This window comes from Monodelphis domestica, chromosome 8 (assembly GCF_027887165.1).
Source record: "Monodelphis domestica isolate mMonDom1 chromosome 8, mMonDom1.pri, whole genome shotgun sequence".
In the NCBI taxonomy this organism is placed as follows: Eukaryota; Metazoa; Chordata; class Mammalia; order Didelphimorphia; family Didelphidae; genus Monodelphis; species Monodelphis domestica.
The window spans coordinates 32800543-32944721 of record NC_077234.1 but is presented as its reverse complement, the minus strand read 5'-3'; the positions used below and the strand labels follow the sequence as shown (position 1 = coordinate 32944721).

The 144179-nt window shown below is 38.9% G+C and overlaps 2 long non-coding RNA genes across 2 annotated transcripts; both read right to left on the bottom strand.

Annotated features, from left to right (window-relative positions):
* Positions 1-22760: 22760 nt before the first annotated feature.
* Positions 22761-39462, bottom strand: LOC130455755 (uncharacterized). The gene is made up of 3 exons (XR_008913854.1): positions 38930-39462; positions 24568-24650; positions 22761-23411 (listed from the first exon to the last, which is right to left on the bottom strand). It is a non-coding gene; the product is annotated as an uncharacterized LOC130455755 (long non-coding RNA).
* Positions 39463-57295: 17833 nt separating this feature from the next.
* On the bottom strand, positions 57296-82617 carry LOC130455811 (uncharacterized). Its single transcript, XR_008913962.1, has 2 exons — positions 82441-82617; positions 57296-57438 (listed from the first exon to the last, which is right to left on the bottom strand). It is a non-coding gene; the product is annotated as an uncharacterized LOC130455811 (long non-coding RNA).
* Positions 82618-144179: the final 61562 nt, after the last annotated feature.

The following is a 144179-nucleotide window of genomic DNA, read 5'->3' as shown; positions in this document are numbered from 1 at the left end:
TCTTGAAGGCAGTCAGGCATTCTAAGAGGTGAGGAAGACTGAGGATCCAGGATCCTAAGGAGACACTAGAAGGAACTATTGCAGAGGGTGACACTAAGGCATGATTATCCATTTTACAAATAATGGAACTGAGATTGAGAAAGATTAGGTGACTTGCCAAGGGTCACCCAACCAATAAATAGTTATGAAGTACTATGCTAGATACTAGGGGCTAGATGATTGAAAAAAATGGAAGCAGCCCTATTCACAACCAGCTAGTAACCCTTAGAGGCAGAACTGGAACTCAGCACAGTCACAACCTAAAGCAAAGCAGCCTTTCTGCCCTCTCACAGAGCCTGTAGAAAGATGGGGATTTCTGTTTCTGAGATGCTAAATAAAACTTTCCTTAGGAGAGCCCTCCTTACCGGGCACAACTTTCTGGAGGAAAACATCCCCATTTTCAGAAGAGAATTAAAATGCAAATGGGCTTACCTGGTGTTTAATGAAAGAGAATTTGATTTGAATGCAGATCCCAAGCTGGGATGGGGGACAAGAAAAAACTTTAAAAGTTTTTGGCAAAACCATAAATGGTGCCTTCATTCATCCCAGACTGTGGAACTCATGACCATTGGACCTTGGACACACACGTCCACACACGTTCACATACATTCGTCTTCATATGTACATATTTTTATACACACATATATGAATACATATACACATCTCCACTGTTCTTTCCCCTTGTGGTACCATTGCCTGTCATTTGATAGGATGTCCAGTAGGTGGCGCTAGCCTCTTTATATTCCTGCCGGCTTCAGGGATCCTGGCACTTAGGAGAAAAGCACCTCGGAGGCTGGAGCCGAGGCTGCCTCTCTCCCGAGGTTTAAACGCAGCTTTCCCGCATCTCTGTACATCCTTGAGTGAAGTCAATCTGACCCCGCAGCCAGACGTGTCTAGTAACAAACTATCCCTTCCACGCCATTCTTGTTTGTATCTCTATGCCTGAATGCTGGTTGCGGCCACAGTTTCTCTTGGGATTCTCTGAGGCTGGCCACTGCTTAGGAAACTAAACAAATGACGGTCTCTGGGAATAACGGTCTACTGTCGTTCCCTAAGAAACGACGAAGATGGGCGTTTCAGAGAAACTGAGGCAGATGTGTAGGAACCGATGCAGAATGAAGTGAGAAGAGCCAGGAGGACAGTTTGTGGAATAACAATAAATCTGCGAAGACAAACCAACTCGGAAAGACTTCAGAACTCTGTTCAACTTAATGAGCAAGGAGGATTCTGGGAAATTCTTATGGAAACTTGCTGCCCGCTTCCTGACAGAAAGGGGAGGGATTCAAGGGACAGAATGAAAGATAGTTTTTGGACATGAGTAATGAGGGGACTTGTTCCTATTTATATATGTCTCTAGAGGCTTTTTCCCTTCCAATTTTTTAAGATCCTTGCCCTCTGTCTTAGACTCAATATTAAGTATTGGTTCCAAGGCAGAAGAATGGGAAGGGCTAGGCATGGGGGATTAAGTGACTTGTCCTGGGTCACAAATCTGAGGCCAGACTTGAACTCAAGACCTCCCCTTTCTATGTTTGGCTCTCAATCTACTAAACCACCTAGCTGCTCCCTCCCCCAATTTTGGGTGTGTGTGTATGTAGGTGAAAGTGGAAGGGGGACTCAATGGATTTATGTTGATTGAAAAAATTCAATTAGGTTAAAAGTATTCTTCTAGAGTACACACTTCACTTCAATCCAATGTGACCCAAATCTATTCAGATTCTGTTATGTGTCAGGAATAATACTGGAATTAAAAAAAAGTACTAAATACTCCCTGTCCTCAAGGAGCTTTCATTCTCTTTTGTTGGAGCAATTTCTACCCAAATAAGTAATTTGTAGGTTATTTACAGCTCATACACATGCACTGTATAGATATAGGTAGTTATTCAAACACACATTGTTATATAAGAGATATATAGTTGGCAACTGGGTGGTTCAGTGGATTGAGAGCCAGGCCTAGAGATGGGAAGTCCTGAGTTCAAATCTCACCTCAGATACTTCCTAGCTGTGTGACCCTGCACAAGTCACTTTGCCCCCATTGCCTGGCTCTTACCATTCTTCTGCCTTGGAACCAATAAGCAATATTGATTCTAAGATGGAAGGTGAGGGTTTTATATTTTTAAAAAGAGAGAGATAGTTTTATAAATACACATATACTAACTATATAGATATATGTAGTTTATATATATATATAGTCATATTTTTATAGAGATCTCTATATGCAATCTTACATGTACAGATTATAGGGAGCTAGACAGTGGATAGGAAAAACTGTTCAAATCCAGTCTCAAATACTTACTAGCTGTGTGACCATGGGCAAGTCACTTACCCTCCCTTTTTCTCAATTTGCTTAACTATAAAATGGGAATAATAACAGCACCTACTTTACAGGGACGTTTTGAGGATCAGATGCGAAAACCTAGGCATAATACTTGGCAAACCACAAACCATATCTATGTATTAGCTATTGTGTGTGTTTGAAGCAATAAGTACATAGAAACACAAATATCAGGCGTATGTTAAATGTTTCCTCAGTGAAATAAGTAGCATAAGCAAGCTTGTATGACTCAAAGGGATAGGGATATCCCCTCCCTCTAAGGGGCCCTACATCATGGGTTCTTACAGACTAGATTCAGTCCCAGAGATCTTCGATCTAGCGAGAGAGGTCTTGCTTTTTCCCTCACTGTTTTCAGCTCATTTTATTCACATCCCACCACAAAACTGGGGATAACCTCAGCTTTGGCTCCTGGCTAGGATCTCCTCTAAAGGCATCAATGGTACCCTTTTAGACAGATACTCACCATTCCAAGTAGATCAGGTATAGGGAAGCTATTTATTTCCTTTGCCACAAAAGATCAACTCAACACACAAAAGATTCATAAACACGTTTACAAATACTTAAAACATCAAACTCCTTAACGGTTAAGATAGCCGTTGAACTCAACAAGTTCAGCAGTTGGGATCATTGACCTGTGCTCAGAGAAAGAAACCCAGTCTGGGAGAATCCATGAGGGCTCCTACTAACATGCCTTGTGTAGACAATCTTTGCTGGAGTTGAGGGAGGAATACGGTCTTTTTCCCTCCAGTGGAGCATTGTTGGAATCCCTAGCCACATACTTGGAAAAATAGAGCAAGAGTGAATATTGTCTCTCCTTTAAAGGCTACGGAGACAGGAAGGAATTCTCTCTCTTTGATGCAGGCTCCTGTCGGGTATCTATGTGAAGAGAGGAAATGGAGACTGTCAGCCTCCAGGGCACCTGGCTCATTGGAAATGGCCAGAACACAAGTTTGGCACTAGGTGTGCTCTGTGGAATCACTCCTGAAGACCAGGCTCCAAACATTTTCCATAGGGCAGACTCCAGTACAGCTGGGAGATTTGGGAAAGGCCCCTGGGATGTGGAGCCTTGAGATGTACTAGAGATTCCAAGATGTGAAGGGGAGAAAGGGGAGCCCTCTGTGTACAGGAAACAAGCCTTGCCAAGACTTGGAGGTGGCATCGTACAACGAAAGAACAAGCACTGAGATAGGAGAGAAGAGAGTAAGAGGAACAAAAATCACCTTTGTGTAATAATGTGAAGAAACTGATTCGGCTTCACTGATAACTAAACCCAGATGACTTTTTTATGTTAGGAAAGAATCGCATCGCTTCCTGCAGACAAAGTAGATGTTCAGCAGGGTGCGTGAACTAGACGGTTATTTCTAAGCACAACTGTATTTGGATTTAAACCAGAAAGATTATGATCTATTAATTTCTTGCTTTTTTAAAAAAGAAACAAAAGATTACTAATCTACCCCTGGCAATGCATTCCAGGGTGTCAGTAACCCTTGTGATCAGAGAAATTCTTTCTAATTTGTTTTAAATCTCTTTTATTTTAGTTGGTTCACTCATTCTTACTACAGTTATAACTAGATATTTTTTCTACTTGGAGCAAAAAGTTGAGGGGTGGTGTGTGTGTGTGTGTGTGTGTGTGTGTGTGTGTGTGTGTGTGTATGTGTGTGTAGTATAGAAAACAACCATGAATGTAGTGGGAGAAGGCGTGGAGTCTGGCTTTTACTGAGGGTGAAGGGAAGGTGGACCTAGGAGAGGGATGCCACTCTCTAAGGGTCTTGGGTGTGATGGCTGTTCATCAGAGAAAACACACGGATAATGTGGTTGGTGGTTCAAAGTGTGTACCCATTGCCCACCCTGCCAGTTCTCTGGGGACAGGTCCTTTTCATTCTACTGTGTTGGCCTTGGTCTTTGCCCTACTTAAAAAACAAACAAACAAAACAAAACCTTTACATTCTGTCTCAGAATCAATACTATGTTTTTGTTCTAAGGCGTAAGAGTGGTAAAGGCTGGGCAATGGGAGGTTAAATGACTGAGCTAGGAAGTGTCTAAGACCAGATTTGAACCCAGGATCTCCCATCTCTTGGCCTAGTTCTCTGTCCATTGAGCAACCTAGTTGCCCCTTTTGCCCTACTTTTCAATGAAAAGTACAAGGGGGCTCCACTGCTGTCAGACTTTTTTGTTTTTAAATCTGCTATTAATTTCTTCTTCTTGCTATTTTTCCAGATCAAGTCATCCCCAGTGTCATGCTTGGAGCTTCTTTAGAGCATATCCTAATCCACAAGAATCCTCTTCTACTTAACAAGTTTCAGAACAGAATTATATCCCTTCCACCAAGCAACTTCCTCCATTGCAGTTTTGATGTATTGTGACTCTTTACAAGAAATTAAATGGGAATTTTTTTAGTTTTGTGGAAACTGCTGGCAAAGACCAGCAGGCAAAATAGAAAGAGTTTAGAGACTCAGAAATGCATGAAATATATGTATATTATTGCATAATAACATATTTTACCATTTTAATATCATAAATATATACAATTTCTTTTCCTGTAAATACCTCATAAAAGAAAAAAGAAAAAAACTCAGACTTTTGCTCTGGAGCATATGGAGAATGGGCGCCTACTCTGCAACTCTTAGACTTGTAGACAATTTTAAAGCTCACAATCTGCACTGAAGAGGGCATATCCACACCAGAGGTAGTTTTTGAGTCCTGGACCTCTTTGGTGAAGCCTCAGGGCACTGAGACATTAAATGACTTTCTAAGAACCACAGAGCCAAGATGAGGCAGGACTTGAATTCAGATCTTCTTGACTTGAGACTAGCTTCCTAGCCACTATACCACTGTTTCTCCCTCCCTGGATTCTGCATATTTACTAGACATTATTTAATGAGAGAGTGAGTTCTGTTTCTTATTCTTCATGAATTCTTTTTTCTTTTTAGTTTTTACCTTCTTTCTTAGAATGGATGAGTATTGGATAATAAGTATTCCAAAGCAGAAGAATGGTAAAGGCTAAACAATTGAAGTCAAATGACTTGCCTGGGATCACACATCCAGGAAGTGTCTGAAACCAGATTTGAACCCACATCCTCCCGACTCCAAGCCTGGCTCGCTATCCACCCAGCCACCTGGTTACTTTGCATCCTTCATGAGTTCTTGACAATTATAAAACCCCTCATAGTACAGCTTTCTAAAACTATGGAAAGCTTGCTATCTTCATTGGTAGAAGGACTAACCAGACTGAGGTAATCAATCCCATTTTTTGAAGTCACAAAGCAAGCTAGCATTAGTTAGCTTATTTTTCCATATTTACTATGCTAACTGCCATGCCATCCCTATATTTCTAATTTACTTTGTCAGTTTGCTTGTTTATTCATTTATGTTTTATATCTCAATATCCCACCTACTTCCATAAAGCATTCGAGGTGGTTTTTCTTCCAGCTGGCATATGCCAAGTGATGCTTTTTATGGGGAAAGAACAAGATTAAATCTTCGCATCTCTAGCATCTCAAAGGAGGGGAAATGCTTTTCTTTATCTTTCCATAATGCATCGTCCCCTAGAAGCATGTTGGTTTTCATGGTCTTCCTGAATCTCATTTGAAATGTACAATTCTGCCCCTGTGCAGGCTGTTTCCTTTTTACCCTGAGAAGTAAGAAGGAAATGATTATGCCCAACTTTCATTTCTCACCTGAAGTATGTGTATCCCACATCGGAGTGAGAAACTTATCAAGGGGAAGAGAGGGGCGGCTTGGTAAATAACCACAAGATCCCACTGAAGTAAAATACAATTGATTTCTTAATTTTATTTCTTGTGCTCCTTGCGTAGTAAACTCTAGAATTGATTTTCTTTCATACTGAATGGAGGGTATGGGAAGGTTTACTAGTTCGGCAGTAGGGATGCTCCATCTCCTCTAAAAAGAACACTGCAACATTTTTAATTGCACAAAAAAGAATAGAAAGAAACTCAAACCAAATAGGATAGTTTTAAAAGTAAAGTAAAAAGGTTTTAGATGCTTAAAAAATGTCAAGTTGCATTAGATGTAAGTGGCTTTTTTACAGAAGGTTTGTGTGTGTGTGTGTATTGCAATATGTAAAGAAATGGTGTGTGTGTGTGAGTTTAGCTTAAGGTTGTTTTTTTTTAAAGGGTAAAAAAGGGAAAGCCAAGGGTTAAGTCAAGGATCCCCAAACTGGGAACACCTAATTCATAAGCTGTGCTTTATGGAATTAGGTTTTGATATATTGACATAGGTATTATCCTGTTGTTCAATTGTTTCAATCATGTCTGACTCTTCTTGACCCCATTTGGGGGTTTCTTGGCAAAAATATTGGAGTGGTTGGCCGTTTCTTTCTCAAGCTCATTTTACAGATGAAGAAACTGAGGCAAAGAGGGTTAAGAGACTTGCTCAGGGTCCCACAGCTAAGTATCTGAGGCTGGATTTGAACTCAGGAAGATGTTTTCCTGACTCCAGGCTTGGCATTCTATCCAACGGACAACCTAACTGCCCCAAGTATTGGCCTAAAATCACTTAAACCTGGTGGAAGTCTAATGGTAAAAGCTGTGAAACACACCCTAACCGCACAAATTCTGTTGTTCAACCTAAAGTAAAGTTTTTGGGAATTCAGAGCATGAATAATATGTCTCAAAGCTGTGACTACCTGAGAGCAGCAAATGCCTGGAGTATTCCATTAAGACTCTTGGTTAGACTCCTTCATTCTCCAAACGCCTCCCTCAAACCCTTTCCAGCCCCTTTTTACGAGTTTTCTTCCCTGTAAGAATCCTGCGGGCAGGAATCCTCTTTGTTTTGTTGTTGTTGTTGTTGGGTTTTGTTTTTTGCTTTGGCTTTCCCCATCATGGTTCCAACACATCAGGGGTCAGCATAAGAAACTAAATGGGATTTGGGGGGAGTTTTGAGGAAGCTACAGATGGTACACAAAGAACAGAAATACCTCAAAATTGACAATAAGTTATGATAAACACCACATAAAAGACAAAGAAAAAACTCCAACTTCTCTGGTTCAAAGGGAGGGCCAAAGAAGTCTATGCAGATTTTCCAGATCACAGGGATGCTGCTCCCTAACCCTGTGATGTAGAAGAGATCACTGTATTTGTATACCCGACACGTAGCACAGTACCTGGTACACAGTAAGTGTTTAATAAATGTTTGTTGCCTGGACTTTGTCTTCCACATGAATCAGGAGCATAAATGATCCTTAAAGCATCTTGATTTGGCTTGGCCACACATTCAACTGAATTTGTTTTTCAAGACAGATTTGACTTCCTCAGAAGGACTGACTAAGCTAAAGATGATTTCCATTTCCCAGCTTGGAAGTCCCTAGTCTGAAGCGGAGGGACCTGGGATGTGCTGGGTGGTTAAAAGCAGTTGATGTAGACAAACTTGAGAGACTGCAAAGGATGGGGGAATAGCTTGGAGATGACATCATATAAGGATCAGCTAAGGGAGCCTGGGTCTGCTTAGCCTAGGCAAGAGCCCACCTAGATGGAACATGCTAGTGGCCTTCAAATCTTTTAAAGAGTGGACACTGCAAAAGGAATTAAACCTGCCTTGCTTGGCCCCAGGGAACTAGGAGCAATGAGAGAAAGGTCCAGAAGAGATTATGTTCAACATTGATGAGAAGAAAGATTTCCTGACGTGAGAGAGCCACAACTGGAGTGGGTCGCCTCAAGAAGTAGGAGGTGTCATCTTCCTGGAGGGCTTCTCTCGGGAGCTGCATGTTCACTGTTGGGTATGCTAGAGGGATTTTTATTTAGGTACATCCTGAACTAGATCTCTGAGGCTCCTTTTCACTCAGATTTTTGTGGCTGAACTGCCCCGGTACCCTCAGAGGGGATAACCTTCAAGTGGATAATGGAAGTTGACTGGAGCATGAACAGCTCTAATTGCCAAACAAGGGATCCAGGAGCACTGAACCATCACTTTGCTCTGAATCCTAGATACTGTATGTCATCTCTGTTCAGATTTCATCAGATTCTCCTTTGAGTCTCTTCTCTGCTATGGAGCTCATCTTGCCGCTTGTGGCAGCTGTGGTAAAGGAAAGAGACTCTTTCCCCTCGATGACAGGACACCCCTTGTTTCATGGTACATTTAGGAAGAAAAATATGCCTAATTTAAAACTTGGCGCTCCTCTTGAACTGGGAGGGCTGGACAATAAGGCAGCTCCCAGTGCATTTACTTTCTCAGCATTCTTGAGGGGTTGGCTCTCTCCCGAGTCACTGAGTGCCAAGGATAACATCTGGATCAGCAATTTCTCATAAGTCATTGGAACAAGGAACTTGAAACAAGGAGAAGAAGAAACCAGGAATTCAATAATAAATATGACAAGGTGGACAAACAAGAGAATTGAAACCAGATGAAAAGGAGCCTGGATTTCAGTACAGAAGGTCAAAGAATGCTTTCTCCACTTGGAAAACAACTTCCCTACCAAGCCTAAGGATAAGCCCTGATTGTATTCTTTCCCAAGCCAGCAACGTGCAGACCCAAGTTAGTGAGAGCATGTTTATATGGCAGATTTAAGACTTTCACATACAATTGAAAAATTAGTACAGTTTATTTCAGTTCATTGATGCCAGGAGCCATGATGCATTGGAGAGGAAAATTGGATTTATTGCATTTTGCTGGGTACTAGGCACATATGTGGTTTGTAACAACCAAACAGAGCTACATGTACTTGGGTATACCCCATTTTATAAAATATGTATCCCTGAAAGGATGTCTAGTTGTTGAAGGGGTGACCATAAGTGTAATATGACTGACTCCACCTTTTAAAAAATACAAAGAAAACAGGACCTAGATATCTATTTACCTCAGAAGATAGGGCACTTGATCCAGAAATTCTCTAATCCTCTTACTTCAGGATATATTCTGAATTCTCTTTTGGGGATTGCCTTCAATGTAATGGAAAGAGTGCAGGTAGAGGCAGCTAGGTGGCTCAGGCTTAGAGACTGGTGGTTCTGTGGCCAAATCTGGTTTCAGATATTTCCCAGCTATGTGATCCTAGGCAAATCACTTAACCCTAGTTGCCTAGCTCTTACTGCTCTTCTGCTTTGGAATCTATTCTAAGTATCAATTCTAAGACAGAAGGCAAGGGAAGGAAGGAAGGAAAGAATGAAGGAAGGAAGAAAAAAGGAAAGAAGAAAGAAAGAAAGGAAGGAAGGAAAGAAGGAAGGAAGGAAGGAACAAAAGAAGGAAGGAAGGAAGGAAGGAAGGAAGGAAGGAAGGAAGGAAGGAAGGAAGGAAGGAAGGAAGGAAGGAAGGAAGGAAGGAAGGAAGGAACAAAAGAAGGAAGGAAGGAAGGAAGGAAGGAAGGAAGGAAGGAAGGAAGAAAGGAAGGAAGGAAAAAGGAAAGAAGAAAGAAAGAAAGGAAGGAAGGAACGAAGGAAGGAAGGAAGGAAGGAAGGAAGGAAGGAAGGAAGGAAGGAAGGAACGAAGGAAGGAACGAAGGAAGGAACGAAGGAAGGAAGGAACCTGGAGATAGGAAGACTTGGGGTCAAACCCCATCTCTGATATTTACTAACTAGGTCAAATCAACAAGCATTTATTGGGTGGCATCTTTGTTCAAGGCACTATTCTAGCACTGGGCATACAAAGAATGATAAAAAAAAAAATCCCAGTCCAGAAGGAGGTCATGATCCAATAAGGATGACCATAAGCAGGTCATTATCCTCTCCAGAATCCAGCTTCATCATCTGTGAAATGAGGTAATGGCATACAATAGTCAGTCAACATGCATTTATTTAACGCCTACTATAAGCCAAGTGCTATAATAAGGGCTGATAAGCAAAACAACACCTATAATAGTGACAAGACTCTATCTTCAAGGAGCTCCTAGTCTAACGGGGGGAAACAACATGCAAAGAAACCTATATGCAAACAAGATACAGACAGGGTGAGTTGGGAATAATTTCAAAGGGAAGGTTTCAAGATTAGAGGATACAGATGTGGCTTCCTGAAGAAGGTGAGACCAGCTGAGTCTTGGGCAGGATGAGGCTGATGACTTTGTGCAACTCTGCCTCATTCAAATCTAATTCATGCATAAGTCAAGACTTACACCATGATGTCATTGAGCCTCTTTGAAAAATGAAGGATGAACAACAACATTTTGTATAGTCCCTAGCTGAAGGGGGGTGATGTGAGGATAAAATGAGAAGCCCTTTGCAAACTGGAAAGGCTATGAAAGTGTCAGGAATTCTTCTCAAAGCCTGGGGCATCATCTTTTGGACATTCTTCTTTTGGGGGGATTTTATTTAATTAGTTAATTTAGAACATGGACATTCTTTTTTTTTTTTAGTTTTTAAAAAATTATTTTATTTGGTCATTTTCATACATTATTCATTGGAAACATAGATTATTTTCTCCCCCCACCCCCCAGATTGTTTCCCAATTTGTTGCTTCCCTTCTAATTTTAGTTACATTGGTTTTGTTTGTACAAAAAGTTTTTAATTTGATGTAGTCAAAATTATTTATTTTACATTTTGTGACTCTTTCTAAGTCTTGCTTGGTTTTAAAATCTTTCCCTTCCCAAAGGTCTGACAAGTATACTATTCTGTGTTCGCCTAATTTGCTTATAGTTTCCTTCTTTATATTCAGGTCATTCACCCATTCTGAGTTTATCTTGGTGTAGGGTGTGAGGTGTTGATCCAAACCTAATCCCTCCCACACTGTCTTCCAATTTCCCAGCAGTTTTTATCAAAAAGTGGGTTTTGGTCCCAAAAGCTGGGGTTTGGAGGTTTGTCATAGACTGTCTTGCTGAGGTCACTTGCCCCAAGTCTATTCCACTGATCCTTCTTTCTGTCTCTTAGCCAGTACCAAATTGTTTTGATGACCACTACTTTATAATAGAGTTTGAGATCTGGCACTGCAAGGCCACCTTCCTTTGTATTTTTTTTCATTATTTCCCTGGATATCCTTGATCCATTGTTCTTCCAAATGAACTTTGTTATGGTTTTCTCTAATTCAGTAAAAAAGTTTTTTGGTAGTTCAATGGGTATGGCACTAAATAAGTAGATTAATTTGGGTAGGATGGTCATTTTTATTATGTTAGCTCATCCCACCCATGAGCAATCAATGTTTTTCCAATTGTTTAGATCTAGTTTTAATTGTGTGGAGAGTGTTTTGTAGTTGTGTTCATATAGTTCCTGTGTTTGTCTTGGGAGATAGATTCCTAAGTATTTTATATTGTCTAAGGTGATTTTGAATGGGATTTCTCTTTCTAGTTCTTGCAGCTGAACTAGGTTGGAGATATATAGAAATGCTGATGATTTATGTGGGTTTATTTTGTATCCTGCAACTTTGCTAAAGTTGTTGATTATTTCAATTAGCTTTTTGGTTGAATCTCTAGGATTCTTTAAGTAGACCATCATGTCATCTGCAAAGAGTGATAACTTGGTCTCCTCCTTGCCTATTTTGATGCCTTCAATTCCTTTATCTTCTCTAATTGCTACTGCTAGTGTTTCTAGTACAATGTCAAATAATAGGGGTGATAATGGGCATCCTTGTTTGACTCCTGATCTTATTGGGAAGGCTTCTAGTTTATCCCCATTGCAGATGATGTTTGCTGATGGTTTCAGATATATACTGTTTATTATTTTTAGGAAAGACCCTTCTATTCCTATGCTTTCTGGTGTTTTCAATAGGAATCGGTGTTGTATTTTGTCAGTGGACATTCTTTATGGTGACAAATGCTTATTCCTTCTTGGTAATAGATAAGAGCAGGGTCAGAGGCTCCTGGGATCATGAATTTTGAACTGGGAAAGCTCCTCTCAGCCTATCTATCTAGCCCAATGTTCTCATTTTGCAGGAGTATCCAATCCACTTCGTCAAATATTTATTAAGCACTTTCTGTATATATGGAATGCCTAGTGATAGGCTCTGAGGAGTCAAAGACAAAAAGGGAGACTGTCCCTTCCCCCAAGGATTTTGCTTTCTACTAGGGGGAAGGGAGGAGGGGAACAGCAAATGCTCAGATAAGTCTAATGAAATGGAGGAAGAAAGAGGGCAAAGGAGAGATTTAGACAAAGTATCCTAGGAATATTTGAGGAGGAAGGAAAAACACTTTGGTAGAGGCTGAGTGAACTTTTTGTAGCAGGGTGAGGTATGAAGATATATAACATGACTTCACCCTTGACATTCTCTGGGATATCCTAGGTTATTAATTGCATTAAAATGCAATTGGGAGATAATAAATATAATATTGTGTAAAATATTATATTTATTATATAAAATAAAAATATAATAGAATGCCGATAATGTTCATGTATTTTTTCCAGTCAATACAGAGTCAGCAGGGACCCTCATGTATGATTTAACACTGCTTCACCACCATCCTCCTTCTAGATGAGTTTGACACCACTAGTTCACTGGGACACTAAAGTAGCATAATGAAATGAATAGAGAGCCAAGTCTGAAGTTGGGAAGAATAAATTCTGGAGTTCAAATCTGGCTTCAGACATATACTAGCTTTGTGACTCTGGGCAAGTCATTTAATCCTGTTTGCCTCAGTTTCCCCATGTGTAAAATGAGCTGGAGAAGGAAATAGCAAGCCAGTATCCTTGCCAAGAAAACTCCACTGGGGTCAGGGAGAGTCAGACAGGAGTGAAACAAATAAGCAGTAATAACGAAGTGTATTGAGAAATGGGCTGGACTTGGAGACATGAGACGAGTTCAAATCCTGATCGCGTAATCATAGAGATAATGACATTTACCTACACTACCTATCTTCATAGATTTGTGAGGAAAATACTGGGAGACCTTAATTTATAATGTGTTTTATGAAATTTAATTTGACTATATTGGCATAGGTATTGACCCAGAGCCAATAAACTTAATCTTTAGATCACCTTAGATCTTAGATCTTAGAACCTTAGATCACCTCCTTACATAATTTTGAGTTTTATTATTATAGAACTCAGAGCTAGAAGAGACTGTCTGGAAACACAAGATCGCATGTTCAGGAAGGGACCTTAGAAATCACTTAGGCTCTGAAGATCCCAGTCTGAGAGCTGGAAGGGGCCTCAGAGACCATTGAGTTCCATCCTCTTATTTGATAGAGGAGGAACTGAGGCTCAGGGAGATGTAGATCCAAGTCACAAGAGTAGTGATTTTTTAAACCAAATCATTAAAATGTGCTCAGTGATCTCCCTCTTTCCCCCCAGAAATCTTCCAATAAAGAAATATTTTGTCCTGTAAATGAGGACCTCCTAATTTATCTCTTTTTTACATTTTGATCTAGAGGCATAAATGTATGAGAATTGGAGGGGTTTTGGTTTTTTGACTTGAGTCATATCTGCCTATATTTGTGCTTCCAGTTCCAATGGATGCTTTAGGGGCTTAGCTTTGGAGCACATGAAGACTGCAAAATCTGAAATCGGGGCTCCAGCTTTGGGTTTTGAGAAGCTAATTAGTCTGGTTCACTTCTGAATCTCTCCTCCTCTATATTCCCTTTCTATCTTTAGATCTATCAGCTCCCTGCTATTTCCCATTTTTTGAGGGAAGCTATAAGAACTAGGAATCTTTTAGTCCAGGAAGAAACAGCATTTGGAGATAGAGTGTCTAGTTAATGAATCTTTTTTGTTGTCTTTTCTCATATTTTCTTCCAGTCAATTTTAGATGGAATGGTTTCAGAAAGAGAAAACAACAGGTTTTCAGGGCTATATTACCTTTAAGCGCTTTTGAATTGCCATCATACTTCCTAAAAAAAACTCTGAGATGAATGGGGAATGTTCCTAGGCCAGCAAAACTGTGCAAGAATTTTATTTATTTATTTTTCTTAAACTTTTTAATTTTTAATTAATTAAAATATTTTCCCATGTTCACATGATTAATTTTCTTTCCCTCCCATCTTCTCTCTCCCATCGCAGAGCTGACATGCAATTCCTCTGGGTTGTACAAATGTTCTCACTCAATACCTATTTCCAGATTATTCATTTTTGCTATAGAGCAATTTTTTGAAGCCTAAGCCTCAAATCACATACCTATATATACATGTGATAAGTTATGTCATATGTTTTCCTTTTGCATTTCTACTCCCATAGTTCTTTCTCTCATTCTGGATAGCATTCTTTCCCATAAACCCTTCAGGAATGTCCTGGCTTGTTGTGTTGCTACTGGTAGCAAAGTCCATTATGTTGGATTGTCCCACAGTGTTTTACTTCCTGTGTACAGTACTCTCCTGGTTCTTCTTATTTCACTCTGCATCAGTTCATCAAAGTCCTCCCAGTTCATATGGAAAGCCTACAGATCATCAATACAGCACACTAGTATTCCATCAACAACAGATACCACAATTTGTTCAGTCATTCCCCAATCGAAGGGCATCCCCTCATTTTCCAATTTTTTGCCACCACAAAGAGCATGGCTAAAAATATTTTTGTACATGTAGTTTTCCCTATTATCTGTTTGGGGTACAAACCCAGCAGTCTTTTAAAGCCCTTTGCGCATAACTCCAAATTGCCTTCCAGAATGGCTAGATTAATTCACGATTCCATCAGCAATGCATAAGTGTCCCAATTTTGCCACATCCCCTCCAGCATTTATTATTTTCCATTACTGTCATATTGGCCAATCTGCTAGGTGTAAAGTAGTAACTCGGAGTTGTTTTGATTTGTATTTCTCTAATTATGAAAGATTGATAACACTTTGTCATGTGCTTATTGATAGTTTTGATTTCTTTATCTGAAACCTGCCTTGAAAACTAGGGGATGGCTTGATGTTTTGTACAATTGACTTAGTTCCTTATACATTTGAGAAATGAGACCTTTGTCAGAGGTTTTTGTTATAAATATTTTCCCAAATTTGTTGCTTACCTTCTAATTTTGATTGTATTGGTTTTGTTTGTACAGAAACTTTTTAATTTAATATAATCAAAAATATTCATTTTACATTTTGTAGTGTTCTCTATCTCCTGCTTGATCTTAAAATTCTTTTCCCATCCCATAAATCTGACATATATACTATTCTATGTTCACTTAATTGGGTTATGTTTTCCCTCTTTGTGTTTAAGTCATTTACCCACTCTGAGTTAATCTTGGTATGGGGTGTGAGATGCTGATCTAAGTCTAATTTCTCCCATACTGTTTTCCAATTCTCCCAGAAGTTTTTGTCAAATAATGGGTTCTTGTTCCAAAAGCTGGAGTCTTTGGGCTTATCAAACACTAACTTGCTATTAACATGTACCCTAAATCTATTCCACTGATCCTCCTTTCTATCTCTTAGCCAGTACCATATTGTTTTGATAACCACTGCTTTATAGTATAGGTTGAGATCTGGTACTGCAAAGCCACCTTCCTTTGCATTTTTCCCATTATTTCCCTTGATATTCTTTTTTTTTTAAACCCTTACCTTCTGTCTTGCAGTCAATACTGTGTATTGGCTCCCAGGCAGAAGAGTGGTAAGGGCTAGGCAATGGGGGTCAAGGGACTTGCCCAGGGTCACACAGCTGGGAAGTGTCTGAGGCCAGATTTGAACCTTGGACCTCCCATCTCTAGGCCTGACTCTCAATCCACTGAGCTACCCAGCTGCCCCCTCCCTTGATATTCTTGATCTTTTGTTCTTCCAAATGAACTTTGTAAAAAAATTTTCTAATTCTATAAAAAAAGTTTTTTGGTAGTTTGATAGGTAGAGCACTGAATAAGTAAATTAATTCAAGTAGGATTGTCATTTTTAATATATTAGCTCATCCTACCCATGATTGATATTTTTCTAATTGTTTAGATCTAGATTTATTTGTGTGAAGAGTGTTTTGTAGTTGTGTTCATATAGTTCCTGTGTTTGTCTTGGGAGATAGATTCCTAAGTATTTTATCTTATCTAGAGTAATCCTAAATGGAATTTCTCTTTCTAATTCTTGTTGCTGAGATGTGTTGGAGATGTATAGAAATGCTGATGACTTCCGGGGGTTTATTTTGTATCCTATAACTTTGCTAAAGTTGTTGATTATTTCAATTAGCTTTTTGGTTGAATCTCTAGGATTCTTTAAGTAGACCATCATGTCATCCACAAAGATTGTTAGCTTGGTCTCCTCATTGCCAGTTTTAATACCTTCAATTTCTTTTTCTTGTCTAATTGCTACTACTAGCATTTCTAGTATAATATTCAATAAAAGAGGTGATAATCGGCATCCTTGATTCACTCCTGATCTTATTGGGAAGGGATCTAAGCTGTCACCATTGCAGATGATACTTGCTGATAGTTTTAAATAAATATTGCTTATTATTTTGAAGAATGACCCTTCTATTCCTCTAGTTTCTAGTGCTTTCAATAGGAATGGGTGTTGTATTTTGTTAAAGGCTTTTTCTGTATCTATTGAGATAATCATGTGATCTGTTGGTTTATTATTGATATGGTCAATTATGTGATAACTTGTAGCCTTTTAGCTAGTATTTAATTTAAGATTTTTGAATCTATGTTCATTAAGGAGATGGGTCTATAGTTTTCCTTCTCTGTTTTTGGTCTTCCTGACTTGGGAATCAGTACCATGTTTGTGTCATAAAAAGAATTTGGTAAGACTCCTTTGCCTATTTTGTTAAGTAGTTTGTAGAGTGCTGGGATTGTATAAGTACTTTAGAAGCAACAGGATTTGAGAATAGAAGGGGAAAGCCATAGAAATAGACATAAAAGCCTAAAAGGAATAGAAATGAAAGGATGGAAAAGAAACAAAGAGAGAGATTCTTTGATTTTGTGATGAAGCAAAAACACAGAGAATGATGAGAGAGCCATCAAAAAAACAGGGAAAAACCTCAAAGGAAGTTCTCCCTTCTTAGCTAGGACTAGAAAGGAAAGGTTTTAGGGGAACTTTAGTTATTAAATAAATATGTATTTTGCAGTTGGATAAGCCATAAGTTCCTTTAATCATCTTGTGTTTCTCTTAAGTACTCCCCTTTTTAATTAAAATATTTTTATTGGTGTCTTTGCCTTTGTATTCCATTCATTTCCAAATATTGCTTTTCTCCCTCCCCTAGTTATTGAGTCATCCCTTGCAACAAAGTTTTTAAAAGAAAGGGGAAAAAAAACAATAGTTTCAGGGCAGCTGGATGGCACAGTGGATAGAGCACCAGGCCTGGAGTTGGGAGGACCTGGGTTCAAACCTGGCCTTAGACACATTGTACCTGTGTGAACCTGGGCAACTCACTTACCCCATTTGCCTAATCCTTGCAACTCTTCTCTCTTAGAGTTCTGAGTTTTAAAAAATAGTTTAACAAAATTAAGCAAGACACCATATATGTCCACCAAGGTAGGCAATATTCTCTACCTCTACCTTTGCAGTGAAAGGTGTAGAACAGAGCACTTAATTTCTCTTTGTTGTGCCAGTTCTCAAGTGAGTGTACTTTTTTTTTTTAGAAAACCCTTACATTGCATCTTAGAATCAATATTGTATATTGGTTCCAAAGCAGAGGAGCAATAAGGGCTAGGCATTGAGGATTAAGTGACTTGCTCAGGGTCACACAGCTAAGAAATATCTGAGACCATATTTGATCCCAGGACCTCCCCTCTCTGGGCCTGGCTCTCTATTCACTGAGCTGCCCACCTGCCCCTTAGAAGTGGGTGTACATCTAAACAAACAGTGACCCCTTCAGTTCTGTTCCTAGAACTTAGAGGATCTTCAAGGAAGAAGCAGATGAACCCATCAATAGTTTAAGGAAGGCCATGTGGGGGAAATTGTGGCATGGTGGGTAGCGGACCCTGAACTTGGATTCACTGAATCTGAATTCCTGGCTCTGGCGCTCTCTTCTTGTGTAATTTTGGACAAAACATCTCCTCTCTCTGGTCTTGGTTCATTATTTGTAAAATAAAGGAAATGGACTCAGTGACTTCTGATAATCCTTCTAGCCTGGGTGTGCTTTAGTCATCCCTAAGAACCTATTGTTGAATTCTTAGACCCAACATTTATGCCTCAGAAATCCATTGATTTAATGGATTTTTTAAATTTTCCGGACTTAAGAAAAGTGTCAATAATACCAGTTAAACTTGAAAATATGTGCATATCTTTTTTTCCCAGAAGAGCCTGGTTCTTAAACATTTACTAGCACATTTACTAACACTATTGCTTCTGTTCAACATCCATGCTCCTGAGCTTTCCAAAACAAGGTCAACTTGATGAATATTCACACTTGGGCTAGGACTGACACATCCAGAAGAGAGCCAATTAATTAATTGTTTTTCTGTGTCGAGGACATTTAAAAGAGAGCAAAGATGGGAAAAGCTGTGATGTTGAACTAAGTATATATAAAGGAGATCTATTCTGGAAGTAGCACCATTTTGAGGGCATTGAGTATCTAATGTACACAATATCTGAAGAAGGGAAAGATACCAAAAGTATAAAAAATAGGAACTTATTAATACCAAAAAAGTAACCTAGAGAACCTCAGTAAATACTGACCTGTAGGTCTATACCCTCCTTCATACAAAATCTTTATGAGTCATCTACACATTGTATAAATGGAGATTTTGAACCTTTGACTTCATTCCCCAGAAGTCCTTAGTATTTTCCCAAATTCCCTATAATCTCTCCTGCGTCTCCACATTGGTGAGATCACATTATTGGTACTTAACTGACTGTAACAATTCCCCGACCGTCTCTTCTTGCATGATGTAACATCAGCAGTGATGGTGGTAAGGTGGGGAAAATTTGAAAATGGCTAAACAGCCATGGGCACATGGTTTTTTATTTTGTATCCTCTTTATTCTTTGATTTCTAATTATCTTTAATATACCTTATAAGAAGTAATAATTTTATTATTAGAGATATAATTTTAATTTTTACACTATGAAGTGATGACATCCTCAAGGAGGTTATTATTATGCAGCAAGTAGGCTTTGTTTGCAAGCGATGTTCAACAAGGGGAAGCATCTTTACATTTTCACAATTAACCAAAAAGATCTAGAACTTTTAAGATCTCACTATATTTATTGTTTGTTGATCATGAAAGCGCATTTAATTTAGTAGAATCATACACCATCACCTTATAACAAAGAGTTTCCCATCCATAGATCAAAGTCATTCAGGATTCCTTGGAAGATATAACAACAGAAATGATCTGTTGAATGACCTTCTGATAAGGAACATTAGATGAGGCAAAGAACAGGGGTATGCATGATAAATATGTCCACCACCAGGATGGAAGAGATCTAGACTAGAGTTCAGGTTGAAGAGTGATTCCCTAAGGATGGTGAGGACCTATTTGTAGATGACATTAAATGAATTGTGTCAAGCCTCCAGATAACTGCAGAACCTTTTAAGAGATATTTGCAGTCATTCAGCAGAGTCTGGTCTGCCTATCCACATAAAAAAACACAAGTGGATGAAAAATATCTTTTGTCCTCATTTCAACATGCATTTGGTTGGATTCCTTATAAAATTTGCTCAGTAGGATGGATATCCAGGACAGGAGACAGATGAACAATGAGGTGGGCTCAGTCAGTCAGTCAATGAGCATTTCTTTTTTTTTTTTAAATGTATTTAATTAATTAATTTAGAATATTTTTCCATGGTTACAAGATTCATGTTTTTTTCCCTGCCCTCCGTCAAACTCCATCCTGTAGCCAAAGCGCAATTCCACTGGGTTTTACATGTGTCTGTCACTCAGCAAACATTTCTTAAGTGGCTACTATGTACCAAGCACTGTGCTAAATTTGGGCATGCAAAGAAAGGGAAAAGCTCCCATCTCAAGGAGTTTACAGTCTAACAACAGAGACCACATACAAACCACTAGGTACAAACAAGATATACAGAATATCCCAAAAGTCTTAGTGTAGTGTAGTGTAGCTCTAAGCTTTCATAAGTTTAAAATATTTAAAGGAAAGTGGAAGATAATCAACAGAAGGAGGGCACTAATATTAAGGGATCAGAATTGCATGAAATGAGAATGGACTCACTTTCAGGAAATTGCAAAGTTCTTTGACATTCCCAAGCTTCCCATAAAAGAAAGCAAATTTTCATGAGGAACATATTGGTTTTATGTGGCAGCAAAATAGGGAATGCCATTAACTTTGAAGAATTAAAGGTGAGTATCACAAAAAGGGCAATGGAGAGGGCACATGGTGGTTGTGAGCAAATTATAACACATAACCAATAATCCAAGAATATCTTCAAGAAATTTTATAAGAGGTTGAGAAGATAGGTTGACTATATGGAAAGAGTAAGAGATGTATACTCCAATGGTATTCTTTTGATGTTAGGGAAAAGACTCTTTGTGGTAAACTTTGAGTAAAGTTTGGGTAAAATAAAAGGCACAAAGGATGGGCATGAAGGGATGGGTTGTCCTGGAGACAACTCCCCAGTGAAGATCACAAAGCTATTTGATTATTTTTATGGACATTTGGCATAATGGATAAGCGATTGGTCTTGGAGACAGGAAGATATGGGTTCAAGTCCCATGACTAATTGTTAGTAGCTGTGTATGATCTTGGACAAGGTATTGATCTTGGCCCAAGATATTTGTTTAAAACTGTAAATTTTAGGTGGATCATGATCCAAATTGAAGAGAATTCCCTCTCATCCTGATATTCTCAGGGATCCTTGACTGTAATCTAATGTTCTTCTTGGGAGTTCAACAAACCATAAATACACACAGAGAAAGAAAAAGGAGGAAATGAGCTAGAAAGTAGTTATGTACAAAAAATAGAAAGATTTTAATGTGCCAAATTTGGGCCTTTCTCAGACCTGGTTTTAGAGGTTGGGAAGAATCACTGAGCATTTAGATATGCAAAATTGCAGTTGAACCTGAATTATGTTATTCTTTTGGATTTAACCTTGTAGTGTTTTTAACTTCAACTCAATGATAAATTCCAAGCAATGTCATAGGACAACAAATGCCTGGGGGAGGGAAGGACATGGACACATTACAGTCATTCCACTGGCTGCCTTCCCATCATGTCAGCCCATTAACAGAATATACAAAACGCATAATGAAAAGAAAAGCCTTGAATTACCAGAATAATCATTGTCAGGCTTTCCCCACGCAGGTCCATCTTATTCCATTTACTCCTACTTGAAAAATTCCCCAAAGTCATCTGGCTTAATGGTCAAACTACTATTTATTTAAATGCCTTAGCTGAATGCTGTCTCTGTATTTTGATAATAGTGACAATCACTTTCAAATAAGTCCATTTATTATGAACTTAATATATGATGGGACTATAATGACAGAAAGGAAAAAAGTTTCTGACTTCAAGGGCATTATAGTCTATTTAGGAGATAAATACACGGTAATTTGAAAAGGGAAAGAGCAGCCATGAATAGTGTAATTTTAAAAAATACTTAGGGCAGGAAATAGTATCTGAGAAGAATCTTGAAGGAAGTTAAAGAGTCTAAGAGGCTGAGTTAAGGGGGGGTGATGAATTTTAGACAAAGGGGACAACAGTCTTACAAAGACAAGGAGACTAGAGAGAGGTATAATGAGAAGTTCAGGAAATAGCTAGTAGGTCAACATGACTGGAACATAAAATTGAATGAAGGGGAGTAATGGGAAATAAGTCCAGAAAATTGGGTTGGAACCAGATTGTGGAGGGCTGTGGATGACAAGCTGAAGAGTATGTATTTTATATAGGCAATAGTGAGCCTCTCAAGATTTTTGATCAGAGGAGTAACCTGTTGATATCCATCCTGAAGGAAAATTGGATTGGAGAGGAGGAAAGACTAAAAGTAGGGAGACCAGTTAGAAGTCTTATAATAGTTCAGGTTAGAAGGAATGAGAGCTTAGATTGATATGGGGGAGAGAGAAAAGAGTGGGAATGAGAGATGTGAAGGGATAAAGATGAGACTTGGCAAAGGAGTGAGTATGGGGTATGGAGGAAAGCCAAGAATTAAGGATAAGTTGTGAATCTGCATAATGGGAAAAGATGGTGGTACCCTTGACTGAAATGTGAGAGTTTGGAAGCAGATCAACCCTAGAAGGAAATAAAATGATTTTTATCTCTATTCTAAAAAATATTCTATTTCTATATCTCAGAGAGAAATCTGAGAGTCATCTGCATTGATATGCTCATTGAACACACAGGGACTCATAGGTGACCAAGAGAACAGCAGAGGGTAAATGGGACCAACTTTGCTGAATAGTCACACTTGCTGCATTCATATATTCCATTTCATTGACATGGACATTGGGACCGAACCTGTGATTTCATTGGTAACTCCGAAACTGGGAAAGTCCATTGCCCAAATACAGAAACATTGTTCAGCTAAGGCAGTTAAAGAGGTGAGGGGATGATCACACTGACTAGAACCTAGTAGTTGAGTTCTCTCTCTAGCTTACAGGCATAGAGCCTTATCTAATCTCCCTTAATGGTAAGAGTTATTCATAGATTATGTTAAGGACTAATCATTATGCTCACTAATCATTAATTACACCAATGGTTAATTATTGTGTTGATGATTATCATGATAATAATTAATGCCTAATAGCCCATACCACGTCCCTGTTGATTTTCTCCAATTTATCCTGTCTATAACTAGTTTGTATGTAGCTATTTGCATGTTGTCTCCTTCATTATACTGTGAGCTCCTTGAAACAGCATCTGCCTTTTACCGTCTTTTGAATCCTCAGTGTTCAGCGCAGTGCCTGACACATAGTAGGTGCTTAATAAAGGTTTCTTTCTTTTTTTCCTTATGGATTCTTGCCCAGTATTCCTTGGTTACTCCCTCCAGAAAAGTAGGCACCTTTGGCAGGTTACGCCAAGTAGCTTGGCATGGGCTATGTTATTTTTCCCATTTTTCAATATCTGAATCCATTCAAAGACTCTAGATATAGCTTCTGACCTGTACTTTCCAGAGAACAATTTCCACATGTTCGACGTGTAATGGGGACGAGAGAATTCTGAAATAGCAATGGAGTTTCTCCATAAAAGTCATCCTTTATAGACTGATAAGTCATGCTGGTCAACTTCTGAATGGTTGTAATTCTTTAGGCAGTCCTCTGTTGCCCATCATCTCCTAGTTCCATTCTGGGATGCCAGGCAGTTTGTGAAGTTCGATGGCGGCCGAGGGAGCTCTTTTAACCTCATAAGTGTCACATGATAAGTTTTCATCATGTTCCTCTAGGCTTGGAGGCAAGCATGTCATTGTTAGCATAGCAGTCAATCAATCAAACAGTAAATACATATTCATTCAGTGCCTCCGATTTATCATCTCTTTGACTTTCAAAGCCCTTTATAACATCCCTTCATACCTTTCTCATTCCTTATTCCATTCCACATATTCTAATCCAGTGGCACCAACCTTTCTGCTATTCCTCATATTCCATCTTCCAATTCTAAGCATTTTCATAGGCTGTCCCCCATGTGGGGAAAAAGTCTACATCCTCATCTCTAACTCCTATCTTTAAGTCTTAGTTAAGGCTCCTCTTTCTTCAAGGAGTCTTTCTTGGTCCTTTTTAATTCTACTGCCTTCCCCCTGAAGTGACTCATTAATTATTAATTTTGATAAACCAATAATGACTAATTTGAATTAATAATGATAAATTAATTAATGATGATAAAATGATTAATATCTATATTGCACTTTAAAATCACTGTCTTACTGGATCCTCACAACCACCCTGGGAGGTAGGTGCTATTGTTATGATAATTTTACAGAAGTGGAAACTGAGGTAAGCAGAGATTAAATGACTTGCCTGGGGTGGCTTGCCAAATTTGGACTCAGATTTTCCTGAATCTAAGCCCATTACTCTATCCACTCTATCACCTAGTTTTCTCTAGTTTATCATATCATATCACATTCTATTTCATATTGCATGTATCATCATACCATATATTACATCATAGATAATGTCATATCATATATCATATATTTCATGCCATGTCTCATATCATAACTCATATTGTATCATGTGTATATATCTCTATCTCTACATCTCTATTTATCTTTCTATTTCTTTGTGTATTTTTCTATGTCTATCAATCTCTATATGTCTCTGTCTGTCTCTCATCTGAATACATCTCTTTGCATGCTGTCTCCTCCATTACTAGAAACCAATGAATGTCCTTTGCCTTTGAATCTCAAGTGCTTAGCACAGTGCCTGGCACATAGGAAGCCTTTGATAAATGCTCATTGATGTCCTTCGAGCTAAGAAAGCACTGAGCAGGGCACTGAGGATACAAAGAAAAAAGAGAAAAAGACTCTGCCTTCAAGCAACATATTTTATTGGGGGAAACCACAATGTTCATTGTTTACATGCAGAATATCTATAAATTAAATACCTGGTAATTTTTTTTGAAGAGACTACCAGTAGCTGGAGGGCATCTTGAAAGGCTTCATGAAGAAGGTGGTGCTTCAGCTGAGTCTAGAAGGAGACCAGAGATTCTAAGAGTAGAAACTGAGGGGAAAGCATATTTCAGGAATGTAGGACAATCCAAGCAAGCAAAGGCTCAGAGGAGGTAGATGGACCAGGAGTGGGATGACCAGGAGAGAAGTCAGCTTTTCTGGACTCTATGGTCCTCCCAGTGGCTGAGTGAGTCAGCAGGCAGAAAAAGTAGGTAAGGGCTTTAAAGACTAAGCAGGGAGATTACATCCCTAATTCCCTAAGCAAGACCATTGAAATTATCCAATGCCCAAGATGTAGTGCAGAGTAGTGTAGGGGGGACCAGGGTTAGATGGAATTAACTTTCCATTTCTCACCTCTTGTCTCTGCCCTGATGCTCCCTCATACCAGAGATGCTTCTACCTCACCTCTGCTCCTGAAGTCCCCTACGGGTTATCAAGTCTCAGCTCGTCTGTCAACTTCTTTGGGTGATCCTCTTAGAACAGAAATGCCAAGTAGTCAGGAGGACAGAGAATCAGGTCCTGTTCCTGTGTGCCCATGATATACCAAGAGCTAGCATTTATAGAGCACCTTATGTATGCTCTCTCATTTAATCCTATACTTTATTATCATTTTTCCCATTGTACAGATGAGGACTGTGCAACTGAGACAGGTTGTGACTTGCCCAGGATCACAGGATTTTAACTTGGATCTTCCTGACTCCAAGTCCACCAGTTTTCATGATTTAGTGACTGTGGGTGGATTATTCCACCCCTCAGTGCCTCCAGGAAGTTCTCCAAGAATCTCTGTTGCACCATTTGCATTCTCACAAAGATGAAATCAGCGGTCCAGATCCTTTGCACTTCCCTAACCCCTTAAAAAATCCATATCCATCAATGAGCATCTCTGTATTTTTTTTGACAAGCAATTCAATTTGGGTTATGCATGTATTATCACATAAGATATATTTCCATTTTTTTAATTCCTAAAGATTAATCTTATCCTCTTTTCAAATAGATAGAAGCTAAGGCAGAGCAGAGTAGTGATGTGCCCAGTGATATTTATTGAGTCACTGGCAAAGTTTAGGTGAAAATTGGGACTGTGGAGGTGAAAAATATCAGCTTTTCAGATCTGTTTTTGTTTTTTAAATGGGAAACTCACTACTGTGTGGGCATCCCACTGCTGGAAATCCTTCTAAGACTACTTCAGCTTTTTGGCTTTTGTTTTGAGGTGCTTTTTTTTTTTAAGGAACACAAAATCATTCACTTGGGTAAACAGGCCTATAGAGATGAAAATAAAATTCTCATGAAAATAACATTTATAAGGAGAAGCCTCCCTGCTTTCATCCTTGTTATTCTCTGAGTCTGACACTGAATAGTAAGACCCCATTCTCTGCAGGGGTGGGCTAGAAGCAGAAAGCCATCCAAACATCACAGAGGCTCTTCCAGATTTGTGATGATTTCCATTCCAGGACTATGGCACATAACGCCTGCCTTATGGGGCAGAGACCTTGGTGCGCAGCCCAGCACAGACATAACCAGCATGTTCCCAAGGCAGGATCTTACTTCTGCCCTCCCAAGCAAGAAACACAAGTCTGATAACAAGCCTCTCCCTCATCCCGGGGAAATGATGGAAGTTACTTTGTCTCCATCCTCATCCAAGGTCATCTTTGTGGTGCTTCTGAAACTTAGTCTATGGCCATTATTCAGCTTTTACCTTCAGTTAGGCTATAAGATAGTTTCATTTGCTTATTTTACTGTCTTTTTTTGGAGGGGGGTCACTTTAGTTATTTAAACAGACATTTTATTTTTATTAAGCATCAACAAACATGAACATTTCAATAAAAAATAAAAGAATAAATGGATGGATGAATGAAACACATTCATTTAGTGTGTAGCATGTGCCAGCCATTATAGTCAGTGCTGAGGATAGAAATTAAAAAAAAATACAAATCCCAAATTCCCTGCACTCAAGGAGTTTATATCTTTAAAAATAGATTTTTATTCTTTTTTTTAACATTGACTAAAGAGGGGAGAGACTGGACAGCCCCAATTTGCCAGTTGGACGCTGTTACGATAACTGTAAATAAAAAGTGATGAGGATCTCAACCAGTGTAGTGGATATGGGAGCAGAAAGAATGGACCTGTGTCAACTAGGTTGAAGAAGTAGAAATGACCAAGACAGTCCAAATCTATGGACAGTGAGGGAGTCTGGTCAGAGATCAGCTGTGCCAGAGGGACTGACCAGGCCAGCAGGGCAGAGTAGAGAGGATAAAACCCAGGAGGAGGTCTCCAGCAGCCTGTTAGGAGGGCTCTTACTCACTTCTCTTGGTAACTGTGATTTCTGACTCCAAACTACGGTCATCTCTTTATTTGATCCTTTTGCCCCATTCCCAGACACTACCTTGAAAGGGTACTGATTTCCACCAGACAGTTATAAGTTTTAAAATGCCAAATACATCATCCTTAGATTACAAAAGTGATTTGTTAGTTCCGTGTAAAAAATTCACGTTTCTGATATTTTTCCTAATCTCATTTCCTCTTTTAATTCCTTCACTGTATTATCCATTTCATAATGTTGACAAAATTCCATTTTCACTTTTTTGTTTTAATATAATATAAACTTATTGAAGACAAGAATTCTTTCTTTCCCTCTCTTTCTTTCCTTCTTTCTTCTTCCTTCCTTTCTTCCTTCCTTCCTTCCTTCCTTCCTTCCTTCCTTCCTTCCTTCCTTCCTTCCTTCCTTCCTTCCTTCCTTCCTTCCTTCCTTCCTTCCTTCCTTTCTTTCTTTCTTTCTTTCCTTTCTTTCTTTCTTTCTTTCTTTCTTTCTTTCTTTCTTTCTTTCTTTCTTTCTTTCTTTCTTTCTTTCTTTCTTTCTTTCTTTCTTTCTTTCTTTCTTTCTTTCTTTCTTTCTTTCTTTCTTTCTTTCTTTCTTTCTTTCTTTCTTTCTTTCTTCTTTCTTTCTTTCTTTCTTTCTTTCTTTCTTTCTTCCTTTCTTTCTTCCTTCTTTCTTCCTTTCTTCCTTTCTTCCTTTCTTTCTTTCTTTCTTTCTTCCTTCCTTTCTTTCTTTCTCTCTCTCTTTCTTTCTCTTTCTTTCCTTCTTTCTATCTCTCTCTTTCCTTCTTTTCTTCTTTCTTCTTTCTTCTTCCTTCCTTCCTTCCTTTCTTCCTTCCTTTCTCTTTCTTTCTTTCTTTCTATCTCTCTCTTTCCTTCTTTCCTTCTTTCTTCTTTCTTCTTCCTTCCTTCCTTCCTTCCTTCCTTCCTTTCTTTCTTTCTTTCTTTCTTTCTTTCTTTCTTTCTTTCTTTCTTTCTTTCTTTCTTTCTTTCTTTCTTTCTTTCTTTCTTTCTTTCTTTCTTTCTTTCTTCTTTCTTTCTTTCTTTTCTTTCTTTCTTTCTTTCTTCCTTCCTTCCTTCCTTCCTTCCTTCCTTCTTCCTTCCTTCCTTCCTTCCTTTCTTTCTTTCTTTCTTTCTTTCTTTCTTTCTTTCTTTCTTTCTTTCTTTCTTTCTTTCTTTCTTTCTTTCTTTCTTTCTTTCTTTCTTTCTTTCTTTCTTTCTTTCTTTCTTTCTTTCTTTCTTTCTTTCTTTCTTTCTTTCTTTCTTTCTTTCTTCTCTTTCTTCCTTGTATACCCAGAACCCAATACAGTGCCTGGAACATAGTAGGTGCAGTTAGTAGCCCAGTGCATAAATGTTGGATAGTAGTTGAAATCCTGCTTCTGATCTGTCACTGTTTTCAGTCATTTTCAGTCATATCAGACTCTTTGTGACTCTATTTGGGGTTTTCTTGGTAAAGATTCTAGGGTGGTTTGCTGTTTCCTTCTCCAGTTGATTTGACAGATGAGGAAACTGAGGTAAACAGGGTTAAGTGGCTTGCCCAGGGTCACAGAGCTAGTAAGTATCTGAGGCTGAATTTGAATTCTGGGCTTCTTGATTTCAGGCTCTGTGTTCTACCTACTGTACCACTAAACCACACTTGAATTATTAAAGAAGTCCATTATAGAATTTTTAAAAAATGTTAATAACTCCTGAATCAGTCCAACCCCTTCATTTAAAAAACAAACATACAAACATTACCTTCCATCTTGGAATCAATACTGTGTATTGGTTCCAAGGCAGAGGAGTGGTGAGGGGTAGGCAATGGAAATGAAGTGACTTGCCCAGGGTCACACGACTAGGAAGATTCTGAGGCCATCAACCTCTTCATTTTATAGACAAGGAAATGAGGCTCTGATAGAGAATTAGCTTGAGAACACATGGTGTCACTGACTGGACTCAAAGCCAGCTCTTCCAACTCCAGATCCATGCTTCTTTCCCCTTGTACCACATTGCCTTGAAGGTCTATCTGGGCTAACCACTTCTAGGAGGAGGAGATGACTTGTATATGCCTGGCTTCACTTTGGGTACAAAACACACAGTGAGTGATATCAGGCTAGGAGTTGATGAAGATCAAGGTCAGCAGGAGTCCTGAGAAATATGTCACTCTTTATGCAGCTCAAGGACACAAGGACTCTATAACATGGGGTGACCTCATCCATTCCAATGGATTTATTCCATTGACCATATTCCAATGACCATCTCTATGTTAATTATTCTCAAATCAGCTTTTCCTACCCCAAGTGCTCTCTTGACTTCCAATCTTGCATCTCCAGCTGCCTTTTGGACATCTCAGACTGGATGTGCATATCTTAAACTCATCATGGCCAGAATGGAACTCATTATCTTTCCCCCATAAACCCTCCCTGCCCCCTACTTTCTCTACTGCCATAGAGGGCACCACCATCCTCTCTGTCCCCCAGGCTCACAGCCTAAGTCATCCTTGAGTCCTCACTGTTTTTCTCCCCCAAATTCAAGTTATTGCAGAGTCGTTCTCAAATATGATCATTCTCCCTGCTGCATGCCTTCAACTATTTCAAAAACCCACAGGGGTCTGGCTGCCTCAAATCTCTCCCCACTCCAATCCATCCTCCATTCAGTTGTCAAAATGGTTTTATTGCAGCTTTGTTGCAACCACATCAGCCTGTCCTGTGTTCAACCAACTCCAGAGTTTCCCAGTTCTCCAGGAACAAACACAGAACGTTCTCTGGCATTCAAAGCCTTTCGTCATCTAACCCTCTCTTACCTTTCCAGTCTTCTCACCTTTACTCTCTGACATGTACTCTTCAATTCAGTGGACATGGCCTCCTGACTGTTCTACAAGATGCCACACTCTACTTCTCTGCTGTGGGAATTTTCCAGGATTGTCCTCTCATGTCTGGAATGCTCTTTCCTCCATTCTGACTACTGAGCTCCCTGGCTTCCTTGAAGTTCCAAATAAGATCCCACTTTCTATAGGAAGAGTTCTCCAACCTCTCTTACTTCCAATGCTGTCCCTCTATTCATTAACCCCTATTTATCCTATCTATAGCTTACTTTGATTATATTTGTTTGCATGTGGTCATCCCCATGATATTGTGAGCTTCTTGAGGGAAAGAACTATCTTTTGTATTTTTGTATCCTCAGTGCTAAACACAGTGCCTGGCACATAGAAGGTCCTTAATAAATATTGATTGATGGATGGAATGATTGTTTTTACTCTGATGCCAGGGAAGAGCTCCCATCTGCCTTTGCTGACCCTGTTCTGACATTTATATCTGCCACTTAATGACCTAGGACAGCTTCTCTTGGTTCCTACTTATTTCTTTACCCCTCCTATCACTTCCCACTTGCTTTGATGATCCCTGATTTAATTCAACTTGATTGAGGAATAACTGAGCTTGTAACCCAAACAAACCAGCTAAACCTTTGCCGCTCTTGTACCTTAGTGCTGAAGGCCCCAAGACTGTCTATGATTATCATCCACACTTCTTTGGTTTCAGAAACATCACTTATGGCTAATAGATGGCCATTTCTTCTCTTCATTATTAAGCAAGCAAGTAATCACCTCATCCACAAATGGAAGAGAGGAGGCATCTGCTTCTCTGGTTATGATGTGAAGTCCTTGCATTAGGATTTTGTGTCCTCTATTTCCTTGGGTCTTTACTGTGCCCCCAAGCACAGTTTTGTTCACTGTTCCACCATCAGCCTCTTCGGGACTCTTGTCTTTGGATCCATTGCTTTGCTTCTTTGGCCCCCACTTGAAAATATGTTTCTGGGCCATTAGAGGTTGAGCCTTCCTTGCAAGGGTGAAGTCATGCTTCTTCTCTTTTCTTAACTGCCTCACCTCACTTATTTGGTGGTAACAGCCCTGATTCCACCTTAGTACACCTCAGGCAGGTGTATCACATTTAGGCATATTTGCTACAATCTGACCTTGTCACTTGTTCTGGTTCTACTGAAATTCTCCAGAATGGTGTCTGCAAATGAGACACCCCAATGATAAGGTCAGAAAGCATTCCTCTTGTGTGTCTAAGCAACAACCCCAGTGTGTCTCTACATTGAAATGTTATTAAGGACATGCCTAAAGCCCAGAATCATCCCTTTGACATTCTCCATCAATTTATTGATCTTTTTTGACTTCAGTTTCTGCCAGTGCTTTAGCATACCCGAAGCCTATCTAAATCCTCGAACACTGTTCTCTGGTGGGGCTTGACTGCTCTCCTGAAAAGATCCTCTATTGGACCTCTACTATCTCTCTGACACAGGATGCCTGTCCTCAGCCTTACCTACAGGAAAAATGCCATTTCCAGGCTGGCATGAAACTGGCAGTTTCTCTGCAGAAAAGCCTTCCTTGTGGTGTGATGCTCCTTTTTTCTAAGCATCCCTTCCCCCTCAAAGTGTGACTTATCACTTAGATTCCAGGAAGATTCCCTAATTCTAGATCACCAGGAATATTGAAGTGATCACACGATTCCAATAATTCAGAGAGCACAATTGGAGTGACCGCACCTAGCTTTATGCCAGCATGCATCCTCCTATAACCTTCCAAGCCTTGCACATTCTTTCATAAAATATTAGGAGGTTTCTATGATTTTTAGAACATACGGCAAGACAATCCATCTCAGCCACTTTAGCACCAATCCTTTGCAGAGGTTGTTCCATGTTTAAGAAATTTAACAAAACCAGAAATGTTAACGTAAGCATAAAACATCTGAGGTTATACCACAGTATCACAATAAGGGAAACTGCTATAAAGTGAACATGGAATACAAGTGAGAAGCAGCTATGAAGATCAGTATTAATGCAATAATTAATAATAATAACAATTAAAGATGATAAGAGTGTTTTAAGATTTGCAAAGCACTTTATAAAATTATCTAATTTTATAAACATTTCTGGCGATTATTCTTATCCTCATTTTACAGATGAGGAAACTGAGGCTTAGAAACATTAAGTGACTAGCCTAAGGTCCCATAGGTAGTGAGAGTCTGTGGCTAGATTTGGATTCAGGTCTTCCTAACTCCCAGTTCACTGATCCATCCATTGTGCTACCTAGCTGACAGTTATAAACCCAGAATCAACCAATACAAATAACTTTTTTTTTATTCACCAGCATATGGGAACAATCAGTGTAAATAACATGGAGTTAACAGCTGCTTATTACCACCTTAGTGTGTTCCTAAGAATTACTTTTCACAACAAATTATTCATGTTAGAAACAGCTCGGTTGTGATGGAAAAGCTTGTCTGATAGAGAGTTACGGACAGCATTCAAATAAAATTGAGAATAAATAACACTTTCTTGGAATAAAACATTGTCAAGAAAATTGTGGGATACAGCCAGAAAGTATAATAAAATATGTCTGTGCATCTCCAAAGAGGAAAAGTCAAGAAAAATGGAAAGCTGTATTTCATAGTCAGAGAACAAAGACAGGCTAAACCCCAACAATTTCCCGGGATGGGAGAGGTAAAAATAACTTCTGCAGGCAAAATAAAGCAGTAAAAATATAAAACAAATAAAACCTGAGCCTGACTTACCAAAATGTCCCACTGAAAAGAAAATGATGTCAATGTTAAGCACAAAGAAATTCAACATAATGAAAGAACGAAGGCATAAAAATACAATTCCTAGCCAGCATCAATAGCAAAAACATGGTCCAGGGATTAGTACAAATATGGAAGCATCACTAAGAATTCCATACACAGCAAGGACTAAAAGGACCTTTAAAAAGAAATAAAACAAATTCCAACAGCAGGAGAGAGCAAAAGAAACACACTTTCAAAATTTAAGTTCTAAGGACATACCCTCCACATATAATGCACATATATTATATATATAATGCAAATATGTGATTCTTTCATAATACATGATATAATAATAGCTAACATATAGAGAGTACTATAAGGTTTGCAAAGTACTTTATGAATATCATCCCATTTCCCATAACATAGTTGCTATTATTCTTATTTTTACATATTAGGAAACTGAAGCTTCCAGGTTAAATGTTTTGCCCAGAGCCACACAACTAACATCTGGGGCAAGGTTTGAATTCAGGTCTTGCTAATTACATTTGGGAATCAGTTAAGGGTTGTAGCAGAATAGATTAGACAAGGGAACCTTGTATACCTGCTAATGAAACCTCTCCCAGGTCCTCAGTTAACTAGTACAATTTATTGGAATACCAAAATAAACCCAGAAACTATATGAACACAATTATAAAACACTTTTCATATAAATAAAGTCAAACCTGAACAACTGGAAAAATATTAATTGCTCATGGATAGGCTGAGCTGATATAAAAAAAAGATAATGCTCCCTAAATTATTTTATATTCAGTGCCATGCTAACCAAACTACCCAAAAATTATTACAAAGGACTAGAAAAAATAAGAAAGTTCATCTGGAAAAAAACAAAAGTTTAAGCATATCAAGGGAATTAATGAAAAAATATATGCAAGAAGGAGGCTTAGCACTACCAGATCTTAAACTATACTATAAAGTGGCAATCATCAAAACAATCTGGTACTGGCTAATAGAATAGTGGATCAGTTAGGAAATCAACACATAGTGGTTCTTGACCATAGTAACATAGTGTTTGATTATTAACCCAAAGATCCAAGCTATTGTGGAAAGAAGACGAAAATTGTTGAGAAAACTGGAAAACAATATGACAGAAACTAGGCATAGACCAACATCTCACACCATACACCAAGATAAAATCAAAACTAATACTTAATCTAGAAATAAAGGGGATGCCATAACAAATTAGGAGAACACAGAAAAGTTTACCTGTCATAATTATGGATAAACTTATGAATACATAGAAAATATTATGAAAAATGAAGTGGATAATTTTGATTACACAATTTATTGGAATACATTTCTACATTTACCTCTGATTCATTTTATTTTTTAAATTTAAAAAAATTTCTGAGTTACATGTAGAAACAATTTTGACATTTTTTTACATTTAATAATTCAAGTTTTCTCTCTTCCTATCTTCCCCCACCCTCCAAAGCTACCAAATAGTCTTATATCAGTTATATCCATACCTTTATGTAATACATATTTCTATATTGCTCATGTCATGACAGAAGTCATATATTATACATACAATAGAAATCTTATGAAGGAAATATAGGGCAAGATTACATGCTTTGATCTGCAATTGGACTCCAAGAGTTCATTCTTTGACATTGGATGGCATTTTTATCATGAGTCCTGTGTTGTTATCTTGGCGACTTGCTTTGTTGATAATGGTTTGTCCTTCACAGTTGATCATTGTATAGGATTTCCATTATTATATACCCTGTTCTCTTGGTTCTACTCACTTCTTTTTGCATCAGTTCATATAAATCTTTCCAGATTTTTCTAAACTCATCCCATTCATTGTTCCTTATAGAACAATAGTATTCTATTACAACCAGGCACCGCAACTTGTTCATCCATTTCCCAACTGATAGACATTCCTTCATTTCCAATTCTTTACCACTACAAAAATATCTGCTAAAAATAATTTGGTATAAGTAGGTTCTTTCCCCTCAACTCTGATCTCTTTGGGATACAGACCCAGGAATGGTATTATCGAATGAAAGGGTATGGATAGTTTTGTGGTCTTTGAGTCTGGTTCCATATTGCTCTCCAGAGTAGTTGTATCAGTTCACAGTTCCACCAACAGTGTATTAGTGTCCCAGTTTTTACACATGCCCTTCAACATTTATCATATTCATTTTTGGTCATATTAGTCCCTCTGATAGGTGTGAGGTGGTATCTCAATTATTTTAATTCATATTTATTTAATAGTGATTTAGAGCATTTTTCCATATGACTATGGTTAATTTCTTCTCCTGAGAACTGCCTGTTCATGAGTCCTTAGACCATTTTTTCAATTGAGAAATGCTTCATATTCTTATTAATTTGACTCATTCTCTAAATATTTGAGACATGAGTCTTTTTTCAGAGATATTTGGTAAAAGATTTCCCCCCAAAATTTGTCATTTCCCTTCTAATCTTGGTTGCATTGATTTTAATTTGTACAAAATCTTTTAAATTTAATATAATCAAAATTATATATTTCATTTTTATTTAATGTTCTCTATGTCTTGTTTGGTCTTAAATTCTTTCCTTATTCATAAATCTGACAGGTAAATTTTTCCATGCTCTCCTAATTTGTTTATGATGTCACCATTGATTTCTAGGTAAAGTAATCTATTTGGACTTTATCCTGGTGTATAGAATAAGAAGTTGGTCCATGCTAACTAGTTTCTGCCTTCCTGCTTTGCAGTTTTCCCAATAGTTTTCCTCAAATAGTGAGTTCTTTCCTCCAAGGCTTGGATCTTTGGGTTTACTGAACATTAAGTTGTTATGGACACTGTGTGCCAAGTATTGATTATCTAATCTATTCCATTGATTCACCACTCCATTTCTTAGCCAGTACCAGACTTTTTTGATGATTATCACTTAATAATATAGTTTAAGATCTTGTACAGTCAGGTTTCCTTCCTCCCTCTTTTTAATTAATTCCCTTGATATTCTTGGTCTTTTCTTCTTCCAGATGAACTCTGTTGTTATTTTTTCTATTTCTATGAAATAATTTTTGGGTAGTTTGATTAACATGGCACTGAATAGGTAAATTGACATTTTTTTTAATTAAAAATTTTTTTTCATTGATTAAGAAAATTTTCCCAGGTTTACATGATTCATGTTCTTTCCCTCCCCACCTCCCACCCCTGTCCTGTAGCCAACACTCAATTCCACTGGGTTTTACATATGTCATTGATTAAAACCTATTTCTAGATTATTGATATTTGCACTAGAGTAATCATTTACAGTCTACATCCCCAACGACTCATGTGATCAGGCAGTTGTTTTTCTTCTCTATTTCTACTCCCACAGTTCTTTCTCTGGATAAGATTGAGTTTTTAACTATATTGGCTGAGTTCATCTATGATGAATTAATGCTTTTCCAGTTGTTTAGGTCTGATTTTATTTGTTTGAAGAGGGTTTTGTAATTGTGTTCATATGGTTGCTGCTAAATTTATGGTTGGACTGAATATATTTAATTGGTTACCGGGGATTTAATTACTAAATCCCAAAATGAATTACTAAAGTCAGAATGGAATTTATGGTAGTTTACTTTACAATAGAAGGAAGATATTAAGGAAGAGAGAAAGAGAACAAAAGGGGAGAGAGAGAGAGAGACAGAGACAGAGAGAGACAGAGAGAGACAGAGAGAGAGAGACAGAGAGAGAGAGAAAGCGCTCCGGCTTCCTCTGAGTCAGGTAGGAATTCAAAAGGTCCCAGCCAGGGGAAAGGGGTCTCAACACAATGGGCCTTTCGGAAAGGCCAAGAAAAGAAAGTCAGCCTTTACACTCACCATATGTCAGTTAAATCAGCAGATTCTTTATCAGCCTCAACTCCAGTAGAACTGCTTCTTACAGGAGGTTCCACTCGAAGTGTGGGTCTCCACCACAAGTGTCTTTCTTCACTCCAAGTGTCTTTCTCCACTCCAAGTGTCTCTCTTCACTACACTACTACTCTTCTGTGTGTCTCTGTTTCCACTTTAAAGCACCTTTTTCTCTTGCATCACTTCCCCTAAATTTTTACATCTACCAATCACAGTCAACGCTTCATTCCAGGCCTGCCTACTCTTTTACACGTGGGTCACAGACCTCCCACTCAATGTATGAAATGGGTGTTCATACCTTTTTGTGGTTAACATCCAAAATGGGTAGATCTCAACTTTAAGTACTATGCTTACATTTTTGGGGATTATAATCTAAAAATGGGCAGGGGATTACAATTTAATCTTCACAATCAAGGAAGAGCAAAGTATCTTCATTGTTACAATCAGGGGAGAGCTAAATCCAATATTCACATTGCTGGTTTTATCTTGGTAGGTATACGCCCAGGTATTTTATATTGTCTAGGGTTGTGTTGAATGGAATTCCCTTTTCTATCTCCTGCTGTTGTTTTTTGTTGATGGTAAATAGAAATACTGATGATTTATGTGGGTTCATTTTTATCTTTGACTTTGCTGAAGTTGTTAATTATTGCTATTTGTTATTTGGTTGATTTTCCAGGGTTCTCTAGGCATACTATCATATCATCTGGGAAGAGTGATAACTTTGTTTCTTCACTGACTAATTTTTTTCTGCTCTTCTTACAATAGAGACATTTCTAATGCAACATTAAATAATAGTGCTGATAATGGCTGTTCTTGTTTGGCTGTGGTTCCATTTGGCCCTATAGCCTTTTTCTTAGGGAGTTTTTTGATGATTTATTTAGTTTGTTTGTTTTTTCTGTGATGACTGTTTAAGTATTGTGTTTCCTCTTTTGTTAAACTAGGTATTTTATTTTTTGTAGTATTCATCTATTTCACTTAGATTGTCAGATTTATTGGCACATAGTTGGGCAAAATAACTTCCAATAATTGCTTTAATTTCTTCTTTATTGGTTACTATTTTCCTTTTTTCATTTTTTATACTAGAAATTCAGTTTTTCTTCTTTTTAAAATCAAATTAACCAGTGGTTTATCTATTTTATTCATTTTTCATAAAACCAACTCCTTGTCTAATTAGTTCAATGGTTTTTAAAATTTTCAGTTTTATTAATCTCTCACTTGATTTTCAGGATTTCTAATTTGGTGTTTAACTGGGGACATTTAATTTGTTCTTTTCCTAGGATTTTTAATTGCATGCCCAGTTCATTTGTCTGCTCATTCTCTAATTTACTGATACAAGCATTAAGAGCTATGAATTTCCACTTAAGTATGGCTTTGAGTCCATCCCATAAATTTTGATATATTGTCTCCTCATTGTCATTTTCCTCAGCAAAATTGTTGATTGTTTCTATGATTTGTTCTTTAGGATAAGATGGTTTAGTTCTCAATTAATTTTTAATCTTTCTTTCTGCTGCTCTTTGCTGAGCATACTTTTTATTACATTGTCATCTCAAAATATGTGTTTAATATTTCTGCTTTTCTACATTTGGATGTGAAGTTTTATGACCTATTTATGTGGTTTATTTTTTTAAGGTGCCAGATACTGCTGAGAAAAAGGTACATCACTTTCTATTTCTATTCAGTTTACTCTAGAAGTTTATCATATCCAGCTTTTCTAAAGCTCTATTTACCTCCTTAATGTATTTTTCTTTATTTTTTTTTCCATTGGATTTATCTACTTCTGTAAGAGGAAAGTTGAGTCCTTCCACTAGTAACATTTTGCTCTTTACTCCCCTAACTCTTGTAGCTTTTCCTTTAGGAATCTGGATGCTATGCCATTTGGTGCATATATGTTTAATACCAATATTGTTTCAGTGTCTATATGTGCTTTTTATAATGATGTAATTTCCTTCCTCTATCTCTCCCTCTCTTTCTCTTTCTCTCTCCCTCTCACACTACCCCCTCTTTCCTCTTTTAGTATTTTTCTGTTCACAGATATTTTGTTTTTGATGACCACCTCCCCCAGTTCATTCTCCTTTTTGTTCAACCCTTCCCCCTACTCTCCTACTCACTTATAGGGTAAAGCAGGTTTCTATAGCTGTCTGGGAATGGGAGTTATTCCCACTTTGAGCTAGTTATGAAGAAAGTAAGGTTTGAGCATAGTTACCACTTCCCTCTTCTCCTCCACTGTATTTGCCACACATGCATCTCTTAATGAGAAGTAGTTTACCCCCTTCTATCTTTCCTTTTCTATTTTTCCTATCTGTTCCCCCTTCCCATCTCTTTTTTTGGGGGGGGGATTTAAGTCCAACTTATTTAGCTTCCTTCCTTCTTTCTATGTATATTTGTTTTCATTGGTATGATGGACATATACTTCTTAAGTATCTTAGGTACATTAGGTATTTTGCATACTTAAAGTACCCTTACCTTTCTCAGGTATCATAGATATCTAATTATTTCCATTATCAGCTTCCCATGTATGAATGTATACAATTCAATTCTATTGAAACCCTTAAGTTTTTGTTTTACCTTTTTTCTGTTCTCTTCAGTATCAAATTTGTTCATCAAATTTTCAGTTCTGACTTTTTGGTAAAGAAAGTCTGAAATTCTTCCATTTCATTGAATGTTAAGTTTTCCCCCTGAAGGTTTATGTTCAGTTTTTCTGGGTATGTAACTCTAGGTTGTTGTCCTAGGCCCTTTGTCTCTCAGGAAATCAGATTCCACATCTTCTTTAATGTAGATGCTGTTAAGTCCTATGTAATCCTGACTGTGACTCCATGATTTTTAAATTGTTTCCTTCTGGTTGCTTATAGAACTTTCCCTTTGGCCTGAGAGTTCTTGAATTTGGCTATACTTGTCCTGAGGTATTTTATTTTGGGGTCTCTTTCAGGAGGTGAAAAGTAGATTCTCTCAATTTTTCCTTTTCCCTCTTATTCAAAGACATCATGGCAGTTTTCCTTGATGATGTGGTATCCAGGCTTTCTTTCTTTTTTCCTTCCTTCCTTCCTTCCTTTTTTCCTTCCTTCCTTCCTTCCTTCCTTCCTTCCTTCCTTCCTTCCTTCCTTCCTTCCTTCCTTCCTTCCTTCCTTCCTTCCTTCCTTCCTTTCTTTCTTTCTTCTTTCTTTCTTTCTTTCTTTCTTTCTTTCTTTCTTTCTTTCTTTCTTTCTTTCTTTCTTTCTTTCTTTCTTTCTTTCTTTCTTTCTTTCTTTCTTTCTTTCTTTCTCCATGACTTTCAAATATTCCAATGATACTTGGATTATCAATCCTGGGTCTATTTTCCATGTCAGTCATTTTTTCCCGTGAGATATTTTAGATTTTCTTATTTTATGTTATTGTTTCCTGAAGTCATATGGTTTCATTAGCTTTTATTTGTCCAATTCTAATTTTTAGGTAGTTGTTTTCTTCTTTGAATTTTTGTGTTTTCTTTTACATTTGGCCAATCCCACTCTTTAAAGAGTTGTTTTCTTCAAAAATTTTAACATTCATTTCAATTTGGTTCATTCTATTCCTTAGGAAGTCATTTTCTTCTATGTATTTTGTGCCTCTCTTTCCTTTTGGACTATCCTAGCTTTTAGAGAGCTGATTTCTTCAGTGAATTTTTCCCTGGATGTTGAGGGTTGTTTCTGTCAATTCTCTTATTCTTTGGTTTTAAAACTTCTTTTCAAGTTCTTTTGGAGGCTGGCATCTTTTCACACTTTCCTTTGAGGCTTCACATCTTTCACTTTTGACATTGTTATCCTCTTCTGAATTTGTATTTTGCTTTTCTCTATCACTAAAATAACTTTCTACAGTCAGGATTTTGCTTTTTTTTTGTCTTTTGCTTATATTTTAGCTTTTTTGGGTTTTTTTTTTTGCCTGTTATCTATCTGTCTGTTGAGGTGCATTTCTGTTCCTGGTGTAGAGGGCATACTGCTGCAAGCTTTCAGAGTACTCTTCTCTGGTACTTGGGGTAGGTCATGGACACCCTTCCCAGTAATGCCACTTCCAAAGCTTTAGTAGCTGACAAATCCTAGAGTGCATCTGTGGAGCATCTCATTGCCATGGCAACACAAGTTCCATAATACTTGAAGATTCCCTTGCTATAGTTCTGTTCATGAAGGTAGAACAAATATTATTAATTCTATTTTAGTGATGAGAAAACAGATGTAAAGTGATTTATTCAGTGGCCTTTAGTGTGGTGCTGGGATTTGATCTTGGGATTTTCTTGACTCTGAGAATACCATTTTCCCCCTCTATCATGTTGCTTACTTCTCTTGAGCACCCTTGGAAATTTTTTATATTTTATATAATACGTATTTTTGTTTATTTTCTTCAATTTGGACAAACTTTTGACATTTTGATAAAATTTATCAAATGGATGAAGTTATAATAATAGCTTATTTTTCTATTTTACAAAACTCTTACCTTCTGCCTTATAATCAATATGGTATGTTCAAGGCAGAAAAGTGGTAAGGGTTGGGCAATTGGGTTTAAGTGACTTGCTCTGAGTCACAAAACTAGGAAGTACCTGAGATCAGATTTGAACACAAGACTTCCCATCTCTGGTCCTGGCTTTTAATCCATGGAGCCACTTATCTGCCCCTAAGAGTTTATTTTTAAATGTTGAAAACCATTGCTGGAAAAAAGTTGCATGCCAGTATATCAAGTATCTGGGATTTCATTGGAATAGGAATCCCTTCTACAAGACAGATTGTAATCCTATCACTTAGCAGGTAAATCTTGGTGGATAGTTTGAGGCACAAGGAGGGAAGTTTAGTGTTGCATCCATGACAATATACCTGTCAATACTGGGATTAGAATGCAGGTCTTCATGATTCTAGGTATAGCAATCTATCTGCAACACCATGCTTCCTTTCAGGAGGAAAATTAGTGCTGTCCAAATGAATGACAAATCATTATTTTAATATAGAGAATGCCTTACAAATTTGTGTCAAATCTTTGTGGTGGGGCTAAGTGTCTTTGTATCATTCTAGTTTTAGTACATGCACTGCCAAAGTGAGCACCAGATAATTCTAATTCTGTGCCGTATACAAAGAGAACCTAAGTTTAGATATCATGATGGGCATTTTGAAACATTCTTAAAAGTAATTGAACAGATTCCTTTTTGTTATGTTCAATTCTGAGGGTCACCATTGAAGAAGGGCATTGATCAACTGGAAAGCATCAAAGGGAAGGCAGCGAGGAAGGCAAGGAGACTCAAGTCCACACTGTCCATGACTCAATAATAGAAATTAGAGATGTTGGTAGCTTGGAGACAGAGAATATCTAAAGAGCTGTCATCTGGAAGGCCAGGCTCTATCTGCTTGGCCCCAATGGTGGGAATGAATCGCAAGGGTTGGGAGCTGCAAAGAGGCAAATTGGGACTTGATTGTGGCAGGAAACTACCTAACATTGGGAACTGTTCTACAGTAGAAGGGCTTCCCCAGCAGATAGTGGGTTCCCAGTTTGATAAGAGGCTGGATGGCCACTTTCAGGGAAGTTATAGTGAGGGTGCTTTTCCAGATTAATCTACAAAAGTGCCAAAAGGTTGAAATCTGTTTTGGTAGAGATTGTCCTCACATCAATTTAAAAAAAAACAACAGTTCCTTGATGTATAATGGCTTCTAGGTTCCCTTTTCTTGTTGACATTTTAATGATTCTATGAAATACACACATAATAACTGCAGAAATAAACTGCAGAAGCAACTTGCTTTGTGACTATAAGAACTCTTTTCTCTATGACTTTCTCCATAACAACTCCAGGGTGCAAACAGTGAAAATATTGTTATTCCCATTTTACAGAGGAAATGGACTTAGAAAAGATAAATCATGTGTATAGAATCACCAAAAAGATCAGTGTGAGGATTCAAACTCCAGGCTATTAAGGCTTTTTCCCTTTCTTTTTATCTTCTTTGCTTATCACAGTGCCTGGCACATAGTAGGTAGTTAACAAATGATTCTGGACATGAACCAGATCTCTTCTACCTCTGGATCCAGTGTTCTTTCCAATATTCTATGGCATAGCCAGGGCTTTTCCCAAAGAAAATCAACACTTTTCCTCATTTCTCTCAATCCTCTGGGCCCACTTCTGTTCACTCTTTGGCTTTCCAGGATAAATCTAGTCGTTCAAATTAGGCCCTGCTCAGGATGCTCTGAGAAGAGTCAATGATCAAAGCTACAAAGAAGCAAATCATTAAATGGAGCTCAATCTAATATTATATCCCTCCTTTTCTCCTCTCATTCCCCTTAGTTTGTTTTTGTTTGGGGATTGCTGTAACCATCCAACCCAACCCAATTCAACATTTCATACTTCTGTGTTCTTTGTACCATGTTCAAGGTTTTTGTTGTGTCAGGAGACCAGCAGGAACCAATCATGCTGTTTTTCTTTAAGTATCTTATTTCATCTAGATAGGAAGAAAAAGAGAAAGAAGCACCCTCCAGGGTTTTTCACCAACCTGAACTGATAAACACATCCCAAAAAATGGTAAAGCCATCTCCTTGATGCCTAATGAGAGTTCCAAAAAAAAAAAGGTTGGAAGCTCTATGATCTATTTGATGCCAATAAATATTTCCTACATATTTTATCAGTATAAATATTTTTAACTAAAATGGGAAGGCAAATGGCTAAAAAAAATATTTCTAGCCAGTGTTCAAACAGACCATTTACCAAGCTCCTTGACCTTGCCTTAGAAATTGGGGCTAGCATTCTTAAAGTCTAAAGGGACTGTCAAGATCAAAAGGCAAGTTTTATTTTCTTGGTGTCAGGGAGCCATATACCTATCCTTGGAGAAAGGGGCAGGGAGATCGTATGAGCCAGGGAGTCAGCAGGGAAAGGGAGGGGAAAGAGAAGGATGAATTTGCCCTTAGTTCCGTAGGAGACAGAACAAAGCCTGAAGGACCATCCAAACAGCTCTTGATTAAAAGGAAACTGGAAGTAAGCCATACTTTCCTAAGCAAGAGGTGTTTATTGAAGGATACACAGGACCAGCTGGAAATCAACAGCTCCCTATGAGGTCCAGGACATTTTGCCTAAAGTGGTAGCCCCATTCAACAGTCAGTCCTGTCCTCCAGCATCCTGCAATCTGTCTGTCCCACTAATCAAAGATGCCTGGCAACAAACAGGACATCACCACCACTCTGGGTGCCAATAGAGACCCCTGTGCAGTTCAGAAAGCTTTTTGATACCTCAGATGGAGGAGTACTGACAGTGTCCTTGCTATTTCTGTATTGGGGGGCTTGTGGATGAGGAAAGGGGGAAGATGGAAGGAGGAACTGAATCTTTGAGGATAGGAGAGGCTGCAAGAGTTAATAGAAGCAAACTGTGTGTGAAAAAGAAACAGTGGGAAAGGAAAACTCCAGGGAAGAAGAGATAACTCATCCAACGGCCACTGAAGTTTGTATAGGAATGGAGCTTTGGGGACCAGTTATACAACTGTCATCTTCTGCTTTGACAAAAGCACATAGTCTGAAACTGTCATCGTTTGAAGCATTAGATCTAGCCAGGAAAACCAAAGAGTGAACAGGCTGAATAAAAACAGAGGATTGAGAGAAATGAGAATATGAAATGAGTTCAGAGAATACTGCCTTTTCCCTGGGAGACGTCTTGGCTATATCATGGGATATTGGAAAGAGCACTGGCTGAAGAGTCAAGAGAGATCTTGGTGAGGTCAAACCTAAGAGGCGATCTCGTCCAAGCCTCTGAACAAATAAGTAAATAAGGCAGAAAGAGGTTATGCAATTTATCCAAAGTCATAAAACTAGCAAGTGTTTGAGGCAGGATTTGAACTCAATTCTTCCTGACTCTAAGTACAACACTCTTTCCCCTACGACTAAGCTAACCATTTTTAACCAGTCAGTTCAATCACCAAATAGAGAATATCCTGTGGGGGTAGCTTTTTCCACTCTTAAAAATCAGCAAAATGTATGTTTTCTTTTTCAATGCATTTTTCCATTATATCCTTCTTCCCTGACTGTGTTTGTGTGGTGTCATGGAAGGAGCATTGGGTAGGAGTCTGAAGGCTTGGCTCTATTCCCAGTTCCATTTCAACAGCATTTACTAAGGTTCTAATAGAAGCCAGGCATTGGTCTGGGTGCTGGAGATAGAAAGATCAAAAATGGCACAATTCCTGCTTTTGAAGAGCTTATAATTGTGTGTGTGTGTGTGTGTGTGATATAGTATGTATGCAGATAAATAAAGCATTAAATTGTGTATGGTGGAGCCAAGGCAAGATGAAGAAAAGTCCTTGAAGGGTCCTTGAAGAATCCTTTCAGCCATGCAGGATCAGAGAAGGCTGCACAAAGCATGTGGCAGCCGAGTCCATCCTTACAGGAAGGAGGCAGACGAGAAGGGAGTGCAATCTAGGAATGGGGGGTTTCAGCCTGCCTGAATATCCGGGGGAGGTGGGAGACAGCCTGTGAAATTCGGGGTTCAGCAAGCTCTCGGGTTTCTCTAGAACAAACTGTACCCAAAGGAGAGTGAGGGGAAATAAAGCTGGAATCGTTAGACTGGAGCCATATGGTGGAAGGCCTTATATGACAGGTTACTGAGTTTGTATTTTATTTGAGACACAAGAGAGAATCATGGAAGGTTTTGGAGCAGGGAAGATGGGCTCAGACCTGTATAAAGATTTAAAAAATAAATGTATGAAGGATATATTGAGGGGAACCAAGGTAGAGGGAAAGTGGGGAATCTTGTGCCTTCAGACACAAGATCCTTATAGAGGGTGAGTCCTTGGAACACAACCTACTAGGGATGCTAGGGAGACAAAGTCCCGAGATGCTGTGGCCCCTGACAGTGGATAGATTGGGGAGCTCAGAGATGCTAGGTTAAGGAAATCTGGGAAACAAAGACATTAAAGACTATCCTGGAAGAGACAGTGTGGTGAGGTGGGCAGAGCCCCAATTTTGGAGTCAGAGGACCTCAGACTGAATCCTGATTTGGGATCCTGATGACTGTAATCTGGGTTTCCAAGCAAGCCTGGAACAATTGGGTTTACCAAACACTGGATTGCTAAGGTCATTTATCCCTAATCTATTCCATTGATCCACCATTTTATTTCTTAGCCAGTTGCAAATTGTTTTGATGATTACTGCTTTATAATAAAGTTTGAGATCTGATACTACCAGGTCTCCTTCCTTCACATTTTTTTCATTAATTCCCTTGGTATTTTTTATCTTTCCTTCCATATGAATTTTGTTATTTATTTTTAGTTCTATAGAATAATTTTTTGGCAATTTGATTGGTATGGCATTGAATAAGTAAATTAATTTAGATAGAATTGCCATTTTTATTGTTAGCTTGGCCTACCCATGAGCAATTAATGTTTTTCCAATTGTTTAGATATGATTTTATTTCTGTGAAAAGTGTTTTGTAATTGTGTACACATAATTCCTGTGTTTGTCTTGGGAAGTAGTTTCCTAGGCATTTTCTATTACATAGTTATTTTAAATAGAATTTCTCTTTCTATCTCTTGCTGCTTGACTTTGTTGGTAATAAATAAAAATGCCAATGATTTATGTAGGTTTATTTTATATCCTACGACTTTGCTAAAGTTATTAATTATTTCAACTAGTTTTTTAGTTGATTCTTTAGGATTCTCTACGTATACCATCATATCATCTGCAAAGAGTGATAGTTTAATCTCCTTATTGCCTACTTTAATTCCTTCAATTTCTTTTTCTTTTTGCACTGCTAAAGCTAGCATTTTTAGTACATACTAAATAATAGGGGTGATAATGGACATCCTTGCTTCACTCCTGATCTTATTGGGAAGTCTTCTAACTTATCTCTGTTGCAGATGATGCTTGCTGATGGTTTTAGATAGATACTACTTATTATTTTAAGGAAAGACCCATTTATTCCTATGCTTTCTAGTGGCTTTTATAGGAACTGGTGTTGTATTTTGTCAAAGGCTTTTGCTGCATTTATTGAGATAATCATGTGGTTTCTGTTAGTTTGGTAAATGATATGGTCAATTATGCTGTTAGTTTTCCTAATATTAAAGCTTGCATTCCTGATATAAATCCCTCCTGGTCATAGTGAATGATGCTTGTGGTATATTGCTGAAGTCTCTTTACTACTATTTATTTAAGATTTTTGTATCAATATTCATCAAAGAAATTGGGCTGTAATTTTCTTTCTTGATTTTTGTTCTTCCTGGCTTAAGGATTAGCATCATATTTGTGTCATAAAAAGAATTTGGTAGGTTTCTTTCTTTGCTTATTTTCCCAAATAGTTTCCATAGTATGGGATCAATTGCTCTTTAAATGCATTCACTTGTGAATCCTTCTGGCCCTGGGGATTTTCTCTGAGGGAGCTCTTTGAGGGCTTGCTCAATTTTTTTCTGAGACGGAATTCTTTAAGTATTTTATTTCCTCTTTGGTTTACCTGAGAAATTTATATTTTTGTAAATATTTGTCCATTTCACCTAGATTATCAGATTTATTGTCATATAATTGAGCAAAATAGCTCCTAACGACTGCTTTAATTTCTTCTTCATTGTTGGTAAGTTCATCCTTTCCATTTTTGATCTGGGAACTCAGAAGATTATTAGGAGGATAAAATGAGCTTTTAGTTACTTTTTATTTTTGACCAGAGCTCTGATTCCATTGGTGGTGCAAGCCTCAGCTTATGAACTTCTAATGATATCAAATAGCACGTCTGCTAGTTATAATCTTAGACGGTAAAGTGCTTTGTAAACCTTACACTATATCAGTGCTGTCTTGATGACTCTTTCTGCTGCCCTACGATACAGGAGAGAGCACAGAGAAAGGTGTGGATCTTGGCATCCCTCACTGGGCATGGTGGAAAACGGAATGGGGGCTGGTACCAGAGAGCAGAAATTGGATTAGTGAGTCACTACAGAGGCAAATTTAGGTTTGATAGAAGGAAAGATTTGCTGTCACTCAGAGCTAACCTGAAGTGGAATGATTGGCTTCAAGTGCTATTAGCTTGGGACATAAGATGGAAACTCACTTGTCCAGTTCATGGCAGAGGGGGAGCTTGTTGAGATACTGGTCAGACTAAATGCTCGGAGGTTGACTCCCATTCTGAAGCTTTGTGATTCTGATGAGTTAGGAGACAATAGCCCTTGGCACTTGGCTAGGGGTCTGCCAATAACTAGCTGTGTGACCTAGAGCAAGTCACTCAGCCTCTCTCTCCATCTATCAAATGGATTTGGGCTGGATGATCTCTTAGGCAGGTTTTGCCTTTCCTTGAACCCTTGACTGACACAGATTGAAAATGAATAAATGCTTGGTGATTGGTTCACTGAATCTGAATCCTGATCCTGGAGGAGGAAAAAGACAGTAGGAACCAAGAAAGGAAAAGATTATACAGTCATAGACTTAGGGGGGAGGGGAACAAGCTTTTATTTAGTACCTGCCACATGCCAGGCATGGTGCTAAGTGCTTTGTAAATATCATATCATTTGATCCTCATAACAACTCTGAATGGTAGGCACTATTATTATTCACATTTTAAAGTTTAGGAAACTGAGGCAGACAGAGATTAAGTGACTTGCCCAGGGTAATACAGCTAAAATCCTCAGTTCAAGCCTAGTACTCTAGCTACTCTGCCATATCACTAGAATGGATTCTTAGAGGCCATCTTATCCAACCTCCTTATTTTACATATGTGGAAACTGAGGTACAGAGAAGGACTTACCCAGGGTCACACAGCTAATAAGGGTCTGAGACTGGATTCAATCTCAGGTCTTTCCTCTAACACTCTAGCCAGTGTGTCACCTAGCTGGTACTAAGAGGAGTTGGAGAGCCAAGAGGATGGGGAGAGTCTGAGGATGTGAAATTCTGCTTCATGGTTTTGTTTAGATCCATTCCTGGCCCTGAGACAATCGGGGAGAGAATGAACAATAAGCACCATGAAGCCCTTGCTTTGTGAGGAGAAATCTGATGATTCAATGGACATTTGGAGGTTCGGGTCCTCTCTTAGCATGAGGAAATTTGATTCTGTTTGCTTTCCTCCTCCCAGATTTTCTGTGGCTCTTTGTTTCTCCCTCTCTGCTGCCTTTCTCTTCCCTCTCAGCTCCTCTTCTCTTCACACCCGCCAAGAAACCCAATTCCAGTAGTTACTAAAACTTGTGAAACAAATATTTTGGTTGTATTACAAATGAGTCCCCATTTGTTTTCCTGTTTCTCTGAATGTTTATATAATGCCTCTACATCGTGTTTTATTGGGGAGAGAAGACACCAAAGTCCTCAGAGATATGGCTCTGCCAAGGATGATTTTTGAGATGCTCAGTGATGCTGAAAAGGGATTGATTAAAAGGATGGATGTTTGGAGATTAAAGTGTTTTTGTTTTAGCCAAAATTCTTTCTACTGAAAAAAATTTTTGAAGCAGACTCTTCAAGGCATGGGGGTAGTATAAAATGTCATCCTGAGATAACCCTCATGTGGGCAGCAAGATGGCACAGTGAATGGAGCATCAGGCCTGGAATTGGGAAGTACTGAGTTCAAATGTAGCCTAAGATACTTATCAACTGTGTGATCCGAGGCAAATTGCTTAAGCTAGACCTGTCTGCCTCAATTTTCTCATGTATAAAATGGAGGTAATAACATCCACCTATTATATCAATCAAATGAGATATTTATAAACTGCTTTGCAAAACTTAAGACACTATATAAATATTAGCTATTGTTGTACTCATCCTAATCAAAGAACATGAAGGACTGGGGCAAACCTTTGGGGACTCTTTGAGGGACTTCTCAGTTTCCTCATTCATTGATTCTACTCAGAAAAAAACAGACATTTTCTATTCAACATTACACAGTCAATGTAAGTAAATTGCTAATATCATACTCAAAGAATGAAAGAATTGATCTACAAATCAAAAGACTGAATAACAGAAACAATAGGTAATAATGGACCAATGAATCCCAAAGGCCAGCTAGTCTCAAGCATTCTTGGACAAGAATACCACCTACCCAATCCTCAAGCGGTCAACCAAGCTCTTGAAGACCCCCAAGAAGAGGGAACACAGAATATCTAAAGGTATCTCATTCCACTTTGGAATAAATCTGAGTGTTTAAGAAGTTTCCTCTGAGGGACAGAGAGGCAGCTTAGTAAATAGAGAGCTAAACCTGAAGATTGGAGGTCCTGGATTCAACTTTGACCTCAGATACTTCCTAACTATATGAATCTGGGCAAGTCCCTTAATTCTCATTGCCTAACCCCTTACTGCTCTTCTGCTTTGGAAGAATTAGATTAATTCTTAATTAGATTAATTAGAACTTAGATTAATTTCTAAGATGCAAGGGAGGGGTATTTTGTTAAAGAGTCTCCTCTGCCATCATCTCAATCTGTCTCTTCCCATCACCCACTAATTACTTCAAGTTCAGTCCAACTGGAGCCCAGCCATTCTATCTCCTCCCCTCCATCTTCTCTTCTCTAGTTTAATCCTTGGGTTACTTCAGCCAATTCTCTTAAAGTTCTCATCTTGAAGACTCATCGCCATCTTGGTTACCTTCCGATGAATGCTCTTCAGGTTAACAAGGTCCTTTCCAATCGAAGGTTCCCATGCCTGAACCCAACCCTGCAGATAGGCTATGTTGAGATCAGAAGATGGTGGTACAGCGCGGCCACTCAATGCATCTTGTCAGTACTCCTTGTTTAGCATGCTGACTGCATGGTACACCTCGTGCTTTATTTTTATACCATATAACTTGTATATATTTGGGGTTTATAATGAATGTCCCCTTGAGGAATTTCTGGAGGGCAGTACTTCAGGCTTCCAGGGGTCTGCTTGTCCCAGTTAATTGTTCCCTGTGTGGTATCCTCACTCATTTGGGTTCCTTTGTGCCATTTATATTCATTGAGCACTTACCATTCATTGCAATCATATATCCCTTTTCTGAAATGTTCTATCACAGCATGGGAATGACCCTTTGTTCCAGATCAGTCCAGATATCATCACGATTCCCTGTATGATAACAATGCTGTAAAGATTTAGAATTGGTAGAGAACCTGGAGATCATCTAGACCAGCCCCTTCATTTTATAGAAGAAAAAACCAAAGCAGAGACTATGACTTACCCAAAATCATAGGTAGGAAGGAAGAATGGGGATTTGAACCCAGAACTTTTCATTTCCAATTCAGTGAACTTTTATTTACGTGGTCCTTTATTTCTCATATAACAATAGCTAATAATCACATGTATATATGGATATATGATTTGGGGTTTAGACTTTTAAAAGATCTCTCTAAAGCAAAAATGAATAATAGGGAAAGGGGTATCAAGTGATAATGTTTGTACAACCCAGTGGAATTGCTTGTAGGCTCTGGAAGGGGGTATAAAGAGGGGAGAAGAAGAAAATGAATCATGTAAACATATAAAAATAGTTCAAGGAGGCAGCTGGGTAGCTCAGTGTGTTGAGAGCTAGGCCTAGAGACGGGAGGTCCTAGGTTCAAATCTGACCTCAGACACTTCCCAGTTGTGTGACCCTGGGCAAGTCACTTGACCCCCATTGCCTAGCCCTTACCACTCTTCTGCCTTGGAGCCAATACACAGTATTGATTCCAAGACGGAAGGTAAGGGTTTTAAAAAAAATAGTTCAAAATCAATTTTTTAAATAGCTAATATAGGGTTTTATACACACCATCTTTTTTTTTTTTTTGGATCCTTACTATAACCGTAGATATTAGGTGCTACCATTATTAACCTCATTTTATAGTTGAAGAAACTGAAGCAGACAATGGTTAAGTGAATCGCTCACAGCTAGGAAATATTTGAGACCAGATTTGAGCTCAGTTCTTCTTGCCTCCAAGTCCATTGCCTTTGTCCATTCTTACAACAGTTCTATAAGGTAGGTAAACTAGGTATCACTTGAGGAGAAGAAGCTGAGGGTCAGAGAGGCTCTATGGTTTCCCTATTATCATAGAGCTGCTAAGTGTTGCCTCTTTGAGTCATAGTTCAGCTCTCATTCCAGAAGGTTACATTGCCTTCTCCCTAAACCATTCATGGAAGAGAGCCCTTGTTCCTCTTAAATAAGCACTGAGTCTCCTGCAAACATAAATTCCCATGGAAATCAATCCAGAACATAATCAAAAGGAAAGTTGATTCCATTTCTTTTAGGTGCTACTGTTATTTTTCAATAGCATTAATGTACATTTACATATCACTTTAAGGTACACAAAGCATTTTCTTCACAATTGTGAGGCAGTTAGTATAAATAATATTGTCTCCATTTCATAGATAAGGACACCAAGGCTTGGAAGGTACAATGACTTGCCCAGGGTCACACAATTAGTGATTTTTAGAGACAAACTTGAAATTCAGATATTTTAACTGTAGATCCAACTCTCTGAAATCTTTCATGATTCTCCTATTTTTTCTGAATTTTTTCCTCCACCCTGTGTATCTGGACACAATAATTAATTCCAAATAATATTTATGGACACTAATATTCATGACTGAATCATAGAATCAAAGAGGTTTAGAAGAGATATTGTTATTTTGTATTTTCTGACCTATGAGGGTCATTGTTTGCCCCCAATAGAACATGAGCTCCTTGAGGACAAGGTTTGTTTCCATTTTTATCTTTGTATCTCCAATCCAATCCTAAATCCAATGACTATTCCCAGCCTTAGAACCATGACTGATGCATGGAAGGTGTTTAATAAATGCTTGTTAATGGATCTATTATCAGGCAAGATCATTTCTCAGTATCTCAGATGCTTCAAGTTCCAAATTTCTTATTTTGACATTCATGATCCTTTTTGATAGTCTTTTCCAATTATAGCTCTTAGAAAAGCAGTGGGATTTGGTGTCAGTAGACATAGGTTCAAATCCCATCTCTATGATTTATAAACTGTATGACTTGGAGAAAGTAATTTCCTTTATTGGACCTCATTTTCCTCATCTATAAAAAGGGAATGTTTGATCATGATCTCTAAGGTCTGAAAAGTCCCATAATCCTGTTGGGATCCTCTTTTCTCATCACGATCTCCTTGTTTACCCAACATTCCATGGGGACCTTCATTCAAGCCTTTGCTGACATTTCCTCCCTGCTCTCTATACTGACCTAAGTCATACCCTTCCTTCAAGGTCTAGTCCAATGTCTTCCCCCTCCATGGAGCCTTCTTTGACCAGCTCCGTGGCTAGTCCTTTCTCTGAACTCCTGACTCTGATGCACGAATCGCTTGGAATTGTATTCAGTCTAGTAAGCATTTATTTATTAGGCACCTCCTATGTGCCAAACACTACTCTAAGCATAAGAGATAAAAAGACAAAAATGAAAACAGGTCCTGACCCAAGCAGTTACATGGCAGGGGGGACAACAGAGTGCCCAGAAAAAGCATACAATATATGCAGAGCAAAATATAAAGTAATTTCAGAGAACGTGGGGAAATACTGATGATGGAGAGGATTAGGAAAGGCCTCCCATAAGTCACATCATTGGAGAGAATTAGGGATTCAAGAGGCAGGAGAGAAGAGGAAGACGAGTATTATAAGCACGGAGGACAGCTCATGCAAAGTTGGGGAGAGGACACATTGTGGTGGACAATATAGGGAACAACAATTAGATAAATGTGTCTCAAGGGCAGCACAGTGGATAGAGCACCAGCCTTGGAGTCAGGAAGACAGAAGTTCAAATCTAGCCTCAGACTGGCTGTGTGTCCCTGGGCAAGTCACTTCACCTTTTGCCTCAGTTTCCTTATCTGTAAAATGAACTGGAGAAGGAAAGGACCAACCCCTAAAGTATCATTGCCAAGAAGACCTCCAATAGGGTGACAAAGTATCGAATATGACTGAAAAATAACTAAAGATCATAAAATGTGAAATGCCAGGGGAGACAGGGAATGAGTCTGGAAAAATAGGTTGAAGCTAGACTGTGAACAGCTTTAAATACTTACCTGAAGAATTTATATTTTATTATCAGGGTATGAAGGAGCAGCAGAAGCTTCTTGAGCAGAGGAAGAGCTAAACTTAGAATATATGTCCTGATTGTAGTGGAAGTGTTATGGGTTTGAAGGCAGAAGACCTTGATTTATGTCATGACTCTTTCACTTCATACTCTTGTGACCTAGGGCAAGTCACTTCTATTCATCAAATTAGCTTCAGTTCCCTTTTCTGTAAAATGAGGAGTTGAATAAGATCAGGGGTTCTTAACCTTTGTTGTGTGCTTGGACTCCCAGTAGGCTGGTAGGGGCTATAGATTTCTCAGAATAATGTTTTTAAACACAAAAAGAAGATACAAAAGAAACCACTTTTTAAAAAATTGAAATACAGTTTTTTAAGTATGAAAAACAAACCCAAACTAAGCCCCCCTCCCCACCCCGGTTCTGACTCTGTACCTCTCAGTTCCCTCTCAGCTCTCTATCTCTGATCCTCTGATAAGATGACATTCGATCAGCTGTTCATTCTAACTCTCTTTAAGGTCAATCCCTTTAGCAAACTCCCGCTTGGCAAGATTTTGGGTCCAGACAGTGTTTGTTGATATAAATGGTGTTTATCTGTAGGTCTTCCTGTATCTTCTCTGGGCTTCATTTGGGCTGTTGTGGGCTGGATCCCATCCACTGTTAAAAACAAAAATAGAAGGAACTGACATCCAGTGAGACCCCTTGTGTGTAAAGGCATGGATGTGCCCTGACCACAATCAACAATGGCGTCCAAGTTGTATGTTAATGGCGGACTCCAGACTTCCCCAGGAGGAATGAAACAGAATCTGGCCGTTGCTTTATAAATATTGATGGGGAAGGATACAGAGTTGGAAAAGAAACCTAATCCTAAGGAGTCTCTTGGAATTTCACTTTGTTTAATGCCTTTCAGACACGATGATCCATCCCTTCCATACACTCACGTATGCACTGAAATCTCCCAAACACAAAAGCTGACAAATCTCAAGCTTCCTTTTCCCAAACAGAGAAATAGAAACTTTTGCCTTCAGCATCTCTTAAATTAGCCATTGAGGCACAGCTCCTCTGACTAGCATAGTATAATGGAGAGAGTCTTGGACTTGAAAGGAGAAAACCTGACTTTGATTTCTAGCTCTTCCTCTTACTAGCCATACAATCACAATCAGAAGAGATGCCATCATGGACAGGAAACAAGGCTTAAAGACCTGGGTTTGAGGTATAATTTAGATCCTTAGTGGCTATGTGTTCCTGGGCAAGTCCTTAAATTCTATATGCCTCAGTTTCCAAATCTAGGATCTTTTGCTAAGTCATTTAACTTCTCCATGTTACCCTGAGAATGTTAGTTAACCCTATTTGCCTCAGTTTCCTCATCTGTAAGATTAGCTGGACAAAGAAATGGCAAACTAATCCAATATCTTCATAAAAAAAAAACTTCATGAGATCACAAAGAGTTGGACACAATTAGAGAGTGACTATATTTCAGATCCCACTTTAGTAAAAGTTAAATGTAAATTAAGTGGCAAAAGCATGTGCATGTGCAGTACTTTTACTGCACAAATGCCTATGGCTATTATTATTATTATTATACTGAGGTCCATGTTTATGTGAATAATTACTCTACTAAAGTGGCCCTACCTACTCAAAATTTCATTATTCTAGGTTATAATTCAATAAAATATAATAATTGGGTCTGGTCCAATGGGAATATGCATTGCAAATTCAAATAATGTAACCACTTACGAAGATTCATTATTTTTACTAATGGAACCTAGCTGTAACTAGAACTACCATCATCACGTGGGATAGTAGTAAAAGTGTCAGATTTGGGAGTCAGGACACTCCCAAAGATTGGGTGAATCATTAAACCAGGCTGTGCCTCAGTTTCCCTAGATGTCAAATGGTGATAATGGTGATAATAGGATCATAGGTTTAGATTGAAGAGACCTCAGAGTCCATCTAATCTAATTCTTTCATTTTACAGATGATGAATCCGAGCCTTGAAATGACTTGCCCAGTGTCATACAGCTAGCGGGTGTCAGAAGTGGGATGTGAATCTCGACCTTTCAATACTCTCTCCAGTCTCTGCAGGTTGTTATGAAGCTCCAATGAGATAGCATAGGCAAGATGCCTTGAAAACTTCACAAAATGGTACAGAAATGTCAGCTAACCGTGACAAATCTGCGCTGCAACATGAGATCCTGGCTTTTGAGCAGCAGCTTTCATTTAGGGTTTGTGATAAAACTGAATAGAAAGTTTATTTTATAGCGAGGGAAGTCGAGGCATAGAACAATCAGATAATTTGATCATGGCCATGTGTATTGTCAGATAATCCACAAATAGAATTTGGGTCTAATCATGGTCTCAGAATCCCAGACTTAGAGCTAGAAGGGTCTTCTATGGTCATTTTGTTCTATCCCTTCATTTTAAGAATGATGCAACTGAGCCTGAAGGAAGCAGAGTCACACAGATAATAATTGGCAACCTCAGAATTTGACTCCAAATCCAATATTTTTCTGATTGTACCACATGTCTGTACTGTACTAGACTCTACCATGCTTCTTTAAATGTTTTGGCTTGTTATTGCTGTGAGAAAAGCCAAGATGGGGCATAAAGACCTGGATTCTAATTCTTTGTCTGACACACACTAAGGTTAAGTAGCTCTGGGCAAGTCACTTAACCTCAGTCCTCCAGCTGCCTCTCTAAGAGTATTAGTTACAGAGTTTGCTTCCTCACTGGAAGTTCTCTACACCATTGAAATCATAACTCCAGCTTATAGCTCTTAGCCCCCCACAAAAAACGTTAAGTCACTCACTGGTGAATGGACAGCCTCAAGATAAGGCTAAGTAGGCTACAGCGTATAACCAATAAATAATGGTAGGAGAGTAGTCACGTAGAGAGAAATGTGTGGCTATCACATAAAGCAGGACAATTGGGTAGATAGACAGAAGGATAATCAATGGACAGCCCAGGAACTCCACTGGTACCCACAGGTATCCAGGCAGTGTCAAGAGATCTTGAGGAAAGGCTCCAGCATGTTGGTTGGACCCCAAGGAAGGATTTGTGAGAGGACATGGAAAAGATTGGCACGAGATAGAAGAAGGCATCAATGGGTCACAATCTGGACCTCCGGAGGTAGTAAGTACCCCATCAACGAGACCACAGAACCATTGGAGTACTGAAGTCAGGGTTTATTTCCAAATCCTGTGAGCATTTTCCTGGAAATTTTGGAGAACAGAAGCTTACTTTTCTCATAAACAGAAGCTTTCTATCTGTCCCTCCAAATTGCCTGTTAATACCACCACCAGGTAATACCACTGGTGGTATTAACAAACGTGTATTGAAATGTTTCCCAATGAGCGCCTTTTTATATCAGAGGCAGCCATTTCTGTTTTCTGGCAAACCCTTAGGGAGATCATTAGCACAAAAAAGTTATAAGCCTCTGTGCTGGGCATTTGTGTAGGTGGTCCAGCGTCAGCCAGAGTCATAAGTGAGGATTGTGAGGGGAAGCTGATCCCATTTTCCGTTCATTTCTGCCAGGGAGCTCTTTTCCTCATTTGGGTCTGCTGATCAAAATATAATTAGGGCCATGAAATCTGAAGTAGAGCATGAAATGCTGCATTCCTTACAGAGCCTCCGTCGTTCATTCTCCAAGACTTTTTAGTACGGTGGTTTCTGGGGGATGGCGAAAGACTTCAGAAATGGTTTTTATGGGCATGACCCTTTGGGGTCATTCCCCCATGTGGTCATTCCCATTCCCATTGGAATTTGTGGCTTGTATAGGCAAGCCATGTAATGTGCCATTCAGAGAAGGAAGAGCTCTTGACCATGGGCCATTCTAGGGTTTTACGTCAATGCAAATCATTTTTACAGGCATACCTTAGAAGTATTGTGGGCTTGCTTGCAGGCCACCACAATAAAGCAAATATCTCAATAAAAGGAGTCGCAAATATTTGGCTTTCCCAGTGCATATAAAAGTGATGTTTACCTTGTAATGTAGTCCATTAAGTATGTAATAGTATTATATCTACAGAATGTACATACCTTAATTTAAAAATACTTTATTGCCAAAAACGCTAACCATCATCTGAGCCTTCAGTGAGTTGTAATCGGTTTGCTGATGGAGTCTTGATTTGGTGTTAATGGCTATGAACTGATCAGGGTGGTGGTGGCTGAAGACTGAGGTGGCTGTAGCAATTATTTAAAATGAGATAAAAAAGAAAAAATGAAGTTTGCCTCTTTGATTGCGTATTTCCTTTCATTTGAACACTTATGAGGGTATTTATTGGTCTAATTTGTGTCTTAGGGAATAGAGAAGAGAGAGAAGAGAGAGAGAGAGAGAAGAAGAAGAAAGATGGAGGAGAGAGAGAGAGAGAGAGAGAGAGAGAGAGAGAGAGAGAGAGAGAGAGAGAGAGAGAGAGAGAGAGAGAGAATTGATTAACAGCAAGTTGGTAGAGCAGTCAGAACACACATAACATTTATCAATTAAGTTTGCCCTTTTAAATGGGCATGATTTATGATGCCTGAAAACAATTACAATAGTAACATCAAAGGTCATTGATCACAGATCACTGTAACAGAGATAATAATAATGAAAACAATTTGAAATCTTGCAAGAATCGCCAAACTGTGACACATGGGTACCTGCTGTTGAAAAAACAGTGCCAATAGATTTGCTTGATTCAGGGTTGCGCAATTTGTAAATCAATTTGTAAAAAACTCAGTATTTGCAAAGCACAATACAATGAGGAATATTAGAACTTCTGTATGCATATTATGTTTCACCTTGTTCAAATTAGATACCTAATATGTTTGTTGAACTGAATGGGAAGAAGCCAAACCCCTTTCCCCAAGGAAATATTCTCAGGGGAAAAGGACATAATTTGTGGATTTCAGACATTTCGATTCACATTTTGGTCCTTACAACTGAAATATGGTTAGAGACCCATATTGTTCAACAGAAAATCATTTGAGTACATTGTTTGTTAGAGCTATTTCTTGAGGTGTATTACACAGACACATTTAAGGGGTTTTTTTTCTACTAATGGGAAAGGAAGGGTATTCAAATGTATTAGTAAAATGACTTCTGGGTGAAATCAATCAATCAGTCAATCAACCAACAAGCTACATCTTGAGAATACAAAAGCAAAAATGAAGGAGCTTATATTCTATTAGGGGAGATAGCAGGTCTACATATAAGTATATAATTTACATAATATATAAAGTATATAATATATAAAGTATATAATTTACATAATATGTCAGAATTTTTTCAAGTGCTGTGACTTCCACCATGAACCTCCTCTGGTCAAATCCAGTTGCTTTCACCATCTTTGTTTTCTTTGATGACATTTCCATTACTCATGTAGAACGTCTGGATTATATTGTTAGAATCTAAATGTAGTAACTCCACTGAAATTAATGACCAAAAGAATTTATTATAAGAATATTTATAGATCTGTTCTTTGTCCATTTGTTGTCTTCTTTTCATTTTTATCTTTAAATGTTTTGGGGATGGTTCTGTTTCCCAAAATTTTTTAAACCCTTACCTTCAGTCTTAGAGTCAATACTGTGTATTGATTGGTTCCAAGGCAGAAGAGTGGTAAGGACTAGGCAAAGGGGGTTAAGTGACTTGCCCAAGGTCACATAGCTAGGAAGTGCCTGACATCAGATTTCAAAGCTTTCTTTAAACTTATTTTTATAGCTATTGTTTCTTATTGTTTTATGAGGTGATATTGCTCTTAATCCTGTACCATTTTCATTGGAAGACTGTGAGTTTATATTCTAGTGTGACACTTATAATAACATGATCTTTTCATTTTTATTAATAAGATAATGTTTTATGGTTTTTCCAATATTAAACCAACCCTGAATGCTGCTAAGAATTCACCCTTTTAAAAAATGTTACTGTAACCTCTTTGCTGATATTTTATTTACCATTTTGCATCACTATTTATTAGGGACATTGGTTTATAGTTTTCTCTCTCTAAATTAGAATCTATTACTTAAATGATGCAAAAAATAGAGTACTAGTCCTAGAGTCAGGAAGGCCTGAATTCAAATCCATCCTCAGATACTTACTAGCTGAATGATTCAGGGTTAGATAGCCTCTGTTTGCCTCAGTTTCTTCATCTGGGAAATGTGGATCATCATAACATTTACCCCACAGGATTTTTGCGAGGATCAAATGAGTTAATATTTGTAAAGTGCTTAAAATAGTGCCTAGAACATAGTAGGTGCTAAATAAATGTTTATCCTCTCTTCTCCTTGATCAGTTTCGGTATTAAAACAATACAATTTGTCATAGAATGAACTTGACAGAATATATTTCCACACTTATTTTTGTAAACAATTTATATAATATTGGAATGTTTTGTTCTTTTACAGAATTAACTTGTAAATCCATCTGGTTCTGGGTTTTTTCCTTTGGCAGTTAACTAATACACGATAAAATTTCTTTTACTGAAATTGAGTTACTTAAATTCTCTATTGCTTATTCAATTAAAATCTAGATATTTTTATAAATACTCAACCATTTTACTAACTTGACATTTTTGTTGGCATATAATTGAGAAAACAATTTCCTTTTTGTTTGTTATGAATTCTTCATTCTACTTTTATAATGAACAATTCAATTTTCACTCTTTAGTTTAATCAGATTAGCCAACAATGTATTTAATAATTTTTAAAAGCCTTTCCATTTTTATTTATTTGTTCTCTTTCTTCTGCATGACAGCATTTGGAAATAAAATGTCCCTTGAAGATGATTTGACTCTATTCCAAAAGTTTTGATATATTATTTCATTGGTGTCATATTTTGGATGAAATGATCTTTTTTTTTCTCTGATTTGTTCTTTGACTCAACAGTTCTTTAGAATTTAATTAGTCTTTCTTTAAATTTGTTTCCTTTCTTCAAAAGTCCTTTATTGATTTATTGCATTGTTCTAGTGTCAGTAAATAATTAATTTACTGATTTTCTGCATTTGTTCCTGAGGGTTTTATGTTCTAGTACCTAGTCAGCTTTTGTAAAGGTGTCCTGAACATTTGAAATATATGTATATTCCTTTCTATTCTCATTCAGTAATCTCCTGAGATCAGTTATATCTAAAATTTCTAAAATGCGATCTATATCCTTAACTTCTTTCTTGTTTATTTTTTCATCAGATTTATCTAGGGTTGCCTTTGTTGTTGTTTAGTCATTTTCAGTCAGGTCTGACCCTTCATGATCTCTTTTTGGGGATTTTCTCGGCAAAGATACTGGAGTGGTTTGCCATGTCCTTCTCTAGTTCATTTTTCAGAAGAGGAAACTGTGGAAAATAGGATTAACTTTAAGCTCCCCAGAGTCCTTCAGCTAGTGAGTGTCTGAAACTGAATTTGAACTCAGGTCTTCCTGAGTCCAGGCCCAGCATTCTATCCATTGTGCCACCTACCTGCATCCTAGGGTCCCCTATTATTAAATTAATTTGATTAGCTTTTAAGTTCTTAGTTGCTATGCCATTTATTACATAATAATAATAGATGACTCATTATTTTATTGTCAGTAGTCCCTTTAACCATAATGTAGTTTCCATGTTTATCTCTTTTAATCAAACATATCTTACGGGCACATTTTTGAGTTTTTTTAAAAAAAGTATTTATTAAGTATTCACTATGTTCCAGGCACTGGACTAAACATTAGAGTTTGCCTGAAGCATAATCAATTCTGCTCTAGCCTCTCATTTTAACCCTTGATGAATCTTTCAAGTGTATTTATTATAAACAATACATTGTAGGACTGTACTTGCTAGTTCTTTCTGTTTTATGGGTTAATTGATCTCCTCATTATTGTTCATTTGTATTTGCCTCCAGCACATCTCCATATTTTTTCTTGTTCTTTGTCTCTTGTCCTCCCTTTACAATGAAAACGGGTAATGAAAGAGAAAGAATTTGATCAATATTTGCAATTTTAAATGGAAACAATCTGCTTCCAATCCACTGTTCCTCTCTCCTACCCCATTTTACCAAACTTGATCCCTAGTTATTTCACATTTTTCCTTTTAATCCCTCACTATGATCTCCCCCTCTGAAGTGAGTTTTGCTTGTTACTCTTCACTCTTAAATTTTTACCTTCCTTACTCCTTTTCCTCTGAGTCTAAAGTATTTCTACACCAGAGTCTGTGTGTGCCTAAGTTTATGCATGTTTATTCTTCCTTTGTCCAGTTCAAATAAGAGTACGGTTCAAATAATAGATGCCCCCGTCATCTCTCCCTCTAAGACTGTACACACCGTACACTCTTCCTCTTGTACATCTCAATTAAAAGAAACTATAAGTTTAATTCACTTCTTCCTCACCTAGTATACTTCATTTTTCTTTTTTTCTTGAGGTAATCAAAATGGAACAAAAACACCCTATCAGGCTCCATGTTTGTCTTCTAAAACTCCCTCTGTGTCCCTTAAACATATCCTGAAAAATCACTTGTCCCTTCTCCTCCTATTAAAAATATAAATACCTCATTGTTGATAAGTCCCTTCTAATTGTTCAAATATATTTACCTTTCTATGTTTCTCTTGACATCTGTAAGTTTGAATTTCAAAGTTTCTACTCATCTCTAGTCTCTTCATCAGGAATATTTAAAAATCATCAATTCAGCATAAGTATTATTTTCTCCTTGAATTATACTCATTCCTTTAGGGCAAGTCATTCTCAGGTATAAGTCTATAATTTTTGCTTTTTGGTACATTGCATTCCAAGATTTTCTCTCCATTTAGGAATAGCTTCTAAGTCTTGTGCATCCATCTCGTGCTTTGGCTTTTAAATTCTTTTATTTTATGATTATTTACATATTTTTCATTTTACTTGAAAGCTTTGAATTTGGCCTTTAATATTCCTGGGAGCTTTCATTTTGAAGTTTCTTTTAGGAACTGATTGGTGGATTCTTCAAATTTTCATATTACCCTCTTGTCCAACTCTTGACCAATAATGTCTTTATCATATTCTATCTTCCTTTATTTAGTCATATCTGCAGCCATGGTTCCTGATTTATGATTTTTTCCCAGTTCTGTCTATATTCTGTCCCCTCTTGCACTCTTAAAAGGGATGGTCAAGCCTTGTTTGGCTCCTAAGCTCAATTTCTTGGGTTCCTTCTACTGGCTTTTATCTCCCTTTCTGTATCTTTGTTCAGACTGCTTATAGATTTCAGCCCTCTTCTTTCCCCCAACTACATATAGTCTTGGTCCAGGGTGCTATAACCTTCAGTACTCTGAATTATCCTAAATCGGAGAGGTATAGACTTCTAACCCCATTGGGGTATCATAATCAGAGTGTGATAGCTCCTGGCCTTATGTCTCTGGTCATAGTGGTTTTGATCCCTCTGGAGCTCTCCCATTTGAATACATTGGGTTTTATGGCTCCCAAGTATAGAGCACTAGAGTATTTAGGTCCCTCCAGAGAGTCTTTGCTCTGAATGCTAGTGAGCTTCTGTCTTATTCCCCCCGTAATCACACAGGTTCTCCTAGCTGGATCCTTTCCCCAGAGGCTTCTTTTTGGAGAACCCTGATCTAGATGAAGGAAGTTACTATTGGTTCTCTTCAGATTTCCATATTATTATTTAACTTTGGGGTCTTATTTAGATCTTTGCTGGAGTACATACCCAGAAGATATCTGGGCTTCTCTTAGAACTTTCAGGCTACCATATTAACTAGAAGTTTGTCTAGCTTCTTTTCTTAAAGAAAGCATTTATGCTATGTGATTCTGAGGTTTCAGTGCAATCTACAAGCCTTAGTCCTCTCATTTCTTACTCCTAAATTTTTTATTATTCCAACATAATCTTTTCCCTCCTACCAGTGCCTGCGTTTGCATGGAAATAACCACAGACAAAGTTTGTGGAGAATTGATTTGGAGAGTCTCATGAAGCTCTTCACAGACTTCCTCTATTTCTTCATTTTCTCCATTTGATCTTGGCACATAATTACTGCAATTACCTGCATGGTTGTCTTTTTGCAAACACTTATCACAAGCACTGAAACATGAGATAACCAAATGTTCCATTAAATATGATTTCTTTTCACCACTAAATGTAGGATCAAACCAATTCTGTCAATTTCCTTATTTTGCCAAGAAGAACCTGTAATCCGTCCTTCCTTCCATTTAGTTGTAGCTTTGGGGGTGGCTTATTTTCTGGTTTAATTTACAGTAAAATGTCAAGATTGACACGATTCCATTTTTTCTAAAAGTCTCTCTATTCATTTGTCACAGAATAAAGAATGCACATGTAGAGAAACCAACCAAGAGCCAATGCTTAAAGACAGTTGAAAACCGAAGTGCTTTCCTGATACCCCTTATTCTCTCTATCACTCTACCTCATTTAACCCAGGTGAAAAAGGGGGATTCATGAGATAGAAGTCCATTTTATGTTTTCCTACATGATTTCCATCCTTCTGACAGCAAGCCTCTTTGTACTTCCCTAAGTTGGTCCTCAGACACACAGTCTGCTATCATGTTGTATGTGAATCTTTTCCAATATGGTAGCCTTTGAGATCTCAGAGTTATCTTCACTCCACCATGATGAATGGGAGTGGGACTTGGTGGAGGAAACAACTATCTATATACATGGGTTGTTATTATTCAAATAATTAGTTTTATGGTCTTGCACATTTCTATTCAATGTCATTTAAGTTCATTCATTAAGCACCAACTATATGTGAAGCATTGTGCTAGGTACAGATTCTAGTCTCATTGAGCTATAATCTAATTTGGGATGAGAGGATCCAGATATACAAATATACAGAGAGAGAGTTGGGTGCCGAGGAGATGTGAGCAAAGTGCTATGAGAAATGTCAGGAGGGAAAGGTCACTTTGTGGTAATGATCTGGGAAGAGAACTAGGGAAGAACTAGGGAAGTGACATGGAAAGAAGTATATTCCTGACACATATGTGATTCTGAATAACTCACTTAACTTTGTTAAGCCTCAATTTCCTCACCTGTGAGATGAGAAGGTTAAGCTAGATCGTTCCTGAGGCCCCAGAGAGTTCCAGTTTCATGATCCTATGACAATCTTATATACACATATAGGAAGCTAGGTTGCACAGTGGCTAGAGCATTGGTATTGGAGTCAGGAAGACCTGAGTTCAAATTCAGCCTCAGATACTTATTAGCTATGTGACCCTGGGCAAATCACTTATCACTTACTTCTGTTTGCCTCGGTTTTCTCATCTGTCAAGTGAGTTGGAGGAGGATATTGCAAACCACTCCAGTATCTTTGCCAAGAAAACCCCAAACGGGGTTGCATAGAGTCAGGTATGACTGAAAAATGACAGTAGAACAAATATAAAATAAATACAAAGTCATCAGGGAAAGAGGAGATAACAACCAGGGTGAGGTAAGATCAGGACAAGCCTCACTAATTCTATCAAGGGAGTTCTGGCACTGAAAAGAGTGGTCAACTGGGAGAAATGGTCAGCTGCTTCAAAACCAAAATGGTGTGTAGAGGTGAAGTGAAAGTAGAATTGGCGAAGAAAACATACAGTTAGGAATGTTGATCCAATAATTACATGGAGGCCATGAAATCCTGTGGCTACAAAAAAGGTTGATCCATAAATTCCACTGGAGATTGTGAACGGCTGTTTCTTCCATGTAGCTTACTTTTATGGTGATGCCATCCATGACAAGTCACTCGTCCTTCCCTCTTGCATCCTGGTCATCAAGCAATTCTATTCTCCCTTTTGGAGAAGGATATGATCATAGGAAGGACGGATCATATGGATATGATCCAGTAAATCAAATTGCCAGGGTGGGGGAAAGTGGAAGAGTGTGAGAACAGAGAGCCTAACTCCTCTCATTAAAGCTGTTTCTCCCAGGACTAAATCCATTCCAATTACATGTCTGTCTGGGCTAGGGAGGGCAAGCACTCCAGCCTTTGAGGCCCAGTGGTGTTTCATCAAGTTTAGACAGATGAAAAACAGGAAGTTTTCTCAGCTTTTCTGCTTGCTATTATCAGCTAGGATTATTTTTCTTTTCAGCCTTGAATCAGATCTAGCAAGGCTGGCATTCTACTGGGAATGGAGGTTAAACCCTACCATCCTTGTTTTTCAGAAGGTTCTTTCATCATTTGCATAATGAGTTCATTGACTTCTTACTTGGGATCTAGCTGATAGATGTTTCTAGTTAAGTGCATGTTTTTGGCTCGGCAAGCCATGGAAGAACTAATTGGTCTTTTAATTTGGAACTGCTAGCTCCTGAACTGTAGAAACAAACTTATAATGAGAGGGTAGGAGAGAGGGAGAGAAATGTGACTCTGACACTGAATCTGTGAACAATCAACAAACAATTACTAATACTAGACACTGTAACAGGTGCTGGATCTGTGATTTTATCGATCTAGAGAACTCCCAGATGAGGAAACTCCTTCCACCAATGCAAATCAAACCCTTCTCTACAAAAAGTTGCACTATCTGAGGTCACACGATATGTATCAGAGGAGGGGACTCGAACCCGTGCTGCCTCTTAGTGCTTAGAATATAAAGATGGAAAAGTCTTCCAGTAACTTACATTCTACACGAAGAGGCAACATTACACACATTTTACTCTATATTGTCACAGGTCTTCTCTATCTATGTTGCAAATGAAATCTCAATGTAATTCAAATGGCGTATCCAAGGGATTTTCCCTTTACTCTTTACTTTTCAACCTCACCAATAAACTGAATAAAGATCAATCAATGAACAATTATTTATTAAGTGCCTATTATGTGTCAGGTACAAAGGTAAAGTCATGGAGCTCAAATTCTAATAGGGAGAAATGCAGATGAATAGGGACTGGAGACAGTGCCTCATAAAAGCACATATAGGAGAAATAAAGAAATTAGAAGATAACCTTCGAAAAGAAGGGACTGGCAGTTTGGGTGGGTAGCTAGAAGACCAGGAAAGGCCTCTAGAAGGAGATGGCACTTGATCTTTGTCTTAAAGGAATTCAGGGATTCTAAAAGTTCATAATTGGAAGGGAGTGCATTTCAGGTACTGGGAGTAGTTACTCAAAGTGAGCCCCAACAGATGTGTAGGTGGGTGAAGCCTCCTATCACTTTATCAACACTCAACATTTAACCTCCTGAAGTGAGCTATTTCCCCCTTCTGGTTATATGTTAGTAGTATCTTACCAAGACAACATGGTTTCTATTTGCATTCCATTGATCCTCAACCAGATGCTGTCCACCATCTTTTTCTCCTCCAGTTCCTGAACTCACATGGCTATCTTTTCTTAATAGGTAATGATACTCCATTTCCCTTTGATCTTTTCCAATGACCCTTAAAAAGGTAAATTAGAATGAGCTAAAGGTAATTACACTGCAGGCAGAGGAGAAAGCTGAGATTTAGTGTCTGCCATTTAAAAGAAAAACACAAAAATGTTCTATTGTCAGTCAATTCCCATAATATATTATTGGTGATACAGACTATTGCTGGGAGTTGTTTTTTCAGTAGCAATGATGCATTTTTGCTGATCCATGCCCAACCCTGTGTGGATGAGAGAAATCACATTCCTCTCAATATGAGTAGATGTAGTATTTGGAGCCCATTTGGGGGAATAGAGCTAAATGAACCACAAAGGGATGAGACACTTCCTTTTTCAATAGACTAGAGAGGAAGTGCCTAACTTCCTTTTTTAGTGAAGGAAACAAGTAAGAGAGACCTGACACTGACTTTGCGCTCCATACTTTATAATATTCTTCCGTTATAACAGTTCTGTGCTTAAAGTGGTGCTATTATTATTCCTCCCATATTAGATAAGTAAGTCTTTCCAGGCATCTCTGTATTCATCATATTCATCAGTTTTTATTGCAGAGTACCACTTCATCACATGCATATACCACAACTTGTTTAGCCATTCCCCAATTGATGGCAGCTGCTTTGTTTTTGATTCTTTGCTACCATAAGGAGGTATCACTGCTAGAATTATTCTAATGTCTATAGGATGTTCCTTTCTTTTTTTAATCAATGATCCTCTAGGGTGTATACCTAGTCTCTGGTCTGAGGATATGAACATTTTAGTAATTTAATTTGCATAATTCCAAATTACTTCCCAAAATTATTATGCTAATTTAGAGCATAATTATGCCCATCTTCTCATAGCCCTTCTAACATTGATCATTCTCATCTTATTTTCATCTTTGCCAGTTTTCAGAATGTGAGATAAAATGGTAGAGTTGTTTTGATTTTTATGATTATGATTTTTCTCTTATGATTAGTAATTTGGGACATTCTTTCAGATGGTGAATAGCTTGTATTTCTTCTTTTGAGAACTGTCTGTACATATCTTTTTAATAATTTATGTATTGGGCAATGACTTTCATTCCTCTATATGCATATGCGTATGTATGCATATATGTGTCTTTTAGTTGACTACAGATACTAAAACCTTATTTGAGAAACTTGATACAAAGATTCCACCCCCCCCCCCAATAGCATATCTTCTTAACATCATTATCTATTTTTTCCCTGTTAAGGTCAGTTCTTGTTACATCTATATATCTTTGATCTTACTCTCTCCTATCTCCTTTAGTATTTTGTTCCAGTTCATTCCTTCTCCATCATATGCTCTCAATCTCTTCTTTGTCCTCTAGCATCTTTCCCTCAGCCTACTAATATCTCCTGGCTTCATCTCGACTTACTCAGTTTTCCATATTTGAAAGCTTTGACTCTTCCTTCATCCCACATTTTTCATATGCAATGAGTTACTACATTACATTGATACTAGTTCAGACTTTCATTGCCCCCAAACTGAACTATTGCAGTAGTTTCCCAGCAGATTGACAGCAAGTTCTCCCCTCTTCCTTTATCATCAATGACTGAAAAGTCAAAGTTTAGAGGCAAGGAATGGAGGGAGGTTACAATGGTTCTAAGCAAAAGATGATCATGGCTTGGATTGGGGACTTTGTCATAGGAGACAAAGATGAAGAAAAGTGCACGTGTAAGGTATTGTGTAGAAAGAAACATCAGAAATACCACCTGAAGTAGCAACAATGACTTCAAAGTTCTGACTTTCCATACTGGAAGGAACAATGATGCTTTGATCATGTAAGTAAGCCATTTATTGCTCATCAAGAGTAGCTACACCAACCTGAGATCTGATTAAAGAATTCTATCTTTCCTGTAGCATACCAGGTATATTAGCATCTTGGAAGCATTATCGATATATTAATATTGTATCTTATGTGTTCATATGCCAGACTCATGGTCATGTTATTTATTGATTATTGCATTTCTAAATCTTCAGTCCAAGGGACAAAAGAATTCCTGAGCGCAACATTATTTGCCACAGGGTCCTAGCTCACACCTTGTTAGACCACATTCCTTTGCAAATCACATGCTTGACTAGCCTCCTCCTCTTTGATTACATGGTTGTCAGTTCAACCAATGTTAAAATCTATGCCATGTCACATATTCATTAGTTACTTCCCACGCCATGTTCCTAAACTCTCCAATAAACGTTCAGGGACACGTGCAAGCTGGTCTCTTTTCTCTTGAGAAGCATCATGGAGCTTGCTACATCCCTTGTGTTTTAACTTTTTGTCTCTGAGTCTTTATTCCTTTGCCTCTCTCTATCTCCATCCATTATCCCTGTCTCCATTCTCCTTCTCAGGTGACCACCCATGAGGAAATTAAATAGGAACTGCAGGCAGTTCCTATATTTCCTGCAATACTTCCATGTTAACTAGCATAACTGTATACCCTGACTGTCCTCATCCTATTTGATACTTCTATTCTTTGATGGATCTGGGACCGCATCCATGCACACCACCCCTTCAACCATGTGGATCACAAATCGCTCACGTCAACCTATCCTGGGTGACTCTTACTGAGTTCCATTCTTTTTTATCTCAAGAGAATTTATAGATGTCGAGAAGGTATAAAACAAGGAATCCTAGTATAGTGGATACATAGCAAGCCTCAAAGCCAGGGTATGAACCCCACCTCTGGTGCATAGTGACTGTGGGACTCTGAGCAAGTTATATGACCTTTCTGTGATGTAGGCAAACTGTCTAACATCTCAACAACTCAGCATTGTTGAGAAGATGCCAACCTGTGTTGGTGGAGAAAGCTTCCTCATTTTCGAGTTCCCCTTTTCAATGAAAACATAGAACTAGTCCACATCCCAATTAAATAATAATGCTTGACATGTTTCCCTGTAAGAAAGATGACCCTTGATGTTCCAGTGGTGGGATTCATGTACGAATGAATGGTAAGTAACCAGTCTGGTCACGTAGCACATTGCCAGTTCACTTAGGACAATAGCTTAGTATTCCAGGCAAGTTTTCTCTCCTCCCCTTCCTCTCTTCTTACCTAGTATTAAATCTAAGTGTTTATGTGGTGTCTGGCTATGGCCAAGATGCTCATGGAATATGCCTTCTGCTTATTTTGTTCAGGATTTATGCATCTCAGAGGTACTCAAAATGCAACCTCAGAGCCAAACTGGCCTCTGGCCATCGATTATCTTGTTCCCAGGGGAGAGAACATAGCCGAACAGCTGAAGAATCTTATTCCTGTTGAATTTAAATAGCAAACAATCCCTATTCATCAGGGAAGAAATAAACAGAGGCTAATCTCATGGATATATTAGTTTATTGCTTATACAATATTGCACACTACCTAGCCAGAACCTCCTCGTGCAGAGTGAAGCTTCGTGGTTCTTAGTGAAGCAGCAAAGCTGCTCTTGGCAGAGTATTTGTTCAGGCTTTAATAGCATTAGGAAACAAAATGAAGACTGGGTACTCCCTGTAGCATGGTCCATAGTTATCCCTCAATGGGTGATGCTAAGCCACATCTGTCCCACTAACAAGGGTAAGGGCACTCTATCCACTGTGTCACCGGAGACTCCAAAGAGACTAGAATTCAATACAATTCAACAAACATTTGCCATTCACTGATGAGAGTATATCATGTTGGTCAAAATGGTGCATCTTGTAGCCATGGCCAGGGTCTGGCCTCTCAACTCCAGACTCTTGCCATACTTTCCTACTTACCACGTACTGCTTTCAGCAAAGCTTCATACCAGTGTACCCTGAATACCAATATTAGGTTGGAATTCTCCATGAAAATAAGTTTACTCACTTATTTTCAAACTATGGCATAATGAATGAAGAATTGTCCTGGAAGCTAGGAAGATCTGTGTTCGAAATCTGATACAACTGCTGGGGAAATTGGAAAACAGTATGGCAAAAATTAGGTTTAGATCAATAACTCACATCCTATATATCAAAGTACAGTCAAAATGATTTAAACATACAAAGAGATCTCATAAGTACATTAGGGGAACATAGAATAGTTTACTTGTCAGATCTTTGAAGAAGGGAAACATTTATGACCATACAAGAGATAGAAAACATTGCAAGATGTAAAATGAATAATTTTGATTATATTAAATTAAAAAGGTTTTGTACTAACAAAACCAATGCAACAAAGATTAGAAGGGAAACAACAAACTGGGGGGGGGATGTATAACAAATGTTTTTCTGATAAAGATCTCATTTCTTTAATATATAAAGAACTAAGTCAAATGTATAAGAATCCAAGCCATTCCCCAACTGATACATGGTCAAAGGATAGAAATAGGAAGTTTTCAGATGAAGAAATCAAAGCTATCAATAATCATAGAAAAATGTTCTAAATCCTTCTTGATTAGAGAGATACAAATTAAAACAACTCTGAGGTATCACCTCACACATCAGATTGGTCAATATGACAGTAAAAGAAAGTGATAAATGTTGGAGGGGATGTAGCAAAATTGGGACCCTAATGCTCTGATGGTGGAGTTGTGAATTGTTCCAACCATTCTGGAAGGCAATTTGGAATTATGCCCAAAGGGCTTTAAAAGAATGCCTACCTTTTGAACCAGTAATACCACTACTGGGTCTATATCCCAAAGAGATTTTAAAAAATGGGAAAGGATCTGTTTGTACAAAAATATTTATAACTGCTCTCTTTGTGGTGGCAAAGAATTTGAAACTAAAGGGATGTCTCTCAGTTGGAGAATAAGTTGTGGTACATGTTGGGGATGGAATACTATTGTGCTATTAGGAATGATGAATAGGTGATTTCAGAAAGAGCTGGAGAGACCTACATGAACTGATGTAGAGTGAAATAAGCAGAACCAGGAGAACATGATACACAGTAACTGCAATATTGTGGAACAATCAAATGTGATTATACTGCTACTAACAGCAATGAAATGATCCAGGACAATTCTGAGGGACTTATGAAAAAAAGAATGCTATCCACCTCCAGAGAAAGAATTATTGGAGTAGAAATGCAGATGATAACATATGACTTATCACTTGTTTATTTGGGTATATATTTGGGGGGTTTAATTTTATAAGATTATTTGTTTACAAAAATAAATAATATGGAAATGCGTTTTACATGATAACACATGTATAACCCAAATTGAATTGCTTGTTAGCTCTCGAAGGAGGTAGGGAAGGAGGGAGGAAGACAATATGGATCATATAACTTTGGAAAACTTACGTAGAAATTTGTTATTAAAATAAAAAATTTTAATTAAAAAAACTGACATACACTTGACAGTGTGACCAAAGCAAGTCACTTAACTCTGAGTTAAGTCTAAACTTCCGAGAAGGTGCCAACTTACATTGGTCATGAGAGTTCTCCCATATGGGAATTCTCTATACTAAAGGGATCCCAGTGGCTACCCCCATTCCTCTCCCACCCATGTTCTCTGAATTCCTCCCCTTTGCCTCCCCTACCTATTGTCCATTAATCCCTACATCTAATCACCCTATCCCCATCTGAAGCTAGTTTTGAAGAAGAGCCTGATCCTCTCTTCTCCCCTAAACCAATCAGACCATCCGGACCATCCCTGTGTTTCATTATTCAGCCAGGTCCTGGATTATTTCTATGACACTCTTTTAGACTAACTAGAATGAAGGGAGTGATATCTCTAAAACCATGCTTTCTAAACTACAAAGCCCTTCTCTTCTCACTGCTCATAAATGCATTCATCTTTGGCTTCTATACAGTAGAAATATTTATCCTGATCTCATTATGTTTTTGTTCAATATTTGGGTCTCAACTATCTGGTATTTTTCTTTGTGAGTCTTGTCTGTTCTAACTTGTGAACCCCAAAGGGCCGGGACAATAGCTGTGTTATTTGTTCTATACACTACTTAACATGGTGCCCTAAGCAAATAGAGGTCAACGTCTTCTTCTTCCCAAGGATCTTGGGAAGGAATTGATGATATTCATCCAAGAATTAGATTTTGAAGTAGAGTATAGGAGAGAAACCAGAGAATAAGCCCATACCTTTAGTTACAAGTGAAGACTGAAACCAAGGTAAAAAGCTTCACTTGGCTTCCTTTCTTCTTTCAATGAACATATTCGTGATTTCTACTTTTTTTTTAATGTGGCATGTTATTGTTCATTTGTTTCAGTTGTATCTGATTCTTTGTGGCCCTATTTGGAATCTTCTTGGCAAAGATACTGGAATGGTTTGCTATTTCCTTCTTCAGCACATTTTGCAGATAAGGAAATTAAGGCAAACAGGGTTAAGTGAGTATGTAGATGCATTTATGAATGGACTTTGTAGAGGCCATAGGAATGCTGGCTGAACAAAGGCTGCTGACCCTATTCTCTCTCTTCAGTGTTCCCAGGTCTAGACCTAGAATGAACAGGTAGGAAGAGTTCAGGTTGGACTATGGGTTAGGAAACTCATTTTGACTTTCAATGGCTCTGAGCTTCCTCCTTGAAAACAAAATTTCCAATTTTAAACTCCAGTATTCTTCTGGTGAGAGGAAGAAGGCAGGGATAGTGGTTAGGTCACTGAATTTAAAGTCAGGAAATGGTTTCAGATCTTAGCTCAGATACCTTCTAGCTCTGAGATCTTGGGCAAGCCCCTTTGCTTCTCTGTGCCTCAGTTTTCTCATTTGCAAAATGAGAGGCTCAATGGCTTTTAAGGTCCCTTCTAGGTCCAAATTCAAATTCCCGTGATCCTGAAATAAGATTGTATGTCTATAAATCACGCAATACCACAATCTCCAAAGAGTCACCTTTGTGGGTCACGTCAAGGAGAGGCATAGGGTAAGAACAAATAAGCTGCAGAATATTACCAAGGAAGCATTATATGACAAAGGGTAGAAAGCAAAGCTAAGTCTTCTTGGCTCCAAGTCCAGCATTCTATTCATCACCTTAGTCCTAATATTGATGATGACAGTGATGATGATGATAAAAATAAACAGTTGATACATATGTAACTACTTACACATTTATAAACAACATTGCAATAGTAGCTGAATAATCAATGTTTGCTGATTTTTGTTGACTCATTCTCAAGGACCCTTGATGGACTGAAGTATTAATGCATGATGATAGGTTCGGGAGCTAAGAGGAATCAAGGCAGCTCCAATAATGTCCAGGAAATGGGTCTAAAAGAAATTCAGGGGGCAGCTGGGTAGCTCAATGTATTGAGAGCCAGGGCTAGAGACGGGAGGTCCTAGGTTCAAATCTGGCCTCCAACACTTCCCAGCTGTGTGACCCTGGGCAAGTCACTTGACCCCCATTGCCTAGCCCTTACCATTCTTCTGCCTTGGAGCCAATACATAGTATTGACTCCAAGATGGAAGGTTAGGGTTTAAAAAAATAAAAGAAATGCAGTCTAGTCAGTGCTTCTGGTTGGGGTTCAGTTTCCATAAAAATAAGAGGCAATTTGGTATAATGTATGGACTACTGTCTTAGGAGTCAAGAAGACCTGAGTTCAAATCAGGGATGTGGTAAGGCCAGATTAACTAGCTCAAGGGCAATGGATTGCTAGATTTTCACTACAAGCATTTATACCTCAGGCATTGGCAAACCCTTTGAATCATACCTTGATTTATCATTCTGTTTATTGTCTGAACTTAAGAAATTGATGGAGAAAATATTAATAATGTAGATTAAATTCAAAAGTGTATAATATCTTTTTTTAACGGAGAGTCTGTTAAAGCTTCACCAGCACATCACTGATTCAGGTCCCTCTTGTAACATATACTAACTGTATGATGGGCATATCACTTAATCTTTCAATACTCTAGGCAACTCTAAGAAGTTGCAGAGAGAATTTTCTCATTCGGGTGTTCTCCAAATCAATGAATTTGTAGCTCCGGTCTCTATCCTCTATCCCCATCTTTCCGTAAAAAAAAAAGCATCTATAGAGAACTCCTGAACATGGGGAGATTAAGCTCTGAGAATGTCATGTTTCTGGTGCTCTCCTAACTTGGAGAACATGAAGATGTGGAGAGGGGTTTGGAGAGCAGTAAATGAGAATAAGAGGCAAAGGAGATGATTTGAGAGGATGACAGTAATAAAGGCACTTGAGGGAGAAGAAGGAATGTCAGTCTTACAGACTGAATAGAATTGTGGACCAGTAACACTCAGAAATGATGTATAATTATTTCCTCTCTCTCTCTCTCTCTCTCTCTCTATCCCTCTCTCTCTCTCTCTCTCTCTCTCACTCTCTCTCTCTCTCTTTTTCTCTGTCTCTCTCTCCTCTCTCTCCTCTCTCTCTCTGTCTCTCTTCTCTCTCTCTTTCTCTGTCTCTCTCTGTCTCTGTCTCTGTCTCTCTTCTTTCTCTCTCTTTCTCTGTCTCTCTCTGTCTCTCTCTCCTCTCTGTCTCTATCTCTGTCTCTGTCTCTGTCTCTGTCTCTCTTTGTCTCTCTCAGTCTCTGTCTGTCTTTCTGTCTCTGTCTCTGTCTCTCTCTCTGTCTCTGTCTCTCTCTCTCTTTCTGTCTTGGAACCAATACTGTGTATTGGAACTGTGGTTCCAAGGCAGAAGTAGGACAAGGGCTGGGTAATGGGGGTTAAGTGTCTGAGGCCATATTTGAACCCAGGACTTTACATCTCTGGGCCTGACTCTGAATCCACTGAGTTACCTGGATGCCCCTAGCTGTGAGCTGATCCTTTCCCAGAGGAAGAAATGTAGCCCCAGAACACTGAGGCAGTTCAAGGTACTCTAGGCAGAATCAGGACCTGATCAGTGGGACATCTCCAGGCCCAGGTTATGCCTTTCTTTCAAAGGGTTGAGTTGGTCAGATACCATTATGGCAGACTCCGAAGGCACTGAGAATCCAGGCAAACAGAGGGTAAGTGATTTGCTGGAGTCACGAGGAAGTATCTGATTTAGGATTTGATCTAGAGCTTCCAGACTTCAAATCTAATGCCCTAAGCACTACACCACACTGCCTCTTCATGTTACTGTTTCCTCTTGAGGGTGACTGTGGTTCAGATCTTTCTATATATTTTTAAATTCATAGCATTTATTTTATGAGGAGAGAATAGAAAGAGTAACAGTTTGTTCTATTCCTCCCACGCTTCAAATGGGAAAAAACGGATTGTGTTAATTGTCCCTTGACTTCCTCTTGCCATACTCCTCCAACTCCAATTACTTTAACTTTCTTTAGAAAAACAAATAATTTTTTAAAGGAAAAACATTGTTTTTTACATTGCCTATATTTTAAAATGTAACCCTTCCCTCTATGTATCCCCAGAGATCCATCCCTTGTAACAAATCATAAAAAGGAGAAAAAAGTTTGGTAAAACTAAAAAATATATTTTCAAAGTCTGATATTACATGCAGTGCTTCACATCCCTAGACCCCCACCTCTCCAATGAATCAGAGGTGATACCTTCTACATTATTCTTTTTGGGAGTCAAATCTTAACTGACATTTATGTAGGGCTTTAACATATGCACACTGCTTACAAATATGGTCTCCTTTGAGCCTCACATCAAGCCCACTAAGTATGATTATAATTAGAAGAATGGAGTCTCAGAAAGGTTAAATGAAGGGAAAGAAAGAAACATCTGCTTTAAAATGCCCAATTTGTGCCAGATACTTTTATAATTATTATCCCACTTGATCCTCACAACAATCATCAGAGATAGGTGTCATTATTATCCCATTTTAGAACTGGAGAAACTAAGGCAAATAGTAATTTTCCTATAGTTATGCGACTAGTAAATGTCTGGGGCTGGATTTGAACCTGGGACTTCCTAACTCCAGTCTCAATGCTCTATCCACTATGCCAGCAACATCTGAAAAGAGCTATAAAAAGGAGACATACTTTCTGAACCTTCTTCCCCAAAGTCTCTGTGCAGAATGAATAGAGTTCACAGGACCATGACACTGGGACTGAAAACTGAGTCCCATGGAGATAGATGACTTATCCAAGGTCACACAGCTAATTTGTGTCAGAATCAAACCTAGCACCTAGGTATCCTGACTCCTACTCACATGGTCTGGCTTCAAGGCAGGGACTGTAAGCATCAGGATCATCTGATCCTACAAATGAAGAGCCTTCTCTTTCCTCAGGAATGAGTCCTGCTTGCTCTGTAGAGTCTGTTTGGAATCAAGTGGGCGGACATCCTAACCACATGTAGGAAAGAACATAATAGGAGTCTAGCTGAATCATTCTCTAACAAAGAACCCTTTCAGCAGCTTTTAAAAGTGGCAACAATCATCTTCTGGGCATTAAAGATTCAAGGCTGAAAAAGAAAAATCAATTCAGATCTACTTGGATTTTTAATGAAATTTAATTTCTAAGCTATTGATAAAAAAAAAAATTTAAAGTAGTTCCATAACTCACAAACCCCTGTAGGACCCATCTTGGAAGATAGTGTTATTTCTAGTCCTGAGGGAATCTCCTGAATAGAAGCAAGAAGAGATTTTTTTTTTTTTAGTGGCCAGCCTACCACTGTCAGCAGTGTGGCATGGGAATCAGAAAAACTGAATTCAAATCTTGACTCTGCTATGACTACCTCTGGAACCTTGAGCAATCCCTGTCCCTGCTCTGACTCTGAGGTTCCTAAACTTTGTTGTGATGGCAGAAATGGAGAGTAAAGTTCACTGGTTCTATCCCATCCCTTCCAGTGTTATTAAGTGTTTTCTGCAGAATTATGGGGACTTCAAGGCACATACAGTGTCCTGACACTAGTTACCAGAGTCTTTGGCAAGAGTTGAAAGGAAAGAAGTTCCTTCTAATCCATCAGCATTTGGATGGAAGGTCTGGGTCTAAGGGAACTTGAAAAACTGAAGTTCTTTACGGGGATCTGAGGGGGGTCTTTTGTGTTCCAGTTGGGCACCACCATAGTCTTCAGGAACAAAAGAGAATGTGTTGATTAGTCCCTAGTATGTTGACCTGTGAAATTCCCCCAAAGGCAGTAGCATTCTCTTTTAAAAAGATGATGTCATAAAAACCAGATAGTTGCTCTAAAAGGTAGCATCTGGAGCTTGCTGGGGATGCCTCAAAGTACATGGCAGCTTCAGAAGCAAGTCAGTCACAAGGGAAGCAGAATGGGACATCCTTGAGTCATAGTCGATTTCTGGGAGATAGAATTGTTAGATGGGCACTACCCTAGGAGTGTAGGCTGTCTAAGGAGTATTCCTTCTCCCACCAGCATAGGAATCAGTTGGAGAATGTGCCATTTTGTGTATGGAGACTAGGTAGTGGGTTATTAATTTGCTACTTGATTTTTCCTACTCTTTACCAGTATGTTCTAAATAAATGCACTGCCATTTGATTTGTACTAGATGTACTAGACAGGGGCTCAAGCCATATGGGTAGGGGCTGACCCCAGGCTCATTGTGGGTAATTTTGGTAACCATCCTCATGCAAATATGATTCAAGTCTTTCTTCTTTTATATGAAATGAGGTATTTAGACTAAAGAATCTTTTTTTTTTTAATAACCCTCCCCTTCCATCTTAGAATCAATGCTACGTATTGGTTTTAAAGCAGAGGAACAGCAAGGGCTAGGCAATGGGGATTAAGTGGTCACACAGGGTCCCACAGCTGGGAAGTGTCCAAGGTCAGATTTGAACCCAGGACCTCCCGTTCTCAATCCACAGAACCACCCAGCTGCCCTAGAATCCTAAGGGTCCTTTTCCTTTTAAATCTATGATTGTATGTTTTAGTTTCTAGGTTCAGGACAAATTTCCTTAATGCTATTAGAATGTAAGTCAATAATTGCACTTCTAAATCATATCACACAATGAAAATGAATGTGTTAAAATAGAAAAGATTTTGTATGAATGTGGGAAGAGGTAACTTATTTTGGAAATTATATCAACAGAAAGAATGACTATCATTGTGCAGGGCCTTAAAACCATGCCATAAGATTGGTGTATCTTGAAGATGAGAGGACTTAGGATGGAGTCAAGAAAACAAGTATTTTATTAAGTATTTACTAATTACTAGGCATTCTCCCCACCTAAGTGCTAGGGATACGAATACAGGCAAAAAGAAATCTAAGCTCTGCCTTCAAGAAGTATACATTCTAATGGAGATAGAGAAGACATAAAAGGGAGCTCATGGGAGAAGGCGATATTGGTCTTCAAGTGTTGGAGGATCATCCAATATGAGAAAATCTCTCTAATTGTTTTGTTGTTTCCTAATGGCAGAACTAATAGTATTGGGTAGAAGTTGCAGAGGGACCGATTTAGGATTGATGCCAAGGAAAACAAATAGCTTTTCACTAATTTAGAGCAATCCAAAATAGAACAGACTGTCTTGAGAGAGAAAATTCCCTTTTCTAGAAGTCTTCAATTAGATGAGCTTTGAGGTCTCTTCTAACTTGGAACTTCTGTGAACAATCTTTTTTTTTTGACAAAAGAACTTCCATTCTTTAATTCTGCTTTCCTATGGTTTAACTGGGCTGGATGGATAAAGGTATATTGACTTTCCTGGCAGTGCTTGAGGGGTTGGAAAAAGGAAGGCCCTTCAGGGTCCATGGAGAGGCAATATCTCAGGAGATTAAAAGTGGTCGTCTACATTTTTTACCTTAATGGCCTGCTTTTCAAACTCTTAATAAATCACAAAATAATTAGCTCCTGAACATTTTATCAATATCCCATAATAACTTTTCCTCCTTTAAATTGGATGCAGCCTTATTTACAAGGATTTATGGATTTATGCATGTTGTTCTTCATTATAGAAACTCATCTCATAAATATATTCATGGAAGTGTCATGTAGAAATGGCAAAAATGTTTGCCTCCAAAGGTGTAGTTTCATATCAACTCTCTTTGTACAAAAAACAGGGCTGAATGTCTGAACTCTTCACTGTCATTTAGGAATCAGAATGGCACCTTCTTTGGGGTCTTATTGTGATCATCATGGTCGTCAATAGCAAATGCTCCTTCTTTCCTTCCTTCCTTCCTGCCTTCCTTTCCTCCTTCCTTCCTTCTTTCCTTTCTTCCTTCCTTTACTTCTTTCTTTCCCCCCTTTCTTATTCTTTTCTTTTGTTCTTCCTTCCTCCTTACCTCTTTCCCTTTCTCTTTCTTTCTTCCTTCCTTCCTTCCTTCCTTCCTTCCTTCCTTCCTTCCTTCCTTCCTTCCTTCCTTCCTTCCTTCCTTCCTTTCTTCCTTCCTTCCTTCCTTCCTTCCTTCCTTCCTTCCTTCCTTCCTTCCTTCCTTCCTTCCTTCCTTCCTTCCTTTCTTTCTTTCTTTCTTTCTTTCTTTCTTTCTTTCTTTCTTTCTTTCTTTCTTTCTTTCTTTCTTTCTTTCTTTCTTTCTTTCTTTCTTTCTTTCTTTCTGTATTTTTTTGCTTTTTTTAACTATAAAGATATTGTATTTTACCAATTACATGTAATAACAAATTTCCACATAAGTTTTCTGAAGTCATATCATCCAAATTGTCTCTCTCTCTTTCCTTCTGCTCTCAGAGTGGCAAGCAATTCGGTGTGAGTATATAGATGTGTGTGTGTGTAATGCAAAATTTATATTATATATATATATACTTAGATATAATTTACATTATATATTTATATAATTTAGACATTTATATGTAATATATATTTGATTATATAATATACATTTAATTTTAATAATTTTAATATTTAATAATAAATTTAATAACATAATCTATCATTTATATATTTATATGTAATCATGCAAAATATGTCTCTCTATTGCTCATTTTTGTAAAAAAAAGTTATATAAAATCAAAACCCTCAAATAAACTCTTAGGATCAATATTGAGAATTGGTTCCAAAGCAGAAGGGCCAGGCAGTTGGGGTTAAGTGGCTTGCCTATGGTCACACAGGTAGGAAGTGACTATGGTCTAGTTTGAACCCAGATCACCCAGCTCCAGACCTGGTTCTCTATCCACAGAGCCACCTAGCTTCCCCTTCCATTTTTTGCAAATATTTATTAAAGAATCACAGTATCCAAGATTTGGAAGTTAACATTAGGGCAGCGGTTCTCAACCTGTGGGTTGCGACCACAGTGGGGGTCAAACGACCAAAACACAGGGGTCACCTAAAGCCATCGGAAAATACACATTTCCAATGGTTTTAGCAGCTGAGAAATCGCCCTACTTTACAGCAAGATCTGGGAAAGAACGGAGACCCTGCTGCCCGCACATTGTACTAATATTAGTTACCTATCAGCAGCCCTCCCCCTATGAGAGGCGATGGATTTACCCTGTTGCCTGGAGACTGGACTCAAACAGAGACCCAGAGAGAGAACCCTGGTGCTGGCTCTGGAGGGGTTAAGAACGAGTCCTGAAATGGATAAAAGAGCCCAGTAACCCCAGCAAAGTGAAGCCTCAGCTCGAGCTGGAGGGAGACAACAGGAAGAAGGCAGTGTCTGAGGACCCCCTCCCCAGGCAGGACTTATCTCCCGCCCCAGCGCTCAGGCTGCCTCCTGCTGGATTAATATTTCTCAACATATAATTAAATATTTTTTTTGTGATTAATCACTATGTTTAAATTATGTTTGATTTGTAGGAATGAGAATACATAATGCATATCAGGTATTTACATTCCAAATCATAACTGTAGCAAAATTACAGTTTTGAAGTAGCCACCAAAATAATTTTTTGGTTTGGGGTCACCACAACATGAGGAACTATATTGTGGGGACATAGCATTAGAAAGGTTGAGAACCACTGCATTAGGGGCACTTAGTCCAACCTTTACCTGAACAAAAATTTCCTCTAAAATCCTCCTAACAGCTTTCTCTAGAAGACAAACTTCTTACCTCCCAAGGCAGCCTATTCTATTTGTGGGTGGTGACAATTGTTACAGAAGTGTTTTCATCTTTAGAGACAAAATCTGCCTTTTTGCTACCTTTTGATTTGCCCTCTGAAACTACACACTCTCCAAGAGAGCCGCCTTCAACTTGGCATTATCCCTTTAATCACTACCTTTGAGGTCAAGTTATTCAAGCCACTCCAGATCCATCTAACTATAATCTCATTTAGCTGTCACCTCATCAACAAGGATACATGAGATTTTGTCAAATGTTTGCCTAAAATCTAAAAAAATTTTTTGGCATTCCCCTATCTATCGGCACCAAAAAGAAAATGTGGTCTCTCTGATACAAACTTTCTTGATAAAGCCATTTTACATTTTTGTGATCGTTGTTTCCTTTTCTAACATTTACTAACCACCCCTTTAAAAGAAATGTAGCCATTTGTAGCTGGCTCAGGGTTCAGAGGTACATGGAACACGTTTGGAATACACTGTTAGTTTTTGACTCAGAATTGCTATTGTGCTCAACAACATGGAAATAGGTTTTGATCAAGGACACATGTAAAACCCAATAGAATTGAGCTTCGACTATCGGAAGGGTGGGTGGAGGGGAGGGAGGGAAAGAATATGATTCTTGTAACCACGGAAAAATGTTCTAAATTGATTAATTAAATAAAATTTTAAAAAAAGAATTACTATTGTGCTCCTTTCATCATCCCCAAACATAATCCCATCATTTATATCTTTGGAATTGTTCATTTATTTCTTTGTACAACTCTAAATTTTGGCAGCCTGAGACAAAACCTCTGACTTAATATGGGCTCTGATAAAAAGTTTTGAAACCTAGACCCAATTGTGTAAACTAAGGAAAAACCACACTTTTTTCTGTGCCTCATTTTCCAGTTCTAAAATTGTCATAGAAATAATACATATGACTCTGTGTTATCTGAAATATCAGGAATTAGAGATGGAAAGGATCTTAAAAGATAGCTAGTCCAACACCATTAGTTTTATAGATGAAGAATCCAAATCTTATACAGTTGATTAGCTTGTCCAGTGTTGTATATCCAAGAAGATATTAGCCAAGTCCAGATTCAAAAGCAGGCCCGCTGACTCTAAAAACCATTGTTCCTGCCCAGTGTGTTGGGAATATTTTCCAATACCTTGGCAAAGAAAATAATACAGTCCCCTCAGGTTACTCTTACCAGCATCTCCAAGAGGACTTAATTTATGCCCCAATTTGACTCTTCTGCATAGTCAAGGAGGCTTTACTTCTGCCAAAAATATGTCAGCTGAAAGTTCAGTAACATCTTCTTCTCTACAGATGAGAATTAGGCTGGCCTGGGAGGGTGTGTACCATCTTGCACTGAATCCAGGAGGATTTAGTTATTGTGCCAGATGCTAGCACTCTCATAGTGACCCTGAGACTCCAGTGACATCATAAAAACCATCAATCACATCCCAGGATTCACAGCATAGCCTAGAGCTGTAAGGAAACCAGAAGCCCACCAGGGCTTCCTTTTGATTTTCTAGGTGTCCTTTAGGGGGAAAGAAAAACAGAGCAAATGAGAGGGACTCAATGTCAGAGAAATAAGTAAGATAACAAATGTAAAGCATTATGAAAATCTTAAAAGACTTTATAAATACTGGCTAATGTTACTAATATTACTCAGGAATGGCTGAATTGCGAAATTGGGTCCTTGGAGTCATGTCTGTTTCATGGCCACAAACCTTCTTATTGGTCCCATGCCATGGTAGATGGGGCCCTAACTGTGCCAGTGCTTCAAGACTGGTTAACTTGGAGTCATAGAACCTAAATTAAAATTCTGATTATTTACTCTGTGGATGACCTTAGGCAAGTCATGTAACTTCCTTGGGCTCCTGTTTTCTCATATATAAAATGAGAACACTAGGCAAGATGACCAACAAGGTCTCTTCTGACTTGAAATCTAGGATGCTGTGATATTAAGATGATGCTAGTTTATCACTGAAGAGTGATACTCACTGCTTCCCATGCTCTTTTTTGCCCCTTCTCTTCAAGAACAGGAACTGGAAGCAATGAGGAGAGGGGAAAAATAGAGCCTCCCCAGTTCAGGGTTTGGGGTCCCTTTCACAAACTGGCGGAATCCTCTGGCTTGTTTTGGAGGAGGGTTGGGGCCATCATGTACCTACATGGGGTTCAGGCTGTCTAAGCCATTTGTGAAGAGAAAGAAAGATCTTAATGGGATCATGAAGAATGTTTCCATCTGCTTGTATTTCTTTCCTGGGTTTGCCAGTCCAGTTTGTTCCTTGAGGGTACGTAAGGTAAAGTCTCCATCAATTGCCTTTTTAGCCATTTTATTTTTGATATCCCAATGATCTGTTCATCCCTGTAGAAGGTAACCTAGCAACTGGAAGCTAGGTGGTAGAGTGAGCCAATTAAAATTATGGGTAGACCTATATATAACCTTGGCATAATATAACAGACAACACTCAATGCACATTGTGATACATATCCCATAATATGTGATACACTCACTTTTTAAATTTTATATACATATATATAGAGAGAGAGGGCCAAAGTATAATCACATAATTTCTGAATACATATATGTAAATAACATGTATATACACATATGTGGACATATGTAATTTATGATCACACATCTCTATGTGTTCACAAATTATATATTACAAATATATGGGAGGCAATATAATGGCATGGATAAAGAGCTAAGAAGACCCAGCTGGGTTTAAGGCCTGTCTCTATTCACTTAACCTCTGAGGACTCCAGGCAACTCTAGAAATCACAGATATTGGGGTAGGAAGCTGCTCTCCAGGAGCTCCCTTCCCCACGAAATCAGAGGTTCATTTAAAATAAGATACATGTCTTCCCTGTTCCGCACCCCAGCCCCCTCAATGCACATAACCCTAAACCTTATATATTTAAGGTATCATCTGTAAAATGAGCTGCAGAAGGAAATGGTAAACCACTCCAATGTCTTAGCTCTGTAACCCTGGGCAAGTCACTTAAACTTATTTGCCTCAGTTTCCTCATCTTTAACTTAGTTGGAGAAGGAAATGGCAAACCACTGCAGTATCTTTGCCAGAAGACCCCAAATGGGGGCACCAAGAGTCCCATCTGATTGAAATTAATGAACAACATGGTATAGTGGAAGAAATGGGGAAAGGAATGAGCATTTACTAAGCATCTACTATATGTCAGCCACAGTTCTATACACTTTAGAAAAAATTATCTTATTTGATCCCTGAAACAACCCTGGAAGGTAGTTGTTAGAATTCCAATTTTACAGTTGAGGAAACTAAGGCAAACAGAAGTTAAATGACTTGCTCAGGGTCATACAGCCAGTAGGTGCCTTAGGCAGGATTTGAACACAGTTTCTTCCTGACTCCAGACTCAGTGTGCCTCATTCATTGAGTCATATACCTGGATAGGAAAGGATCATAGCTCTAGAGCTGGCAGGGTCCTTCAAAGCCATCTATGTTGCTCAACCCCCTCCTCTTACAAATGAGAAACTGTGACCAAAAAACAATAAGTTATTATTTTTTCTTATTTTAAACCCTTACCTTCTGTCTTAGAATTAATAATAAGTATCAGTTCTCAAGCAGAAGAGCAATAAGAACTAGGCAACTGGAGTTAAGTAACTTGACATGGATCACACAGGTAGGAAGTATCTGAGGTCATATTTGAACCCAGGACCTCCCATCTCCAAGTCTGGAGCTTTGTTCCCTGAGTCACCTAGCTGCCCCTGAGGATGTGATTTTCCAAATGTTATATAGATACCAAGTATCAGTGGTGGGATTTGAACTCACATCTTCTTATTCCACATTTAAGTCTAATGGTAGCCATGTTGGGCTTAGAGGCAGGAGGATCTGAATTCTATCAGTTAGTGAGAAGAATTCTGTGACTTTTAAGGTCCCTTCCAATTCTCTATCTATGGTCAGTTTTCAGTGTTTATAGTGAGCCCAGTTCCTGCTGTTTCTAGTATCTTCTCTCTAATGTTACCTTCCAGTTAAATTGTGTAATATGACTTCTATGTACCTAGTAGTTTGCATATTATCTCCCACAATAGATTGGGAGTTTCTCGAGAGCTGGCACCATGTTCTTTGTTTCCTGATGCTTAGCCCAGAGCTTAGGGATAATAATAGCATCTTCTTTCCTAGGTGGCTGTGAAGATCAGTTGAGATACTAATTATAAAGTGCTTGATTGGTGTATAGTAAGTATCTTATAAATGTTACCTATTACTATTGCTTTGTTTTTATTTTTTATTATTTATTACTTATTTTACATTTATTTTGTTACTGTCTTTTATATCTTACTGGAATATCACTTTCCTTCTCTGGACCTTCATTTCCTCATCTGGAAAAATAAGAGCTGACCTCTAAGTCTCCTTTCAACTCTAGTACATGAACAGAAACTAGTCAAATATAAAAATAGGCTCATGATGGGGGTGGGAGGGTGGGGAGTGGGAAATCAAGAAGAATCTCTCTCTCTCTGTGTAATAAGGTTTTTATTGTATTCAGATTAAAAGGCTTTAAAATTAGTTCCTCTACCAGATGATCATTTGAACTTTCCTTTAGTGTTCTTTTAGGTGATGAACTACAGCTTCTCCATGTTTAGCCCTTTAAGATCTCACCTAATGCTCTCTTCGTCCTTCCAGAAGGACATTAAAGATTTACAGTATCAGCCAACAAATCAGAACCCTCTTCTGAGTAGCTAGGCTATCAAGGTGTTCATTATTTTTTCTGTACACAAACACTGCATTGATGTTATTGCTATATTTCAGTTTCTAAACCAGCTGTTCTTTCTTTTTTCCTAGAAACAGAAAGTCAACTGATCATTTTTGACAACCTCTGAGAGAAAAAGAGAGGGAGGGGCATCTCCAAGCATTTTAGTGGGCTATAAGCTCATTGTGTGATATGTCCAGTCAAGAAAGCAAAGGAAAAGGTTGAGTTAAGAAAAAACAAAACCCTGAGAAACAAGGAAGTGATAGTTGTGCTCTATTTTCCCTGATGAGAGGACATCTGGAGCATTATACTCAGTTCTGTTTAGGAAGACTTACTAGGTAAGCTGGAAAGCATTCAGAGGAGGGCAACTAGAATGGTGAAGAGATTGGAGTTTATGCCATAGGAAGATACAGTTGAGAAACTGGGAAAATTTAACCTAGAGAAGTGGTAATATGGGAGAAATGTGATACTTATCTTCAAATATTTGAGGGTTGTCAGTTGGAAGACATTCTATTTGACTCCTGAGAGCAGAACCCAAATAAAAGATGGAAGTTACAAAGAGAAAATTTAGACTTGATGTGAAGAAACTATCTGACAATCCACTGGTTGACTCCGGGTTAGGAGTACCTGGCCAGTGAGGTCTCTCCTCACTACAGAATTCTTTGCTTCTGAATTTTGCTCTTCCCTGGGGATCCTTAAGTCAATACTCCCCAGATTGCCTGATTCATATCATGTTCGCACATAAATGATGGCAATCTATAGAAGAATTTACACATTTTCTGGCATGAATCTCCCCCTGAAAGTAAGGCTTATGGATGAGCTGTTTATAGACACATTGGCTTGCCTTATATCATCTTTCCAAAAAGTATGTGATGGAAAAATGGCTGGTGGGATCTTCATTAACTTTTTTAGGCCACTAGCATAATACTTTGCATCTTGGTATATTTTTACATAAATAGATGGATGGGAGAATGAGTGCTACTCAAGTGTCTTAAGTTGTTAATAGTGTTAGCAGAAGGGTACATTCCCTGAGAGAAACTTTTTTGCTTTGAAGCAGAGTGGTAAAATGAATAATGCTGTTTGAGAAGGCCTGCGTTCAAATATTGATTGATACCAGATAAGTGACAATGAACAAGTCACTTAAAATCTCTTTTGGCTTCAGTTTCCTCACCTTTAAAATGGGGGTAACAATACCAGTTATCTTTATGGGACTCTTTGGAGGCTCAAATGAGATGAAGTTAGTAAAGTGCCTTCCAAGTTTTAAATGCTATATATACCAGGTATTATTGTTAAGTAGAAAATATTGCCATTAATTGGGCAAATCTAGAAAAAGATAAGGCAGCTTATGGTGCAGTGGATAAAGCTCTGGATCTAGTCAGGAAGACTCAACTCCATGAGTTTAAAGATGGCCTCAGACACTTGCCAACTGGGCAAGTAGCTTCACTCTGCTTGCCTCAGTTCCTCATTTATATAAAGAGCTGGAGAAGGAAATGCCAAACCATTCTAGTAACTTTGCCAAGAAAATCCCAAACAGGGACATGAAGAGTGAGACATGACAAAATGACTAGCCAACAACAGAGTAAAAAGAGGCAGTAAAAAAAGAGTAAAAAGTAAGTCATCTCCTTTAGGATGGTTGCCTATTCCGTATTCCTTGTCATACCATCATGGAGAAAATTTTGGATCTTGATCAATATCTCAGGCATATTCACGAAGAATACCTTAATATATACCAGAGTAAAGATTGTGAGAAGTGGTCATTTTTTGGCAAAGTCAATGTATGTGTGTGTGTGAATATATATATATATACATATATATATATATATATATATATATTCCAAAAGAATTAGTGCAGTTTTAGGCTTAATGGGAGACAGAGTAAGAAAGGATGGAGTTGAGACAGACAGACAGAGGCAGAGGCAGAGAGACAGATTCAGAAACAGAGAGACAGAGATAGTCAGAGAGACATACAGAGACAGATGGATAGAAGGATTGTCATGGAACAGTGGTTCTCAAAATCTTTGAAGTTATCCTCAGTTTATAGGATTTAGAATTGATCTTCTAGAGATTATCTAATCCAAAATCCCAATTTATGTATGAGGAAACTGAAACCCATCGAGTTTAAGGGTCTTGGTCAAGATCCCACAGGTAATATGAAGCAGAGACATGATTTGAATAGAAATCTTTGATTCCAAATTCAGTTCTCTTTCCATTACCATTCAGTGTGATCTATACCCCTATTGATAGGATAAAATACCACCTGGGCCACCTATCCATTCAATCCAATTGGATTCAATTCAATATACATTCAGTTCTGCAATGAGATGAAGATGATAATCCATCCATCCATGCCTGTATGTTCTTTGTGACTCTCATCCATATCCTCAAAGAAGTTCAGGAAGATTCAACTTTTTTGAGTTCAAATTTGGCCTCAGACACTTACTAGTTGTGTGACCCTAGGCAAGTCACTTAACCCTGTTGTCTCAGTCCAGAACACTGAGAGGTCCTCCCAGTGCCTTGGAGACCAATCTTGTAGAATATATGGAGGATACCAATGGAGCACTTGGGCTTTCTACTTGTCACTCCTCACCTTCACCACAATCCATCTAATCTTGTCTTCCTGGCCTACATTTCTCTGCTGACATTAGAAAACAAGTATGTGGAATCTCCTTGCAAATTTTATAGGGAAAAGGTGAGTTCCTTTAGGGCAGGAGCTGTTTTTGCCCCTTTTTATAGCCCTAATTCTTAGGACTTTTACCTTGTACATAGTAAACGCTTAACAAATACTTGTTGATTTTTACAATAAACATATGGATGCCTGCCCACCCCTATTCTTCTTAGGCGAGGGACAGAAACAAAAGGAAGAAAATAGGAGAAAGAAACCATTTCTAAGAGCCAATAGCCCTTTAAAAATCATTTAAAATCCATTCCATCCACCCATGGGAAGAGGAATAAGTTCCATCTATTTAGGGATGCAGTGAAAAGGGAGTTAGGAGATGAGATAACCACAGTAGCAAAGGTGGAAGAGAAAGAAAATGAAAACCCAGTAGAGAAAAGAGTTGCTAAGCAACCAGCTGTGGGTAGGGGTGGGAGAGAGATGCATCCATCTGAATCAAAGTACTTCTCAATAGGCAAAGGATTTCAGAGAATTTTTATGATGCCCAAGAGATCTCTTCAGTCCATTCCTGTCTTGATTAAAGCTCTTAATTACTTATATTAGAGATAGTTGTCACCATTACTTGGGATTCACCATTGACTATCAGAGTGCTATTAAAGAATTTCCTGGGAATAGTAAGAGCCTTCTTTAAGCATTCTCTGAGTAAACATTAGCAGCAATACAAATACATATGTTCTATGGATAGCAACACTTTTTTTTACCTTTTACTATTAACTCCAAAGAGACTGTATTTAGAAGGAGGTAAAATTGCTAGATTTGGAACCAGGAAAATCTAGGTTCAAATCTCTTCTCTAATATTTCTTGGCTCTTAGACCTAGAGCACGTTGGCTTATCTCTCAGTGTCCCAGGTGGCTTTCTAAGATGATAAACTGCAGAGGGACTTGGAATAAAGGTCTGGACCCAAAATAACAAAGCTGTGAGGTGAGTTCTGTAAGTACTGTTATCCCTATTTTATGAATGAGGAAACTGAGGTTCAGAGAGTCATGTTTAGAGACAGAATCCTAAGGCAAATATTTTTTGACTCAGAGTCCAGAAATTCTTGGGTAATGCAGTAAATAGATTATTGGACTTGGAGTCAGAAAGACCCAAGTTCAATTCCTTTTTCAAACACTCACTAGCAGTATGCCCCTGAACAAATTGCATAGCCTCTCCGGCCTCAGTTTCCCTACCTGTAAATGGTAATAACTATATTACCGGCTTCACAGGTTATTAAAATAATAAATGTAAAGTTCATTTCAAGCTTTAAAGTGCTCTGTTAGCTAATATTCTTATCATGTTGGTGTCTCTCCCACAAATCTTTGGAAAGCCTATTAGAAGTTCTTGAAAGTAGAATAAAAAGAGCCTGTTTTTTAATTTGCTATGCTCGCTTATGTTCCAAAGGCACCTGTAAGGAAACTTCTTCCTGTCTCATAGGCTCATCGGGTTGGACAGGGTCTCAAATTATCTTGTCTGTTCCAAAGCTCAATATAAACCACCTCCTTGACACTCCCAGCATGTAATTATCCAGGCACTTCTGTGTTGGAGACTTTGAAGTAGTCCACTCTGCTTTGGGATAATTCTAATTGTTACAAGTTTCTCCTGAAATCAGGGTGAAAAACACCTCTCTGAAGTTTCTACCCATCATTCCTCGTTCTAGCCTCTGGGACAAAGCAGAGCAAATAAAACTTCCTTTCCACAGGACAGTTCTTTAAATATTTGAAGAGGACTGAGTCTTCTCCAGGGTAAACATTCATAAACTGGTCTCTCTGGCAACTTCCACTCACTGCTCTAAATTCTGTCCTCTAGGGCCAAGAGAGACAGGGCTAATTCCTTTTCTATGTTACAGACCTTCAGATCCTTGGAAATCACCACCAAGTCCTCTTTGTTTTCAGTTCCTCCCACTAAATATGTCCAGTTCTTTCCTGTGATTTTCCTATGGCACCATATTGAATTCCATCACCATGCTAGTTTATCTCTACTGGCTGTTCTCCAACTTCTTAATATTCTTTCTAAAATGTGGCACCTAGAAATGAACACAATAAGCCAGGTGGGGTCTGACCAGGACAAAGTCCTGATGCATAATATCCCTAAATCTGGACCCTGTGTTTCCATGAGGTCAGGGACTTGTCCATAATGTCAAGAATGAGGGTAAAAGCCATTACTTCCTCCCCAGCCCCCATCTATTATGAGCAATTCCTTAAGGTTTATCAAAACGCAATTTCCATGGCTCAGATATTGTCTAGGGAATGGCAAGAATTGAAAAGAACTCACTCTCTCTTAACTAGGACTGAGGAATAGGGGAGTAGAGTCAGGAAAGGAGGAAAAAAAACCATCTGGACAGTCACTAATAAAAGAGCTGAAAACGTATCTATTGGCCCCAGAAGGGTAACAGAAGAATGATAGTACTTTCACCTTCCTCCAAGAATTAAGAATGAGAGGGTAACAGTAATGATCCCAAAAGAAGCCAAGGAAGCCTCTGATAGCTGCAGAGGCAACCCAGGTGGAGTGATATAGCAGAAGCAAGGGGAACTCTAGGATCCAGCCAAGTGAACTGAAAATGGCAGCCCTTAGAATCAGTGAGGCATCACCCATTGGTGGGAGATGGAGTCATGAGAGGTCTTCTAGCCATGACACAACTTTATGTTCTAGAATTTTTTTTTCTCTACCAGTGCAGGAGGCTGTAATCAATAATGCTCTTCTGTATTATTTGGAAATGGGAACCTGAATATTATTTTACTATTTGATTTTCTTTTGTAATTATTCATTTGCTATTTTGTCCAAATTAAGTGCTAAGCTCTTTGATCTATTGGTAGAAAATACATTGGATGGGGACTCAAGTAAATTAAAAAATTATGTTTGCCCCAAACCTCTCTACACTGAACTTGGGGAAACAAATATTACAAAATTAAGTGGGATTCCTGTTTTAGACACCTATATTTGTATCAATGTAGTCCAGGATCAGAGCAGATATTTTGGCTGCCATGTCACCCTTGACACATGAACTTTCATAGTAGCTTCATGTTGCATTCACAGAGGGAGAGTTTCCAAATGAAACTGGCACTTAAGAACATGGGTGCCATTGAGTGTTTCCATACCTTTGACCTGCAGACCAACTCTATACCTGATTGACAAGCATCTAGAGCAGCGGTTCTCAACCTCTCAATTTATAGCAATGAGAATACATAATGCATATCGTATTTATATTCCGAATCATAACTGCAGCAAAATTACAGTTTTGAAGTAGCCACCAAATAATTTTTTGATTTGGAGTCACTGCAACATGAGGAACTGTATTGCGGGGTCACGGCATTGAGAACCACTGATCTAGAGGGTAACAGTGTTCTAGGTTAGTGGTTTCCCAACCTTTCCAAATATTAACTCTTCTTATGTCAAAGTTTTTTTTTTTAATCCTTAGCTACTCCATAGGATGTTGAGTGTATAGGAAGACTATTCCTTTGAATAAAAAAAGATGATAACAAAAAGTTATTATGAATTTAGTAACACTTCAAAAAATTTGTTTGTATTTTTTTTTATTGCAATATCATTCGTATGCTTTACTGGTTCTTTGGAAGAAAAAAAAAAGCATTTATAAAGTACCTAATCTTTTCTAGCTGTTGTACTAAGTGCTTTACAAATATGATCTCATTTGATCTCACAACTCGGGGTGGGGGAAGACACTATTATTATTACTTCCCTTTTAAAAATGAGGGAACTGAGGCAGGTTAAGTGACTCAGAAGGATCAAACAGCTAATAAGTGTTGGAGTTTGAATTTGAACCAAGTTCTTCCCGATTCCAGGCCCTGTACGCTATTCATTGTACTACCAGATTCTCACCAGTATGGGCACCCCTAGTCTATAGAGGCACATTGGTTTGTTTCTTTATTTCTAATACTGATGCATTTGGTGAAATGGTTGGTTCTCAAGTGGATTTATGGATCCTTTGTGATGACTCTCTAGGAGTCTATGACACATGGGTTAGGGAAAACTCTTCCTAACTAAGCAGCTCTCCAGTAGGTGTATAACTTCCATGCTTTGGTTGTATTTAGAGTCATTGTCAGTGTGTCCCTGCCAACCTAATGGAACATGACATGAGGTTGTGTAGGTGGGTGGTAGAGAAGGTGGAGGCAGGCCAGATAAGTCAGTCCATTTGTGAATTGTCCTGTTTTTGTAAACATGCAGAATGTGTACAGGTATCCTTTACATCTTTCTGTTTCAAACTCCCAAGTGATAATCTTAGGACAGAGATAGAGAGAGACAGAGAGAGAAAGAGAGACAGAGCAAGAGACAGACAGACAGAGGGAGAGGGAGAGAGGAAGAGAAAGAGAAAGTGAGAGAGAGGAAGAGAGAGGAAGAGGGAGAAAGGAAGAAAGTGAGAGAGAGGAAGAGGGAGAAAGGAAGAGAGAAAGTGAGAGAGGAAGAGAGAGAAAGAGAGAGGACAAGGGAGAGGGGAAGAGAAGGTGAGAAAGAGGAAGAAAGAGAGAGAGGAAGAGAGAGAGAGAGAGAGAGAGAGAGAGAGAGAGAGAGAGAGAGAGAGAGAGGACAAGGGAGAGGGGAAGAGAAGGTGAGAAAGAGGAAGAAAGAGAGAGAGGAAGAGAGAGAGAGAGAGAGAGAGAGAGAGAGAGAGAGAGAGAGAGAGAGAGAGAGAGAGAGAGAGAGATTGAGAGAAGGAGATGGAAATGGAGAGGGAGAGAGAGAGGGAAAGGGAGAAGGGTGAGGGAAAGGCTGAGGCCAAGAGAGAGAGAAGAAGGAGGGAGGGAAGGGATGAGAATAAAAACAAGGAACTTTAAAAGTGCTTTGAAATCCTTGGAGAAAAGTGACACAAAATAGCTTGACAAACCTGTGGGTGGAAATTAGCCAGTGATTCAACCAAACAATTGAGCTGAACATTTCATCCCTACCACACAAGTTGGGTTCTTTTTTCCTTCTATGTTTTTTAATCTCATTTTTTTACAGTTCTTGCACTGGGTTAACATTTTAACAAAAGTAAATATTCTAACAACTGAAATCTTATCGGAACATTTGCTGCAAGAAAATCAAGTTTTGATGTATCTCTCCCACTCATTCCCTCTTGTTCAGATTCACATTTGACTTTGTGTAACCCAGAGTGGGACACCTAGGTGGTACAGTGGATAGAGTGCTCAGACTGGAGTCAGGAAGATCTCACTTCAAATCTGACCTCAGTCACTTATTAGCTGCATGACCCTAGGCAAGTTACTTAACCCCATTTGCCTCAGTTTCCTCATCTGTAAAATGAGTTGGAGTCTTTAAACAATAAACAGAAACGTTTTCCTCTGAGGGGAAAAAGGATGAGAGAAGGAAGGAACAAAGAGAAGGAAATGGTAAACCACTCCAGTATCTTTACCAGCAAAACCCCAAGTAGGGCCACAAAGAGTGGGACACCACTGAAAACCACTAAAACAAAACCAGAGACACAGAATGGTAATGAGGAACAATGGAGAGAGGACTAGGTTTGGAGTCAGAAAACGGGTTTAAATCTTGACTTAGATGCTTACTGTCTATGGAACCTTGGAAAATCCACACCATCTCTCACCTCCTCCATCCCCCTGCCAGGTTCCAGTTTCCCAGCCTGTACAATGATAAGATTGGATGCGGGGATTTTAAAGGTTCCTTGCAGATATAAACCTGTGAGCTTCCTGGGATCTGTTGTCTTATCTCTAAAGTGAGGAGGTTGGACTAAATAACCTCTGAGGTCCCTTCCAGCTTGAATCTCATGATACTGAGTTAAAGGATAAATAATATTGTTCTATGGGACCAGCAAATCTCCTGCTTCATTTTCCCCCCAGAAAGTCAGTTCATTAACACTTATTAAGGTCTTATTAATGTTCTCACAACTCTAACCCAGCCAATAGTATAAGACTGAAAAACAGAGATTTGTCCTCGAAATATTTCTTTTTCCCCAGTCCAATTGGGAATGCTGAAATTCTGACTTTCTTTGCCATTAATTCTTTCATTTTCGCTACTACATTGATAGTATATTTGCATATACTCCTCGTTGGAATTAATTTCAGTGACATTTTTGGTGTTCTTATTCTGTACTGTCAACTGAGTATAATCTTAGCAGCTCACCATATAGGATGGCTTAAGACCCTCCAAAAACAAAAGACCCCCAAGAGAGTGGGTTTGCTCAAGATAAAGGTGACATATCTGGCTGGCTAAAGGCTTGAAGCAATGGGTTTTGGCATTTGGGGTAAGTATCCTGATCTTTGAGCTGGGGCAGAGTAGAGTGGGGATGAGAAGAAGGAGGCCATATTCCCACAAAGAACTAATATTCTTTCTCCAAAATCAGATAAGATGTGGGCTGAATCTTCCATTCTGGTTCTCTAAAGAGGAACTCCTGTAAGTTTTCCTAAGAAGGAGAAGCAAGGATGGGTACTTGGATTGGAAAACGTGTCTTCTTTTCAGAAAACCAATCCATCAACAAATAGATATTTATTGAAGCAGCTAGGAGACTTATTGTGCAATGTTGGACATAGAGCTTGAATCCTACCTTAGACACTTACTAGCTGTGTGACCCTGGGCAAGTCCCTTAACATTACTCAGCCTCATTTTTCTTGTATGTAAAATGGGGATAAGAACAACCCCAATTTCACAGGGCTTTGGTAAGAATTAAATTAGATGACATATGTGAAGTGCTTGGTGAACCTTAAAGAGCTTTATATGAACTCATTATCATCATCAACATCCTAATTTTTTGGTTTCTACTGTATACCCAGAAATAGAAGTGTTAACTCAGCCTCACCCTTAGGGAGCTCTGAGAAATCTCCACATAACAAGGTGTGCCCTTCTTCCCACAGTTTGGGCACTATATTGTAATGGACTTCAAATCAGGGAGACCTGGGTTCAAAATGCACTTCTTAATGACTGTGGGATCATGGACAGGCAAGTCCCTTCAGCTATCTGGGTTTCAGTATCTCCTTCTGGAAGGGTCGGGTACCATCCAACTCCACGTTCACCTTGATGCTTAAAGCTTCTCAGCCAGCTGAGCAGAAATGCTGAAGAAGAGAGCTAAGCTCTCTGGTTCTTAGACAACGCTGGATGCTTTTCTATTTCTTGGCACTGCCTTCCTTGGATCCTGAATCATCAGTGCAGGGCATGGGGTTAGACTTGATTTATATGAGCAGCCAGCTCTGAGCCCCCTCCTTCTGGCAAAGCCCTCCTGTTCCCTGAACTTGCTATCTTTCACCGAGCCCTAGTCACGTAGGAACATGCTTGCTCGTATATGATGCTCTACTCTTGGCACAGGAACAAAATGAGAAACAAGCAACACATAATAAGTTATCTATGCATAGCTGCAAATCCAGACTCTCTTCCAGGAAGCCCCAGGAAGTACATAAGCTTTTCTGAACCCAGGAATTCCAGGCAACACAAACATGCTCTTATTTGTTTAATTCCTCAAGGCTGTTCTTTTGGTGATCAGGCCAAGAAAAAGGAAACAGCACAGTGACTGACTGATGTTTGATCCTACATCCAGTTGGGTTTGTCTATAAAGGAAGACTCAGGAATTCTGGAACTGGCACTGAGCTCTCCCTTGTAGCTCAGAATCTGACTGGTACTTCTTGGGTCTGTGTCCGACTGCCAGCAGACACCTCTGACTATTTCCCTGCTCATCATGTGTGGTGCAGGGAGGTGAGTGATGGCAGGTTGGATGAAGATAAATCCTCCCTCCCCTGCTCACTTTTCTACTTCCTCTGTCCCCCCTCCCATCAGTTCAGGTTTCTGATTCCCTCTTGTCCTCTAAGTCACTGACATTGTGCATGGCACCCCACCCTTGCTGCCATATCTTATTATTTCCACTCTCATACCTCCTCTCTTCCAAACTCACCGGCAGCCAAAATCCCACACAGTGGGGAAAGGCAGAGTGAAGAAGATGCTGTAATAACATGTGCCAAGCAAACAATCCTCTCTCAATAAACAACTCCATTTTTCTGCATCTAGGATGTTTACAGTGTGGGAGGCAGCATGACTGTTGACTTGGCAATGGGTTGAAAATTTCAGAAGAGCTATCAACAGTCTTATGGGGGGGGGGGAAGGGATGCTCCAAATCACTAATAATAAAAGAAATCCGAATGCAAACAACTCTGAGGCTCCACTTCAGACCCACCAGATTAGCAAGATGTTGAAAAAGAAAATGCTAATAGTTGGAGGGGCTATGAGAGTACCACTGATAGGCCCATGCAGTGGCCTAACCAGGCTGGAAGGCAATTTGTACTTTAAAAGTCACTAAACTCAATATACTCTTTGAACCGGCCACACCCCTATTAGAATTATATACCAAAGACATCAAAGGAAGAGGAGAACCAGTAGGTGCAAAAATATTAATAGTAGCTCTTTTCATTGTAGAAAAGAAGTGGAAATAAGTGGGGTGCCCATCCATTGGGGAATGCCGAATATACTACAGTATGTGGATGGATTGTTATGGCACTATAAGAAATGTGAAAGAGATGGATTCAGAGAAACCTGAAGCCTTAGAAGAACTGATGCAGAGTGAAGCAAGCAGAATCAGAACGCTTTCTTTGTACAACAATTACTTCATTGAAAAGGAAAGAAACTTTGAAAGACTTGCAACTCCAGAAGGTTGGTGATGAGACATGCTTCCTCCCTCTTGGCAAAGAGGTGGTAGACTACAGGTTCAGAATGAGACACACATTTTCAGACATATCTAATGAATGAATTTGTTATGATGAGGTGCTGTAATTTTAGGGTATTAGTAATTGCGGGGAGTGGGCAGATGATAGTAAGAAACACAAAAAAAGAAAAGCACATCAATGAAACTATACAGAAGAGAGAAGCAGAAGGTTTAGTATGGAACACAGACAAGAGAACAGTGTTGGTGCTACTATAAACTAAATATATACATTTATAAAACCTCTACGTGAAAGAGATTTGTATACAAGCTTTTTTTCTTTTGTTTCTTATATAAGGGAATGCTTGTGGTTATCAAGTTCCTAAGAATTATTTTTGAATGAAAAAATCAGGAGCTGAGCATTCACCATTTGATTCAGGCACTAACTCGCTGCCTGACTTTTGACTGTTGCTTAACTCTGTTTGCCTGCTTTTCAGGAGTATTAGCCAACCTCAAAGGCTTATTGTGGAGGACCATTGATTCAAGTGATGAAAATGCATTCGTATGTTTATTTAATCAATGGATCAATAAATACTTATCAAGAGCTTATTATATATTCACCCCTTCTAAGGGGAATTAATGGGTGAATCTTTTTCCCTCCACTAAAATGGTGTGGTCACAGGTGCATCCTGGGCTCTTCCTCTTGGTTGAGACTTCTCTCATAAAAAGAAAATAAAATCCTTTTGTCAGAGGGGGAAATATAGGTCAGGGAGGAGGGACAGGGGATATGGCAATGTTATTCAAAGACCAAGAAAAATATTAGATATGTTTGAAATGATAAACTAAATCCAAACTGTCCCATTACAAATTCAGACCCACCAGTCTCTATTTTCATTCCAAACAGCCCCCAAAAGAGTACTGACTGATTGCGGCTCCAGTTCAGCAAACAGATTCAGATGATTTCTTTTCTCTTCTCTCCCTTTCCTCCTTTCCCTCCAATCTCTTCTTCTTCTTCTTCTTCTTCTTCTTCTTCTTCTTCTTCTTCTTCTTCTTCTTCTTCTTCTTCTTCTTCTTCTTCTTCTTCTTCTTCTTCTTCTTCTTCTTCTTCTTCTTCTTCTTCTTCTTCTTCTTCTTCTTCTTCTTCTTCTTCTTCTTCTTCTTCTTCTCCTTCTCCTCCTCCTCCTCCTTCTCTTCCTCCTCTTTCTCCTCCTCCTCCTCTCTTCCCCTCCCCCTCCCCTTAAATTAACAGGAGAAAAATTCTTTGATGAAAAACTCACTCCACTCCATCAGGAAGTACTTTGACCAAGCCCTTCATTACCCAGCTGGATCAAACTCATCTAGGAGAGACTCTGTGTTGATTTCACTCCAACCAAACACTCCCAGGATATAGCCTGCTGAGCTCCTTCCCCCTTCCCACTGTTGGATGGCCTTGGATTCCACTTTATTATTAAAGGTCTATCATGATCTAAAAACAGCTCCTCTCCTTTGTGTGATTAGAGGTTTGTCCTCTCCCATGAACTAGAACATAAACATAAGCTCAGACATTTGCTGAGATGGGGTCATGTATGAAATGGATGAGAGCCATGTCCATTGTTTGTTACCAGTGTATGCTTATGCAATTCAGACCATTGTGGCTTCATCGGTCTTTGAGCTAGAAGGGACTTTAAGGTACTCATCCAACCCCCCTATTTCACCAATGAGAAAAAAAGAACTTCAGGGAGTGGACACAACTTATTAAAGGCCACATGGCTAGCCAACAACAGGGCTGGGTTTTGAACTCAGGTTTTCTGACTCTAATTCGGGGTTGACGGAGATCTATTCTTTCTGTAATTTAGTATTGATTCTGACTTTTACTCTGACTAGCTGATGATCTGATTCACATGAAACTCTAACAGAGGTAAAATCATCATTTCTTTTCTATTAAAATATAGTCAGTTTTGGTTTTTTGCTGATATTTAGTCCTTTTCCAGCATCTTCTAATGTCCTTTCTTCTTTAATCATTCATTTTCCCCTAATTACATGAAAAAATCATTTTGGCATTAGTTTTCTACAGTTTTGAGTTCCAAATTCTCTTCCTTCCTCTCCTTCCCCTTCCCTGAGACAATAAGCAATTTGATGTAGATTATCCATGTAATATCATGCAAAGCTTATATCCATATTGGTCATGTTGTGGAAGACACATATAAAGAACCTACAAAGAAATTAAGATGGAAAATCTATGCTTCCATCTGCATTAAGACTCCATTGGTTCTTTCTCTGGAGGTAGAGAGCATTTTTCATCATAAGTCCTTCACGACTACCTTGGATCGTTGCATTGTTGAGAATAGCTGAGTCTTTCACAGTTGTTGATCCTACAATATTGCTGTTACTGTGCACAGTATTCTCTTAGTTTGCTCACTTCACTTTGCATCAGTTCATGTTAAGTCTTCCCAGATTTTTTAAAAATCATCCTGCTTTCTGATAGTACTGCTGTATTTCATTACCATCAGATACCATGACTTATTTAGCCAGTTCCCAAATTCCAATGTACTTCTTGAAGAAAATATTTATGATGTCCAGTGTGTTGTTCCCAAGTAGTCTATTCACTGTTTGTCCCATGTTACTATGGAAAGAACACTGGGATTAGCATCCAAGGGACAGAATTCAAAACTTGTCTCTGCAGCTAACTACATATGTGTCCTTGGGCAAATGTATTAATTAGAATCTTGAACCCTTGGGCTTCATCCCCCAGAATTCCTCTCCTTTCTCCACCACATTTGTGTGGTCATGTTTGTATACAGTTCGGTATAAGCCACGCTCTTTCTCTTTTCTCTTGCAACCAGGCTGGGTTTCGGTAGTTATTTTACTTTAGTTATTATTAATAAAACTTTTAAAAATATAATAGTTATTGAATATTAATTTTAAAACCCACATAAGCCACTTAACTCCTCTGAGGTCCAGCCTCCTCCCCAATCCACAAGAAAGTATATGTGCCAAACTCTGTGCTAGTCTCTGTGAAATGAAGTGGTTCAATTGGGTGACTTCTAAAACCTCTCCCAGTTCCAAATCTAGAATCCAATATTTCCTTATCCTGAACCACATCTTCCATTTTCCCCCACTGCCCTCCTGAGGTCACTGAGTATCACCATATACCTTGACTTTTAAAAAAAACTTTTGCCTTCTGTCATAGAATCAGTGTTGTGTATTGGTCCCAAGGCAGAAGAGAAGGAAGGGCTAGGCAATGGGAGTTAAGTGACTTGCATAGGGTCACAAAGCTAGGAAGTGTCTGTGGTCCCATTTGAACCCAGGACCTCCCATCTTTGGGCCCGACTCTCAATCTGCTGAGCAACCTGGAAGTCTCTGACTTTTTTTAGAGAATCTCATCCCATTCTTCCCAGAATTTCTCTACTTCTTCATTCTTTGCTACAGATTTTTGCCTTGAAATTCTCAGTTATTGAGAGCATATAATGAGGACAATACTTACTACCTACCTGGCAATATCTATTCATTGTTGTTGTTGTTCAGTCATTTCAGTTGTGTCCAACTCTTCCTGACCCCACTTGGGGTTTTCTTGGCAAGGATACTGGATGATTTTGCCATTTCCTTCTCCAAATCATCTGATAGATGAGAAAACTGAGGCAAACAGTGTTAAATGATTTACCCAGGGTCACACAGCTAGTATTTGGGATGGATTTGAACTCAGGTCTTCCTGACTCCTACCACAGTGTTCTATCCATTGAGCCACCTGACTGCTAACAAATACTTTAAATGTATTAACATTCAATTATATCAATTCAATCATATACATTATTCAAAATAATATTAATCTTGCTTTTGACAAGAGCATGGCTGTGTGGTAACCTAGAAAGCTCTCCAAGACTGTAAGTTGTACAACAGTTGCACCAATGGATAATTTCTTCATGGGAAGTTCCCTACCTCAATAAAATCACAGGTCTAGTTCAGCCCCAAATCAGTTACTGTGTATGAAATTGCTATTCAGTTATTATTTATGGCATGTTTTCTATTACTTTTTGTTCCACAAAATTACATTTTGTAAGTCTTAGAGAACAGGATGTAATGTTTCTCTCGAGAAGTTGGCTTCCCCAGGTCATTGTGCTTTTTTCTTTTTAACTAGCATCTAATTTTGAGGTTTTTTCAATAATAGCGCACACACATAGAGTTCTCTGAGACTCACAAAGCATTTTATTACACTGTCCCATGAGATACGTAGCGGTAGCATTGTCAGTCTCATTTTATAGAATGGGAAGTTGAGCCCACCAGTAGAGCAGTGACTTGGCTAGGAGCACACAGTTTATAAGTGTAGAATGCTATGGCAGGGACTTTTTTCTTTTCTGTATTTCTAGAACCTGGCATGATGAATGGCACATAGTAGAAGCTTAATAAATAAATGCTTGTCAACTGATCAAACCCTACCATCACCTCTCATCTCTTATTGGTCATTACTCACATTACTAGGACACGTGGCAAGGGATAGAGGAGAATGCTATAACCATTCTGGCTTAGGACCAAAGATTCAGAGCTGAAAGGGACCTGAAGGGCCATCTAGTGAAAGTTCCTTGTTTTATAGATGAGAAAACTGAGACCTATAGAGGGGAAGTTACTTGCCTGAGCTCCTATTGCTTTGTAAGTGCCTGATTATAATGCACCCATGCCTGCCCAATGTTCACACATTGAATATAGTTTATATTATCTGCCTGATTTAGTAGAACCTTCTTCAAATTCTCTTGATACTAAATGAAGTAAGGAGGCTATCCATTGGTTATCCATTGTTGGTGCCTTTCCCTGTATCTCTAGTGGTTATTAACACAATAAGTCTAGAACATAGTAAGCATTTAATACATTCTTGTTGACTCACCCAACTTGACTTGCTGAGAAGTCAGTCCATCTTTTTCCATCATGAATTTCTTTGATGATATTCTCTATGCTGTTTCTCCCTGCCCAACCCCTGTGCTATTCTAGTTAGAGAACCATCCAGCAGTCTCTCTGAGGGTCCATGATCCACTCTGTCCAGGTATGACAATTTCAGTCAAATAATGCAGTGAGAAGCACTAAGTGCTCAATCCCACATGAGTAGGCATCACACAGTGTTCTGCCATGGCACAAGGTTCATTTATTTTATAGGTGCAGTGAGTACATGCTTTTCTGGCACATAATCAATTTTCTACATATATGTTTCCATAGAACTTAACAACAGAAGGGAAGCCTAAGGAGATAGTCAATGAAACATTGCTGCTACAACAGAGATAGAGATAAATGACATGAGTAGGGTGATTTGGAGGTTAGTCCCTCTTGACCTAAGGAGAATCATTGTTACTTTTGGTCAGCTTTCACAATCAATCACAACTACTTAGGAGATGGATAACAAAACATTTCATATCTAAGAACAGGGTTAGAGGGTAATTTGAGACAGACCAGAATTGGGGTTTTCCTTAATTTAAAAGTTCTATTTTTCTTGTGTTACTTTAAAGCACCTGGAAATGTTGCCTGGTTTCTGTCTGCAGTGGAGTGTGTCTTGAAGGTGATTCATGTTCTTGGCTTGCCTGGCTTGTAACGAGAGTGAATGTAACTCTGTGGAGAGGGAAAGGAAGGGGGGAATAGGTAGTGATCTTTAGGTTTTAATTCTGTGAATGTAATCTTTTAGGGTAAAAATCTAGGGGGATTAAGGTGGGATATATGTGTGTCATCCCTATAAGTATTTGCTCTCATATTATTTCTCCTGTACTGGGGAGAGAACAATAATCATAACAATTCCATTAGAGAGAGGTCACACAGAGTGGGGTTCCGTGGGTGCCTTATTTTTCCAGAGAGTCACTTTGCAACTCTGGAACTCACACGTGACCATGTTAGACAGCGTGGGCTTGATGGCTTCCCACCATTCTAAATCCCACTGGTGACTCCTGGAGAACTCCCTTAGAAAGATGGCCCCAACTGAGAGTCCCAACCTCAATCTTCTTCCCTACCTCAGGCCATCCCAAATGACATCTTCATTCTTCCTATTTAGCCTTACCCTGGAAATTAGGTTCCCTGTTCCATTCAGACCCTTAGGGCTAGTCTATCCTTCCCAAATATGAGGAGCCTCTTCTCTACATGATCTCCACCCATCCTGCGGACTCCTGGATCTTGCCAAGTGTATTCAGCTGATGCTTAAGAGTCTTGGAATCTTCCTACCCACCTTGCAGCTGAACCCTTTTATCTTGTGTTATCATTTGTAATTAAAGTGTGCGCACTTTGAGTGTAGTGGGTGTCTCTCTCTATATTTGAAATACTTAGCACAGTGCTTAATAAACATAGAATAAATGTTTTTTTCACTAATTAAGTCAATCTCTCCAAATTTCCATTTTCTCATCTGCAAAAATACAAAGACATACTTGCATATTTCTCTGGCAGGGATATTGTGAGGAAAACATTTTGCAAAATTTAAAATACTACATTGAGATGAAAAATTGTTATTTCTACTAAGAACCAGACTCTGACTGGTTGACTATCATTTCTCTGTATTTTTCCATTTCTTCTAAGAAGAAAAAACATTAAATGAAGCTTTCATCTGTATCATTTCATATGAACCTCATCTCCACCCTAAGGTCATTAGGGGTACTCTCCATTACCTCATGTCCCTCTCCCCACTCTAGATGTGGAAAAAAGCTTAGATCTCATAATTCCCTTTTAATTTTATTAACTTGTCTGGGTGATGTTTTCAAAACCCATCATTATTTCATTAGGTCTAATGAGAAGCACGATTTGCTTCTCAAGTTTGTCTTGGGCTATTAACTCTAATGATGAGGCATCCCATGACGACTACACATTGATTACAAGATCACATATGTAACAAGTCACTTGGTCATTAAACCATAGGACCTAAAATGACTTCTTTTATATTTTATTGCAACTATGTTTCTCCACAGGAACATATAAGATCCCAACTGAGCATCTTAATGAGTCACTAAGGGAATCAAGGGCAGAAGGGAAGATGCATCTGAATGTAGAGAATAGAGAGAGATTAAAAAAACAATACATACACCAAGTAGAGCAGAAATCAGAGTGGGGAAGAGGAGTTCTTGCCTAGGTGTTGACCTCTCTAACCAGTATGCAGGCACTCCTTGTGGGATGCACTTTTTCCTAGAGTTAGTTTTGCCATCCACAATAGTTCCCTACATTTCTGTTTCTGTTCCCTACCTGAAGCACAACCTTGTTCCCTTGTCTGGCCTTGGGCCATAATACCCAGAATCCAGTTGTTATGGCCTCTCCTTCCAACACTGGGTTCTCTGGGATGTAGACACGGCTCCTGAAGAAACTGCACTACCCTCAGTTCGATTGCCCTCTATAACAACACCAAGACCTCATTATAAAATGTTTCTATCCTGACCTTAGGAAGAAGAAAAAGAGAGCAACTGGATCATACACCAGTGAATTCAGATAATACGGTCATTCTCAATGATAACTTCATAGAGTTGTAAGTGAAAAATTAAGGAAAGGAAAGGAAAAATTAAGGAAAGGAAAGAAAAAAAGAGAGAGAAAGAAAGAGAGAAGAGAGAAGAGAGAAAGAGAGAGAAGAGAGAAAGAGAGAAGAGAGAAGAGAGAGAAAGAGAAAGAGAGAAAGAGAGAAAGAGAGAGAGAAAGAAAGAAAGAAGAAGAAAGAAAGAAAGAAAGAAAGAAAGAAAGAAAGAAAGAAAGAAAGAAAGAAAGAAAGAAAGAAAGAAAGAAAGAAAGAAAGAAAGAAAGAAAGAAAGAAAGAAAGAAAGAAAGAAAGAAAGAAAGAAAGAAAGAAAGAAAGAAAGAAAGAAAGAAAGAAGGAAAGAAGGAAGGAAGGAAGGAAGGAAGGAAGGAAGGAAGGAAGGAAGGAAGGAAGGAAGGAAGGAAGGAAGGAAGGAAGGAAGGAAGGAAGGAAGGAAGGAAGGAAGGAAGGAAGGAAGGAAGGAAGGAAGGAAGGAAGAAAGGAAGAAAGGAAGAAAGGAAGAAAGGAAGAAAGGAAGAAAGGAAGAAAGGAAGAAAGGAAGAAAGGAAGAAAGGAAGAAAGGAAGAAAGGAAGAAAGGAAGAAAGGAAGAAAGGAAGAAAGGAAGAAAGAAAGAAGAAGAAAGAAAGAAAGAAAGAAAGAAAGAAAGAAAGAAAGAAAGAAAGAAAGAAAGAAAGAAAGAAAGAAAGAAAGAAAGAAAGAAAGAAAGAAAGAAAGAAAGAAAGAAAGAAAGAAAGAAAGAAAGAAAGAAAGAAAGAAAGAAAGAAAGAAGAAGGAAGGAAGGAAGGAAGGAAGGAAGGAAGGAAGGAAGGAAGGAAGGAAGGAAGGAAGGAAGGAAGGAAGGAAGGAAGGAAGTTTAGCTAGAACTGTACTATGTTATATGAAGCCTTTCCAGATCCTTCCCCAGACACACACACTGCTTATACCTTCCCAATCTTTTAATTCCCTTATATTTATGGATATATCTAGCTGCATAGTTATTCCATCTTTGAGAGCATGTAAGCTCCCTGAGGGCAGGGGATGTTTCACCTTTAATTTTGGATCTTCTGATCCTGGCACATAGTGGGCATTTAATACATGCTTGCTGACTGACTGCTGATTGATGTTTGTAAGTTTTTAAAGGTCCTTTCTCTATTCAAGAAATCAGACTTGTTTTCCTTGATTCAACAGGACAAGACCAGGGTAGAGGTTGAAAAAGATTATGGTACCACTTGGAGGGAAAAACTTTCCAACAAGAAGAGCTTCCTTCTAGTGGAATGGGCTCCCTCAGTGGGGAAAGGTTTCTTTCTTTCTGGAGGGCTTTAAGCAGCAGCCAATGGCCCCATATCAGGGAGGCTGTACAGAGGATTCCTCTTCAAACTGAACTAGATGGTCCCTGGTGTTTCTTCCAACACAGATTCTGGGATCTTGTGTGAAAGAAGTCTTTCCTTTTCACAGTCAGATATAAACTCCTCCAGTGCCCCCAGGATGCTGGGGTGGCTTTATATTGTATTTATGAAGCTCTGTGGAAAATTACAAGTTAGAACTCTATAATTCAGTGACATGACAAATACCTGAGCAGCCCCTGTACTCCCATTCATCACAATTGGACAAACAATGGGCCTGGAATACTCCACTGTAATTTCCTTGCTGAAAATTCCCTTTCAAGGTATCCTAGTCACTCAAATCTCTGGTTCTGAGGTAGCAAAAACCCTTCTTAGCAACGGCTGTCGTCCCCTGTGTGTTTCGATGCCGCATCTTGTCACCTCATTGACACATGGCTAATTACCCCAATTATAGGGTCACATGCCAAGGCTCTGCATCTGACATAGGATCCATGTGGTGAGGCTCATTGGGAACAAAATGAAACAAAAGCTTCGGGATTCAAAAAACCTTTGCAAGCTGCTTGAACAGCAAGAATATTGTCATGATATTTCTGAGGGACTTAGAGGAGAAAGAACACTATCCACATCCAGAGAAAGAACTGTGGGAGTAGAAACGCAGAAGAAAAACAACTGCTTGATCATATGGGCCAATGGGGACATGACTGGGGATGTAGACTCTAAGTGGTCACCCTAGTGCAAATATCAATAATATGGAAATAGGTCTTGATCAATGACACATGTAAAACCCATTGGAACTGCTCATTGTCTACAGGAGGGGGGTGAGAGGAGGGGAGGGAAAGAACATGAATCATGTAACCTTGGAAAAATACTCCAAATTGATTAATTAAATAAACTTAAATCCTTTTTTTTAAAAAAAGAATACCTTCATGAGTTACTTGCTTAGCATTATATACATTGACTCTATTTCATCTGGTAGGAGAAAGTAGGGAAAGGAATTGGTTCTGAGCAAATGAGAGTCTGGGCTCTAAGAACCTATCGCTTGTATAGCTTGCCCCTTCTTTATGAGCACATGAGGCCAAGAGCCTCTCTCCCATTGTATGTGTGTCTTGGATGCCTCCTTTTGCCTCCAGCTTCAATTTGGTTCCATTCTTGTTTGTCTGTTTGAGTCAGGTCAATCCAACCATTTATTAAATGGAGGCTACACATCGGGTGCCATGTTGTAGGCAATTATCACTGTACTAAGATATGCCAAAGGGCATGCAAGCTCCTCTATGCAACCACATTCTCCATTACTGCACATTGGAATCCATCCATGCCTGCCCTATGCTACATAACTCACATCATGTTCCTCCATAATGTTGCCATAAGAAGTTCGCCCAATGGTGGGAGCCTTCCTTGCTTTTCTTGTCATCATCAGGATACTAGGGAGGCAACGTGATTATTGGGGAGAGAGCAGTAAAGTTCAATTTCAGGGATCTGGGTTCAAATGTGATGTTTATATGTGTGATATGAGGCAAATTACTTAACCTTTCTGGGCTCAGTTTCTTTAGCTGTAAAATAGTGGATTTGGACTTTTCACTCTTTGATAGTCCTTCCATGAACCCTAAATCCTGAATGAACATCTGTGCTGTCTGTCATGCATTCTTTCATCACATGACCAGTTCAGCTTCTTTCTTGCTCTGAGGTCTCTCTGAGAATATCCTTCCCTCTATTCTCTATTATTTCTTGTGTGTAACATCCTATAGTCTGCTCTCACTCACCATTTACCTTTTTTGTTGCTTTTATTAAAGGATTCATTAAATATTTTCTGTGTGTAAGCATCGGGCTAATCAATGGAGAAATAAATATAAGAAAGCAAGACATTCACTTCCCTCAAGGAACTTAGATTGAAAAAGTAAGTAGGTGGTTCAGTGGACAAGTCAGGAAGACCTGAGTTCAAATCCAGCCTCAGACATGTCTAACTCTGATCCCGAGTGAGTTACTTAACTGCTCTTAGCCTGTTTCCTCAGCCCTAAAAAAAATAGGATAATTGTAATGCCTATTTCCCAGAGTTCTTATAAGGATAAAATAACAAACCTTAAAAGACTATAAAAATGCTATCATTACCTCTTAACAGAGGAGACCACATAACGGAATTTTCAAAAGGGCAGGTGACATCAGGTGAATATGGCTGGAAAGTGATAGTCAGAAGATATAGATGACAGCAAAGTCTGGTGTCCCAGGTAGAGTCCAAGATTCCAGTCGAGGAGACGAGGATGTTGGCCAGAGTAGGATTGGCATGAAGTGAAGATGACCAGGAAGTGATGTGGAGAACTGGTTTAGAGCAAGATGAACTCAAAGTTCCCCAAACTCAGAAAGCAAAGGTAAGACAATGAATTCTGTGCCATTCAACTTGACATTTTTTAAATCTAAAAACCCTGAGGAGAAGGAAAACGAAGGCCCCCTGATGATGCCTCTGGTACCCAAAGCTTCTACCCTATTCTGCCATTTTCCAGTTATGCTCATTGACATATACTTTGCATGTATTTGATGTTAATTAGTGGGGGGTCACATTGTCATTTTTAGGGGGGTCAGAGATTGACTGGGAAGAAGTAGAACCGCTGGGTAAAGCACACCTCTGAACCCCACCATTCAAGGAAGGGAGAAAAAATGGAAAACGATGAGAAGGGAAGGAATGAATTAGAGCAACCCAAGGTTTAAATGAAGAAGAAAAGGAATTGGTTAGAAGTTAAAAGCAGTGAGAAGAACAAGGAAACCTGAAAAAACTTCAGTCTGGAAGAATTGGGGAGCTTCTCTGGGTCCTGCTTAGTTGGGACTTGTAGGTTATACCTAGCAGATCAAATAGGATAGTTTTGCTTCCTGAAGGGCTAGAGGAGCTGAGAAGGAGGATTTCAGCTAGTTTAAAGGTCAAGATTAGGAAAATGACCAATTTCAGGGATCCAGTAAAAAATGACTTGCCCTAGATCAGATTCAGATTGGAAGCCAAGAGAGTAAGAATACCACACTGGAAAAGGCCTTCTGCTTAGGCTTTTCCTTCTAGTGGTGTCCACACAAAGCTCCTCCCCAGGTACTACATCTTTACTGGCCAGATTACGTAGCAGGGCAGCCAATTTCTGCTCCTTGTAGAGCACAGTGACCTTCACAGATCCATAGCTAGCTCTCTTCTCTGCCTCCTGGATTCACTCCTTAAAGCGGCTTCCTTTCTCAAGTTACCGATACCCATTTCTGTCTGGATTATGGGTCTTGCTGTCTCGAATGTGTCTCAAACTCTCTAGAATTAATGTTCCAATTTCTAGATGACGTGTCTCCTTTTGGGATCCATTGCCAAAGCTTATGGCTGCTTTTGGGGTGGGAAAGGGAAGGAAGAAGAGAAAATCCCCCCACTTCCCAAAAAAGGTGGAAGTTCTACCCAATTGTTTGGTCTCTTTTTGACTATTCCAAATCAATTTTGACCTCTGCCAAATATTGTCTCTCTGTTTCTAGGGCTTAGCTGTGTAAAGTTCCTAGAGAAATGGCCAAATTGTATTTATTTTGGTCAACTAATGGTCAAGATCCTGGCTCCCTTTAATTGATCAGAGCAAGTGAACAGGTGATGGTGTATGGATGTGATGGAATACAATTATGTTGTAAGAAATGAAGAAGGGGAATGGTTTCCGAAAAAACAAAACCTGGGATGGCTAATATGAAGTAGAACCAGGAGAACAACTGAAACAGCAGAAGCAAGATAGCATAGATTATCAACTGTGAAAGACTGGATAACTGATCCACCACAACTACAAAGCACTCATGATAGGAAATACTTTCCACCTCCACAGAGAGAACTAATGGGCTCAGAGTTCAGCTGGAAGCATATTTTCTACTTCTTTTCTTTATTTTCCTTGGGGGTTTGTTGGAACATGGCTAATAAAGAAATAAATTTTGCATTATTTTATATGTATAATGTGTGTCTGGTTTCTTGCCTTCTCAATATGGTGGAGGGGATAGAGGGAAGGAAAAAAATCCAGAAATGAACATAAAAATTCAATTCTATTTAAAAAATTTACCAGAGCCAACTAATCACAGGCCAGAAAGGGACCACTAAGTGTTGGCACCTTTTTTACCACATTAATTCTTGTCATTATATCCTATGGACTGAATTGGGGTAGAGAGGGCTAAATCCTCTCCCCTTACATGTAAAATAAGATAAAATACAAAACTGGCTGAACCTGATATTGCTGAAAGCTCATTGTAAAACAGAGGAACAAAATAGATAAAAGTTAAGGACTGCTTGCTATTTCGAGGTTATTATTCATAGAATAGGTGCCTGAGCAGAAATAATGACCACCGCGGGGCACTGCCAAGTCAGGTCACAGCATTAATGGAGAATTTGAGGATCCTTGGGACACTTCTGTGGTTTTTATCAGGTGGCCTTTGTCGGTTCTGGCATTATCCTCTTGGGATTGTGGGTGGCCTCGAGGAGGGGGTGGCCTTCTTTTACTAGAGGAATGCTGCAGAAATTGATCTTATGATGACTTAAATCACCAATTATGTGAATTCAATAAAACAGACTAAAAGTAATTGTTTGTGATGGGAGTCCCCTAACAAAGAATGTGGATACCTCTAGGCCCTCTTTGCACTCCCCCCTCACTCTCTTGCTCTCTGTCTGTCTGTCTGTCTCTGTCTGTCTCTGTCTCTCTCTCTTGCTCTCCCTCTCTCTCCCTCTCTCTCTGTCTCTGTCTGTCTCTTTCTCCCTCCCTCTCTCTCTGTCTCTCTGTCTCTCTGTCTCTCTTTCTCTCTCTTTCTCTCTCTCTCTCTCTCTGTCTCTCTCTCTCTCTCTCTGTGTGTGTGTGTGTGTGTGTGTGTGTCTCTCTCTCTGTCTCTGTCTCTCTCTCTCTCTCTCTCTGTCTCTCTCTCTGTCTCTCTCTCTGTCTCTCTCTCTGTCTCTCTCTCTCTCTCTCTGTCTCTCTCTCTCTCTGTGTCTCTCTGTCTCTCTTTCTCTCTCTCTCTGTCTCTCTCTCTCTCTGTCTCTCTGTCTCTCTCTCTCTCTCTGTCTCTCTGTCTCTCTCTCTCTCTCTCTCTCTCTCTCTTTCTCTCTCTCTCTCTCTGTGTCTCTCTCTCATCTTCTTTTTTGGAAATTCTCTCTTCCTTAAATCAGCTCATTTCAGGGGCCCATCCCAACCTAAGGACAAGTCACCGAGTTAGAATATTTTACCAGGCAGAAGACCCAATACAGGCTAACAGTGTGTGATTGTCGAAGTTTCACAATGTACTTACTGGGAGATAGCATAGTTCAGTGGAGGGAGAGCCTTGGCCTTAGAGGACATCCTGTCCTGGCATCTTGGTAGTGAGATAAGATGTACCCTGTGTGCAACAGAGCACCCAGGCTTTGTCCAGTTTCTGTTGCCAAGATTGATCCCTTGCCAAAGTCCTCATGGGTTTGATTTTCGGTTCTGATACTTGCTGACTGGGTGACAATGGGCAAGTTGCTTCACCTCTCTGGGCCTCTCAGGTTCCTCTTCTATATTTTCTATTCCATAAATCCTATTATTCTCATGTTACAAAAGATCCTGGAGAATGAAAACTGCTTCATTCTTTGTCTCATTTCTAGTACCGTGCATGCACAGTACCTGGCATATAGTAGGTGCTTAATAAATGATTGCAGATTATTTATCTGCTTCACAGATTTCTAGAAAAGTGCTTTAAGTGCATACTATAAAGTACTATAAAATGTGAATTTTTATCCTTTGCATTTTTATATGATCAGATTTTCTCTTGGAGAGCACCTGCAGTGGCATTAGCATTGGGAATTCCCAACGAGGAAACTCCCTTCACCAACCAAAGATGACCAACCTGCTCACTAACTCCAAATCTCAGAGGGTTGCCTGGGAGGTGATGAATGAAAACCACTTGCCTTTAGTCACACATTCAGTAAAAAGACACCACAGGAAGGAATCTAATCTTCCTGAGGCCAAGACAAGCTCTTCATCCACTTTGCCTCAGTTCTTCTCAAGGTCAAACTACCAGAATGAAAATTAGGTCCTCTGTCCAAAGTTCCTATTGGAGAAAAGCCATTTTGGGTAAAGACCTAGATATTTGGCATTATAAAGACTGATTTCTTTGTGAGTTGTCCAGGTCTGGCTAACATGACCTTGTATAGTCCTGATAGTAATTCCTCTTACACTTTTTCTTCTGCTTAGAGAAGATTTCAAGAGATATGCATATGTGTCACCTGGAAGAGGGATTAGATGACCAAGAGCAAGGAATGCTTTTGTTTTTGTTGTTCAGTCATGTCTGACTTTTCATGACCCCATTTAGTGTTTTCTTAGCCACTGGAGGGGTTAACCATTTCCTTCTCCAGCTCATTTGCAGGTGGGGAAACTGAGGCAAAGAGGCTTTACTAGGGTCACATAGCTAGCAAGTGTCTGAGACCAAATTTGAACCCAGGAAGATGAGCCTCCAGGCCAAGCATTCTATTCACTGTACCATCTAGCAGCCACAGGGGAAGTTGCAATGGCAAATTCAAAGTCAGAAAGACTTGGTAGTGAGTTCTTCCTCACTGGATATCTCCAAGCAAATTCCAAGTCAGAAAGACTCAGTAGTGAGTTCTTCCTCACTGGATATCTCCAAGCAAATTCAGAAAAAAGTCAGAAAGACTCAGTAGTGAGTTCTTCCTCATTGGATATCTCCAAGCAAATTCAGAAAAAAGTCAGAGAGACTTGGTAGTGAGTTCTTCCTCACTGGATATCTCCAAGCAAATTCCAAGTCAGAAAGACTCAGTAGTGAGTTCTTCCTCACTGGATATCTCCAAGCAAATTCAGAAAAAAGTCAGAAAGACTCAGTAGTGAGTTCTTCCTCATTGGATATCTCCAAGCAAATTCAGAAAAAAGTCAGAGAGACTTGGTAGTGAGTTCTTCCTCACTGGATTGGGAATATTGAAATGGGCATGGGACCAGAAGACCTCTGAGGTCCCTTCCAACGATGAGATTCCAATATTTTCCAATTGAGTCAATGGATCGCATATTAGTTAATAATAGTAGCTTATTCTTGAAGCTTAAAAAAGAATTTTTTGATTAAAAAACCTTCAGTAATATTCACTTTGATTAGAAAAATAACACTAGCTATTCTACATGCCCTTGACATAGAGTAAGTATTCAGGGCAACATCTACAATAGGTTTTTGTACACTGATAGAAAGTGGGGGGGGGGAGGGATTCCAAGGCCAGTGCATTAAGGCCAGGTCCTCATCTTCCTCCAGGCAGTTCTAAAGAGAAGGTGATGGGCACATACCTATGATCTCCTGCTTGTTATTTCTTAGTACCTGGAGAGCTAGTTTTTCCAAAAGTGTCTGAAGGAAAGAAGGCCACATGGCTTGGGCAAAGCAATAGCTCAGTTGCACTCAGTGCGTATAAATGGAGGTTTTGAGCCCTTGGACTTCATCTCCCAGAAGTCCCGTAGTATTTCCCAAAAGTCCATTTATACAGTGTACTTTTCATCTTGCAGAGAAGATGCTAAGATAGCCTGCTCCCACTGAAGGGTCCAAAGAACAAAGATGGGCAAAATGTAGAGGAAGAAAATATCAGAATGAAGAATTATCATCTTTTTTATTATTATTCATCTGGGATAAGGAAATACAAGGGAAGGTTGATGTTACCTCCAAAATCTTGGAGGAAACCATATGGGTATATGTGACTTAGGGAGATAAAGGGGGGAACAATACTTGATGCTGATTTGAATTATCCCTTCAGCCTAATAACAGGTCATCTCTCCTTTCAATTTTCTTATAAAATTTGGTGACTGCAAATTGAGATAATGGACCCACAAAGAAGAAAACACTTGGGTTTCAAGCCTGGATTGTTAAAAGGAGAGTCCTATCCTACACAGAAATAGAGATTAGTTCTTCACCCAGAACTCAAGGCAGAGCTGAGATGATAGAGAAACCCTTAGTCATCTGCAAAGAATAATAATTGAGTTCTCTCTGTATCATTCTCAAATCTGGCATGCAGGCTCATATCTTCCTCTAATAAGGAGCTCATGTAGCACTGTTTCCACATGACAGATTCTGCTTTTCGACCAAATTGAGTTAATGTAATAGATGTACATTTCGTGGGAACAAATCTCTGGGGCAATAGTGCTTTCTTATCAAACATGAATCATCAGTTATATCATTTATAAATATCCTAGAAAATCACTTGTGATCCGTGAGGAAGGAGTGATGCTGAATTACCTTGCCAAGGTTTCTCTCCAATAACTCTAATATAACTATACAGTCTCAGTGTCCCAGCTAGTGGTCTGCATCCAGATTTAGAATCAATCCCCTCCCCTGTCTGAAGGAAAGAAGGCAACATGGCTTGGGCAAAGCAATAGCTCAGTTGCACTCAGTGTGTATAAATGGAGCCTCTCCTCAGCCCCAGCATTAATAGCAAGTGATAGAGTCCTTTCTGAGGATCAGCAAAGATGTTGCTTCAAAGATCTCATGAAAGTCTGAGTATTCTGCTCTGTTATTACATTACTGATCCCTGTTCTTCCCCTTCTCCCCCATCCCAAGACCTTGTCTCCATGGAAGAAGAGGCTGTGATGACAATGTTTCCTTCCCTAAAAATGGCCAAAGGCAACCTTACTTTTCTAGGCTTATGATGATGACAAACTTCTGGAAAGGGAGTGAAGTTCCAATTCTAATTGAGAGCTAGGTCATTCTGATGATCATAGAGAATCAGAGTACTTAGATCTGTTAGGGATCTTAGGGATTTTTTCCTAATCCTGTCCTTTACAGACAAGGAAACTGAGGAACAGAAAGAAAAGTGACTTGCCCACAAGACTTTCTAGCACAGATAGCTGCTACTTCATGGAGCACATAGGAGGCAATGAGTGAATATTCTTGTAGAGGGGAGGAAAAGAGGAAGGGAGGGAGGGAGGGAGGAAGGAAGAGAGAATGGAAGGAAAGAAGGAAGGAAGGAACAAAGGAAGGAAGGAACGAACGAACGAACGAACGAACGAATGAATGAATGAACGAACAAAGGAACGAAGGAACAAAGGAAGGAACGAAAGAAGGAATGAAGGAATGATGAAGGAATGAAGGAAAGAATCCTGCATAATCAATCATCACAAAATAGGAAAAAATACTCTTGAGGGAATGGGAAAATGATGGTTTATCATTTAAACATAAATTGTCTTGAATTGTTCATTGTTACTTTTTATGTTCCCATCTTCTGTCCCTAGCTACATTGTAAGCAACTTGAGGTTATAAGATTAAAGAAATCATCTTTTCTTGTCATCTGCAAAAGATTCCAGGTAAGGATGAAAGTGATCATGTAGCTTGGAACCTCTCCTTTGCATTAATTATATTCCTATTTATAGACAAATATGTTCTTCTCTATTAAATTGTAACCCCCTTGAGGACAGGGACTGTGTAATATTTTTGTATGGTCCCTAGAGCCCTGCAAACATGTTTGCTCTCTAGAGAGTTCTTTGTGGTACTAGATACTCAAAGAATTAATACATACCAAAACCATAGCTCATAAGTGCCCTCCAAAGTGTTAGATCAACCAGAGGATAAATAAATTCAAAGTAAAAGGTGTTTTGTCAAACAGTCAAACAAAGAAGAAAGACTCCCGACATACAGAGGGGTATACATTCCCATAAAGTACCATACCATCAATGGCAGGGGACATATGTGACTAGAAAATGTGCATGGAAGGAGATACAAATAGAGGGAGCATTGCAGTCAGGAAATACAAGTCTTGGCAGTTTGATAGGTATGGCATTGAATAAGGAAATTAGTTTAGGTAGGATTGTCATTTTTATTATATTAGCTCACTCTACTCATGAACAATTAATGTTTTTTCAATTATTTAGATCTAGTTTTATTTGTGTGAAAAGTGTTTTGTAGTTGTGTTCATATCATTCCTGTGTTTGTCTTGGCAGATAGATTCCCAAGTATTTTATATTATCTAGAGTGATTTTAAATGGAGTTTCTCTTTCTAACTCTTGCTGTTGATTTTTGTTGGGAATATATAAAAATTCTGATTATTTATGAAGGTTTATTTTATATCCTGCAACTTTGCTAAAATTATTAATTATTTCTACTAGTTTTTAGTTGATTTTCTGGCGTTCTTTAAGCAGACCATCATATCACCTGCAAAGAGTGATAGTTTAGTCTCCTCATTGCCTACTTTAATTTCTTTTTCTTCTCTAATTGCTACCATTAGCTATAAGTCTTTATGTGTAGGGAGCCCATTTTGCCAGGGACCAAATGTGGTGATGACTTGTATCCTTCTAATCCTGTAGAACTACTGATGCTCTCTGGTGGTATCATGGTACAATGCTGTCTTCTCCACTCAGCTGGTAGAGTGCCCTATTCCCTCTGCCACATGACTTTCTGCTTGGCATCTTCACTAAACTGCCCTCTGTTACTACATACCCTATTACAACTGCTCTGTACCTACTATGTGTATCAATCAATTGTCATTGTGATATAACTACCAAAAGAATGAAGGCTTGTCCAGCTCCAAGTTCATGATAAAATTTAATTGTCCATATTCTGTGATTACTAGGTTTCCTTTTGTTTGCACCCAAACTACTCTTTCCTACTCTCTTCTTCCTCTGTCTTGTATCCTTTCTAGCCCTGATGCTGTACCTAATTGACCTAAAATCTTATTTTTCCCAAGAATGATTTTATAATTGTTAGGGTGGCTGACTCTGTAAGAAATACACAAAGTGGGGGAAGCTGGGTAGCTCAGTGGATTGAGAGCCAGGACTGCAGATGGGTGGACATGGGTTCAAATCTGACCTCAGACACTTCCCAGCTATGTGACTCCAGGCAAGTCACTTGACCCCCATTGCCTAGCCCTTACCACTCTTCTGCCTTGGAGCCAATACACAATATTGATTCCAAGACAGAAGGTAAGGGTTTAAAAAAAAAGAAATACACAAAGTCAAGGGGGCACTTTGTAGAAATCAGAGCAATAACACAACCTGTTCAGAAGAGATGCCAGACTGTTAACGCAAAAACACAGTGGGTCTTCAAGAATGCTTTTATAACCTTTGTAGATGTGAAAGTAAGTTGAAAATTCCAACATAGAACAAAGCCTTTTTGGCTTCCTGAATGGGATTTATTATCTAATTTAAATTCTTGTGGTTCGTTCTATTTCTGTTTCAAAAGTATTTTGAATTAGGCAATATTTGCTTCATCCAGTATAAAGGGGCATTCAGGGAGAAATAGTACCTTTCCTTTGAGGGCTTGCCAAGCCCCTTTCATGGCTATTAATCCACTTTAAGCATCCACCTTTCACCCAGCTGTCACCTGTGGCTCCAAGAAACTGTAGCATGCACAGCAGCCACATCTCAGTATAACCATTGGACAGATGAGTTAAACCAGGTTGAAGGTAGCTCACAGGCTTTAAATCTGGTCTATGGGACTGTCTACCCCAAGCAGGTAAAAGACTTCCCCTAGAAGAAGGGGTGGATGAAAACAATTCGTTCCAATAGCCATGAAGGGGATGAAGCTGGTGCTGTGGAGTGCTTAGAGCTTGGTCAGACATCAAAGACACCAAGTCCTGGGCCATTGCCAGTTGTCCTGACTTTTGTCTTGCCACTGGATGTTGATGACTCTGAGAGAGTGAGGCTGACAACTTTGTGCAGCTGTCTAAGCAAATTCCAATTCATTCTCAAGTTAAGACATCATTTGTCTTGTCATTCGTCTTCTTCAAAAACAAAGGACAAACAACAATAACAACATTTTCTAAACATTGAACTTGTCTTGGAAAGTAGAAGAAGGGAAGCCCCTTAGTTTCCAGTTCTTTGCTACAATAAAAAGAGCTGCTAGGAGTATTTTTATACATTTGTGTCATTTTTCTTGCTTTAATCTCTTTGGGATAAATGCCTAATGGTGGTTAGTACTCCTGGGTCAAAGAGGATAAACAGTTTATTAACTTTTTAGGTCAGTTCTAAACTACTTTCCAGAAGGGCTGGACCAGTTTACTGCTCGACCCACAATGCTTTAGGCAGTAATGTGTCTGTTTTCACACAGACCTTCCAACATTTGTCATTTTTCATTTTTGTCCTCTTTTCCAATCCAGTGAGTATGAAGTGGAACCTTACAGTTGCTTTAATTTGCATTTTTCTAAATATCAGTGATGTGGAGGATTTTTTCACGTGACTGTCAACAGCTTAGATTTCTTCCTTTGAAAACTCCCTGTTTACCCTTTAATTGGTTAAAACATTTCTTTATTGGGGAATGGTTGTTGTTCTTATAAATTCAAATTCATTATTTATATATATATATGTATATGTACATATATATATATATATATATATATATATATATATCCTGAAGTAAGACCTTTATCAGAGAAAAATATCAGGAAATCTTGTCATGTAGGTGCTTCGATTATTAATTAGGCAGAAAGGAAAAGATTTTCATAGGAGAATCCACATTTCAGTGAACGACTGGAAAAGCTACACAGGACTCCTCCCAGCTTTGAAAGCACCAATAAAAACCCAACGTGTGGCTAGGAACCTGTTGGATGAGACTCAGTGATGAAAGAAGTCACCACTAATAGCTTCCTTTCTGCCATAACTTGAGCTTCTATCTTATGTCGAGGGTTATATCGAGGGTTTGATCCCACCTTCTCCAGGGCAGCCTTGAAAGGGGTGCAGAGTCATAGCTAGTGTCCTTGTGGCCAAGAGAGACTTCCTTAGTCAACACCAAATTATGTTATGGATGACAACGAAGCTCAAATATTTATCCATTCGGGAATCTTTTCCCCAAAGATGACTCTGCCTTATTGTCCCCACTAAGATGAGAAGACAATATAGCCTCTCCCTAGATAACACTGTCCTAACAATTTAGGCAGCCCAAATACCATGAAAGTGACTATTAATCAATAACCATTGGACCCTCTTCCATTGAATGGGCTCCTTTGCTATCACAGGTCTATGAAAGAAGAGCAAACGGCATCTAGGGAGGAAGGAGAAGTGTCCTAGGTCCAAGTTTACCAGAAATTAAAATCAATTTGAATATTACTTAAAGTAAGGGGGATAGAGAAAATTAACAATGTGACCCAACAGACCAAATAAGAACTACGAACCCAACAGTCTAAAAAATATCTCTATCATTCCACTCACTGTGTAGCTGAGTTCTACATTGTGTGTTTTCCAGGAGACTAGGTTTCACTCTGATGAGACAAGCTCAACCATTGCCCAATTGACACTCCATGGGAGATGTCAGTCTTACTAGTTATAGGCCAGAGGGGGTGGGTCATGAAGCATCTAAATGAGACCCGGGTTCAAAGGGGCTGGATTTTGAAAAGGAGTCAGCCAGAGTATTTTCCTCTTCCCAGTGGAAGGTTAGGTCTCACACTAAGAACAGACCCATAGACTAACTTGAAAGGGTTTGTAAATCTTTAACATCCAGAATAATGTCTTACTTCTCCACAGGACTGCCCTTGGCTCAGGGCTTTGAGTCACTTTATTCTTTTACAATTCATTCTTTATCCAACAAATGAGGCAGTCAGGACTGTCTGCTTCTATTCTCCCCATTTGCCATTTAGTGAGCAAAATCATGATGTGTAAGTTGTTGGTTTATTTTTTTTATTCTAGTCAGCCCTTCCTGACTTCCAAGCCTTCCCCCTGGTCTTTGGTACTCATCCCAGGACCCTTCTATTTCCTTCCCTGGCCCTATGCTAACCCCCACACATACGTCCTGATCTCTCAACCTCCTCACCATCCAACAAGCAGGGATTCTTTATTTTAACACCCCTACTTTCCATTTTAGAATTGAAACTATGTATTGGATCCAAGGAAGAAGAGCAAAACAGGCTAGGCAATGGGGTTTAAGAGTCTGAGGCCAGATTGGAGCTCCCATCAACTAATCTTAATACACAGCTCATGATGCTACCCCCTTCCCTATTAAAAAAATTCCAGGGGGACCAGCTGGGTAGCTCAGTGGATTGAGAGTCAGACCTAGAGACAGGAGGTCCTAGGTTCAAATCTGACCTCAGACACTTCCCAGCTGTGTGACCCTGGGCAAGTCACTTAACACCCATTGCCTAGTCCTTTCTGCTCTTCTGCCTTGGAACCAATACACAGTATTGATTCCAAGACAGAAGGTAAGGGTTTTTTTAAAAATTCCAGTGGCTCCCAGTTTTATCCAAGATAAAATATAAAATCTTCAGTTTGGCATTCAAAGTCCTTCACAACCTTTCCCCCTCCTATATTTCCAGTCTTCTTGTACCTTACTCTCTCTGATATGTCTATGACATCGTGACAATGACTTCTTACTATTTTTCCCACAAAACACTCTTACTTATTGGCCCCCACACCTAAAATTCTCTCCCTCCTGATCTCTCCTGCATGGGTGCCTTCAATTCCCAGCTAAATTCTAGAAACTTTTTCTGATCTTCCTGATGGCCTCCTTCTGTTGACTATCTCCAATTCATTCTGTTTATATCTTTTTATATGTAGTTTGCATGTTACCTCCCCATTAGACTGGAAGCTTTTTTAGAGCAGAGACTGTCTTTTGCCTTTCTTTGTATACTCAGTTCTCAGATTTGTGCCTGGCACATAGCAGGAACTTATTTATTTGTTTATTCCATAGCAGGAAAACGTTTATTGATTGACCGTCTGAATGTTGACATTTCCTGTGCTTGTTGCCACAGGTAGTAAACATCCGAACTGGGACCTAAACTTTGCTAATCCTCTGATTCAGATGCCAGAGCTCTTTTTTTTTGTTCCATAAAACCTGGAGATCCCCTAAGCAAGGTAAGACTATGCTGCTTGATGCAAGTGTATTTCTTTTAAGACTGGAGTTCTTCAATTTGGAGGGACTTATGAGAAATAATAGTATCCACATCCAGAGGAAGAACTGTGGGAGTAGAAACATGGAAGAAAAACAACTGCTTGATCACAAGGGTCGAGGAGGACATGATTGAGGCTGAAAACAATCACCTTGGTGCAAATATCAATAATATGGAAATGGGTCTTGATCAATGATACATGTAAAACTCAGTGGAATTGTGCATCAGCTATAAGGGGGAGGGTGGAAGAGAAGAACAGGAATCTTGTAACCTTGGAAAAATATTCCAAATTAACTAAATAAATGAAATTTTTTAAAAAAGACTGGAATTCTTAATCTGAGGTCCATGCACTTGTCTTAGTTTTTTGTTAACTACAGCTACAATTGACTTTCTTTGCAATATAATTTATCCTCTTTGTAATCTTACGTATTTCAATCTATATATGTATTTTATAATTGTATTTAATGTATATTGCATTATTTTGGACATAATATATGTTATATTATTTAATATATACACATGTATTCAGATTTATACTATACATGCACAAATAAGTCTCTAGACTTCACCAGCCTGCCAAAGGGATCTAGGACACAAAAAAAGGTTGAGAGCCCCTGATGTAAGAGTAAGGATTGCAGAACTAAATAGAAGCTGGAAGGAAAGAATTCATTTGTCCCTAACACCTGTATAGTATTTTGAACTGGAAGAAATCATAGAACCTCATTTTACTGGGAAACAGAGCCCCTATCCCACATCTCCTGACTCCAAAGCAAGGGCTCTCACCACCAAACAGAAGGCTTTGTTTACAAGCCTCTCTGAGCAAACACAACTCAGTGGCCTCCCATCCACACTTCCTCCTCCCCCAACCCATAACCAGTGTGGCGGCTGCTTTAGTCTGGGGATCATTTGCTTTATGGGCAGAAAATAAATAACAGAAGTTCATTGAATCTAGGAGAGATGAATAGAAGGGTTCAGGGTCTGGCAAGGTTTCTTTTGTGTTGCAGAGATGAGCTTGGAAGGTACAAAATAATTTATGAGGTCTTTAATAAAACGTGTTACAAGAGAGAAGGAGGAGGCGGGGGAAGCAGCAGGAAAGATCAAGTTGTTTGTAGACATGAATTGTTTTTTTTTTCCTGAAATTTTACATGAAAATGGATGTGTGCAAAGCCATGTGCCAGAGCTGTCAGCCCTGGGGATTTCTTGCATGTTTGTTACTTACCTCATCTCCTGTTTGGTAGAGAGGGAGCCACTGGAGTAGGGAACATTATTAGAGCAGGGAAACATCATAAATTATGGGTGAATCTCAATAGATGTGTCTCATACTAATGTAAGGAGTAAATTTAGGGTTGAGACTGAATATAAATTTAGTTGGTTGCCAGAGATTTAATTTCTAAATCCCAATAAAAATACTCAAGTCAGTTTGGGAATTTTATGGTGGTTTAATTAATATAGAGGGAAGAAATTAAGAAAAAGAAAGAGGGAAAATGGTATAAGATTTCTCCAGTCTAGTCTGAGCCAAGGGGAGTTCAGAGACCTTCCAACCATGAGTCCTCCTCCAAGATGAGGGGCCTCCTAGGAGGATGGTGTTTTAGGAAAGGTAAAGGAAAAAAAGAATCAGCCCAAACTCTGAAAGAGCTCAGGGAAGACACCTCACCTGACCCACACCAAGACAACAAGACACCAAAACGCTGCCATGAGCCAAACTGCTAGTTGAACCTAACGTCTCTGAGAGAGACCCAGAGCTCAACTCCTCTGTTGTCAAAAAAAAAAAAAAACACGTCTCCGCGAAAAAGAGGTCAGAGAGAGGAAGGGACATGAAATATATAGACCGTTTTTTACATCACGTCCTGCGTCTCACATGTACTAATGGTAGCTTATGCTTGACTTAGGACAGCCCAGGGGGTCTGTCAGTTGTTTCTGATTTGTCACTTGCTAGCACGTGTCTGTCATAGGCCATCCTTCTCAACACTTAATCCTTAAGTAGGGGTGTAGACACTCATGTTTTGTTAGACTAAGCAGGGTGGAGCAAATCTAAAATTCACACTAAGTATATTTGTATGTGCTCTAGGGAGGAAGAGAGAAGGGAGAGAGAAACACTGTGACTGCTCTCTAGACAGGGTCAGTTTTGTCCAGATGTTAAAAAGCCAGATTTGGATTCAGAAAGATCCTCATTCGAATTCAGTCACTCAACCTTTCCAGTCTTAATTTTCTTATCTGCAAAACGAGGATAATAATAGCACCTATCTCACAGGATTGATAAGGCTCCTGTTACTGAGACAATGTATATAAAGTGCTTTGTAAACTTTAATGTGCTCTATAAGGTTGCTATTGTTATCATATTATATCTGATAATGTCCCTAAAGCTCAGTTTCCTCAACTGCAAAATAATATGCCTCTTTATCTTCCTGACAAGTTTGTTATGAAGGTAAAACATTATCATGACTATAAATCACTTTTCAAGCTTTAAAGTCTAAATTTAAATTATTATTATTATTAATTGGATTATTATTCAATTATTATTATTATTAGAATAAAATAAAATCAGAAAGACTATGGAAAGAGTATTGATGTGGTGTCAGAGGACTTGAGTTCAAGTTCTACCACTGATGCTTATTAGCTATGTGATCTTGGGCAAGCCACTTAATCTCTGCCTCAGTTTCTTCATTTGTAAACTTAAAGTTCAATGATTTAACCTCTATGGTCTCTCTAAAATTCAGTCTCTTTACTTTTCTGCTTGTAATCATCTAGTTGTTGTTGAGTCATTTTCAATTGTCATACTCTTCATACCCCATCTTGAGTTTTCTTTTTTTTTTTTTAAATAAACCCTTACCTTCTATCTTAAAGTCAGTATTATGTATTGGTTCCAAGGCAGAGGAATAGTAAGGGATAGGCAATGGGAGTTAAGTGACTTGCCCAGGGTCACACAGTTGGGAAGTGTCTGAGGCCAGATTTGAACCTAGGACCTCCCGTTTCTAGGCCTGGCTCTCAATCCACTGAGCTACACAGATACCCCTTGAGTTTTCTTGGCAAAGATACTAGAATGGCTTGCTATTTCCTTCTCCAGTTCATTTTATAGATGAAGAAACTGAGGCAAACAGGGTTAAGTGACTCACCCATGGTCACACAGCTAGTAAGTGTTTGAGGCCATATTTGTACTCAGCAAGATGAGTCTTCCTGACTCCAGACCTGATACTCTATCCACAGTGCCACCTCTCTGCCCAGTCATTTAGTACCACAACTATTTTTCATTGTGAAAGGAAAAATTTTTTAATGTTTTAAGGCTCACTATTGCTCTCAAGAGAAAAACCTGAGGTCAAATAAGATCCTAACCTTGAATTTGTCAGGAATTTTTACCGAAGTCACAAAAAGGGCATCAGTCTATCACATCATCTCATAATTGAGGAAAGAGTTAAGATGGAAAATAGGGAGACTTGGGGGTCTTGTCCCACATCCACTTTGAAATTAGAATAAAATAAAATCAGGAAGGCTATGGAAAGAGTATTGATGTGGTGTCAGAGGACTTGAATTCAAATCCTTGGGCAAGCCACTTAATCTCTGCCTCAGTTTCTTCATTTGTAAACTTAAAGTTTGATGAGATAACCTCTGTGGTCTCCACTCACTAAAGGGTCTTATTTCTTTGAAGTAAGAATATTAAACTAGAAATTCTCTGAGGCTCTTTGAGCTCAGGCATTTTTTTAATTTTACTCTCATTTCAGTGCATCAGTCAATTAATTAACAAGACCTGATTAAGGTACTATCCTGAAGCCATTATGACCCAGGGAGACAAAGAGAAAAATGAAATTGTCCTTGCCCTCAAAAGGCTTCTATTCCAATGGGGAAGTCAACATGTACATATCTAAGTATATAAAGAATATACAAAATAACTATAGAATACGGCACTAGCATATCGGTATGGGGTGATGTGGTAGAATCAGGAAAGGCTTTATAAAGAAGAAAAATATTTGAGGTGCTGCTGAGTGGTTAGAACACTGAGCCTGGCATCAGGGAGACCAGAGTTTAGGCGTCTAGGTAAAACTGGGGAGGGCACTTAACTGCTTTCTGCCTCAGTTTCCTTTTCTAAAAAAGAGAGATAATAATAGCACTCATCTCCCAAAGTTATTGTGGGGATCAATGAGATAGCATTTATAAAGTGCTTGGCCAATTTTAAAGCACTATATAAATGCTAGCAATTTTATTATTAACCTAAGGTCTGTACACTTGCTTTTAAAAACATTTTGATAATGGCATTTCAGTATAATTGATTTCCTTCATAGCTTTATGTGTTTTATAAGCTCATAGGAAAAGTATCTGAGATGGGGATCCAGAGGCTTTACCGGGTTACTAAAGGAAAGGTATCCACGATGCAAAAATGGTTAAGTAGCCCTGATATGGAGAGAAGTGCTTGAGCCAAGTTTTAAAGGAAGCCAAGGGATCCCATGAGGCAGAGGTGAGAAGACAGTGCATACCAGGTGGGGAGAACAGCTAGTGCCAAAACAGACTTTACTGTAGGATTCATTGAGGCAAATAATATGCAATAAAGCTAAAAAGGTAGGTTGAGAAGGGCTTTAAATGCTGAACAAGGGACTTTGGTCATCATGCATCAGAGACACAAAAAAAAATGAGGAGTCAGTCCCTCTCCTGCCTGCTTGGAGGACCCTCAGCCTGTCTTCCCAGAGACCCCATGAGGACATGAAGAATAACCCATTGTAAATTTGGCTTCATGGTTATACAATGAAGGGAATGTTGTTTACTCTTTGTCCACTAAGTGGCACTGAGAACCGTCCCACCGATGCTCTGGAAGGTCAGAGACGTCCAACGTTCTTTCCAGTAAGAGCCAATCTGAATTCATTTGGAATATGTTGACATCTCGGTATTTTGTGAAAAGACGTCATCCTGACGTCTACGTGACATAGGATGGCTCTTCCAAGATGGACAATTTCCACTAGACATAAAATAAATAATAGAGGTCATCATTTATTCATTCATCCAGCAGATGTTCATTTATTCATCCAATGAACATTTATTAAGCACCTTCTAGGTGCAAAGCAGTGCTAAGTCCTGCTAAGATATTTACTGGGCAGCACTGATGATATGCAAAACCCCTCTTGAGCACTGAAAAGACAAAGGAAGATGAAAAAGAAGGATTCTTGCTCTTCTCAATCCATCAATTGCCAAGTACTTATTGGGAACCTTATTACTCAAAGAGGCACAGACACAAATAATTTCAACACCAGGACCATTCAACCAAGGATGTTGGACACCCCTTAATCTCTCTCAGCCTCAGTTTCCTCATTTGTAAAATGGGTATATAGCTGTTTGCATGTTGTCTCTCCTATTAGACTGTGAGCTCCTCAAGAGTGAGGGTTATTTATTTATTTTTTCATTTCTTTGAATCCCCAGCTTTTAGGACTTTTCCTGACATACATTAGGGGCTTATTGACTGAAAGACTACTAAGAATAAATCTGAAGTTTCTTCTAGCTCTGAATCTATGACTCCATGACTAACATGAATGTTCTAAAAGGGGGGCCAAAATGATGTTCTGTCTCATGAACTGGACACAAGTCTGAGGAGGCAGAGTTGGAACCAAGGAGTGCTTTTTGATTGGCCTCACAGAAACAATGATTCAGTGCCATGATAAGAGTTATCATTTTATAGCACAATAGGCAAAACATCCACCACCCATCAGTTGTGTAAAAGGGGGGGGGGGCATGGGAATTATTTTCTCCCTTTTATAAGCAAGAGAACTGAGGCTTAAAGCGATTAATCAATCAATTAAACATTTATTAAGCACCAACTATATGCCAAGCTCTTCTGACACAACAAAGACAAAAATGAAGTAAACAGTGCTGGTCCTCAAGGAGCTTACATTCTTTCATAGGAAATAATAAATAAACAAATAGGTATAGACAAAATATCATTGTTACTCAATTATCTTGACTTGTGGAGTTTTCTTGGCAATGATACAGGAGTGGTTTACTATTTCCTTCTCCTGTTCATTTTCTAGATAAGGAAACTGAGGAAAATGGGGTTTAGTGGCTTCCCTAGGGTCACACAGTAGTATCTGAGATCACATTTGAACTCTGGTCTTCCTGATTCCAGGTGTGTTGCTTTATCTCACATCTAGATGATATTCAAAGTTAACCGCTGCCCAATGTCATATAACTAGTAAGTGTGAGAGTCAGGATTCAAATCCAGTTCTTTCCTGACTCTGAGTCCATTCTCTTTCTATTATGCCTCTCCTATTATTGCTTGAGTCCTGAAGGGAAGACATAAGAAATAAGAGTAATGGAATTTGTTGTGGTAATGAAGCAATTGATGTAAATTTTCTCATTTGATTCTCCCAGTTTTGTAAGGGAGGGCAGGCAAGTATGACTGGCTCCATTTTAGGAATGGGAAAGCTGAGACTTGGGGAGATGCAAATGGTTAGCCCCAAAGTTCCATAGCTAATGAGAAGGAAAGCAGACAATAAAGCTCAAACCAAGCCCTTTTCCTCCAAATTTAGGCCTTTCCCACTGACCCATGATGCCAAAGACTCAGAGCTCCTCTGACTACCATGATGGGAAAGCAAACTGCTAAGCTAGCTGCTTAATGCTGTTCCCATAGGCATTAGCTTCTGCCATGCTAAAGGGGAACAGTTGATGAAGATATCTGCTCTACCACTGATCTGCAAATGTGGACTGTTTGAGCCAGCAATGTCCTCTGGAGGCCAATGGACAAAGGATCAAGTCAAGCTATGAGTAGGGTAGTCAAGAAGATATTTTCAATATTATCATTATAGCTATCTCTTAACAAAGCATTCTAAGGTCATCAAAGAAACTTAGAGGCATCATCTCACTGGATCTTCCCCACTATTCTGTTATTATTTTTATCACCCTCATTTTACAGATGGGGAAACTGAGGCTCAAGAGGATTAAATGTTTGACTCAGACTCACACAGCCAGTAAGTGTGTGAGACAGTCTTCAAACTCACAGACCCTCAAGCTCAATTTATTATCCCCTAGGTCTTCCTTCTAGGATGCTCCTTGAAGAGTTGAGAATTCATTTTTAAAAGACGTGAAAGGGAACCACTAGGTGACTCTGTGGATTGAGAGCCAGAACCAGAGACAAGAGATCCTAAATTCATATCTGGCCTCATACACTTCTTAATTAATTGTGTGACCCTGAGCAAGTCATTTACCCCCCATTGCCCAGCCTTTACCACTCTTCTGCCTCGGAACCAATACACAGTATTGATTCTGAGATGGAAGGTGAGGGTTTAAAAAAAAATCGTGTCACCCTAGTTTGCCTGGAGGACTTTCTAACTTCCCTCCCCCTGGGGATCAGCAGCAAGTTGGCAGAAGGATTGAAGCTGGCAAGAGATGTGGCTTCAGAAGCTTTCCTTCCTTCCCACATCTCTTGCAGAGTCAGGAATTTCAGTCGGGGAATAAACATCTCATTTGCATTCCAGATCTCTCTCAGGTCTTCTTCTCACTTCCTGAAGTAGGAGGATGACTAGTAGTTCCTCATATACTCAGATCCTGGTAGTTCCAATGGAGAGCTTTGTGGGTGTCCCACATTTTATAACTGAGGGCAACCCGGCTGCCATTCTCCAAGTCAGATGATAGAATTCAGGTTCACATTTGGAGCCTCCTACCAGGAAGTGAGGGAAATTGACAATTTCCCAAAGAGATGACCACTGAAGGAATGGTTCAGCCAAATGACTGTGTTGACATTACAAATTATATCCTGTTTTACATAATTTGGGGCCTTAAGTGAACCAGAAAATCATAGGAGAGCCAGCAAAATGCCCTGGTTTTCTTATTAAAAAGGGAAACATACCAAATTGTTTGCTATTTAAATAGAACGAACCCTATTTTATAAAAAATATTTGCATTGTAGTTGTCTCCATCATAAAAATGGGTTCATTGTTTTGTGTGCAATCGAAAAGAATAAACTTCAGTAGTCTCAGAATAAAGCTGAAAACCTTGATTATCTTTTAAAAGTTCCTGTGTTACATTACTGTCATCTATGAGTTTGAATTTTCATGGATCTGCTCTTAAAATGTACCAAATATCTTTTGTGCTTTTGATGGATTTTTATGTATATTATTTTAAGTTTTAAGTAGAATGCCTGTTGAGATAAATTATGTTTATTTTTGTACCTAGAGTACAAAACTTAAGAGTTTCGAGGCAAGCAGAAAAATAAACTTATCATCCTAAAAAATAAAGAATTATATCCTGCCATGTGACCCTTGACAAGTCACTCAACTCCAAACTGCTTAGCCCTTACAGATCTTCTACCTTGGAACCAATACTTAGTATTGATTCTAAGACAGAAGGTAAGGGTTTGTTTTTTATTAAGAATTATATAGGGGGTAGCTGGGTGACTTAGTGGATCGAAAGCCTTGGAATTAGGTCCCCAGACCCTTGCTTGGACTTTCCCAGGTCTTAGGATCACCTATTTAAAAGTGGAAGGAGCTTCAGAAACCATCAAGTCCAATTCCCTCATTTTACAGATGAGGAAATTGATGTTTGAGTTGAAGTGACTAAATGATTTCACCCAGGTCACCCCTCAAGTCTCCAGTCCTCTCGACCCCCCCCACACACACACATGGACCCCAAAAAACTAAATCAAGTTTGAGCATCTCAGTGGATCAGCAACCTTGAAAAACTAACATTTGCAAGCCCCCACATGTGTTTACTTTTACCAGTTACCCCTAGAAGATGCATTCATTAGGAATGAAAACCAGATGCCATACTAATTCAGTGTCGGGGGGGGGGAAGAATATTGGGGGTATTCCCTCCCACAAATTACCCTGATATCAGTGGAAAGAGGGAACATATGTGATGATGAGAAAACATGCTTGGAGAACATATACATGTGGACACGTCACTACGGTGCCATGTATGGCTAGGACAACTCATGCCTCTAATGCTGCAGAATCACCAACATTCTATATGAACTCATTGTGCTGTTCTTTCCTTGGCTATTGACAATTTGCATGCCAGGTCACCTCTGCTGCTGTCCCTACTCTTTCTCTTTGTCTCTGTCCCTGTCCCTGTCTCTGTCTCTGTCTCTCTGTCTCTCTGTCTCTCTGTCTCTGTCTCTCTATGTCTCTATCTCTGTCTCTGTCTCGCTGTCTTTGTCTCTGTCTCTCTCTCTGTCTCTCTCTGTCTCTGTCTCTGTCTCTCTCTCTCTCTCTCTCTCTCTGTCTCTCTCTCTCTCTCTCTCTCTCTCTCTCTCTCTCTCTCTGTCTCTGTCTGTCTCAGTCTCTGTGTGTGTGTGTGTGTGTGTCTCTCTGTCTGTCTGTCTGTCTCTCTCTCTCTCTGTATCTTTCTCTCTGGCATCTCCATGGATCTCGTGGTCCAGATGCTGCTTCCTACAGGTCTTCAGAGCTCTTTGCTGCTTTCTTTTACCATCTGCCAAGTAAACCTCTTCTCCCAAGGGAAGATCTTTCGGTACACAGTCAAAGATGCTAAACCACCACTCCCGGCAGGTTACCAACAAAAGCGAGTAGGATGTCCAAGAGAAGCTTTCTGTTCTTTTGATCTCTTTTCTCTGAGTATCATCTCAAAGTCTCTGACCTAAACCAACTATCTGACTTAGAGAGGAAGAAATCTATTTCATTCTTACTAAACCTCTGACTGTAGTCTGTATCCTACAAATCCATGTTAAGGGTTTTACCCAACAGAAGCTGTGTGGCTAGCCTCCTCTTAGCACCCATACTGTCCACAGCACATAAATAAACCTAGAGAAAGGGCAAAAGAGCCAGGAAAAGCAAAGAGGAAGCCACCTGCCTCTACCTCTTTTCCACCCACCTGCTTCATCACATTCTTCTCTTGGTCATTACTTGGGGTTACTGTTTTTTAATCATTCTTGTTGGTTCTTAGTCACATATTGTGTCTTGCCACTCAACTGTGGCATGTTTTCTGTCCAAATGACTTGAGGACTTGAAATCTGTGACTGTCCTAGACAGACTTCTGAGACCAGGGAAGAGATTTCAAAGCCCCTCCTCTCATCGTCCACATTCCCTTTCTGAACTCCTTCCCCATCGTTAAAATTCTGTCCTTTCTCTAGCTATCTAGAGCTCTGAAGTTGAAGGAAAATCTTAGCTAAGTGCCCTGGGGCAAGAGATTTACATCCTCCTCTGTGGATGGAGGGACTTTGAGTTTTCCTTAGCACCTATCCCACTTCATATAGCTGTACACACATGAGACTTTCCATTTGTTGAGTGAAAAAAACTTCACTTTCCCCCTTGGACACTAGAAAGCTGTATGACCCTCCATGAGTCATTGCATCTCTTTGTGCCTCCGGTTTTTTATCTGTAAATGAGAGGTCTGCACTCAGTGTCCTCAAAGGTCCCTCCTAGCTCTAAGCCTAAAATCTTACCATCTGAACTTAAAGATACAGAACAAAGCTGGGCCAGATTCATGAATTATTCAATTTGGAGGCTTTCCTCACAGGAGGGGATTTCAACTTGCCGAAGGCCTGAGAGTTGAGTAGCTCTATCACAGGTAATCATTTTTCTTTAGCCCAAAAAGAATGAAGTACTAGCTCTCTAAACCCATTTTAATCCATCCCCCATACTTTAATTTGCATTTCAGCACCACCATTAAATATTGTGCATCCAGCAATCTTCATGGGACTATTACTCAACCACTCTTCCCCCAACCCCCCCAAAAGCCCAATCCAACATTAGTGACGGACTCAGAGCCTTGGAGCTGAACAAGCTTCTTGGGAATATGGAATAAAGATATTTGGAAATAAACAAGAAGAAGAAGCCAACGTCATATGAAATATTCTGCATCACCCAACCATGGAGAGATAATCGGGTGGCTGCTTCTCATACCCATCACTCCAATCACATCAAGCAGCAAGTCTGGCAAGAATTAGAGCCAAAGTTTTAGCATGGGAAACAAACATCAGATGAGCTACTCTAAATGTGAGCCACTCAATCCTCTTAGGGTTGGCCATTAGACCCTTTGAATATTTTGAGGATCCCACTGAGCCAGCCATCTGACCAATATCCAGAGTCCTATTTGTCCAAATTAACTTAAAAAAAAAACCTTACAGAATTCTGTCTTAGAAACTGTATATTGGTTCCAAGGCAGTACTGGCTGGCAATGAGGGGTAAGTGACTTGCCCAGGGTCACACAGTTAGAAAATGTCTGAGGCTAGCTTTGAACCCAGGACCTCCCAATTTAGACTCTAAATTAACTTCTAAGTCAATTTTAGGCAGAGCTATTTTGATGGACTTCCAGAGATAGAAATATGCCAAAGAAAATTATCCAAATTTCCCTTTCTGAGGCCTGTGTCCTCCCCCTTTTTACTCTTTCTTATAGCCTACCCTCTCATTGCCACCATACTCTTCCAGGCTTCTATTACAGAGAGTTGTTGGTAAAGATAATTGAGCAAAGTCAACACAGCCAGTGGGTGACTTCAGTTCCAAGGTTCAAGTGATGGGAAATAGATAGAAGGCAGCTATAGTGGTAGAGGATAATTATTTATTGAAGGGCAATTGATTGTAAATATTTAACAAATGCTTATTGATTCACTGGTGACATAATTGACGGTAAAGGCCAGGGAAGTCTCAAGTAAAGTGGAAATATGAAGTGAGCTAAATTACTGCCTAATGCTGATGAACACGTGGTTGGATGGGGGGCCACAGTATGTGGTCAGCATGTCCAGAAAGAATTAGATTAGTAGGGAGAGGTTACAGCACATAAAAACAACATATGGAAGGTTTCTAAGGAGGGCAAGTTGTACTGACCATCTCTCTGAGGCATAACTAGTCTTACTCCTGAATAGGAGCTCCTTGAAGGGATCCATATGTCACAGATTACTCATAATAACCAGTTGGATTTATACCAAGAATGTAGAACTGGTTCAAGGTTAGCAAAATTATAAATATAATTGATAAATGTATCATATATGTCATGTATAAATATAATTATTAGCAATAACAATAAAAATCATATTATTGTATCAATAAAGAAAAAGCTTTTGACAAGATACAACACCCATTTCTCTTAATAAAAACACTAGAAAACATAGGAATAGAGTTGTCCTCAATAGGACAAGTAGTATCTGTCTAAAATGAAAATTGTCTGAATTCTTAGAGTTCTCTGAGAACTTAGAATTGTCTGTCGTGATAATAAACTAGAATTTTTTTCTTTTTAAAAAAGTAATACCTTCCATCTTCAACTCAATACTATGTTTTGGTTGCAAGGCAAGAGAGGAGGAAGGGTTAAGTGATTTGCCATAGGTCACACATGGAGGAAGTGTCTAAGTCTAGATTTAAACCTAGAACTGCCCCCCTCTCTAGGTAGAAGTCTTTCTAATAAGATCAGGGGTAAAATAAGGCTGTGTTCTATTACCATTGCTATTTGATTTCATGCTAGACACTCTAGCTATTGCAATAAAACAAGAAAATTGATGGAATAAGCCCAGACAAGTGGGAAACCAAATTATTGCTTTTTGAAGGTGATATGATGGTTTACTTAGAGAACCCTAGAGAGGCATCCTTAAAGGAGCCCAGTTTATATATATATGTGTGTGTGTGTGTGTGTGTGTATTTCTTGTGGGGGGCAATGTTTAGACTGCATTAATGTAGTATCTTCAACTTCCTTGCCCCAAAGACTTCTGAATATGATGGCAGGAGATATTTTGGGACCAAATAAAGAGTTTTCTGGAGTCTAGTGCCATGATCTCCCCCTGCCACCATGATCATGAGACCCTAGGGCAAGTCATAGAGAAATTAATAATGTTTGGATAGCTATTGTCCTTTTTTTTAACCCTTACCTTCCATCTTAGAATCAATACTGTTTATTGGTTCCAAGGTAGAAGAATGATAAGGGTTAGGCAATGGGGGTCAAGTGACTTGCCCAGGGTCACACAGCTGGGAAGTATCTGAGGCCACATTTGAACCTAGGACCTCCCATCTCTAGGTCTAACTCTCAATCCACTGAGCCACCCAGCTGCCCCCTATCATCCTTTTGTAACTGACTTCCCTGCCTCTGATATCTTTCCACCTCAACCTTTTTCACACATTGGGCCATGTTAATCTTCCTAAAACACTGCTTTTTACCATGTGACTCCTCTGTTCAAAAACCTTCAATTGTTCCCTAATATCTTCTGAATCAAGTCTACCATTCTTAGGCAGTCTGGGTCCTCTCTACCTTTTCAAACTTATCTCCTTGTTCAAATCAAACTTGCTCAAATCCTTGACTTTGGACAGAGTTCAAGTTTGTTCCCAGCTCCAGGACATGGCTCCTGCTTGGAATGACCATTCCTTTATCTTTGGCTACCTGCACCCTTCTCCCCTTTTGAAACTCAGCTCAAGTTAACCTCTTCTAAAAAGCTTTCCATGATCTCTCCAGACTACAGTGATTTCTCCCTCTTCTAAACTCTTGTAGATTTTTTAAATTTTACTAATCACTTAGCATTGACTACATACTTCCCATCTAGAAGATAAATTCCTTGTGAAGAGGATGGAAGAGAGAACTGGTCAGCCAACAAGAATTTACCAAGTTCTGTTACATCTTTGTCTTGCTCAAATGACTTAAGCACAGTGCTAGTCTAAAGTACTATAGGTACTTAGTTAAGAATTATTGATTTATTGATTAATATACTTATATGGATTTTAATCCCAAAGTAAACAAGTATTGATATGTATTATAACACTGGAGAATGGGGGGAAGGGGAGGGAGTAAAAACAAATAGAGGTCATCGTAATTATTTTTTTTAATTATCTTATTTGTGCATTTTAAAAGACAATCAACCTACAGGCTAAAACCTGCAGTCTGAACATGTCAAGGGAAACAAATCTCTTTTTGATTAATTTATTTTCTTTTGAGTAATAACCATGAATAAAACTAAAGAACAAAATTAACATATTTCAAAAGCATAATAAAACCATGACTCCAAATCATTTAAAATATTTTTAAAGAATGTATATTAACTCTAAATTTATCAAAATATCAATAACATTTTTATTTCTGTTTCCCCTTTAATCTCTATTTCATTTGTTTGCATTATGGCATGTTTCTTCTATTGTTTTTCCTATAGTTATAATGATTGTGTATGCTGTTCTAATTGTTTTCTTTACTCCATATTAGTATGTATGCCTTTTCCTATTTCTTTGTATTCTTGTTTGTTATTTCTTATGGCTCAATAATATTATGCCCTTTTTCCTACTCTCATTAGCCATGGCACTTTGGAACAAAGCCACTGGCCCAGGAGGAGATATTCCATCCATCAGGGAGCCAACATGCACATTCTGTAGCTAGACACAAACTCTAAAAGTTTGTGGAAGGATGGTCTTTAAGGTAGGAAGTCGTTTCAAGGAGCAGCACCCCTGGCAGCAGAGCAGAAGCTGCCCATGGATCCAAGGAAGAACTAGCCTTGGCATCAAGAGTCAATGAATGGAAGAGTAGAACATGGGAATTGAACTGAGCAATATGCCCCATAGAGACAGAGTCCCATACAGGAACAGTATGAAATGTCTATGAAGATGAAAAGGACACTGAATCCCTGCAAAACTGGAAAAATAAGTAGTCTTGTTCATATATATATATATATATATATATATATATATATATATATGTATGTATATATATATGTATTCCTTACCCATATGTCTTGTTATCCTTGTACTTTAAGTTTGTGATCACTGTAAAGAGGAAATTTTGTAGCTACTGTTCTTATAAAGCCATATTAGTTAATACCTTTTTACTTTAGGCTAATTATTTCTACAGATTACTAAAAGGAAACTCACCACAAGGTATCAAGAACTATAATTTTGGAAGCATATGACCACTGACTACCTTTCTGGAGCCAATGAGAGCAGCTGTCCTGAAGAGAGATTGCCCACAGGGAATACTGCAAATTTGTAGCAGGGGAATCAAGGAACTCTAGAGAATGGTAGAAAATAAGATGGGACAGTTCTGTGATTTGAAAAGATAAAGAAAAATCTTACATGGACCCACCAGCAGACCTTGGAAGGGTTTAGTAGTCACTTATGGAACAGCATTTCTGTGATGAGCCCCTTGTGAACAAAATATACAGGAGACCAAGATTCCAAGTGTCTAAATAATGGTACCTGGGAATGATATATTCCACCTTCCACTCTTAGATAATTGGTTCCAAATTGGCTGTAAGCAACAGAAAGTCATTACCAGGTGGCACCTGAGAGGCCATGCAAAATGAAGCCACAAGTCTAACTACCACATCTCTCTTGGCTTCTAGCCCCAGACTTCCCAGTAATCTTGGCAGCCTCCAAAGAACGGTCTCTGATCTCCTGTGATGTGATGGCAACCCACCTTCTATTTTGAGGTGTGGGAAAATGGATTTCCCCAGTATCATAGATATGGAAAAGGACCTACACTGCTTTCAAAATAATTGAAAACTTTTGTGCAAAGTACTGGGCAAAGTCCAGATTAAATTGATACTTAACAGTCAGGAAGAGTCTTTTTTAAGATGGTGGCAGAAGACTCTACCTAACCAAAGCAGCAAACTGAGTGTCAAGTTAAGTACTTAAAGAGGGCTCAGCAGATGCCTGTGACTGTTGGTGAGACCAATGATGTTAACAAGTACCAAATTAATCTGGACTTTGCCCAGTATTTTGCATGGAAGTTTTCAATTATTTTGAAGTCTGATGAGAGAAAATTCCCATCATTACTAAGCATACCTTTATAGAATTCTTAGAGGCGATATGATCCAGTAGGTAGAGAGTAGGGCTCAGAGTCAGATCTGAGTTTAAGTGACTACCTCTGACACATACAGTGGAACCTCAAGCAAAACTGGCCCACACAAACTCTCTAGGACTCAGGACTTAAAAATCACTTTCTCAGCAACAAGCCTATGAAATAGGTTATTCATGGATGCCTCAGGATTATTCCTCCTTGGATACTTGTTCACCTCATTTCAGGGAAGAATATCAAACATAGAAGACTTTCTTCATAGACACCCTTGCTGGGTGATATTCAGGCAGTTGTCCCTATATCTCCCTCCCTTCACCTTTCTAAACCAGCTGAAAGTAATCCTGCCTCCCTCATAGTCACAATAGAAAAAGAATAAAGGATGATTTTGGAACTCTTTGGTATACTCCTCAGTTCTGGCTTGTGACTTCTATCCAAATCTACACTGGTTTTGTAGAAGGATGGCAGAAAAAGACCATGACCACTGATTAAATAAAGGATTCACGTTGTGATGCTGAGGACCTTCTATTAGGGACTTAATTCAATGAGGTCCAAAAAGTCTTTGAGGAGATATGTAGGAAAAGAAACTCCTGAGAAGCCTTGAAGAGAGAAGATTTTGAATGGAAGGTGGGAACTCTTTAAGATGTCAACATATAAGGGAACTGGCCCATCCCATGCCTGATGTTGAGAGTCTGCAATTCTAGAGACTAGTGAGAGATCATGGGTGAGATCATCCTCTCTTTCCTGGTGTTCAAGCTGAGATCTTACCTCATTCCCAGCTGGAGTTCATTTATTTTTGTGCATATCCTGATTTATTCCATGTTGTGAAATTTCTTTCTGTTTGTTGTTTGGTTGAATAAGTGAATGAAGTTGCTCTTCACTATTTGTGATGCTCTTTCAAGTTTGGGAGAGAGAGACCAACCTGGTCAGTCCCCTGAAGTACCCCTGTTACTTAGATCTTTAAAATGAGGTTATAAGGTAGACGGGGACAGAGTGTTGACTGTACTTGTTAATGATTTTCATTGAGAGGAATCTCTTCCTTATGCTTCTAGTACATAACTGTGGCAAACCCGTCAAATTATACAGTGTTCGTGGGTCTAATTATGAAAATGTGTGTATGTCTGGTGCAATAGACACATCATAGCGACTGTGCTTTTAGAAACTTCAACAGAGCGCAAATATATGTGTGTTTACTGCAAATATGACATACATTAAAGGGAATTTCCATCTCGAGAAATTCCCGACGGAAAGAAGTTCTAACCAAAATGATTTGCTGCAACTTCCTGATGGTCTTCCTGTGTTGTTTCTCCTCTGATTCCATCAAATGCAGTTATTGATATGTTCTGAATATTTATAGGTCTAGTGCTGAAAAAGCCTAGAAGGGGCCTCTAATCCAACCCCCTTAATTTATTTGAATGAATTAAAAAGTATTTACTGGGTGCTTACTATGTACCGATCACTAAGGATGCAAAGAGAAGAAAGTCCCTACTCTCAAGGATCTCACAGTTTCAATTAAAGAGGTCATATATACACATATTTGAGAGTCCAGCCAGAAGCTGGAAGGAAAGGCCCACAAGTTCAACAACAAAGTAGATGGCCAAGGTACCTTAGCATACATCCAGATGTCTATCCTGAGAGTGGTCTGCCACCATTAGGAAGAGCCAAAGGTTTTAGGGTACATTTGCAAGAATCTGGAAGAAACTAAGTCCTTTGGTTTTGATTTAATCCAATTAAATATTTATGAGGCATCTACAATATGCCAGAAATTGGGCTAAATGCTGAAGCCACAAAGGAATAGCCTCTGCCTTTAAGAAGCTTTCAATCGAGGGTGGAGGGGTACAATTCAGCCACAAGTAATTCAAGGCATATACAAAATAATTCTAAACAGAAAAGACTGCTAATAAAAAAGGAAATCAGGAAAGACCTTGAATAGGACAGGACAGCTGAGTTATGCTTTGAAGGGAGCTAAAGATGCTATTAGATGGAGGTGAGGATGGAATATATTCCAGATACAAGGAACAACTTATACACAAGTGTGAAGGAAAGGAGATGGGGGACAGCAGCTAACTGGTCATTTCAACTAAACAAGAGAATGTGTAAAGAGGAATGAGAGAGAGACAGAGAGAGAGATGGAGATAGATAGATAGATAGATAGATAGATAGATAGATAGATAGATGGATAGATGATAGATGGATAGATGGATAGATGGATGGATGGATGGATGGATGGATGGATGGATGGATGGATAGATAGATAGATAGATAGATAGATAGATAGATAGATAGATGGATCGATGGATAGATAGATAGATAGATAGATAGATAGATAGATAGATAGATAGATAGATGGATGGATAGATGGATAGATAGATAGATAGATAGATAGATAGATAGATAGATAGATAGATAGATAGATGGATGGATGGATAGATGGATGGATAGATGGATAGATAGATATATGGATAGATATATAGATGGATAGATAGATAGACAGATAGATAGATAGATAGATAGATAGATAGATAGATAGATAGATAGACAGACAAATAGATAGATGAATAGATGATAGATAGATAGATAGATAGATAGATGAGTAGATGATAGATAGATAGATAGATAGATAGATAGATAGATGGATGGATAGATATGGAGAAATAAAGAGATAGATGGGTAGGTATATGGATAGATAGAGATGGAGAGAGACAAAGAGATAGAGAAAATGAGAGAATGAGGAAGGGAGGGAGGGAGGGAGGGAGGGAGGTAAGTAGATAGGTAGGTAAATAGGTAGACATAAAGCATTATTAAGCACTTATGAAATGTTAAACAATCCAAACAAAAAAGACAGTCCCTGCCCTCATGTAAATTATATTCCAGTGGAGGAAATGCCATAAAAGAGGGAGTAGAAAAGCACAGAGAGGCTGAGGCAGCTATCTATACCAAAGGTAGAGCATGAAATGAGCATGGTTTGCACAGACACTTCCTCAAATAGAGGAAAATATAAGATTATAAATATATGATGACATCTTTCATATCATCTATACCTAGGAGATATGAATATTTATAGAATATATACATAAATAAAAATCATATTGAAAGGGTAGGGAGGAGATAGACTATGAATGTCTTTTAATACTAGGCAGAGGATTTTGTATTTTATACTAGAGGACACAGGGAGCCACTGAAGATATATATATATATATATATATTTTTTTTTTTAAACCCTTACCTTCCGTCTTGAGTCAATACTGTGTATTGGCTCCAAGGCAGAAGAGTGGTCAGGGCTAGGCAATGGGGGTCAAGTGACTTGCCCAGGGTCACACAGCTGGGAAGTGTCTGAGGCCAGATTTGAACCCAGGACCTCCCATCTCTAGGCCTGACTCTCAGTCTACTGAGCCACCCAGCTGCCCCCCTGAAGATATTTTTAATAAGTTGGTGTCCTGACCTCAGTACACTTCCTAGCTGGGTGACCCTGGGCAAGTCACTTCACTCCAATTGCCTAGCCCTTACTACTCTTTTGCTTAAAAAATAAGATAGTGTCCATGGTTTAGGAAGATGAATATGACAGCTGTGTAGAAGGTGGCTTGGATATTTGAGACTGGAGTTAGGAAGACCAATCAGCAGACTACATTGACAGTCCAGGTGAAAGGTTATAAAGTGTCTGAATTCAGGTTGAGGCTATGTGGACAGAGAAGAGATGGAGAAGAGGCGTGGAGGGAGGTTGAATAAGATGTAACAACTGATTGTATGGATATGTAGAGGAGTAGAGGGAATAGTCAAGGATGAATGCCTGCCTGCCTGATTTCACTGGTGTGTAAACTCAGCTCCTGATGAAATTTTAAAGGAAGGATTTGTTTTTAAACATCATAAATCTATTGGCAAACATCTAAAAGAGGTCTGTAAAAGACAAGTAATAGCTGAGAGGGGCAGCTGGGTGGTGCCATGGCAGATAGAGTGCTGTCCTACAGTCAGGAAGACTCAACTCCCTGAGTTCAAATCTGGCTTCAGACACTACTAGATGTGTGACCCTCCATGATTCATTTAACCCTTTTTGCATCCATTTCCTCATCTGTAAAGTGAATTTGAGAAGAAGGAAATGGAAAACCACTCCAGTATCTTTGCAAGAAAACCTCAAATGGGTCATAATGAATTGGACGTGACTGAACAATAACGGCTGAGAGATAGTGTGTCAAAAGATCAAGGCTGGCCTTGGAGTCAGGATGGTCTTGGAGCAAGTCACTCCTGGCCCTGGGTCTTTGCATTGCTTTATACTTTAGATTCAGAATTATATTTTCATATATATTGCATGGAAGCACTGATATAACCTTTATCAAACTATTTACTGCCTTGGGGGGGGGTGGAGAGGGAAGGAAGGAGAGAACGTGAATCACAAAATGTCAAAAGTCTTGTCAAAATTTGTTTCTACATGTAATGGGAAAAAACATCAGTTAAAAAATATATTTTTACTTTTGAAATTTATCCCTGGAACTAAGTTCATTTTGGGCAGATAATAAATGCTTAAACTTCTCATCTCCCCCACCTTTCCAGGCTTCTTCACCTTACTTTCCTCCTACACTACAATCCAGTGATAGTGGCCTTCTTGGCGGTCCTTCTACAAGATATTCCATCTCCTGTCCATATGCAGTTTCACTAGTTGACCTCCATGCCTGTTATCTCCTTCTCATCTGCCTCTTGGCTTCTCTGGATTCTTCCAAGTTCCTGCTAAAATCCTGCCATTTTCAAGATGCCTTTTCCAATTCCTGCTTAATAATAGTGCTTTCCCTTTTTTTGAACTATCTCTGATTTATACTGTCTATATTTTGTTTATATATAGGTGTTTGCTTGTTGTCTCTCCCATTAGAAAGTGATCTTCTTGAGAACAGGGTTTGTAATTGGAAGAAGAGGGTATTATATTCCAAGCATTCAGCATAGTATTGGGTGCATAGTAGGCACTTCAATGCTTGACTTGACTTGCTTGGTGATTTGTTGATTGGTGAATTGATAATATTTGTACTACTGACTCCTCTCTCCTGTCTTCCCTATCTTGACCTCTTGAAGAACCAGTTCAGCTCCACTATCCTCTGCTCTCAAATTCCTTGTTTCAAGTCTTATCACCAGTCATAGCTTGCCAAACCTTAGTCCTATATTGCTCCCCCTCATTTGCTTCCTTAGTTCTTATTCATATGCTGCTGAAGAAAATAATAAAATTATTCTCATTTGGATGCATTCCAAATTTATGCTCTCTAACCTCAATCATTCTACTCCTCCCTAACTGATTTACTGTTCCACTTTCCACAACAGCTGTTTTCTCATCAATGGCATCCCTTAACTTTACCACTCAGCAGAAGATCTGGCCTCCTACTTCATTAAAAAAAATTAAGATCATTCATTGAGAGGTTCCTCTTTTCTCCTCCTCTCCTCAAATCACCCAGCCATTATTTCTGATTCCATCTTTCTTGCCTTAGATGAACAAGCATCCTTTCTTACCAGGAACAAACCCTCCCATCTTGTCTAGAAGATTTCTCCCACTAGTAAACCTACTTTCTCACTAATCTTCAGTCTCTTCCTGTTTTCTGATTCCTTCCACAATCCCTCAAATCACACCTAAGTGTGTCCCCTCATTAAAAAAAAAGCCTTAATTCACCTAAGCTACTAGTCCTATATCTCTCATCTTCTACTTAACTAAGCTCCTCAAGAAATCCATCTGTTCTAGATGCCTCTACTTCATCTCCTCTCACCCTCATATTCCTCTGCAAAAGAGCAAACCCCTCCAGTATCTTTGCCAAGAAAACCCCAAATAGGTTCACAAAGAGTAGAACATGACTGAAAAACAACTAAACCAATGGCTTCCAACCTCATTGTTCAACTGAACCTGCTCTCTACAAAGTTATCGATGAACTCTTAATGGTCATTCCTAATGGCCTCTTCCCAAAACTCATCCTTCTTGACCTTTTTGAAATCTTTGAAAATGCCAATCACCTCCCCCTCCTGGATAGTCTCTCCTCTTGAGGTTTTCATGACAATACTCTCTGCTGATTCTGCTATCAGTTAAACTGCTACTTCTGAGTCTCCTTTCCTGGCCCTTCATCCATATTGTGCACACTAACCATGGGTGACCCCTAAGGTTCTGTTCTGGGCTTTCTTCTCTTTTCATTGCATCTTTTCCCACTTGGTGATGTCATTAGCACCCATTGGTTAAATTAGTGTCTGTATAGGTGGATTATTTTTCCAACTTCAGTCTTTTTCCTGATCTCCAATCTCTCATCTCCAACTGCCTTTTGAATGTACTTATAAACATCTCAAGCTCATCCTGTCCAAACAAGAACTCATTGTCTTCCCTTCACTTCCAGATCTCCCCTCTTTACAACTTTCTTTTTTGTTGTCAAGGACACCATCATCTTCCCAGTCATCCAAGTTCATAACATTGGCGCTATTCTCAGCTCTTTACTCTCATTCACTCACATAACTAATTCATTACCAAATCTTCTTGTTTCTAGCTTAACAAAAGCTCTTATATATATATATATATATATATATATATATATATATATATATATATATATATATATATATATATATATATATATTCCTTCTCTCCTCTCCCAATTGGACTCTCCTCACCTCTACACTACCATCACTCTGGTGCAAGCCCTAATCACCTCACACTTTCTAATTGGTCTCCCTGCCCGTCTCTTGCCACCCCAATCCGTCTTCTACTCAGCTGCTAAAGTGATTTTCCTAATGCATATGTCTGTCTTTTTGCATCCCCGGGGCTTAACATATTGCCTGTTACATGGTAAGTGCTTAAAAAATGCTAATCGACCATCTGACTGACTACCTACATCACCGGTTTGTTAATAAGGAAAGAGCTTAGCAAATGTTAAAACACTATAGAAAAATGGAATGTTTTATTATAAGCGAAGAGATCTCTCAAATGTCTTCTAGTGTCTCAGGTTAATTTTATGTGAGGAAATCGTTCAATTCCTACCACTGACACATGCTGACTGTGGGACTACAGCCAAATTACTTAACGCCTCAGTGCCCCAGTCTTTAAGTCTTTAAGACTATGCTATAGATGAGTTATTGAAATCTTCATTGAAGGACAGAATTCTCATACCAGGAGTTACACGGATGAAATTGCAGGTTCAGCTTTTTTTCAATATGGGGGGGGGGGGGCTCATATCCATGTGGTCCTTTATACTGTGACATGCTTTATATTCTTGGCCCTGACAACAACTCTGTGAGGTAGGTAATGCAGGTATTGTTATCCCCTTTTTTTTAACCAAATAAGAAAGTGAAGGTCAGAGAGATTCGATGACTTATCAATGGTCGCTCAGGTAGGGACAGGATACAGTCACGGATAGGATGCCAAATTCAGGAAGACCCGAAGTCAAATTCTTCCCTAGAAACATACTAGTTGGGTAACTCTGGGCAAGTTTTTAATCTCTCAGTGTCTAAACTTCCTCAAATATAAAAAGGGAGGGTCATGCCGAATGACTGCTAAGGTCCTTTCTAGCTTCAAATCCATGAGTGTCAGAAGATGAATTGGAGCACGTCCACCATTTTAAACAGAACTGGGAGAGAGGGAATAAGCATTTATTTAAAACCTACTATGTACTAAGCAGTTTTTCAAATACCGTTTTATTTGATCTTCACAACAGTGAGAGGAAAGTGCTATTATTACTCCTATTTTAGAGTTGGGAAAACTGAGCTTGCCCAGAGTTACACAGCTTGTATTTATGTGAATCAGGATTTGA